This window comes from Phyllostomus discolor, chromosome 14, assembly GCF_004126475.2.
Source record: "Phyllostomus discolor isolate MPI-MPIP mPhyDis1 chromosome 14, mPhyDis1.pri.v3, whole genome shotgun sequence".
Lineage (NCBI taxonomy): Eukaryota > Metazoa > Chordata > Mammalia > Chiroptera > Phyllostomidae > Phyllostomus > Phyllostomus discolor.
The window spans coordinates 38,310,726-38,454,904 of record NC_040916.2 but is presented as its reverse complement, the minus strand read 5'-3'; the positions used below and the strand labels follow the sequence as shown (position 1 = coordinate 38,454,904).

At 47.5% G+C, this 144,179-nt stretch overlaps 1 protein-coding gene and 1 non-coding gene across 4 annotated transcripts; one reads left to right on the top strand and one right to left on the bottom strand.

Annotated features, from left to right (window-relative positions):
• Nucleotides 1-37,037: 37,037 nt before the first annotated feature.
• On the bottom strand, nucleotides 37,038-84,640 carry LRIG2 (leucine rich repeats and immunoglobulin like domains 2). 3 transcript variants are annotated; one of them, XM_036015579.1, is made up of 19 exons: nucleotides 83,902-84,037; nucleotides 80,406-80,581; nucleotides 62,953-63,018; nucleotides 61,255-61,329; nucleotides 60,740-60,874; nucleotides 60,043-60,186; nucleotides 59,790-59,933; nucleotides 58,675-58,818; nucleotides 58,340-58,483; nucleotides 55,806-55,886; nucleotides 55,068-55,139; nucleotides 54,861-54,929; nucleotides 50,290-50,453; nucleotides 49,514-49,834; nucleotides 48,297-48,578; nucleotides 46,731-47,180; nucleotides 45,974-46,123; nucleotides 44,134-44,388; nucleotides 40,697-41,843 (listed from the first exon to the last, which is right to left on the bottom strand). In XM_036015579.1, exons 4-19 carry the CDS (start codon nucleotides 61,323-61,325, stop codon nucleotides 41,617-41,619), a joined length of 2,853 nt encoding a protein of 950 aa, XP_035871472.1. In that variant the 5' UTR covers nucleotides 61,326-61,329; nucleotides 62,953-63,018; nucleotides 80,406-80,581; nucleotides 83,902-84,037; the 3' UTR covers nucleotides 40,697-41,616. The 3 variants fall into 3 exon arrangements, with proteins under 3 accessions (XP_028358449.1, XP_035871472.1, XP_035871473.1); XM_036015580.1 differs by having other exon boundaries at nucleotides 80,456-80,581; XM_028502648.2 differs by lacking the exon at nucleotides 80,406-80,581 and having other exon boundaries at nucleotides 37,038-41,843; nucleotides 83,902-84,640.
• Nucleotides 84,641-137,709: 53,069 nt separating this feature from the next.
• On the top strand, nucleotides 137,710-137,873 carry LOC114489296. Its single transcript, XR_003683862.1, has one exon. It is a non-coding gene; the product is annotated as a U1 spliceosomal RNA (small nuclear RNA).
• The last annotated feature ends 6,306 nt before the right edge of the window (nucleotides 137,874-144,179 follow it).

Below are 144,179 nucleotides of genomic sequence, written 5' to 3'. Positions count from 1 at the left end.
CCACCCAGAGGCTCCTGCCTGGGTGCCAGCTGCTGGCTGCCTGCCAACCCTCAAAGCCCGGAGCCTCCTCTGCTTTTACAATAGTTTTATGATTTCTCTTAGGTATTTTTGCAACCAGATTAGGTATTGTCTCTGAGTTTGTTAATGTATACAATGAGAATAATATTCCCTACCCCATACAGTTCTTCTGAAGGTTGTTTGTGGTTTTCGTTTTTCTCAGACAACACATGCCAAGCACGTACTTAAAGCACCTGCCCCATTCACAGATCCTCAGAACAGTATAATCGTTACTAATCTTAGGAGAAACAACAGGGTAGAGTGTGGGGGTTAGGAGTCAGGTCCTCTCGTTCGTGTGTCCACTCCGGGTTAGCTGGGACTCAGAAGCTAAGGCAGAACGTGGGCGTCCTGCTCCCACGGCGGGGGGTTAAGGCCAGTGCGCTGAACTCTCGCTGGGAAGGCCGCTTTGTATTCTCCTCGCCATGGGGCTGGAGGCTGAGCGTGGCCTGGAGAAAGGTGCCCGGCTCTTGACCTGAATGAGCAGGTGAGTGTCCTGGAATAGTCTGTCTTCATCAATAATACAGGGCTTTTTATACAGATAGGGCACAAGGCACGGAGCCACTCCTTTTTTCCATCAGCTCCGAAGAAAGGAAGCCACCCTTCAGAACTCAGTCTGGCCGCAACACAAGCAACAACATTAAGGAGAGAGTAACAGGCCCCTGCGCCAACCTCCCTGCCACGTCCCAGAGCAGGGACGGAGCCCGGAGCCGTCCACCTTGCTTAGAGGATGAGGAACAATTCAAGAGCCCTGTTCAAGAAACAAAAAACAACCAAACAAAAAACCCAAGGATCCTGCGATCAAATGCTCTGGGGGTGACTCCATGCAGCACCTCGGAAAATTGAGTCAGAAAAACTTTATTAAGGCCTTGGAGTCAGAATGGACTCTCAATTTCAAACCTAAAGGAAGTGGAAATTGGAAGAGAAGCCCTCGTCCTCGGTGGACTGGAGCCCCAGTGCCAAACCAAACCCAAATGCAAGCTGTCATTGCCACCGGTGAGATAACCCCTGAGTGGGTTTGGTCCCCATACTCTGCCCATATTAGTTTTATAAGGCCCAGGGCTCCAGCCAGGGGACATGTGACTGGCTAGCAGAAGAAAGGCAGCCTGTCCCGAGGAGTCTGGATACAAACACTGCTGCCAATGTCAGGATTCTTCCCATCGCACGGGACAGAAACCCAGGCCAGAGGAGTGCGTGCAGACTCATGGGCCTCCGAGAAGAGATGGACGCAGGGGCTCAAACACTGTCTTTAAGGTTCCCTGCAGTTTCCTTTTTCTCTCAGCTCTGTTCCTCTTTGCACTCTGGCTTCATTTTCTCCAGATGAGATTTTCCCTGCGCCTCTATGCCCCAGAGGAGATGGCTGCATGCAGCTCCAAATCCTCCAGGGGGCTTGCTCTCCAGCGGGAGCTCAGAGCTGCTCTGCTCGGCTTCCACACCGTTGCCTGAAGCGGATTCTGGTTGGCTGTGCTTGAGTCATGTGCCCAACTCTGAGCCAATCACTGTGTCGAGGGTGAGAGGGCTACTCTCATTGGCCAGACTGAGGGCAGGCTCCCTCCCTGTTTTGGGGAGGGGCGGGTGGTACGCCCACCTGAACCACATGGAGTGGGTTCCCCAAAGGAAAGTGTGATTTGATTTTATTTCCAAGAGAAGAAGGAGAGAAGCTGGGAAGACAAAAAGAATAAACAAAACAGAAGTCCTCTACTTCCGGTCAATTGGAGCTCTCCATCAGAGTAAATTCTAGGTATTTGGAAAGAGGGCTAATCTGTTGGCCTTAAATTAGAATCCAGGTTTCCATGAAGAATCCTCTTCCCACCCCCACCACCTCGTAAGTACCGGGACCTACAGTGACCGCAGTGTGGACGGAGTAGGCGTCTGTGCCCCTCAGGACGGCTTGTAGGTCATCTGAGCACATCTCCCCCTCACATTCACAAAGAACTCAAATAGGGGAGCAGGCCCCAGGGGCACCCCTCTGCTCTGTTTGCTTTCCCCTGCCCCCCGCCCCCAGGCACCAAGGAGGTCATCCCGCAGGGTGTTTGTTGAGGCCCCTTCCCAGCAGGTGAAAGTAGATACTCTGGGAGGAATTTGGAGGGAAAGTGACCTGGCCTCCCTGTTAGTAGTTGACCCTTCAGCTGATGGGAGCTTTTTATGGAACCTGGATGGGGTGGGTGTCCCAGAAGTTGCTTGCCTGTAAACAGAGACAAACACTTACGGCCCAGACACACCTGTTTCCCCCTGAGCTGTTAAGCTGTTAAGTGTGTGTTGGCACTTCCTCTCCTACAAAAACAAAAAACAGAACAAAGCAGAACATTCCAAACCCAAAGGGAAGCTAGCTCGCCTATTTGCGGATCGAGACTGGGGAGAGCAAGCCTCAGGAGACCCCAGCCCCGCAGCAGCAGGGAATGAGCTCCCAGTGCCCGCAGGTATCGCCCTGACGCTGGAACGGAAAACGGTTCAGCAAGGAGTTCCCTACTGTGCCCCAAATGCCTTTCCTGGGCAGCCCTGGAGGATTCCAGAAAATACACTGTGCTATAACAGGCTGAATCAGGCCCACACCCAGTTCGTATGTTGAAGTCCTAACCCCTGGCCCTCAGACCGTGGCTGTATCTGGAGCCAGGGTCTCTCAAGTGGCCATTAAGGTAAAATAAGGTCATTAGGGTGGCCCTAATCCCATGTGATGGTGTCTTGGGAAGAAGACATTTGGGCACAGACACCACAGACAAAGAAAGAAGATACAGAGAGAAGGCAGCCATCTCTATAAGCCAAGGGAGAAGAAGTCAGTGCTTAGTCTGACACCTTGGACTTGTAGCCTCCAGAATGATGAGAAAACGTTGTCCCTTAAGCCGCCTCGGGCATCGTGTTATGGCGGCCCTAGCAAACCAAGACACGTGCTTCACAACCAATAAAGCTTTTCATGCGTGCGCCCACTTATTTTCACAGTAACCCAGGTGAGCAGAGTACCCTCGTTTTACTGAGGAGGAAACTAAGAAGCTACCAGCCTGAAGTCGCCCCGCTCGTGAGCGGCAGAACCTGGGAGTGACTCCAGCCTTTCTGACTTCAGGCCCCGCCTCCACTCCAATAGACTTGCTTCTCATTTGCAAAGCTCTCGGTGCCATTGTTGTCCCTCATTTTCCTATCCATCAGCCATGGAGGGGCGGTCGGGGGGTTACAGCCCACCCCCCTCATCCGGAGAGTGGCTGAGTGGTTCACTCTGGCTTACACAAGGAACTGGGGGCGGGGGTGGTATTGAAGCGGCTCCCGAAGTTCTGGGTCATGGTTAAGTGATGATTTCTTCTATCTGCTGTTCACTCAGCCACATCCAAAGAGTCAGGAGCTTTGGGGCAGCGGCTTTGCTCCCTGTGCGGAACAGTCCCTGGCCCCACCTCTAAGGCTGCTGAGCACCGGAAGGGTCCCCTGTTTACAGGCCTCAGTGCCCAGTGGGACGGACTTGTCCCCGAAGGAGCCGCTTTCATCAGTCACCACCCACTGGGAGCGGAATGGAACAGGGAAACCAGGGCGTCTGGGGTTTGCTTTCCGCTCAAAATACTCTTTTCTTTTCCTGAAGACACTGATTGAAAAGTTGATACCAGAACAACCCAAGGAGCCAAACTAGCAAACTCCAGGGGTTCAGGTGCTTCGTCCTTTCCGAGAGCCAGACACACCTGATACAGTAGGAAGCAAGATTTTTAAATGACTTTCTTACACAGGGCAGAAATAGAAAGAATCACTATCAGAATACATTTTTAAAGGGAAAAATTGTACCCACAATCCTATCACCCCTTTTTTTTCTCTTTTGGTATTCCTTTCTGGCCCACAGGAACCACATATAATCATTACGGGTATCCTCGTGGCAAAGATGAGATTTCGTATTTTCATTTAGTATCATAATATACGCATTTTTCAAGTCATCACATAAGCTTCCTGATTGTGTTTTAATGGCCGCATAACAGCCCTTGAAGCGACAGAGCTATAATTTGCACACCAGCCTTTCCTCAGTCGTTTAGGTTATTCCTAATTTTTCGCTTCAAGTGATGCATCTGCATGCAGACTGCAGGACTCGGCAGGTTCTTGGTTTAGTTGGGACTTTTCGGGTCCCGAGCAGTGTCTCCCTTCCCGGGTGAGTACCCCAAGTCTCCCTGCGGCCGTGGTGACCGACGGAGCGGTCAACGTGGAGGAAAGGTCAGCGGGGAGGGCACCCTGGAGACCAGCCAGCTGGAGCCCGGCCATGACCACCCATTTTCTCGCCCAGTCATTCCTGCCCCTCAGGGACCCCGGGCAGCTGCACAGCGGCCCTGAGGTGGGAAGCAGCCTGTGAATGCAGAGGGTCCCCATCCAGCTCCTAAAAGAAGCAGAACAACATCAAGCTACCTGGGGAGGCTCTGTGCCTTTAACTCTTCCCTCCCCCCTGGGTATTGGGGCTCCTGAGAATGAACTCCCAGGATGCTCTCCGGGGACCTCACGGCTAATCCCAGGAGCCCAGGCAGAAGAAAAACGTGTGTTGTGCTCACTTCATCAGTTCCAGTCTGTCTGATCCTGGCACATTGCGTGCTGCCCTGCACATCTGCCCGAGGGGACAGGAGTCCCAGCCCACAGACAGCCTGTGCATGGCTGCCCAGGTCCTGCCGTGGCCAGAAATCCCTTCTGGCTCTTGGCGCTGCTCAGGCTGCGCCTTCTCGCCTGACCCCTTCGGGAAAGGCACCCTGGAGGTGAGGACTGCTGAGAGCCTTGGGCACCGGAAAGAGGCGGGAAGGCTGACGATGTTCCCGTTGCATCTGAAGTCAGCTCCGTGTGGACACCACTGGGAAGGCCCGCCTCACCCACTGCCTGCTGGTCACTGCGTCGGCCCTGCCCCTCAGGATAACCTGAGTTTTGGGGTCTGGTAGCCGGGCAGAATCCTGTGAAACCTTCTCCATCGTCCTCCTCCTGGTCAATCCCAAGGTCACTCAGGGCTAGCCTTGATTAGTAATAATAGAAGACTGCAACCCTGACAGAGTATTGCCAGATACTACCCTAAGGGCTTTACATAAATATCTGAAATAATACAGCAGCCCTGTGAAGAAGGGGTTATTATTAGCCCCATTCTGTAGGTGAGGAAACTCAGGCTCACCAAGGTCAGGCATTGTCACCAGCCCCAAGTCTCAGCAGGTCAGGGGCACGAGTCACGACTCAGATTCGGGCAGGTTGACTGGGGCTCACAGGCTCCCTGCCAGGGACACGCCCTCCTGCCAGCGAAGCCGCACAGAGGTAAGAGTCATAAACCCCGAACCCTTAGCAAACGCCAGGCACTCCTTGACGTCATTCGCTTACGTTCCCCCAACTGGCAGATGAGGAGACTGAGAAGCAGACGGGGTCGATCCACTTCTCCAAAGTCACGTAGTTAAGTAAATATGACAGAGACTGTTTTCCTCTAGAACCCAATTTCTCCTTCGTGTAGAATAATTGCCCCCAGTTATTAGCCAAACGTGTGACCTTCTAGAATGAAGACTACATTCTCCAGGATTTGTTGAAGCTAGGTGTGTCCGTGGGAATAAATTGTGGGCAACAAAATGTAAGCAAAAACGGCATGTGCAACTCCCTTCTCTCCTTTCCTCTGGCCTGCTGGTGGAACGCCGGCATGACATGCCGGCCGCCGCTGGAGGAGTGCCAGCCTGCGCTCCGGGGCGACCGAGGCCACAAACAGCAGAGCCACCAGCGGGGAGGAGCCCGGGGCCCCGAGGACGAGGACGCTGCCGAACCGAGTCAGCTCAGCAGTCTTGAAGTAACCACCTCTAGGCTTTTACAAGAAAGAGAAATGAACATCTAGCCGATTTAATCCACTCTTGTTTGGGCTCTTCTGTCATTTGCAGCCAAACATAATCCTCGTTAACATAGTGGTGGAGCTGGAATTTAAACCAGTCTGACCCGAAGGGCCACCCTTAACCACCTCACATGCTAACTCTGCTGTGAAATCCCTGGGCCCACATTGGTTCGTCTTAATCTTTTCACTCCCTTCTTCGGGTCATTAAATATGTACTTTTCAAGTGCCAGGCTCTGCGCTAGGGAACAAACCAAAAATATAAGTACGAGTGAGCCTTGGTCAGCGTCCCCGGGGAGTCGGCAGTCCACTTGAAGACAGATGGCCAAGCTAATAAATGAAACCCAGTGCCGTGAGCCCCGAGACAGAGACCGGAACCAAAGCGCTGGGAGCACTGAGAGAGGAGGGGCTCACCGCCCGAGGGGCAGGAAGCTTTCAGCAGGTGAGGCAGGCGATCTGGACTTGCTAAGTGGCTGCAAGAAACTGCCCTGTGCACTCGGTTCTTGCACACCAGCCCACACAACCACTGGCCTCCAGTGACCACCTGTGGTCTAGAAATTCAGGCCACAATCCTAATTCTGGAATTTTAGACTCGCATCTCCAGCACTGGAGACCTCCCTAACTCCTTTGGGAGTTTAGACTGTTTCTGCTTAGTGGGCCCCCAGGCCATGCGGGACCCCCTAAGGCCCACCCCCCTCACAACAAGGAAGAAAATGGAAACGGGACATCGGGAGGCCCCCAGCCACGGGGCTGGATAAATAAAGACTCTCAACAGAGCTGCAACAGCCAGAATGGATTCTGTCCCTAATTGCTCTGCACTTGGAAATGGTGTTTGCTACGTGACTTTCCTACCTGCCGTTCCAACGGTGAAGCTGCTGTCAGTGTTAATAAAGCCCCGGCCTGGCTCCCTCTGATTGGAGGCAATTAGAATTACTTGGAGATGGCAGCCGGGGCCGCCTTGCCGCTAATGAGGGCAGCTGATGTGTTGGCGCTGGCTTGCTCGCCCCATGATTGAGGGGATGGGAAAGCCTATCCCACCAAGTGGTCCCCCTACCCCCCACCCCCATTGCTTCCAATCACTCTACTCAACCCTCCCAGGAGCACCGGCTTGGAATCAAGGCAATGAGATCTGCTGGGGGCAAGGAGTGTCCCCTGGACAATGAGGCCAGACAACGCTTTCCCACACTCAGCATATATTTATTAACCAACTATTATGTGCCTGGAGTGGTGTCAGGTGCAGCACGTGGTAATGAAGATGACACAGAGAGAGGCGAGTTGACCATGAAACGAACGAAGCTTAAGCTTTTGGGCCTCCCGTGCCCACAAGGTCTGAAAGGGGCCCTAGCAGCGTGCTCACGTGGTCACAGCCCTCTGTAAACATTTTTTGTAAAGTCTCTTTCCACTCAGACTCTGTCACCCTTCCTCTAGGGTAGGTGGCACTGAAGTGGCCACAGGCATGTATGGAATCTGGCTAACAGGAAGTGAAGCCGGGGCTACAGTCAGGTCTGTGCTTTTCGTGGGATATATTTAGGTGCTTTGCAGTCACTTTTGTGTACAGTAAGCCCTTGCTAGCCATCTCAGCGTGGGGTGACTTCCAGGACCCCTCCCCGGGCCCATGGTACCGACTGACCTGGCATTGTGCCAAGGAGCAGGGCCAAAGAGCATAGCAGATTTGAGAGTGTCCTGCGGGACCGGGCCCTGGAGGTAGCGGTCTGTGTGAAGCGGAGGAGAAGCAAGGTTTGAACTGCACAGAGCTGGGAGCTAGCTCATGGGAGATTCCCCCAGCCCTCAGATGTATAAAATTCTAAGTGCGGGATTCAGCTCTCACAGATGCTGCCATGTACCAGGCATATTCAATAATACAGTGCTACAGCTCTATGTGGGGTTTTTTTTTCTGATGGGAATTATGCCAAATATGCCACAGGATTTATCACACAGAAGACCTCTGTTTGCGGTCCTGAACCATAGTGGTCCTGAAAGAGCAGGCATGTCTGGATGTGAAGTCCCATGTTTTATGCATCCCCACCATCAATAATAAATATCATTTTTATTATGCTGGAGGAAAGACTTAATTCTCCTTCCTTTCTCTATATAAAAAATATTGCCAAGCTGTCACATGAAGGAAGAGGTGATAAAAAAAATTCAACCAAAAATGCAGAGGAAGAACGTATTATACCCGCGTACTGGGGAACTAATTAATATAATCATTATGTTATTGCTTTTCTGTATTTGGTGATATTTGTGGAATTTTCAGCCTTAAAAATTGGAGTTTGTTATCATTTCTTTTCTCAGTCTACATAAAGATCCACTTTCAATATCTAATTTTGCCTTTGTAATTTCGTGTTTTCCTTAAAGAGGGCCCTCCAAAATGTCTAAGGTGCAGGTCCCATAAAACCTAGGCTGGACACAATCCTTCACTCCTCGTCATGGTCTAACAGGAGAACCCTACCGCCTCCCTCCCTCTACCATGCACGGGATCAGCACCCACTGCGCGCCAGGTTCTGAGCCAGGGCCGGGCACACAGTGGTGGATGAAGCAGATCTGGGACCTTCCCCTTGGGGGGGGACACAGACATCGAATGAACCAAACCACCCGGGGTGCCGTGGGTAGAGAATAAGGGAGGGAACTTCTTGCAGGAAATCACGTTTCAGCTGAGCCCCAAAGAACACGAGGAAATGGAAGAGCAGGCCAAGCAGAAAGAGCAGCGTGAGTGAAGGCCCCGAGGTGGCCCGGGTTTGGTGCCTTACAGGTATTCAGTAAATATCTGTCGAATTAATTAGAAAGGTAAATATTAGGACGGTGGCAGGGCCCAGGTGCCATGGGAGCTTGTGGAAGAGGCACTGCACCCCCCGCCGAGGCAGGCAGGTGTGAAGGAATGAGGAATGAGGACGGGTGAGTCAGGTCAAAAGTGACCAAGTTTCAGGAGGAGAGACAGGGCGTGCAAAGGCCCTGGGATCAGAGGGCGATCAGAAGGCACTTCTGTATGGCTGGACCGCAGGGTGCTGAGGAGCAGGGTTCAGAAAACCTTTATCAGGGAGAAAGGTTTGGCTGAGGGGAGGCTGAGAGTAGGACAGGAAGAGAACCAGGGTCGAGCATCAGCAATGGATGAGGCTGCACACGCACACCAGGGCCAGAACCTGAAAAGCCTTATAAGCCATGGTAAGACGTCTGGACCTCATGCTAGATGCCATGCCGAGGTGGTTTTAGGTAAGGAAATAGCGCATTCAGATCGCGTCATTGGGGGAAGGCCTGGTTGCAGGTCAAGAGGGGACTGGATGAGAGGGCGGAGCGGGAAGACCGGTCAGTGAGATGTTAGGAGAAATGCGGGGCGAGGAGGTGGTGGCCAGAGGCGGCGGCCGTGGGGTTGGGAAGGGGCCCACACGTCCAGAGAGGAACCGGGTGCAGTCAGATCGACCGGATGGAAGGATCGCGTAGGCAGAGAGGCGGTGCCGGGCCGCTTCGTAGTCCCACTTCCTTCAGGAAGCCCGTGGCTCTCAGGGGAGCCTGTGGCCTTGGCCCCTGGTCACCCTGGACTGCGCCTCTGCCGTTCCCCCCGCAGACCCTGCGTCTGTGCCCATGTCTCCTCCTCGGGACTGGCCAGGGCGGAGCCAACAGGAAAGGGGAGAGCAGGGGGCTGTGGCCGCGGTGTTCTCTCTCTCTGGGTCCCTGCGGGGAGGCCAGGCTGGCTGCGCCCCCACTGTCTCTCGAGACAACCCTCTCATCTCTACCCGCCTCTCCTCCTTCCTGGCTTCGCTCCCATCCCATGCCTTCACCGGGGGCCTGCGGCAGTCACAGCAGCAGAGTCACGCCAACATCTCTGCGGTCGCCCCACGCCGCACCCACACCTCTGTAGAGTCACCTTCTTGAGTTATTCTAATGGGTGTGCCGTCACTCGGTTCCGGTCGGGACCTTGACTGAGTCACACACACATCCCCCTCTGACACCACCCCGTCCTGGTACAGAGAGGTCCTCGTGCTTTTAAAGGGCGTTCAGGCCACGCCCCCACAAGCCCGACAGCCCAATGAGGCGAAGACCACGCCCTTCAGCCCTTTTCCTAGTAACCAACCAGAATCTTTCTGCGCGTCTTCTCCCTGGCTAAGTCCCCAACTGGAGCCTGCCTTCCTCCCTCCCTGGCTCCGACCCTCGGGATTTCCCAAGCTTCTAACCCCGCCCTGTCCTGCACCTCCGGCCCGACCTGCGGCCTCGGTGGCACCTGAGGAGCCAGCCATCGAGTCACCAGTGAGCAAGCTCCCCGCCTGCAGAGGTTGGCTTCATGTGAAATCCAAAGTAAACATTTATTTTTTGATCTAACAATAAACATTAATTTGTGCTAAAAAAAAAAAAAAAACACCATTTTTAAAGTCACTGACGAGATTTTCTGCCTCCCAAATTGTGACTCAGCTCAGCCCAGCTGAACTCGCCCTTCTCCCTCTCCGTCGGCAGGTGCCCCCGGCGTGAGTGGAGCCTGTCTGTGGGGCACCAGTCAGCATGGCACGGGGTAATTCCATTCACTACGCGTGGATGTTACCAGTTCGACTTGGCAAAATCAAGCCAGGTGGCGGTGGGGAAGTACAATCTTTTATTTTTTCCTTTCTCAGTTTCGTGTCAGGAGAATGAAAGTGGCAAGAGGGAATCAATTCGCCATTGTCCCCACGTGTGTTTTTCAACCTTGGTGCCACTGCCGGGACAGTCCTTTGCATGACACTAACCCACTCACTGCCAGACATTTATCATGCCTGATCTCCAGGTGCTAAATGCTAATAGCACCCCTCAGTCATTGTGACAATGAAAAATAAAGAGCTTCCAAACCCTTCCCAGGAAGCAGCACTGCCTCGGGTTAAGAAGCTCCGTGACCTGTGTGGTGGAACGCAGGTTGAAAAAATGTTTCTGAATGTTTCTGAAGGGTCCTGCTTCCCTGTCCCTAGCGTCTGGAATAAACACCCTCCCTGTCCCTCCCAGCGGAACTTGCCGGGCTGCAGTGGACGAGGCCTTCCTGGGCGAAACAGGGCACAGCTTCTCCCCGCTCTGGGCAAGCAAGGATCTCAGCCGTAGCATGCACTTAGCATCCTGCCGTGTGGTGTGTCTCATTACATCATCACCGTCAATAGTAATGAACTCCCAGGGCTTGTCACGGGACATTTCGAAACCTGCATTGTGCCTCAGACAAAATGATAAGCTCCCGGAAGGCAGAACCCAGGTGTCAGACCTCTTTCCTCGCAGGAGAAGATAAGCTGGGTTTTAGGGGTAAGGTGACTCAGGAAGGGGTGACTAGTGGTCACCTGTGGGCTGAGGATGGGGGGCAGGTGGTGGGGAGCCAGACACAGACCGAGGGTGCAGCTGCACACGGGGAGAGCTGACAGGTGGGAGAAGGTGTGCCCTTGGTCCAAAGACACCGCTTTGAGGAATGAACACACTTAAGGGGTGGGAGGGAAAATAAAGCCCAATAAAGGAAAAGGAGGCGTTTTAGGACCATGGGAAGCGATGGCAATGGTGCTGGGTCACGGAAGTCCACAGGCAGGGGACGGGTCACTGGGACAAGGAGGAGGCAGTGTTGAGGAGAGGCTACTCCACATGTTGGCTGAGATGTCTGTGGTGACCTCTGGACCCTCAGGGGACAGTGGCGAGGGTGGACCATGCTCCAGGGGCCAGGGAGGGAGGGGACAGGCAGAACACAGGGCTCGAGAACTTCACTTTGTAAAGTATATGAGTGTCTAACCACCCCGCTGTGCCCCTGGAACTAATACAAACTAACACTGAATGTAAACTGTAATGGAAAAGAAAAGACAACAATGAAAGTCAAGAATATGCAAATAATCCAGGATGCCCCAGAGCTTGAATGGAAATAAAATTATATCTTTACCATCAAAAAAGAATTTTGGAAGGGAAGGGAGGGCAGCCACAAGAAACGGTACCTTCGCACAAAGGAAGCCTTCCAAAAATGTATCTTTTTATGTACATGTGTAATTGACCCATGTATTTACAGGAGGTCAATATTATAGGCGCGAGAGGAACAGTGTTTGGGGGCAGAGGTGGGAGAGCCGTTTGCACTGGGGTGTGTGAAGACAGAGGCGAGCTGGTCTGGTTAAGGAGATGAGGGATCCCAGTTCAGGCCTCAGAGCCGGGAAGGAAAAGGACATTCCTGGGGGACAGGAGCGACTGTACGCAGGGGCAGGGGAAGAGGTCGCTTTCCTGGTCATTGCACCAAAAACAGGAAATATCCCTGGCCCTTTCTTATTCATGCAGAGGCACTTAGATGGATTCCAGGCCCCCCTGAGCCCCTTACAGAGTGCAAATTTCCTGTCCTTGCACCAAAAGGCCTTCCCCTTGGACATTACCCAGCTTCTGCCTCCGCAGGGCATTTGCGGCAGGCGCAGCGAAAGGATGCAGCGCTACCGGAGTGTCCGGGAAACCCAAATGCCTCCTTCATTCCAAGCACGGAGGTCAGTAATAACAATGTGTTTATCACCGATTAATCTACAGCCTGAATGCAAAGGTTAGATGGGGGGAAAAAAGCTGCCCTCAACTACAGGACGCGCACTCCTGCTTTTTACAACCCTGGCAAAAACAAGCAGGAGACAAAGCCCATTTACAAGGACGGCAAGGCCCGGTCTCCTCTCTGACCCGAGTCCTCTGCATGCACCATAAATATTTCCATAGTCGTAAATATCACTGATGAGGACATAGAAGGCTCTTAATTGGTTCCAACTCATTTCATGGTGGAGGAAGCTGGGGGGAAATGCACCGAATAAGAATAAGACAGGGCGAGGGAGCACCCAGGAGAGAGTTCAGATAGAACCTTCCTTCCAAACGACACTCTGTCTCTGTGCCAACTCGCGCCAGGAGAGCACTGGCGGCCGACCATGGGAGGGGCAGCCCTGCCCGCTGGCCCAGGGCCCTTCCCTCTGTGGGGCCAGGTCCCTTGGAGTTGGGGTTTGTGGTGGCTGCTATTGTTGATGAAACACTACCAAAAGCAGTGGCAGATAGTGGCAAGAAGGCAGATGACGGGCATTTATTAAAAATTAACTGTAGAAACCCACATGTACTAATATATAGTGAATTGATTGACAACAAAGGAGCCAGGAACATCCGATGGGAAAAGGACAGTCCCTACAATAAATGGCGCCCGGAAAGCCGGACCCCTGTGCTTACACAGAAATCATCTCAGAATGGACTAGAGACTTATACACAAGTCTGGAAACCGTACAATGCCCAGAAGAAACATAAATGGTAAGCTCCTTAACATTGGTTTTGGCAATGATTTTTTAAAAGATTTTATTTATTTTATTTTTTAGAGAGGAAAGGGAGGGGGGGAGAGAGAGAGAGAGAGAGAGAGAAAGAGAGAAACATCAATGTGCGGTTGCTGGGGGTTATGGCCTGCAACCCAGGCATGTTCCCTGGCTGGGAATCGAACCTGCGACACTTTGGTTCACAGCCCATGCTCAATCCACTGAGCTACACTAGCCAGGGCCGTTGGCAATGATTTTTTTTAAATTTGACACCAAAAACTCAAAAACAAACAAGTGGAACTACACCAAACTAAAAAGCTCCTCGACAGCAAAGGAAAGTATCAACAAAATAAAAGGCAACCCACTGCCTGGGAGACAATGTTCGCAAATCATATATGTGATAAGGGGTTAATATCCAAAATATATAAAGAGCCCATACAACTCCATAGCAAACAATCCAATTTTTCAGTGGGTCTGAATAGACATTTATCCAAAGACAGCATACAAATGGGCAGCAGGTACATGAGAAGATGTTCTTCATCACTGACCATCAGGGAAACGCAAATCAAAACCACAATGAGCGAGCACCTCGCACCTGTTACAGTGGCTCTCATCAAAAAGACAAGAGATACCAGGTGTCGGCGAGGCTGTGGCAAAGAGGGAACCCTCGTGCACCGTTGGTAGGAATGTAAATTGGTGTAGCCATTCTAGAAAACAGCATGGGAGTTTCTCAAGACATTAAAAATAAAACAACCATATGACCCAGCAATTCCTCTTCTGCCTATTTATCCAAAGAAAACAAAAACACTATCTCAGAAAACCATATGCACCCTGTGTGCTTTGCAGCATTATTGACAACAGCCAAGACATGGAAACCACCTCAGGGCCCATCCACGGCCGGGTGGGCAAGGCCACTGTGACAAACACACAATGGAGAGTTACTGAATCATAAAAACAAATGAAATCCTGCCATTTGCAACAACACGATGGACTTCGAAGGCATTATGCCAAGAGAAATCAATCAGACAAAGACAAACACGGCGTGGCTTCACTTATATGTGAAATCTAAAAATAACAGCAACAATCCAAACCAAGCAAGCTCATAGACACAGAGAGCAGTCCGGAAATGGACACAGGACACCCACATCAAAACGAGCCGGGAAGCCGCGGCAGCGGTCTCACTCACCGAAATGTGCACGCCCGGCGGGGAGAAAGAGGCTTTCCTTCTGAGCCAGTGATGTCCTTCTGACCCGGCCACAGCGCACTGCCCCGCCTGCAGCCGGTAAAAGCCGACACGCTTTCCCCAATTACTCCTGAAACCCCGTGAAAGCCGGCCTTCCCTTGGTCTCCTGGACTGACCTGTGGTTTGCCCCCGTTTGCTTGTCCCTTATTGCTGTTCCCGAATAAACTCCTTTCGGCTAACTAAAGACTTTTGTTATTTCATTTTTTAAATCCTCACCCAAGGATATGTTGATTTGAGGGAGAGAGGGAGGGAGAGAGAGAGAGAGACATCAATTTGAGGGAGTAACAGTGATCAGTTGCCTCTGGTATGCGCCCAACCAGGGATCAAGCCAGCAACCTAGGTATGTGCCCTGACCAGGGACTGAATCCACAGCCTTTTGGGGTACTCGACGATGCTCCAATCAACTGTGCCACCTGGCCAGGGTGATGTTTTATTTCATTTTTAAGTAGACAACAGACTGGTGGTTGCCAGGGGCAGGGGGTAGGGACAGGGGCAAAAAGGTGAATGGGGTCAAAAGTTACAAACTTCCAGTTACGACACAGACAAGTTGTGAGGATAAAATGTACCACGGAGTGACTGTAGTTCATGATACTGGGTCGAGTATTCGAGAGTCCTCACCTTGAGAAAAAACGTTCCGTGACCACGTGCGGTGGTAGATGTTAAGTAGACTTACTGTGGCGATCATTTCCCCGTATGTACAAATGTTGAATCAGTACGTTGTACACCTGAAACCCATATAGTATGTCCCTTCTATCTCAATTAAAAACACGAGTACCATTAAGTACTCAAGAAAATCCATACGCGTGTCTTTGTGGCCCTGCTGGGTCCACGTGGCTTGGCCACGGGAAAATGCCTAGTGGCACGTGCCAGAGGAGGAAGACTGCCTTCCTCCTTTGCTCATCTGTGAAGCTGTGAACACAATAATATGAAAAGTGCTCCTCTGTGGGGGAAAAGTCAATAGCAGGATAATGGATAAACAATTGGCAGCATGTTCATACAATGGAATACTATTCGGCAATAAAAAGATGGACCTCTGATCACATAGCGTCATGGATGAGTTTGGAAAACGTTCTGCTGAGTGAAAGGAGCCTGACATGAGAGTGCAGACTCCACGGCTCCGTGGACACGCGTCCTGTAGCAGGTGGGTGGGCGGGAGGGCTGCGAGGGAACTTGCTGGGGCGATGGGAACGTTCTGTGTCTCCTGATGGGGTTGGAATCACACAGGCGTTTGCACTTGTCAAAATGCAGCAGACGTATGCCTAAGGTGGGTGCATTTTATTGTATCTAAATTTTACATCAGATGCAAGACTGAAGAAATATTGAACTCTAGTTAATGATATGCATGCTGAAATATTTAGGAGGAGGTGTTCCGATGCCTACAGTTTACTCTGAAATGCATCACTGAAACAAAACAGATTTGTGGATGGGTAAAGTGGCAGAGAGATGGATAGATGTGTGAAGAAAGTAGTTTTAGTAAGACACTCATGGTAGAATCTGGGTAGTTCGTAGACAGCTGTTCACTGTAAAACTCTTTCTGTGTTGCTAAGTGTTTGAAATTGTTCATAATAAAATGGAAGAAATACGAGTGATGTGATAAAAAAAAATTGCGGTCATTTATTGGGTGCCCAGTGTGATGAGTGCCCGCCACCAAGTCCTCAGTCCTCGCATGGTTCCACACCTACAGACTAGGCGGCGATGGTCTGGGGAAGCCCAGCTTCTGGGTGGGCGGTGCTCCGGCCCGGCTTTCACACTCGCCCTCCAGAGGCTGGACCTGCAGGGGCGGGACCCTGGCTCCCGGGTCTTGGGTAACAAAGAGTTTCTTCCGCAGCTGCTGCCTCCCAGCCCTTCCTTCTCTGCGCTGGTTTCTGATTCACCTCAACAGTGAGGAGGAGCCTCCCCCCACCAATCAACCGACAACATCACAGATATTAGTTGAACACCTACTATGTACAGGGGATTCGAAGAAATATAAAACGCAGCCTCTGCCTTCACGAAGCAATCAGAGGGGCATAGGAGATCTCGCTTCCCCCACAGTGTGGTCAGTTTGGGTCAGGTGCTGCTTCACAGACAGCTGGGCCCCAGCAGCGCCCGGTGGATTTGGGGAGCAGACGCAGACGCTGGCCCTGGAGGGGGGCATGTGGGGACAGGTAGGAAGAGGTGGGACTGGAGGGGGCGGTTAGTGTCCAGGAGCAGAGACAACACCGAGGGAAATTTGTGACTTTCACTGCGAGGCAGCGTCCCACCAGAGGTTTTAACACGGGAACTGTGCGATGAGTTGGTATCTAAGGAAGATGATTTACTTGCAGCTGTGAAAGAAAACCGCAGCACAAATAATCACTAAGGACACATTATCATAAAACGACGTGGCAGACTCTAGAATACCCTGGACCTGAGGTTTCCAAGCTCCGATACAGGAATACAGGGATCCCGGGAGGGGCCTCAGGGACACCAGCTGGAGGAAGCAGAGGGAGGAAGGCTCCGCCCCCCTCCCGGCCCCGCCCCATCTGCTGTGTCACTGCTTTTGCCGGTTCAGTGCAGGAGAAGGAAGATCACATTTATTTCGAAATGAGAACTCAACAGACCTCGATTGAACGACATCAGTTAATTGCAGAAGTCAGTGGCCAGACAAACGGTGTCAGGAGGGGCGGTTCGAGGATAAAGAACTTGCTGGGCACCAGCCTCCCTCCCGCCGATGACAGAGACGCCTGCACTCTGGCACCGGCCAGGTGGTGGCTCTGACAAAAGCCAAGAGCCTCAGGGAGAGGGCGCGGTGGAGGGCGCCTGTGCCTCAGCTTCAGCAGACGCCTGAAGTGGCCTCGTCGTAGCGCAACACGCATGTGCAATGGACTTGGAACTCGGGCCCACGGCCCACCGCCCCGCTCAGCCGGTCGGGCTCTGTCCAGACCGGACTCCTTCCCCAGGTCCCAGGGCCGCGCCCGGCTTGCCCCCGCCGAGCTGGCTCCAAGCAGCTCCGGAGCCGGCACTCTCTCTGGCCCACTCTTTGTTGTTCGGTGCCCTGAACATTCAAGAACTTTCCCCTCTGAAACTGGACCCAGATCACAAATCAACAAACTTGGGGGAGGTCGCACAGCCGCTGGGGATCCTTGCAGGTACAGGACTTGGGCAGAGTAACTGATAAATTCTGCCCTCCACTTCTAATCTCAAAGGGTCTCCTCCCTCCAGGGAGTCTTCAGCCAGACCTGACTCTCAGACTCCCCGAGGCTCCTCCGGAGGCTCAGCCCCACCTCCCCTTGTCTCTTCCTGAGACTCCAGGCTTTTGTCAAGGCTGGCACCTCACCTGACCTCTGTCGCAGGTGACAAGGCTCCCTGACAACTATGAGGAAGTCCTCATAGTTGTGTTTCACCCCACTGCCGCATGCCTGGCCCTGTACTACGCCTTCTGGTTACCCAGCACTGCCCGATGCCTCACCCAAAAAACCTCACGGCTTGAAAAAACAGTCGCTTACAACTCTCACAGTTTCTGCTGGTCAGGAATTTGGGGAGGACTGGGCTGGGCATTGCTGGCCCAGGCCTCTCACGGGGCTGCCGTCATTCGTCAGCTGGGCTGGAATCATGAGAAGGCTGGGCTGTGGGGACGCACTGCCAACGGCCCGCTCACGGGACTGCCACGTCATCGCTGACTCTTGACAGGGCACCCCGCTCCTCTCCACGTGGTCCTGCCCGAGTTCCTGCCACAGAGCAAGAAGCCCAGGAGACCACACCGGAGGCTGCAGGGCCTTGTAGGGCTCCGCCTCGATGCCGTGCACTGTGCCTCCTTCCTTCCCTCGCTGTCGCCCAGGCCCAGCCCTGATGCAGTGTAAAGGGGACTGCACAAGGACGCAAGGATCGTGGCACATCCTCGTGGAAAGCGGCCCGCCACACTGCAAAGGGTCCGAAGAGAAGGACCAGGCTCAAGCTATCGAGCTGTTTACAGCTTAGCTGCAGGGAGAAATCTTGCCTAGCTGTACCTATGCTACAAAGAGGATGAATAAGAATGGTGATGAGGATGATGATGACGATGATGAAAAGACACAGTACATGCCCTGGAATGAAAACCAGGTGTTGAGTAAATAGGCAGAAGAAACTTAGGCTCTGCTCTTTTGAAGCCTGTAATCTAGTGAGAATGACAGGTTTCATATAAATAATTGCACTTGGCATAAAATGCTGTCTCCTTAACCTTGCCCTGCCCATTCTTCTGCGTTTCATCTCCTTTCTCACTGAGCTTCAACCATAGTGGCCTTGTCTCCATCCCTCCAGTAGACTAAGCTCCTACCTGCCTCAGGGCCTTTGCACTTGCTCTTCCCGACAATGCCCTCCAGGTCTTCCCACCCACCTCCAGCTGTTTCTCACCAGCCGGGTCTCTGCACTTAGCTGTCACCGGATCTTTTCTTGAGTGTTTGTCCTTCACGTCCCCTGACTAGAATGTAAAAAGCTGCATGGGAGCAGAGACTGTTAAGTCTCCGTCCCTGTGTGTGTCCAGACCTGGACAGTGCGTGATGAATTCGATGGAGTGAAACACCCACTTTCTGACCAGGTTCTAAAACTGTATCGAATCTCCCTCCTGGACGATTGTAAATGGAAGCTCCAGCCCTATTGCTCCGCCACCTTGCAATCCGAACGACAGCTGGTGAGCTGGAGACGTGGTCTAAGATCTCACCTCACTGACTCCGTGACCCCGAGCAAAGGGCACACGCCTGCTGCTCCCCACCCCCTGGCTGACTGTGTTACTTGTATTTGTTCCTCGGGGGGCCGGTCCTCAATGCCCACCCACCTTGGCCTGTCTCCCCACCTTCCCTCCATCCTCCAAGGGGAAGGCCGTGCCGGTCTGTTTGGGGCTGCACTTGCGTTTTCAGCTTTCCTGGGCTGCAATGTTGAAAACGGTTGCTTGTTAACATCCCGACTTTCCTGCTTCTCAGGAGAAACAACATGACAAGCAGAGACTCCACGCGTATTTATTTTGAAAATGTTTCATTCGGAAGCAAATGGACGCTGCCCATCGGCAGGTCATTCCACCTGCTGTGGCGTGTGATTAGCGAGGCCCTTTCTCTCTGGGCGGCGGTGTCAGCTAATGGACTCCAGCTCCCCGTGTATGTTTATCTTCAGTTAATTAAAATTTTGCCAAGTCTTCCTTCCGGCGCTTGTGCACAGCAAGGCGGAGCTGCGGCTCCTGGCACCGACCGGGCCTGGCAGGCTGGGTGGGGGCGGCCAGCCTGTTAACTGTCTGTCTAAGAGGGCCGTCAGGCCTGCGGGCTGGCACCCCTGAGGCTCGCCCACTGGGAAGCCGCAGATCGATGCCGGAGCAGCTCTCCCTGGCAGGTCTGAGTCAGCATCAGAAGCGACTTTTCGGAACTGTTATTTGACAGTAAATCTGAGCAGAATTCTGGGAGGTGTCCCTTGAAAACTGGAATGAATTCCCTGCGCAGCCACGTTGGAAGGCGATGCTGACCGTCAACTGAAATTGCATCTTGCAAGTGACGAACGGGCCAGCTTGCCTTCATGTATTCTGAAGTTAGGGGCCAGGTCAGGACCAGCAAAGCACCCTGCACTTGAGAGGTTTGTTTTGAAAATCTGCCTCCGCCAGGGATGGGGGAGGAGGCTAAGGACTGAGTTGGAACCGGGGAGGCTGCTGCACACGTATTCACCCTCCCACCACCCGCTCCCTCCGGTCACTGTTGGTTGTATCTCCGCTCTTGAATCGTTTCTGCGGGTACCTTTGCCTGACAAGCTTGGAAGCTAGGAAAGAGCCCTCCCTTGCAGGTTGAATTGTGTACCCCCAAAAGATAAGCTGTAGCCCGAACCCCTGAGGCTGCGAGTGTGACCTTGTTTGGAAACAGGGTCTTTGCAGACGTGATTGGTTAAGATGTGGCCACACCGGATGGGGTGGGCCCGATCCAATGACGGCCGTCCTTGGGAGCCGCGACAACAGAGACGCAGGCACGTGCGGCAACCGCCAGGTGACGCCGGAGGCAGAGACTAGGCTGATGCGCCTGGCAGCCAAGGGACACCGAGGCTCGCTGGCAACACCAGAGCGAGGAGGAGGCAAGGAAGGATCCTCCCGAGAACCGTCGGAGAGAAGCCCCGTGGACACTTCCGTTGTGGACCTGCGGCCTCCAGAACTGAGCGGACGAACTCCCGCTGTTGGGAGGCGGCACCCAGCTGGGGGGCTTTGCTGGGGCAGCCCTAGGAAACGAGAACCCCCCGCTGCTGGCCCTGCTGCTGGCCCTCTCGGCCAGCACGCCTCCCTGCTGACCCTCTGGACAGGCTCGGCCACCCCGGTTCCCTTCCTTCTTGGGGGAGGTCATGTCCAGTGAAAATCCCAGCTCGCTAGAAGACTGAAAAAGTGGGAAGTCAGGCTAGGAAGGAAACCTCATCGTAAGCCAAGTCCTGTGTATGAGTTTTGAAACATGTCAGTCCCCGCTCTTGCCAAAGAGGAGGTCAGTGAACACAGTAAGGCGGCTCTTGGATGACGGAGGATGTCACTCTGCCTCCCGGGTCATCACCCGAAATTCGTGTCTCCCTGGCTGGCATCACCGGTCCAGAGAGATCAAATGTTGGCACGAATCTGTACTGACCACGGCAAACATCCCAGAAATTGAATTGTTATTTTCACACTCCTAAAACTCTTTAAAAGTTGAATGTGCCCCCAGAATATACAATGAAGTTAAATGGAGGGTTCCAGCCAGGTGAGTCTCTATTCATTAAGATTCCGCAATGGTCCGTTGTCTTCAGGCGGCTATGGGGAGAGATGCTGAACTCCAGGGCAGGAAACGGGGCCGGAACTCCAGCTCTGCCCATCCTCACCGAGGCCTGGGAAGGGAAGTGTAATTAACCTCTCACTGACACCTCATCTACACGTGGTAGCAGGGGCTGAGCCCCTGCCCCCAGCCCCACCTCAGGGAACCAGAAGGGTGGCTTCCTGTAGGCCTTTGCTTTGCTCGGTGGGGGCCCACCGGCTGAGGGTAGAGACAAGCTGTTCTGGGTAGCCTGGGGGCGTTCAGGAAGTTGTGGAGGTGGAAAGGAGAGAGCAAGGAGGTGATGGGCAGGGAAGAGGCCTGTGGCAGTGGAGGTGGGGGAGGAGGCAGGGGTCCCATGGAGAAGCTGATTTAGTGTCTATTGTGTGGGGTGCGACCTGCATCTCCTTCCCCATTTCTGAGTCTGACAGACAGACCCAAACACCCCACCTCCCGGGGCTGCTGGGCGGATATGAGGGAATAAAGGTAAAACCTCCGGCGTGGCTGGCCTTACCCCTCCCTTCCTTGCTGGAGGAGTGCCTGCCGTCCCGCCCCTGCTTCTGCAAGAGGCTCTGAAAAGGACAGCAAGCTCCTGAGCCTACACGCTGTGTAATGATCAGCTCCGACCCGATTCCTCGGCAGAGTGTTTGCTCCCCTGTCCTGCCTCCCACCGCCGCCCACCCAGCTGCCAAGTAGAGAGAGACAGGGAAACGCCGGCCCAGTGGAAACTGGGATGTTAGAGCCTTTGAGAAAACAGCTGTTTGCTTGTTCCTGTGCCGTGTTTTTGCCCCGTCTCGTTTGATGACAAGAGCCTGTGGGGGAAGAAGAAGAATCTTTGCACTTTATATAATCATCTACGCAGGGCTCTTGCACGCTCGTCTCGTGCCGCAACAACTCTGGAGAAAGCAAACCCACGTTTCAGAGATTAAATGCTTTGGCAAAGAGGCACGTGGCAGCGACGGGTGGAGAGCCCGCTCTTCTCGCCCACCTCCTTGCCTGCCACCGTCTGTAGTAGTGCCTACGTGTGACCCTCCTGCCTCCGTTAGGGTGCGTGCACTCGGCAGCAGACAGAAAATCAAGTCACGCTGGCTGTGGCAGGCGGAAATGCAGAGGTCGGATGGCTTCGGAATCAGCTAAGACGGTGGCTCTGTGCTCTCTCTCTGCTCCTCCCTTGCTTTTTGCCTCCTCTGCTGTTGACTTCATTTCTGACCCGGCTTGGCTCGCGCCAGGATGACTTATTGCACTCCAGACTCCACATCCACACACCCCAGGGTGCCAGGGGGACGGGCTCTTCCTGCGTCTCTCTCACGAGTAAGGAAGAGTCCTTGTAAGAAGTCCCAACACACAACCCCCTTGAGCCTCACTTTCTCAGACTGGAACAGATCTTGTGGTCGACATCTGTCATACTTGCGGTCACTCTGGCTCTTTCGAACATTCATCCTTCGTTAGGACAAGTTTGAAATGACAAGTTCCACCTCCCCAAGGTAGAAGCCAGATTTTGCCCTCCCTTTGTCAGGACAAGTTTGAAATGCTAAGTCCTACCTGCCCAAGGCAGAAGACAGACTTTCCTCTCCTGACACGGACTAGGGGCTTTTACTCAAGGGTTGGTGGCGCAAGAACAAAAGCACGGAGCACGCCTCCCCTGCCCTGCCCTGCCCTCCCCTCCCCCCACACGGCGCGCAGTGGAGTTATCAGTGGCTGCAGCCGAGTCAGCCTCCTGGCACAGAGGCAGCTGGGACACAGCCTGTAGTGCCTGCATCAGAGCTTGGTGGCGGTGGTGGTGGCAGTTTTCTTGTCATCTCTGACCTGCGGAACAGTTTGGGCCAGCTTGACCGGGAGCCTCGCTGCCCAGCTCTCCCACGATCCTCGGAATAAACTCCCGAAGGTCTGAATCACCCAGAGTCGGCTTCTGTTTTGCACACACCCATTCCTGAGCTCACGGCTGGCCCCGTGCCCTCTGCTGACCTGTGTACACCTGAGTTCCCAAGCCAAGAGGTGGCGCGAGAGTTGGGGTTACACCAATCCAGACCAGCCCTGAAGTTCAGGGTGAGGTCAGCTTCCCAGGAAGGCCAGGGGGACACGAGGGAAACCTAAATAAAACTCAGACAGGCCTGCAGGCAAGGGGCAGGATTCACCACTGTGGGCGGGCGCCCGCACAGCAGGCAGGAGGAGGCTGGTAAGCCCTCAGCCATGCACCCCACATGGACTGACAGGAATCCTGCATCCTTGGCCACTGGCAGGGTGCTGCTGACGCGGGTGCTGCTGATGCGGGTGCTGCTGCTGCCGCCACCTGGGTCCCTCTGTGGAGATGGTCTCCATCTTTCTGGATCAGAGAGCCGAGCAGAGCGGTGATTCACTTATCCCAGCCAGCAAACAACAGTTGACAGCCAGGCCCATGCAAAGCCCCGTGCCAGGCACCTCGGAGGAGACAAATGTAACTTGGACGCGGTCCTCGCCCGACACAGGGCTCCTGAGTACACGGAGTCAGCAGCCCAGGCCTAGGGATTCCCGGTGCAGTGTCCTCCAGAGCAGCGCTGCCTTCCGAAGCGACGTCCTGGCTGCCGGGATCAGGAGCTTCACGCCAGCAGTGCGCTCAGGGCCTGCCACTGAGGTTTCCCATGGTGTCTGGATCAGTGTCCAGATGAGATGGAGCGGGGGAAGAGGGACCTGCTCCCAGAGACCTGGACCTGTGCTTTCCTATGTGGGGCTAGCACCTGGAAAGCCAGGAGATGGGGAGTCACAGGCAGAGAGAGGTGGGGAGAGCACAAAGCGCTCTGCTTGGGGCTTCGGTCACCTGGGGCTTTCTGGTGGCTCCTGGGTTGGGGGTGGAGCTCTCCTCCCTGACACAGCAAGCCCACAGTCTCCTTCTGCAGCCCCCGCCCCTCCGTGGACCAGCAACAACAATGGACATGCAGGCTTCCTGCATTTCACTCTCTGCCTTCAGCAATCTTCCCCCCCTCCCCGCCCCGCCGAGGGTCCCACTCTTCCAGCTCCGCTCCAGCACCAGGGTGTGCCCTCTGGACCGCCAGCACCCCTGCGCAGAGTGTGCTCCTGGGGACACAACCGTTCACCGAGATCCGAGCCGTTTTCAGTTGTGCAGGCCGGTCAGGGAGGGAGGGCCCGGCTGCAGAGCGTTCTGGAAGCCCTGGCGGATGACACAATGCTGGGCCCACACAGGACTCCCCACCCTTGGCAGTACTGACATGTGGGTGCGTCCTTTGTGGTGGGGGCTGCCCTGGCATCGCAGGATGCTCAGCAGTGTCCCTGGCCTCCATGCACTACATAACCGAGCGCAACTCCCCAGCTGTGACAACCAGAAATGTCCCCCCACATTGCCTGTGTCCCCTGGAGGGTACAACACCCCTTGTTGGAAACCACTGGTGTACCAGCTGCAGGTTTGAAGAGAACCCTGGCTCTGCCATTTGTTGGCTGTGTGAGCACAGCAGGTTATTTAATTGTCCTGGCCTTGATTTTCTTAACTGTAAAATGGGGTTAATGATACCTTGCTCCTAAGATCATTATGAGAAAGTTAATGCGTATAAAGACCAGTGGTCCGCCCATAACGAGCATTCCATGAGTGACAGCCAGTGTTCCGATCACAGTGACCGAACGTAGGGCAAGAGGGCGGCCAGAAGGACCGCCCCGCACGCATTCACCATGGAAAGGAAACAAGGGACGGGATTCAGTCACTCGTTTTCTGCCCTGCTTGCCTCTGGGCAACTGTCTGAGGTGGCTCAAAATAAAAGCACACACACTGTTGGGCAGTTAAAACATTTCTTTTACAACACAGGGATAGATAATGTTAGTATTCAACAAACTCTACAGATCAATAAGTAAACCACTAATATCTTCTAGATTCATGAAAACAGGATGTGGCCACATAAACTAACAGGAGAAAATAACATGGGAAAATGCTCAACACACATAAAATTTAAATAGCAACCAAAAATCACCTACTAAAAACGTCAGATTAGCAGGTAAGAGGACGATGAAACCGACACTGTCACATATTGTAGGTAGAATCATGGCCACTTACAACAGAGTCAGAGACTAAGAACCAGTGAAACTGGAGGAAAACCTGGAGAGGGAGAGTTAATTTTGCCAAGAACTGAAAACCAGATGGGACGTTCACCTAATCCACACCTAGGCCCTCGAGCTCCCTAGCAGCCACTGCAAAAATAAAAACACAGCTCGGAGAACTCACCACCAGGGCCTCCAGGAGAAGGTTTGTTCCCCAGGCCAAGGGGTCTTTCATCAAGTGAATCCTAACACAGGGCCTTGGGGGACAGAATTAAATGTTCCACCAGCGGTCCTCAAGCAAGGTAATATGTGCCCCAGCTACAATAAAAAGTTATTTAAAATACCACACGCAGCCCGGGCTGGTGTGGTTCAGTGGATTGGGCAATGAATTGTGAACCAAAAGGTCACCGGTTTGATTCCCACTCAGGGCACATGCCTGGGGTGCAGGCCAGGTCCCCGGCTGGGGGCATGTGAAAGGCAACCAGTCGAGATGTTTCTCTCCCTCTCTTTCTCCTTCCCTTCCCCTCGCTCTAAAAACAAATAAATAAAATCTTTAAAAAAATTACCACACACACCTTGGCACTTCTACTCTGACCAAGAATGTGCCCTCTCCCCCATACCAAAGAATAAATGCCCATCACTCTGGCAGCGGGCTGGGCCTGGCAGAAGCAGCCTCTGTCCCCGCCTGCTCTGCTGGCTGGCAGGGCTGGTGGCCAGCACAGGTGCCAGATGCCTAAAAGACCGTGATGTCTCTGCCGGATCCACCCCCACCACTTGGTTCTGAATGGCTCCCCTCGGGGGAAGTAGGGAGAGGAGGGGGCCAACTCTGAGCATGTGTGCGCGTGCGGAATGAAGGAAGCAGAGGCACAGGGGCCCCACGGCAAAGGGACGCAGGGGAAACAGCACCTGCTTGGTGAAAGCAGCTCTTTGCCCTCTTCACCTCGTGCCTCAGTTTCCTCTTCAGCAGAATGGGGATAACACAGTAAGTCCTCACGTAACCATCCTCCACAGGTTCTGTGACTTTAAGCGAAAAAGAACAGTGAAACCAACTCTGCCACAAGCGAGTGCACGCAGAGACGAGGTCAGTTCCTGCGGCATCTGTCAGGGGTGTGAGGACCTGCTGCCGGGACCTCACGAGGTTACTGCGAGCCTTGGAAGCACTCCCGAGTGAGGCGCTCTGAAATACCGCCTCACCGCAAGTGGCAGCTGCCACTATGTGGTCACTTTGCCCTCCGCAGCCCTCTGTGTGTGTCCTAGACTCAAGCAACCCATCCCCAGGAGGCGCTGCCAGTGCAAGAGGGTTCTCACCCTTGAATCTCACTGTGTGGCCCTCCGCCGAGAGCCAAGACAGGGACCAAGTGTAGTTGGTTAACTGTGTCCTGGAGGAGCCCTGGGCGTGGGGTGCCAGCCTCAGCCTTGGGTGAGGGCCTTGGGCTTTGGGCTTTGGGCCAGTCCTGGCTGCAATCTGGGCTTCCGTTGATGCACCTACACAACAACGGAACGACGGGACTAATTTCTCGGTTGGACTAGACATCAGAACCACTTCAGGACATCATCAAATGCAGATTCCCAGGCTCGCCAACCGAATCCAAGTCTCTGGAAATGGAGACTGGAAATCTGCATTCCAGTGGGCTCCTCGGGGATTCTTGATGTGCAGCAGTTTGAAAGCCACTGAGTTGACAAGCTGTCGTAAAGTCCTCTCCCATGTTCCCGTGCGAAGGTTAATTGCAGACTCAGGAGCAGAAAGGGGCTTGGCGTGGTCAGTGCCTCGGTGGCCCGGGACACAGGGTCGCTCGCCCCCTCCCAGGAGCTCCAGAGGCATCATGCTCGCGCCCTTGCCACCCTGCCAGGCCCTCATCAGCCCTAGAGGTCGGAAGTTACACTTTCTGTCCAGTCACCCCTCCACCTCAGCAGTCCACCTCCCACTCTGCAGGCCTTGTTCTTAGCGCTGCAGAGAAGGGCTGCTCAGCGTCCTGCGGCAGGACCCTGCATGAACTTGAGCGCCGCCGGAAGGCAGCCCGGTCCTGACAGCGCTACTGGTGACATGGCTCTCGACTTCGGCCCCGTCTTTCCATGCCTGTCGCTACCACCCTGGCTAGGCTGTTCTCGCCTCTGGTTCCGACCGTGTAACAACTCCCCAGCTAATCTGCTGCCCTCTGGTCCCTCTGGTCCCTCCAGTCTCTCCGTCTTCGTGGCATCAGCCGCCGTGTCCTGACCCCAGCTCCGACTGCATTACGTCTCCAGCCCACAAGCCTCCAGCTTCTCCACCAAACCTACCCCTCGGCCTGATCCAAGGCCTCTCAGAGCCCACGCCAGCCCACCTTTTTGTTTTCATAGCTTGTTACACTTCTCTCCCATAACCCTCACTGGCAAAAAGCCCACCTCGGGCTACTGTTAACTTTTTCTTATTCTTTAAAATTTTTTAAATTGATTTTAGAGAGAGGGAGGGAGAGAGAAAGAGAGAGAGAAAGACCAATCCGTTGCCCCACTTAGGTGTGCATCCATTGGCTGATTCTCGTGTGTGCCCTGACTGGGGATGAAACCTGCAACCGTGGCGTATTAGGATAACGCCCTGACCAACTGAGCTACCCAGCCAGGGCTCTACCATGAACTTTCTCGACGTTTTTTGACAGGGGTTTCCCAAACTTGAATACCGTAAAACTTCCTCTCCCCACCACTGCCTAGTTTTCGTGGCAAAACAACTGTGACACCTCATGGACACTAAGTGACTCATGGAATCATGTGAGAGACGCCCTCAGTGCTCTTCCATTGACCTGCCAATGGCTCGACTAGTCGGGGATCTGCCCGGGGCCTGAGCTCCAGCCCAGAACCACCACCTGCTGTGCCCATGCCAGCTCTCTCCCCATCTGACAGGGGGACTGGGGACTCCTGCAGAGACAAGGAACCAGAGCACCAGGCTGTCCCCACCCTGTTCCTCTTTGCCTTCCTCCCTGAGCTCCTCCATTCTCCCCCCAAGAGGAGACTTGCTCAAGGTCCATCCCGTTCAACCATCTTTGTTTCCCAACTTGCAGATAAATCACCTCCTCTTCTCGTCAGCAACTCAGGCAGGTAAATACCTACGTCTCCTGGGGCCACTTCCTTTCCTGCACCTGGGACAGGCCCTGTTGGCCGATCGCAGCACTTGCTCCTAAGCCCCGGAGGGGGCTGCGACGTAGATTCAGAATCCTTCTCAACACAATTCCCTGGGCAGGTATTATCCATCAATCAGAGCTGGCATGCCGGTTGAGACAGTCCTACTTACCATCAGTGACCTAGTTGATTAAACAGCTAATGTGCTTACTAGAAAAGCTCTGTTGAGTTTCAATTTCCACTCCCTTATGGAACCTTAAACTAGAGTTAGTCTCTGGTTACCTCCTATCGACTCCAAGCTTCCCCGGGGGGAGAATCTGGGTTGTGGGTTAGGACCTATTAGAAGTCCAATTTGGCATCAGAATTGGAATAAGACTGCCAAGATCAGGAAAGCTTCTGCTAAGAACTGTCCTGGACCATTGTCCACTTCCCAGCTCCTTCTCCGACCCGAACCCGCAGATGTACCCGGTGAGCCGCTCTGTCTTAGCCATGAAGAAGAGCGTCTGAGCGGCTCCCAGATAAATGACAAACCAACCCCGAGGAAGGTGAATCTCTGGGGCAGACAGCAACCGGAGATGCCCTCGGTGTCCCTGAGCAGCAGCAGCAGGGGTTTCAACTTGGCCTGAGCCCGTGGAACCGTGTGCAATGGAGCCACGAGCAGCGGAGAGACTGATACCGTCGGTCGGGTAACAGGCCGCTCCGGTTTCCTCCCCCCTCTTCCCCCTCCTCCCCCTCCGGGCTGATCACATTTCCTTGGTGATTTTCATGCTTAGTCAGTAGGCCTTAAGGGACAAGTGTGAATTCCATGGGGACCGTGGCCATACTAACGGCTCTGTAGTAATGTCATTCTCTGTACAGTCGTCTTCCTGCCTGCCAGCCTGCCATAAGCATTTATCAAGCACCTACTACGTGCTGCGTGGTGAGCACGACTGTAGAGGAGAAAGCCCTTGAACTCGGGAGCTGCCGAGGAAGGCTGTGCACTAAAGGAAGAGGACGCTGCGGCTCTGGTCGGCAGGAAAACGTATCTGCAGTTGCTTTCTCTCTTCTTCAGGCCTCCAGTGAGCTGTAACGGAGTCTGGAGAACACTAGGAGCCTAGGAGCTAAAGTGCAGGCATTGCAGGGAACCCTGCGAAACTGTGAAAAGCCCCCGTAGGGTGAGCATAAACCAGTTCTCGACCCAGGGCACCAGAAAGAGGGATCAGCAGAACCCGTCCCAGTCTTTCCTAGTCGCCAAGGACTGTTTTGTTTTATATGTTAACTCTCTAAATCCCAACAAAAATGCTGAGTTGAATACCTGTCATCATTTAAAAGATGAGAAGCAGGGGCGCAAAGGAGTGAAATGACTTGCCCGCAGCTAGGAAGTGGCGAAGGTGGGATTTGAACCGGTACAATCTCCTAGCTGAGTCCTAAACTACCTGAAACGTGCGCAAGGAAGTGCTCGTCGTGGACTGGAGTGGAGTGGGGTGAATAATACCCGGGTGCAGTCCCCCCACCAAGACTTCTATCAGTCCAAATGGAAAGGGGGTGATACACGGGAGGCCCGGAGTGCCCACCGTCCCCCCTCATGCGGGCCAGCCGGTCGCCAGCAGCCCGGTGCCCCGGTGCAGGACCCAGAGGACGGGTTTCAGGTTCCGGAGTGCCCGACGCGGAGACAGATGTGCACGGGGGGGCCCCCCTGTGCACCAGAACACTGTGCTTTGACCGGAAAACCACACGACGTCATTAGTGCCCACTGAGGCACCGCGGCTGCTTCTAGAAGCCTGAAGCCCTGACTCCTAGACTGGACTTCTGTCCGCCGGTTGCTTTTTCACCTGTAGATATTTATTTGTTCCATAAACAATTCTGAGCACCTCGTCCTGGCCAAGCACCAAGTACTAAGCCCAGAAACCACTAAGTTGAACTCCACAGCACCCCCAAGGAGCCCTGTTTGCTGGTAGTGACGCAGACACAGATGGGGAAGGTGGGCCTCCGGGGGCAGCGTCCCAGACGCGCTCCTGGGAGCCGGGGAGAGCCCCGCCCTGTCCCTCCTCCCCACCGTGCGCCCCTCCCCGCGGGGGTTTATTAGCAGCAAATGAGCTCACATGGGGGAGAGTGCTTTGTAAACAGCAGAGGATGAGGATGGGGCGTGGGGAGGAGGCCAGGGTTTAAACTCAGGAGCCGGCCTCCAGGTCTGGGAGCCTTGTGCAGGCGGCCGCCCGAGCTCAGCGCCCAGTCTGGGGCCGTGAGCCTGGGCCAGGCCTCCAGGACGGAGCCCGAAGCGCTGGCTCACTCCCCGGGCAGGGCAAGCCCAAACCTGCTGCCCTGGCCCAGCGGCTCCGGGCTCTGTCCGGGCAGGAGCCCAAACCTGTGTTCTGTGCTTCGGACCAAGTGCTCTTGCAGCCCTGCGCCAACCCCTGACCTCTTCAGGGTCCCAGTTTGAAGCGACAAAGGCCAGGTCTTCCCTCTTTTGAGAAGCCCGATTTCCAATTTCCGTTAATTCCCTTATGTAACGATATCCCTTAGACATGGTGGCCTGCAGCGCGCCAGCCGCTGCCATTCTCTGTGCTGAAGCGCCACCTTGAGGCCAGTCCTAGCTCAACCGAACGTCCACGGACGTTCTCCAGTTTGCCTCGGCAGGTGGAAACACAGGCAGGTGGAAACCGGGCGGACGAGAGGTGTTCAGAGAACCTAAAGGTAAGAGAATGGCAGAGGACCCCCTACGTCCCTTCACCAACCCTCCTGTTGTCTAGAGGCAAAGTGCCTCAGTTTCTCAGGAGGACGGGATCCCTCCATGTCCAGGGACCAGTGCGTGAATGTCACCGTCTCACGGTGAAAATCTAGATCCCAGAAGCCAACTTGCCAAGAAAACCCTCCGGTTTGCCGTGAGGCCCCGCCCCCTGCAGCTCCCCCCGCCCCGAAGCCAGACGCCGCGGCTGGCCGGGAAAGCGGCTTTCCAGTGGGCACGGCCTCCTCTGGGGGAGAGCGTGCTGACTCCGCTTACGTTCCCAGAACTGTTTGCCCCGCACTAAGCACGAACACACGTTTTTCACGGGCCGTTTGTTTGGAAGTAGCTGGGTGAGCCTGCAGAGATACGCCAATCGTTCAGAATCAGCATTGGAGTTGTTTTTGCCTGAAGAAACTCCAAGCCAGATGGTGGCAGAGTATCAAGAAAAGTAAGCCAAGCTCCCAACTGAGCAAGGAGTTTTTTCTAGACCCTCCTACTTTGGGTTTTCTCTGCTCAATCTGTTGCCAGACCAGCAGTTGAGCTTCCTACTACCAGGCTGCCTGAGTTGTTACGGATACCTGGAGAACGAGAGACATCGAATATTCAAGCTCTCCCTGCTAGGGGGAGCGGCTGTGGGCGGGCCTTTGCCTGCAAGCAGTTGCTGGTCCTTCTTCAGACCAAATCGGACAAGGGGCTCTCTTTAGAGTAAGCCCCAAGGAGCCTTGGGAAAACTGTAAGGCTCTCTGAATTTACTAAAAAGCTACAGCTGTTCCTTGTGCATCAAGTGCAGTCCACTGACGGGCCACAGGGCCCAGAGGAAGCGAAGCCGCCACTTTCACGTGAACTTCCACAGGAGTTAGGCTGGCTGAGACGGCAGTGTTCACCCCAGCAAAACGATTCCACTCAGTGCTCGGTGCAATCTCGACATGAGACCCTGAGATGAGTATCACCAGCATTGCTGTCCGGCAAAGAGGAAAACGGAGTCTGAAGAAACTGAGTAATTCCTCTCTACGCAAAACAGCTGAGATTTGAGCTCAAGGGCTCCAGCTCCAGCTTTCCCAGTGCCACCACCTCTTCACATGCAGCCCACATAGTGCGTGCGTGCGTGCTGAAAGAACGTTCCGAAAAGCACTTCAGTTTGCTGCCAACTTGTGCGCGAGTCCTCACACGACCGCGAGCACCGCAGTGCAGGTGGAATGTGCGGACCACGTGGGGCTGTCACTCAGGAACAGTGCTCACCGGAAGCCAGTTCACACAACACCCTTTCTCAGATGCTCAAGGCTTCCATTTAAAGGGCAACATTTCTCCTGATTTGGTCTCTTCATCCCTTTCATTTGAGCCGGGCCGGCTCTGCTCCCCATAAAACCCTGTGCCAGTGTTGGTAATGCTTCCGCGGACACAGTGAGCTCCTTCCTGGGACGGTTAAGCAGTACCGCTAACCAAGGGGAGGAGACAGGACAGCGGTGAGGGTGGTCTCTGTGCCTGCAGCCACCACAGCGCTTCCGAGCTGGGACGGCCTGCGAGCGCCCCTGATGACAGTCCCAACGCTCCGAGCCCCAGCAGTCAAGCAGCTTCCCAAGGTCACACGGTGAGCGAGCTGCAGAGCAGCTGCTCAGAATCCCAGTCCCACTGACTCGGAGTTTAAGGCATTTTTCATTTAATCATACTTTCCGGAGATTGTATCTTGTTTCTAAATAAAACCCAGCTAGGAACAAAAGTCTCCAGGACTACTCCTAAAGTGACTTTGGGGAAGCAGCTGACATTCCCCGTCTTGGGCTGTTCTGCAGAGGGCAGGGCAGGGCAGGTGAGGACAAGGGCAACGCTCCACTCTGAGCGCCCATAACAGCAGCCAGTCGCAGCCCAAACACCTAGCGCCGTGCTGGGAACTGTGCTTAGTACTTCCGGGCATCAGCTCGTCTGATCCTGTCAACAACCACGTGAGGTAGCACGAGTGTTTCCACTTTACACACGAGGAGAGTGGGGCACAAGGCACCTACGGAACTGGCTTAAGTTCCCACAGCTGGTCAGAGGTGGAGGCAGGCCCTGGCTGGTGTGGCTCAGCGGCTTGGGCGTCGTCCTGCAAAGCAAAAGGTCCCTGGTTCAATTCCACGTCAGCACACCTGCCTGGGTTTTGCGTTCGGTCCCGGTTGGTGCCTCAGCGAGAGGCAACCAATTGATGTTTCTGTCTCCCATCGATGTTTCTCTCCCTCTCTTCCTCCCTCCCTTCCCCTCTCTCTAAATATAAAGAACATCTTTTTTAAAAAGGTGGAGATAGGAGTGGAGCCCAGCTGTTTCAAAGGCAGTGCCCACTGACCTTTAATAACCAGCCTCGTGGTACATGCAGGGCCCAGGGAAACTCAGAAGTAAATTCTGGCTGACCACAGGAAACCCTCACACTCCAGGAGCCGCCAGGCAGCCCCGGCTGGCTGGAAGAGGGGTTCCACCACAGATGGCGGATTGGGGGCCTGGGAGTTCAGGTGCTTCTCCTGCCCAAATGCTTTCACTGGGGTTTGAGTAGGACGGTGGTAAGACAACATTCAGGGCTGGAGGTTTAGTGGGACAGAAAGAAAATAGCTTTGTCTTGTACAACAAACGTGTTGTAGAAGTCACACGCTGGCCTTCCAGAGCTACAGAAAAACGTTCTATGCATTCTTAAATTCTTCCCCCGCCCTCAGTCACCATTTCCCTAATAAGTCTCGCATCTGCTAGAACTTTAGATACAAGACTTCTGGGCAACATGAACCACTCATCCCTGTAAACTGTGATTTCTCTTTACAAAATCCCTCTTCCTGAAGTGAGGCAAGTAATACACCCCGCCAGCTCTCAGGGCCCTCTTGAAACTTAGGCTGCCCGAAGAAACAGACTTTCTACGGGGAAGATGGGACAGTTTTCAAACTTAATACCTTCCTAACCAAGAAGTTTGAAAAACTCTTTTGCTCTCAAGGGACCTTCAGGAGCCGGCACACACTTGGCAGACGAGACAGGCGGCCAGGAAAGGTGAGACAGCTTGCTTGTGGGGACTGGGGTCCAGGAGGCAAAACTCCTGCCAACAGGACGCATCGCCCTTTCCCCAAGACTGCCCTTTATTGTGATCTGTACTTCTCTGCAGGTCAGAATTCTCAACGTTGCACACTCGGCTGCACCTGGCTGCAAGTTCCCTTTCGGCAAGAGCATAACTGCTGTGGTCCCTGAGCAGCACCCCAGTTGCACGCACAAAGAACAGGGCCTGGGCGCAGCACGGACTGAGTGTGACGATGATTCTGGTCCTCCTCTGCCCAGCTGTCCCTGGGATGGAACAGACACCTGCGCACTCGCCTCTGGAGCTTGCCCGGAACAATAAATAATTCAAGCCAGACTCTGTCATGGCTGACCTTACCCGCATGCCTATCGTGTCCGAGACAGAGGAATTCACACTGGCCTTCACGGAGGATTTTAAAAGGGCACAAAACTAACTGCTTGATCCAAATAACTGGAGAACGGCCCGTTATTCCACATTTGAGATTCTACTTACTGACTTAAAAACTGGTTTCTTCTTGGGAAAGAAAAAAATGGGAGCCTAAAAGCACTTACTCTTGAATGCTCCAGATAGCTCGCTTCTTCCTTTCCTGGTGCACCCACTCACACTGGCTTATGCTGCAAACACATGGCAGCGTCCCGCTTTCTGGCAGCGCCTTTCCGTGGGGCCGGGGACGTGCCTCGTGCCAGAACTGCAGGCTCGCCAGCCACGGTGCCGGTCGGTTTCATTGCCAGTTTCCCTACAGTGCTTTTCGGTATGCAAGGCACTGACTGGGGCCACAGGACAGAACGGCACAGTACAAAGAGCGTGGACTTTGGAGCTCGTGACCTTAGGCAGCTCGCACGGTGACTTGCAGGAAATTCTGTTGCACGGGCCTGGCAGGGTCACCGGAAGCCTGTATTCGTTTGGTCAGACTGCCACAGCCAACACTGCAGACTGGGTGGCTTCAACGGCAGCTTGCCTTTTCACATTTTCTGGATGCCAGAAGTCCAAGGTCAATGCCGGCAGTTATTTTTCTGAGGCCTCTCTGGCTAGCCTACAGGTGGCTGCCTTCTCGCTGCCCTCACATGGTCTTTCCTCAGTACAAATGCATGTCTGGTGTCCAAATTTCCTCTCTCATTTGGGGGCACACAACTCAGGCTGTAACAAAGACTAAAGGACAAAGTAGAGGGGAAAAACGTGTGCTTTGGAATCATAAAGCATAATTCTGACTCCTGGTTCTATTGCTTGCTAACTATGCCAATCTGGGCACGTTGCGTAAGCTGTTCCTTCTGTAAAATGAGAATAAGAATACCAACCTCAAAGGCCTTGTTATGAAGATAAAGCATTAAGTACAGTAGTACTCACCAGTACCTGGGCAGGTGTATTCACTATTGTTGCATGTATTTTCCTAGTGATAATCCACACTTCCTATTTGCCTTTTTATCAAAGTGCTTTGGAACTAGCCTTGCTGATGGTCTGACTATGTAAAGTGACCAATCTCTGTCCTAGAGACTGAGAACCATTTATTGATTGGCTAAGCAAAGACAGCAACTGAGGTGGCGGATGAAGGGTGTGCAGCAAAGCCTTACTCTGGTGATGAGGCACCAACCACAACATCGGGCCCCAGGCAGCTCCCACCCAGGGCGGCGGCCAGCGTCCCTCCACCTATCCCGTGACAGCATCTCCCTTACAGGGGAGGCCACAGGCAGCCCACCTGGAGCGCATGGGCCAAAAAGACAGCGGCAGTGGATAATGGCCAACCTGCTCTGAAGGACCCCACCAGGCAGGTGAGAGCTCTGAAAGGGTGGGGTTTTCACTGGTTCTGCTAGTCAGGGGCGCCTCCAGGCAGAAACCCCGCTCTTGGTGCCTACCTGTCTGAACAAGCAAGAAGAACCACCTCCAGAAAGGAGCAGAGCCAACCCTGTCCTGGCACAGCTGTGCCCGTGGCCACAGCGGCACTGCTCCGAAGGGGCCCGCAGATCCGTGCCCACCCACAAACTGCGCACTGCTGGTGCGTGACAAAGCACGGAAATCAAGAGTATGCGTTTAGAAACAGCAGTTTGATGGAGTAATTTCACATGTGAAGTCCATCATAAAAATTTTCCCACACTGTTTTTATTCCACGTTTCTGGATACTCGCTGCACTTGACCAGGGACTGGTCCACGGCAACGAGCCCTGCAGCAGCGCTCCAGCACTGCATCACGCGGGAATGTGGAAAAAGTCTCTCACGGCTCAGCAGGGTGCCACCACTCCACCAGTCCACTGCTTGGGTCCTAATACATGACACTCAAAAAAAAAAAAAAAAGCAAAGCAAAATCATGGCACTTTTCTTGATTTCACCCTCAAAAGAAAATGGTAGTCTGTCTTCCTAGGAGAAATATCATAAAAACCAGCTTCCAGGGCACATGCTGGCCCAGCCTCCCAGCACACTGGACGTGACCGATGCCCGGAGTGCCCCGTACTCACGTGTGTGTGCGCACACAGACACAACGCTGCAAGGCTGTTCGGGACTGGAAGGCATCCCAGGGGCAGAAGTCCTGTGTATGAGTCAGAAACCCTGGCTTCCAGCCCTGGCTTCACTGCCTAAAAGCTTTTGAACATGGTGTAAGTGATAGTGTCACGGAGCCGGTTTCCAACCACAAAAAGTGACTCCAACAATCTGCCCGATCTACATCTGAAGAGCATTCTGAGATTTAATGAGACAACTCTCTCCGGAACGCTCTCCTAGAATGCAACGTTCACGACAGGGTCAGCGCTGCAAGCCCAGCCTGCAGGGCGGGGCCTCCAGGGAAACAGCCCCCAACATGGCACAGTGAGAAAGCTGGCCAAAATACTGACTTTGAATGTTTTGTCAAAGATTTATCAAATTAGAAAACGCTGCCTTCAAACGCTTCCCTGCACTTTTTCCTGAAGAACAGCTCAGTGTGTTTTTGTTTTCCCCGGCAGCACCTGGCACCAGGGCGGCGGACACCTGGGGGAGGACGCAGGCCGGCCCCGGGCAGCCCACAGCTGCAGCACGCCCGTGCCTCGCTCCCGGCAGCACGGGGCTCGCACCTACAAGAACTGTTCCCCATGTGAACTTGTACAGCTGTTTGGAGACCCTCTGAGGAAAAAAAACCCCCACAAATTTAAAAATGCACCATTTCACTCCTGTACTTTACAAGCGACCAGGAAAATCATAATGTATTTTAGCTTTATTGAACACATATTATAGTAGACAAACACATGCTTTATAAAATATACATTCTCATGTGTGAGAAAATATAAATAGGTATGAGGAAAGGATCACATTGAACAGCTTAGATTATAACGCTCCTCAGGGACAGCTAGCGCCAGGGCTGCTCAGACTGACCCTCTGACGGTGGGGTGGGGCAGGACGGGGGGACGTAGCAGGCAGAAACAGTCTGTGGGTCAGGAGGCCACTTCAAGCAGCCGAGAAATGTACTAAGCGCAGCTGACCAGCTGATGATCAATTTCTTTCAAGACGGTTACAGCTGATACCTGTACTCAGCTCTGCAGACAGGCCCCGATCAGGCTGGACCTCGCCTTCACCCCACCCCCCAGGGAAGATCACTGGACCGATAAAGACCAGCACACAACCTTGAGGGAACAGGTCCAAACACTACTCTTCACACACACACACACACACACACACACACTCTTCGTACCCACAAAGCCTTCGGATGATTCATGGGCTTTCAGGTGTTCGGTTAAAAGCAACTTGTAATATACCTCTCAATTCGGAACGTATTTTTGCAACAAACCAGGCAGTGCCAAAAAAGAAAGAAAATTAAGGCTAACTGACGTTGGTTGAGATTGTACTCCAAACAAAAAAAGTTAGAAGGAGCGACAGGGGAAAACAACTGCCAAACTGAACTGGAAAGTGAAGCTTGTAATAGAAAAATAAAGCATTACTTGCAGATTGCCAAAATAACTTCTAGCTCACCTATTCACAATTACCTCCGTTATCACAATTAAGAAGCAAGACAAGAAACGGAGGGCGTAGCACAAAATGAGAACAAATTTACCTGTGCTGCTCCGTCACCCTCTCGGCATTTCTGGGGATGTTTAAATAATTGGAAAAGGCCACGACACACTCCGGTAAAATACTGGGTATAAACCCGAACACGTCCAGCCCCATTCAAAACGGAGCCCACCGGTAAGAACAGGAGTGACAAGGAAAGAGTAAAAGGGAGGGTTACAATACACACAGGTTTTCAAACTTTCTACTATGGTAGTGTCATCTGTATTATTAGCCAGTAGTTAGAGATTTCCTCAGAAGAATAAGCTCCGACTTCCATGTTTTCAACCACCAACACAGGACAGGCCAAGCCCCCAAACTCTTTACAAAGAACCCCTAAGTGCTCTCCACTTACTTCACACAAAGGCATCTGCAGGAGAGAGTGTTTCTGGAGATTTCTGGCAACAGAAGAATGAGAGAGAGGCCTCCGTCGCCTTGGCCACCCTCCGTCTCGCTGAGACCTGTCCCTGGTGCTGTGCCAGATGATTCCCTGGCTTCCGCCTGCCCTTTCCCCACGAAGGCTGATCAGTCCAACTGCCAGGCCAACCTGACTGTCAGAGAGCGAGCTTCTGCAAAGTGATTGGCAAGCGCGTTCTGCACCTGCTGTGACTCCTGCCCCACTGACCTGCCCCACGTCCTCCAGAATAAAATGAGTGACTCTCACTCTCATTTCATGACAATGCTTTAAGTAATTCAAGACTTTTATCATCTCTCCCTTTTCTTAGGAAAATGGCTAAGAGTCTCAGTAGCTTCATATCTTAGGGATTCTTTTACAACCTCCCAATGGGCAATGTGGAGGCAACTGTTTTTAAGCATGAAGGTCACCTTACAGGAAAATACACATTCTAAGCATTCTGAGACGGCACAGGGGAGGGAGGCACCCACTGGGTGGGGTCTCTGCAACCCTGTTCTGCAAAGTACCTTGTGCACCAGGGAAAGCGTTTTAGAAGCTGCTGAGTTACAGAAAGCCGGTGGCTCCGGGGTAGCCCCTGTGCCAGTAAGGCCTGGAGGTCAAGGTGATGCTCTAGTTCTTCCAGGCAGACTCGAAGAACCAGTCTGAGGGATGCAGACCTCAGTGGTAAGCGACTTGGGGGCAAGAGCAGTTCCCCCGCGCCCCGCATTTTCGTCTGCAACATCCCTGGTTGACGGCAGACACGACACGGCCAGACAGAAACACTGAGGAGCGACTCGCCCTGACGATGGTGGAGGTTAAATCACTGCCTGGCCCGAAACAGAGGCAATCATGAGAAGTTTCAGGAATTCCTCCTGAGATTAGAATTTATTAAAGTTATTGTTACTTTTTAAGACCAGGGGTAGGCTCTTCACATTTAAACAAATTCCTGACTAGTCTTTCAGGCCGGTGTCTTAGTTACGTAGACAGGCTGGGAACACCCGGGAGCACCCCGCACCCCCGGAGCCGCCCTAAGGGAGACCCCGGCCACCGGAGCCCGGACGCCGACGCAACGGCAGAGCACAGCCACCGCTGCAGCAGCGAGGCGGCACCCGTCCAGCCCGTTCTCACCCCCTTGGGCCTGACGGCTGACATCCACCTGCGGCCTGGCTCTCACTCCGCCCTCCCCCTCAAGGAAGTCTACCCAAACGCGAGCGGGAGCACTGTCATTACTCGGATAATGTAACCTTGAACGCGGGAGGATGGAGGGCTGGCTGTGGCACAGCCTCCTGTGGGTTCTGAGGCCCTGGCGCGCTGCCTGGAGACCTGCTGTTCCGGGGGGCAACAGGCACTGCTCACTGGAGCCGAGAGTCCTTGTTTACTGAGGCTGTTTTGAAGCCGAGTGTTTCTTCTCGTGTTTCGTGCACCTCCTGCTGCCGAGGAAACAATCTGGCTCAAGGCGAGGCGAGCAGCTTCGCTCTGGCTCCACCCGAACAAACATTCACGAAAGCAGCTTTTTGTTGGGGTGGCAGGGCCCTCCTTGGCTCCCGGAGGGATCGCGGGCCCGTGGAACGTTACAGCTGGAAGGGATTCAGAGCATCGGGTGAGGCGCCCTCGCTTCGTAAATGAGAAAGCCGGGCCGGGATGCAAAGGGACTGGGCCTCGACCATGTAACTAGCGAGCAGCAGAGCTAGGAATGACGTCAGCTCTCTCGATTCTAAGTTAGCACAAATCATACTACAACCTAGTGCGTAACAAGGATCACAAATTGAAGGGTAGGGAAAAAAGATATTCAAGAAGTTCAAAGTGAAAATGAACAGAGGCTGTTTGAAAAGGAAAAAGAGAAGGCATGGTGGAACGAAACAGCTCAAGAGATGCTGCTGGCTACGGGAGAAAAATTTAGGATTGAGAACAAGTATGAAATTCTAGCAAAAAAAAACAGAAATTAGATGAGTTTAGAGCCCTAGAAATGCACACTGACTTACATGTCTTCACGTAAGTGACCGACGTCAGCCAGCAGGCAGCAGCACCCCTGGATCTAGACAGACTCGGGTGGCCCCGCCCACCTGGGGAGCCTGCGAGCACGGACTCCATTAGAGTGGCAAGTCCTCTGTTCGCACAAAGCTTTTTGCTCTAAGAGATTTGGAAACGTTTCTGGCTTAAATAATCCCAAGGACCACTCCAAAGCTTTACAGTGTAAACATTTCTAAACATTCTTCTACTTCCAAAAGCCCTCTTCCCTTAAGAGACACTGTGCATTGGTAGAAGAGACATTATAAAAAAACAAACAAACAAACAGAAAAGCAATCTTTGGTTTCTTCGTCAACTGAGGACTTTGTTGAAAGACGGCGTTCCCCAAACAAGTTCTCCTTTACCTACGTGCACGTGGCAGCGACAAGACTGCCAGTGTTCTGGAAGCGCCTCTGTATGCTGGAAAGGTGCTATTACCTGGCACCTATCAACAAGTGGCAAATGAGTAGATGGTGGACCTCCAGGTATGACGCGGTTAACTACGCCGAGACTGCGTTTGTGTGCACCCAATCACCAGGTACCTTGCCTCTGTACATACACTTCTTGACAAATGACATTTTTGAAACTTGAAACAGTCTTTAGATTCACTAAACCAACATATACAAAGTCTGTGGTCCGAGAAGCTGCTGTCAATACTGTAACTAGATATTATATATAATTTTGGCATATCAAAAATATTTACACTGCAGCCAATACAATGAATACAAAAATTATTTATAAATGCACATATATTTACAATGAGATCCCTGGGTGACAGGGAATGCCCCCCACCAAAAAAAAAATCACCAGCATGTAAAACTCCTCAACCTGGTGACAGCTGGCCAAGCCCGGGATTCCTGCTGAAGACCTTGAATGTCAAAGCCCCACTCTCCACCACACGCCACCGGCCACCGACCCGTCCCGGACCCTCCAGCGGCTCCAGAGCTCTCTCCGTTCTTCAGGAGACAAGACGGACAGTCGGGTCTTCTCAGCACCCTCCCGTGGGCCGAGACGACCGGCACGTCGAGCAGCAGCGAGACGCTTCCCCGTGCACAGTGCGCAGCCGCTCAGCCCACGGCACCGTCGGGAAGCACGCCTGTCCTCTGTCTTCCTCCGGCCTCCGCACACTTTTTATTGCACGGACCACGGTCGCCAGCCACTGCCCTTTTCCGGTCAGGTGTAAGGCCAAGCAAGTGCCCGGCCCACGTGGTGCGGTCAGATGTAACTGTAGACAAGGAGTAAAGCAAATGCTGACTTTGGGTTTCGTCTCAACTCTGAGGTAGCAAATACAAAATGAACTAACTCGGGCCTCTGCCCGGACTTCCTCCCGAGGGTCTCATGTGCCCTCGCTCCCATCTTGAACGTTCCGAGTCCTAGTGAAATCAACGGTGCGGTCGTGTGAGCTGTGACAGGGCGCGGGGGAAGCGGAACAGTCCGTGCCACGCTCCACCGGGTCCGCGTTTCGGTGAAGCTGCGGGGACTCGAGGACTGGCTGCTGGGGGAAGGCAGGCCGGGGCAGGCCGAGCCCATCCCCCACACTCCACAGCTGCCGCTGCAGCGTTTCTGCGAACCAAAGACAAGAAGTATCGGTGGTGAATACAAGTTCAAAATTAATTTTCTAAAGCTTAATATTCTTTTATCCAAATCCTCAAAAAAAAAAAAGATATCCAATATTCCTGAATAGGGTGCTGAGGTCAAATATATACTTGCCACCTTCTTAGCAATAATTTAAAAAAGAAATCAAAACAAAATCTGGAACTATGGTCTTGCAAACCCTTCTACTCAACAAATTGAATCAATTATTTACTGAATCTGTGCTATATATCTTCTACTTCTGCCTATTGTTGGTGGTTCTGCTGCTACAAAACTTGAAAATAAAACTCTTTAGACACACGGAAACAGACTATGAGACTAGCAGTATCCACACTGTAATGAAAGCTGCATGATACACAGATAAAAACTGATTCAGAGCAGCCATTTTTAAATAACAATTAAATGCCTATGTTTAAAAAAATCCTTAAAAATAAACCTTTTCTCCCCGGCTTCTAGTATACCAATAATTCTAACAATAAAATAATAACCAAAAGCAGTGAATCGTACTATCTGTACCTTGGGTTCCAAAGCGTCCATTTCTCATTCCCTTTATTTACTGCAGGGGTGAGCTCTCTCCCCAAAGACCGTTTACTGAAAGTTGTGTTAACTCCATGGGGGTGCATTGTAGAAAAAGCATAGTCAAAACAAATGTTTAAGCCCTGGCTGGCATAGCTCAGTGGATTGAGCACGGGCTGGGAACCAAAGTGTCCCAGGTTCGATTCCTAGCCAGGGTACATGCCTGGGTTGCAGGCCATAACCCCCAGCAACCGTACATTGATGTTTCTTTCTTTCTCTCTCCCCCCCCCCTTCCTTCCCTCCCTAAAAATAAATAAATAAAATCTTTAAAAAAAAAGAAAAAGACTGACTTGGAAAATTTAAAAAAAAAATCATCATTCTTAAAAAAAAAAAAAAAAAACAAATGTTTACAACCCCCATGTGAAGGGCAGACAGCAAGGTTCCTCGAGCTCTAACACACACACACAAACCACCTGGGGATTTTGCTCACAGAGAGACTCTGGTTCCCCAGGCCTGGGCTGGGGCCCAGGGTCTGCACTTCTAAGGAGCTCTGCCCACAGACCGCACTGTGAGTAGCCAGGAGACACAGTGCCCCGGACAGGAAATGAGCAATGCACCCGCACACTCTCATTTGCCAATTTCCTCACTTACACACCAGATAGATTAACAATTAAGATACCCCCAAAGTTAGGGAAAAGAGGCACTGCATTTACGGGTCTATTTAAAAGATTTGTGTGTGTGTGACTTTTCTGGGACATGGGAAAACAGACTCAGAGTTGGTGCACTTCTTTCCTGGACACCGAGACTAATTTTAAAGACTAGAGACTAATTTTAGTTAACACTATACTTTCCTCTGGCCTGCACCCTCTTTAAAACCTTCAGAGAGTTGGTCCCTTAACTGAGAACAACAGAGCAGGTCTCGGCGGGCCCGTCAGACCTTCCCTCCTGTCACAGCTGCCCCTGGCACACACGTCCTCCTCTGTAACCCCGCACGTCTCAGCCCGCCCTGCGGCCAGGGCTCCCGGACGTCAGCCCCACACGACGGTGACTGACAGCCGCTAAAACGCCCAGACGGACAGGGAGACGTGCACGGTAGTGCCCTTCGCAGTCCTGACAGAGTTCTGTTTTGTTTTGCTTTGTTTTACTGACCCAGCTGTTAGCGAATGCTTCGTCTGTCCCATCTAACACGTATTCCTTCTCCTGGGCCCTGTGGGACCAAGGACACCACCCGAGACTGCTTCCCCACATGTGCCCTGGTCGTCACACCTCACAGACAAAAGCAAACACCTGCCAAGTGACACCGGCACTCCATGCTTACCTGATAGCATGGCAACCAAATAAAACACGTTAAAATATTCAGCAAATTACATCTTTAGCATTTCAAATATCCTTCATGTAAATAAAGATAAAAGTAATAGTAACATGTATATGAAACTTTTAAAAAGCTTTTTCTGTATGGCTTCTGTATTTTTAGAATTGTGATCTTGTTATTCACACAAAAGCTGTTTTCATCCTATAGATGCAAACTTCTTTGTGACTCTAAGCTCTCAAAATCTCTTGCTGTAGTTGATACCAGTTAACAATAGCTAATCACTCCATTATACTGATTTGATTGCTTCCTGTCAAATAAGATGCTACATATGTAACAGAAAAAAAAATCAAGTAGGTGAAAGCGAAACCAGAATAAACAAAACCGCTGTGCCCTTCACCAGCGCTCCCCCGTGCGGAGGGCGGTCCCCCTCACCCGTCTTCTCCCGGCCGGGGCGGAAGGCAGGCAGCTCCGCATCTGCTGGTACCGCCAGGCTCTCCAGGGCAGTGGCACCGTGAGAAGGGTGTGCCAGATACGTGTCTCTGGGCATCTGGACCATGAGGCTGGACAGTGTCTGATCCAGAACGTCCTCCTCGGCAATGTAGGTGTACGGACAGTGTTCTCGCGTCCTGGAGTAGATGTTGGCGTTGTCGTAACAATCGGAGCAGATGACCCGGGTGCCAGTGCCACCTGAGGACAGCACGGAATCCCGACACCCTTCAGTTAAGGGGTAAGCGTTACCTGTCGTCAGTTTTCCTCAACACGAGCTATCATCATCAGAGCTGGCATTTATTCAACACTCACTGTATAAACCAGATGGAGTTTCAAGGTCTTTCTGGGAATTAACTACTTAATCCTCACAACATCTCTGTAAGGAAGGGACCATTATTTCCCTCGTCTCCAGATGGGGTAACTACAACACAAAGAAGTTAAGTCACTTGCCCAAACACACTGCCAGAGTGAGGAGCTGAAGTCCAAACTCAGGCGCTCTGGCTCCAGGCTCAGGCTCTTGACAGAACCATCTTTGTCCAGCCTGGACGAGAGCACGCTCAGATCAAGGAGCCAAAATAAGGCTGGCACTGTGCTCCAAGACACGTTTGGCTTAAGCAAACTAAACAAAGGGCAGGGAGTTATGATGACTTCACTTTGCAAAAGCCTGTATTACTTTCGGGAGTCAAGAGGTTCAGCAACAGTAGTTACGGAAAGTAGCCCCCAAAAAGCCAAGAGTCCTGCCTGACAAGTACGTGTTTGGCAGAAAGAAGTGAAAGTTTAACAGTGAGCTCCCTGCACTGCTCTGTGCTTCCGAAAACCGAACGATGAGAGAGAGGAAAGAGAGTGAGAAAGAAAGAGTGAGTGACTTATTCATGATCAAGCAACAAAATGTTAGAACCAAGAGATCTAAACATCATTCTGTTTAACCCAGAAGGCAATGTTATTTCCTGCAAATTTCAAAGAATATAGGCTTTAAGTATTCTTTTGAAAGCTAGAAATGCTCCCTTTTCCATAGAAAGCCAAAATAAAATTCAACTTATCAATTACATAAAGTTGTCAAAACCCAGCAAAAAAACCCTCTAGAAATAGAATAGACCTTTACTCTGTGTAGTACTGGAAGTACTACACAGATCTGTTCAAGGAATCTGCTAGAATCTGGAGAAAAGTGCTTTATAAATACTGTTTCTTTAAAAATGAGGGAACTACAGCTCGGATCTCAGCGTGTCCGTGGCCACAGAGCAGGAGAGGCACCGGGAACCACACCCAGTTCCATGCCTCGGCTCCCACCCCCTCGCGGTGTTCTGTCCCTCCCCGTGGGAAGGGGGAGTGGGAGGAGAGGCTGTGTTGAGAAGCAGGTTCATTTCATTAGGGCACGTTCTCTCTCTCTCTGACACACGCTGAGAAACGGCCTCTCCCTTGTATTCCGGTGACTGCGCACCTGTCAGCAGCAAGAGAAACGACCCCACCCCCCCAGGCATGTCTGAAGGAAGCTCACGCCTGGATCACAGCAGAGACTCCTGGCAACAGGTCCTGGCACTTCTCCTCCCCGCAGCAGCACTGGTTCGGGAGGCCGCGCTGTCTCCTCCCCGCCCCTGCAGCTCACACTTCTCCCTGCTGTCAGGTGACGACTCCTCTGCTAATTTCCATCCTATTTTGCACGGCCCCAATGATTTGAGTATCCCTTTAAAATACTGCTTCAGGTTGAAGAGGGAAATAATCACTAATAAATAAACTCAACAGGGTAGGACTAAAACTGCACGCACATTCGACGAACAGTCATTACCGTCAGGGCCTTTGTGCAAGTACCCATTGGCGGGAGGCATCAGCTGCTGGTGACTGCCCGCCTCCGAGGTGCTGTAGCCTTCCTGCGGCTCCGACAGAGTTCCCTGGGAAGACAAGTAGCTGGGGATGTCTGCAGGCAGATTAAGCTCCTCTGCAAAAGAGAAATCGGTCTGTAACTCTCAAGTAAAGTTAGGCAACTCAAGCCAACACTGAGGAGACTATCTTGCTAACGGGTTCCACCGTGACACTACTGGCCAGGGAAGTGTTATGTATTCCCGGAAACTTAACCGCTCTTAGGGTTTTCCCCTAAAACTACTCCTCGCTAGAATTCTCTTCAAAGCTTCACTGTGAAAGTGTTGCCAGAAGAAACAGAACCTGAAGTCTGAGACCTCATCTACAGGGACACTTTCACAGGCTGTGGCTGAACCTCCCCTCTCGGGACCTCAGGGCAGGGCTGTGGAAGACCGATGCCAGGCGTGAGGGCTCCGCTCTTCGCACAGGGAGCTTGCGATGGAAATGATGGAAGTGAGGGTAGGTGTTAAGAAAAGAAGAGCAAAGTTTTGAGGGAGTGTCCACAAATTCTTAAAATTATTCATCAGAGGTTCTACTACATCAAGGAAATAGGACATTGCAACAGAAAACTCTTCCTTCTACCACACACAGTTATCAAAGCTCCTTAGCTTTTATATTTTACAGTAAATCCTATGCTACGTTTCTGGCTCAAGTACAAGCCGCAGGTGCCAACGGGGCCCGCTCACCCGTGTTTGTGATGCTGTAGTCTTCATTCTTCCTCCTCATGTGGTAAATCACAATGACCCAGATCAAGGAGGTGCCCACAACGCAGCAGACCACCACAATGACGACAATGCCGACGGTGGTCCAGCCATCATCTTCATGCCCAATGCCACTCTGGGAAGAGTCACAGTTAGGGGATGATAGGACATTTAGGTAAATGTGCCCCCGTTCTGTCCCAAGCGTGTTGGACATAATGCAGGTGTATTTCCCAGCATCTTCCAGCCCAGCATCTACGATGATGAGGAGCTGGTTGGCGGCAGCAAAGAAGTGCCGCTCCGTCACCAGCAGCGGCCCGTCGTCTTTGGTCCAGTTGAGGCGAGGGGCGGGGCTCCCTCCGGCTATGCACTGCAGCACCGCAGTCTCGCCCCGGGCCACGGTCTTGTCCTCCAGGGGCCTGATGAACGAGGGCGTCTCTAGCAGAAAGGCGCATAAAAAATCACATTCAGCAGTTGGATTTCTTAAGTCCTACTGAGTTAGACTAATGAGGTGAAAATGAAATAGGTACTTTCATATACTCGTGGGAAGATTAGAAGTTACTATTTCAAGAAAGCAAAAGCCTCAAAAAACCCTAAATTTTATCTCAGTAATTCCACCTGGGGCAAGCTCCCCTAAGCTAGGAAACTCAAAAATCCCTACACAGAGATGTTTATTATGAAATTAATTATAACTTTAAAAAATAAAGGAAAAAGCTAGCAGGAAACTGATGATGTAAATCACAGCACACGACCACGTGACATTTTATGAAGACAGACGACAGGGTAACCCTGCACCAACACCAAGTGGAAAAAACAGGTAAACAAAACTACATAAAATGTGTAAAAAAGTCCAGAACATGACAAAATCTTGAACAAGTGTCTCAGTGACTTTCCCTCCTTTATTCTAATTCTCTGTGTGTTAAGTTTTTAAATACAATATACTTGTTTTTTGATTATACAAGTAAATAACACAAACCAACACATGTTTAAAAACCTTAATACGTAGGGAAACAGAGAACTAAAAGCAGATTTAAGTCCCATGAAGAAGAACATTCTCCTAAGACAGAAACTGGCTTGTCAGGAGAAATTTTTAAGGAAAAGATTTTACCAGAGCATAAAATTAAGAGGAGTGTACTGGAAGGAAAATAGGAAATCTAACTAGAAGACAGGTCATTTTGTCTGCGTAAGAAAAATTTTTTAATGGATTGGGGGAAAACAGTTCAATTGTTTCAAGCTCTGTGTGACCAGCGGTATAAAACGCCTGAAGCTCACTGCCCTACGGAGGGAGACGTAACAGGATAAAGGGACCTGGGTTTTCCACTCCTGGGATCAAGATCTCTAAATCCACCCTCTGCATTCGCCAGATCCCAGCTATCAGATCCACTAACATCCTAGGCTGACATAACCCTGCGTAAACTGGCAAAACAAGGTGATGAAGATGTAAGGATCACAAATGAAACCTCGGACTTAGCCTTTTCTCGTCACTCGGGCCAAGGGCAGGCCCCTCAGTGAACAGGCTCCTGCAACAGCAGGCCCGTGGAGTGGTGCACGTACCTAACACCGTGAGTGAGGCGTTTGCTGAGAGGCCCCCGGCTATATTTTGTGCCATGCAGCTATAGATTCCCATGTCTTCTATTTTCACGTTGGCAATGAAGAAGACATCGTCCTCGGGCATGACATGCATTCGCCTTTCTCGGGCCGCAGGAAAGTCAGTGCCCCCATCTTTCTGCCAGGAAATCTGAGGTGCAGGGTGCCCCTCTGCAGCACATTCTAATCTGGCCATGGCGCCGGTGCGAATAGTGAGATCCATTGGAGTTTTCAGAAAGGATGGCATCTCTGTTCACAGAAGATCGTGGAGAAAAAGTGGGTGGGGGAAAAACACACACAAAACACAGAGGCCGAACGGCAGCTGCAGCAACGCTGCACTTCTGCACTGACCGTGAAACACAACTTCAGGGGCCCCTCCCTCTCAGAGGATGTGGGGCACGGTGATGACGAGCTCTTCTGGAATGCATGACACACCTTCCCGATGTCCCCCTGGGACAGGGCACGGACGGCCACAGACCTCCCTGAACTCCGCATTTTGGAAGCTGATACTTCCTGGGACTCCCTTACTTGAAAGACTGAGCGGTGCTTCTCAAACCAACATCTATACAAAGCTGCCAAGGCAACTGTATGGCACAAAAAAAGTGCGCCTTCAAAAATTTCATAAATCAACACAGAAGCAAAACACAAGTACATCTTTTGGGTGCAAAAAACCTAAAATGTTGTAGTCAGTCTAATAGGTTGGAGACTTTTTTTGTAGCCACAGTAAAGAGCATTCATTTCAAAAATGGTTCAGTGTGACTACACTCAGACAACGATGATGACCATGGACCTAGACATGTCCCAGACACCCCCAGTTACTGGAAGGCCTTGTGAGCAGTGTCCAGAATGCACTTCACGGTTTTCAGAACAGAATGTTGTTCTGGGGAGAAAATGCAGAGTTTCAAAAGAATTTTTCCAAAGGCATGCATGACAGTGAGAGCCTGTCTCCTAGGGACGTGGAATTCACATCTACCCCTCAACCAGTGACCAGCAAGGAACAGCAAGTGGACAACCTGACAATATAGTCTACACTTACACATGATCACAACTCCAAAGACAAAAACAGTAAGATGCCCCCCTCAAATGTCAGGTTTAGCCTAATTTTCTTGAAAACAAGTGGTTCAAAGTTGAATGTGAAAAAGCTTTCTAGCTACAAACACCGATGAGGGAGCACGACTCCTTACCATTCACAGTCAGTTTGGCTTTCTGAGAATAATTAGAACCGAAATGATTAGTGACAATGCACTGGTATTTCCCCTCGTCGGTGAAGTTCACATTGAAAAGATGTAAGACACTGGAATATTCCAGGGCTTCTCCAGCTTGCTGCTGGTAGCGAACAAAGTTCTCAACATCGGGGTCGCACAGGATTTCGCTGTCTTTGCGCCACACAGCGGACATGGGGGAGTCGCTGCTGCTCACTGCAGTGCACGTCAGGGTCACGTTCACGCCGCGGAGAGCGACTGTGTTTTCAGGGTGCGCTCGTATCTGCGGTTTGAGAAAATCATCTAGGGAAACAATGGGACAGGGGAAAGTCGGTTGTTTGGGTTTGCTTTTACAGGTTCAATTTTAAAACAAATCATGTAAAACTGTGCATTCGGTTTACAGATGGCATGTTAACACTGAAAGAGACAACAGAGCTCGACTCCAACGCCCTCACTCGAAGACAAGAAACCCAGGCCCAGGAGGGTCGTATGGCTTGCTCACAGCCCCGTAAGTCAGCAGCAGAGCCTGCCCTGGAACTCGGGTTTCCAGACTTCCAGGGTTAGCACTTTCCCCACGACCCCTTACTTTCATTTATGCTTAGAACGCACTTCTTAAGCATTAGCAGTTACTGGGAAAAAAAGAAAAACCTTTATTAAAATTTCAAGACAAGTTCTAATCCTATTACCTCCCTTTAAAAAAATTCTGCTGGTAAGATAGAAGTGTGTCACATATAAAATTTAAAAAGATTAATACAAACCACAGACAAAATCTTTCAGATCCACGTTCAGGAGGCTCTGCCCCGCCAGCCACTCCGGGTGCGCACAGCTCGCGTTCACAGCATGCTGGAAGTTGTTATCCACCAGCCACTGAAGCAGCCACTTGAGGTGGCAGTCGCAGAGCAAACTATTTGTGTTCAGAATCCTGCAGAGAAAAAGGACAGGAAGTGCCTTGTATGTTATATTCCAAGTTCCTTCAAGCAGTAAAAGGTCACCACACATCTATGCATTTTTCCTGCCAAAATAATGTTAAACCTGAACCTAACATGAGAAAACAAATTCAGCCTGTGAGCTTGAACTCCTCAAACATTGTCAGTGTCGTGAAAGACACTAATGGGAAGAGAGGGAGGGACAAGGCAAGGGGACCATTTCAGAGTAAAGGAGACTAAAGAACGGTTACAACTAAATGAAGTGCGTGATCCTTCACTGGAGAAAGAAAGCTGCAAAGAACATGTTTTGACACTGGGGAAATGGGTTACGAACTGCATACTGGGTAGTATTTTATCAACAGTTGGTGAATCTAAGTGAAGGGTATATGGATGTTCCTTATACCTTCCTTTAAATCGTTAAGGTTTAAAATTTTTCCCAGAAAAGTTCAGGAAAAAGGTTTATATATATATATATATATATATATATATACCTATATTTATATATATATATATATCTATATATGTATCTATATATAGATATATATGAGCGTAATTTCTCAAATTGCTTCATCAAGATGGAAAACACTTCGGCCTGTGGCAATGTGTACTACAACTTGAACAACCACTGAAAAATTACTTGTGGTCTGTAATAGGCCTATAAAACACAGGGTGGGGTACAAGGTTTACAATTGTGAGTATGTAAAACAGTTTATTTGTGTACTGCTACTTCTTAATTGTATATTTTTTATTTGTATTACAACTGTAAACCTACTTTTGCCCTACACTGCACATTTAAAAAATCAGTGTTTCCTTTCAATGGCCCCTTGTCTAGCTTTCAAATTTGGCATAAAGTACCCAAGATCTGGTTCCAAACACTGACTTCAAACAGTCTTTAAGGGTGTATCAAAAGTCATGTTTCATCAAGGGTAACTTTCATTAAGCAGGCCAAAAGTTACCTTACGCATTTAAGAATTCTCATGTAGCCCTGGCTGGCATAGCTCAGTGGATTGAGCGTGGGCTGTGAACCAAAGTGTCACAGGTTCGATTCCCGGTCAGGGCACATGCCTGGGTTGCAGGCCACAGCCCCCAGCAACCACACATTATTGTTTTTCTCTCTCTCTTTCTCCCTCCCCTCTCTAAAAATAAAATAAATAAAATTAAAAAAATAATCAAAGGCTCTGGCATTGAATTTCAAAAGATATTGTATTTAAAAAATAATAATAATAAATTTAAAAAAAAAGAATTCTCATGTTATATTCATTCCTTCATTCATAGCGAAATATCTGCATCTTCTGTGTGCCAGAAAGTGTTGCGGACTGTGGGAATACAGCCTTCACGGAGCTTATGTATGTAGAACCAGGCAATCAACAAAAACATGCAAGTATGCCAGAAAGTGCGTGCTATCAAAACCCCCACGCACACACAGCTGGGCACTGGCACTGAGCGAGCAGCGATCAGTTTAGGTCAAACGGTCAGGGAAAGATTCTTTGAAGACGCAGTGGGACAAAGACCGGACAGCAAACCCCGGGCAGACCTGCGGTTAAGGGTATCACAGACAGGAGGAACCTGAGGGGGCAGTGACAGGAATGAGGTTGCAGAGCTGGGCAGGGAGGGCCAGGCCGGGCAGGTGCTTTAGAAACTAAGAGCTTGAGTTGTTTTTTTCTCTTGTATGATATCTCCAAAATCTGCTGCTATTTCTGGAAAATGGGATTGAAAATGCCTGCCTCAAAAAAATTCCAAGTGAAGCACTTAGCACAGTGCCTGGCCACAGACACTGCTGAGGTTCACCCTCCACTTCTGTCTCCCTGCATCTCTCGGCCCTTCGCACGCTCTGCAGCCCTGCCCACAAGTGCTCAACAGAGCACCCTGCAGTCCCTCCAGCAGGAGGACAGATGCCAAAACACCAACACTCGTTGTCTTTGAGCAGTAGGGATTTGGGATCTTTCTCTCCCTCTTGGTTTAACTACGCTTGCTAATTTTTCTACCATGATTATGTAATTGTAATACAAAATATCTTTTACTTTATTTTTATTTTTTTTAAAGCTTAGTTTTCTGGATAATCTTTTACTTTAAGATTTTTTAATTTATTTTTAGAGAGAGAAGGGGGGGAGAGAGACAGACAGACAGACATCAATGTGCAGTTGCTGGGGTCATGGACTGCAACCTAGGCATGTGCCCTGACTGGGAATCGAACCGATGATGCCTGGCTCGCAGCCCGCGCTCAATCCATTGAGCTACACCAGCCAGGGCTATCTTTTACTTTATATGCAACTCTCCTACCTCCCCCAATATTTACACAAAGCATTGTGAACAATACCAAAAAGTATTGAGATTTTAATAAGTGTTGATGTAAAAAGTATTACAAATATGACTTAAGATTTAAAGTAACTAAAAGTAGCCCTTGCTGGTGTGGCTCAGTGGACTGAATGCGGGTCTGCAAACCCAAGGGTCGCTGGTTCAGTTCTCAATCAGGGCACATGCCTGGGCTGCGTGCGGGGCGCTGGTTCAGTTCTCAATCAGGGCACATGCCTGGGCTGCGTGCGGGACAGGCCAGGTCCCCAGTAGGGAGCACTCAAGAGGGAACCACACATTGACGTTTCTCTCCCTCTCTTTCTCCTTCCCTTCCCTTCTCTCTATAAATAAATAAAATATATTTTAAAAAATAAAGTAACTAAAAGCAACCAAACTTCTCAGTAAAAAAAGCTGCATTAGAGTTCCTGCATTAGCAGTTTGCTCAACCCAACTCCCAAATTACTAAATGACTCTCTGAAAAATGAAACTATAATATGTGCTTTCATCTACTATCTACATTACATTTTGAACTGAGCTCATAACAAGAGTTAAATTTCCTTGCTGGCCCTCATGTTATCACAGGCAAAACAAACAGGTTATATTGACATGCAGTAATCTGGACCCTTATGAGTTAACCTAAGCCTAGCAGAAAATTCTAAATATCTCGACAAAAAAAAGCCACTTAAAAAATCTGTGGAAATAATAACATGATATTTATCATACATTTTACTTTTGTTACTAATATTATTTATTCAGCTTTTGCTATGTCCCAGGCTCTGTGCTGAACATCTCAAAACTCTCCTAAGTTTGCTAATGTACAGGGGTGGGGAGCTAACTCCTTATGACCTGTAAGACCCCCCATGACCTGGTTCTTGCCTAACTCCCTGACCTCGCCGCTCCCACTGCTCCCCTGCTCTGGTCTTCCGGCCACAGCAGTTCAAGCACAAGAAGCAAGCCCCCCTCTTAGGGCCTTTGCACTTGCTCTTTCCTGTGCCTGGAATGCCCTGCAGCCAGTATTCAGTGGTTTGCCATCTCATTCACTGAGGTCCTAGTTCAAATGCTGTATCTTCAGAAAGCCCTTCCTCACTACTTCATCTAAAAGCGCAATCCCTGTCACTCCCCACACCTTTGACCCAGCTTTGTTTTTCATCGAGACATTTATTACCCGATGAGATGTTATGTGTCTACATTACCTGCCTTCCTTACTAGAATGTACTGTAATATGCTGTGAGACACAGATTCTGTCTTGTTCACTGCTATGAACAATACCTTACATAGAAGATGACAATACCTTTCTTGAATAAACAAATTCATCTCATTTTGTCCTCACAAGCCCCAAGCAAGGTGCTAGTAACATTTTACCTAGGTAAGCAGTCTTGGGCTGATCAATCTGCCCAACGGGAGGGACAGAGCTGTGGAGAATGGAGCAAGACTTCGAACCCAGGCACCCGAACTCGCACACGTCCAGGGCATCTCAAACCACCTGGTGAAGAACCGACTCCTAAAGTTTCCCACCTGCGGTAGCTCAGTACTTCTCTAAAACTCAACGGAAGTGCCACAGTAATGTCAAGCTCTTCTAGAAGTTTCACACACTCACTCCGAATTTCCATCCCTATCTCACCACGAACCAGTTCTGGTTCACAGACCTTCCTTTAGCAGCTTTCAGGTAAGGCAAGATGAACTGTTCCTGCCCCTGGCTGGCTGGAACAGGTCAGAGACACCTTTCTGAGCATGGCAGCGAAAGTGCTCAATCATCCCGGAAAGAATGACACAATCCCTAACTGTAACACACCCGGGAGGTAAGGACTGGAAACACAGGCGTCCGGCAGTCCAGAAAGGAAGGGGGCGGGGACGACAGCAGGGTGCACACACAGCACAGGGAGCAGCGCCAGCTATAATCACAGGCAAACAGGAGGCTGTGGTGCTGTGCTGTGCCTTTCCAAGGCTGGGTACTTGTTAAATTACATCCAGCCACTAAAGTAAGTTCATATGAACACTTTCTCTCCTGCCTGAGTTGTGTGCTTTTAAAAACATCCAGGTCACATTCACTGCACATTGAGCACAAGGATGGATAATGATCTAACCGGTGACAAAAAACACTTGTTACGTACAGTTCCTTCAGGCGAGTCTGAGAAAAAGCATTTTCCTGGATAGACATTATAGCATTGTTGTTCAAATCTCTGAAATGAAGAGAAACCAAACATTACCAGTCACCATTTCTACAATTAAGTTCTATAAACACTTTAAATGGTCATGAAAATTTATGCTAATAGGAAAGACTATGTATATACTGAGCAAAATATATGTAAAATACTTACAGATGCTCAAGGGATTCAAGACCACTGAATGCTTTCTTTGTAATTGATTTAATCTGATTTCCTTGTAAGATTCTGAAATACAAACAGACCAATAAAGCTCTCCATTAAAAATTGAATTCATTAAGTTGAACATTTACCTATGAAGGTGAAAATAAGCTTATTGTGCATTGCAAACATTTATGACTAACCAATGCAAAGCGCAGAATGAAGGCTTGTATTAAGATGTTAGAGCTCAATGAGGTACCCGTGAGTAACCACCTGACCGCCAACACACTGGCAGTTTTCATGGAAGAAATTCGATTATATTCCCAGTTTCTCCCTTTTTAGCAAAAAATCATTAGCAAAGAAATTTAGACAAGTGTGAAGGCTTAAAGAAATCCTCATGGAAGAAGACCCAAAATCTTACTTGAGAGAGCCCTCTCACGTAAGGCAGATTACCCACATCTCACATGATCACCGGTTCAACTCTGGTTTCTCAGTGCATTTTTTTTTTTACTTAAATAGAAATTCAAGTTCCATAAACAACTTCCTTTTAAGTGCCCATGGGAATGCTCTTTCAATAGAAAGTGTCCCACCACAAAAACCAAAATTTTTTTAAAAAGCACAAAAACAAAAAACTTAATAAACAGAGCTTCTTTTAGTGAATGAATCAAAAGGCTTAGACTTTGCAGCCACAGCAAACAGACATAATCCAATCACACTTACAACTGGTCCTAGAAAATAACTTTAAATACATACAATTTAGTGAGGCTTGTAAGTCCAGCAAAGGCTTCACTAGCATCTTCTATGGCCCACGAAATTTCATTGTTTCTTAAGTTTCTACAAAAACGTCAGGGAAAGAAAGGTTATGTTAGTCAACGTGACCATTATGCCATCAAGCACCGTTCTGGCATGGCCATGCTAATGGTGATCCTTGTTTTATGAGCTAAGTTATGATAGACAACCCTTTCGTTGAAAAGAGTACCTGCAATAAGCGTGTAAAAACTGATTCTCATAAGCTGAAAATCAAGCTGGCCTTGATAAATAAATTAAGCAATATCCTAAGAGTAGCAATCACCCTGGCTAATAGCCCCTAAACGTGCTAGCATATTAACACTTAATAGTCAGGATCCTGCAGAAAGCAGAAGACTTCAAGGTGCAGGAGATACAGCTTACAAATCTGACTCAGACTAATGGGCCTTAGCCTGGGCGAGCCACGCCTTCCCCTGGGCCCTTAGCCTAAAAGAGCTGACAAGAAGCAAGGTCGGCACAGTCTCGCAGCTCCACAGCAACTGAACATGGCCCCTGGGAAACGACAGTGACATGCCCCTGTGCTGGAGGGACCGCTGCTTTCTTTGAAAGGAAAAGTATGGATCTTTTAAAACCCACTGCTCAGTTCTCAGAGGGAATGCAATTGCACCACGCCAGGTCCTGGTGGAAGAAATACCAGTTAAAGATGATCACTTTTGCTTCCTTAAGTCGTCTTATAATAAAGCACAAAGCTTTTTTGCTTTGTTAAGACCCATAGGCACACTTGTCTGAGTAAAACTAAGGAGGCAGGAGATCACTCTTCCCACTCACTGTTTCTTAAAGCTAACAAGGCTCGCTGTATTTTTTTTAAGGAGTAACATGGCTCAGCTCTTCAGGACGTTCCCCTCCCTCCAGAGCACAGCACAGTCCAGATGAACTTCCCTCACCAAGACGGGAAGAAGTGTATGTACTCCGGCAAGCCAACATTGCTCAGACCTGATCTTGATGCTGCCGTAATGACCTATCTCTGTGGCACTAGACAATCCTTTACTTCTGCAGTTACTTCACTGAACTTGAACACTGCAAATAATAATCAGTGGTATACTGAAAGAACCTGTCTGCCATCTCCTGACAGCCAAAAGGCAACCCAAATCTGATAACGAATCCAGTTCCACCTGATAATGTAGAAAAGGGGGAGGGTGGAGGGTGATCACTTTTAATTTCTCAAGGTCAAATCTGAAGGAAGACTGCCTCACTAAGTTAAAAAGAAATCAAATACACACTCATGCACACGCACACACCACCTTTAGAACATGACCGTGCTTTCTCTCTCGTTGTCGGTCAGGCCCCGAGGTCTGGGAGCCTGCCTCTTTTCTGAGACCATTTATCTGTATCAACTCTGAACATGACGAGCAGAAAGTCCCCTAACTCAGGAACCTTGAGACTCTACAAATTCTACTAATTACCATTTTCTCTTGTTCTGCTCTATGTTTGAGATTACTGTATTTCATTAAACTACCTCTTCATTCAATTATATACCATGATCGTGGTAATATTCAACTTACAGAACCACCCAACTTTAGAGCAGGAATTGCCTTCAGCAACCATCTAACCCCATGTCTATCTTCTCTGGGTGAAGAGACAAATAAAATGATACCCAGGAAAGGTTAAGTGATTTTATTCATCTGGCAGCATGGTAAAAGCAGATGAGCTTTAATATCAGAGATCTGGGTTATAATCCTGGTCCAAACCTTTATAAGCTATGTGATTTTAAATAAATCATTTTTTTAAAGATTTTATTTATTTATTTTTTAGGGAGGGAAGGGAGGGAGATAGAGAGAGAGAGAGAGATAGAGATAGAGATAGAGAGAAACATCAATGTGCGGTTGCTGGGGGTTATGGCCTGCAACCCAGGAATGTACCCTGGCTGGGAATCGAACCTGGGACACTTTGGTTCCCAGCCCGCGCTCAATCCACTGAGCTACGCCAGCCAGGGCTTAAATAAATCATTTTAATCTCTCTGAACCTCAGCCTCCTGATATGGAAAAGAGCAGTAATATTCTAGTATTCTAAAAGCACCTGCCACGCACCAGATCATTATTAAATGTTAATGTTTTCTGTCCAAAGTCATGCAGCAAATCAGTAACAGTGAACGGCTCTCCTGATACAGCTACACATCCTGTGTCTTTTCAAATAAGAAATGGTGGTTCAGGTGTACTACTGGTGGCTCGAGGTTAAAGGAATGAGAAAATGTGCATTCTTGACACTAGCAACTGCATTTTATTCCACACTAATTGGCACACAAGATGCTCTGCTGTTTAGTTGATTAATTCAGAATTAAAGCACAAACAGAGCTGGCTAGAGATAAATAAGATTTAGATAGGGGGACAGAGACAAGTACGATCATCTTGCACAAGGCACGGGACTAAAAGAACCACAAAATATTAACATGTGAAAATATGCAGATTATGTAGTGTTTCATTTGCTTTACTGCTTTTTAAAAAAAAAAATAGCAAACCCCCCCCCAAAACAGGTGTACTTACAGTATCTGAAGATTGGAAAGAAACCGAAATACACCATCGGCGATGTGAGTGACTCTGTTGTCCCCCAAATTCAATCTCTCCAGTAAGCTCAGACCCACAAAGGCAGACTCATCCAGGCGAGTCAGCTGGTTATAGGACAAATCACTGAAGACGGGAAACACGAAAGGTAAGGAATTCAACTTTCATATCTTTCTTCTATTCACATGATAAATTTAGAGTTTTCAACAAGTTTCTAATAAAGAGGGAGGTCAGATCCTATGACTGGCCATGGGATGATTTACTCCAACGTGCTCCAGCTTCAGAACCCCCACCGAGCTGCCACCCCACACACTCACAGCTCAGACAGCCTTTGGCAGAACTCCCAGGCATCGGGGCTGATCCTTTCCACAGCGTTCTGGCTCACGTAGAGCTGCTGTAACATTCGCAAGCCGTACAGCCAACCCTTGTTCACCTCTGTAAGGTTGTTATGCTCCAGTTCTCTGCGGAATGAGAGAAAAAAAGAAGAAAATATGTTTCACAAGTTGCAGTGTAATTAGCCCTGGCCAGTGTAGCTCAGTTGGTTGGAGGGTCGCCTGTCCCATAACCAAGAGGTTGTAGGTTCAACTCCTAGTCAGGGCACATGCCTGGGTTGTGGGTCCCCAGCTGGGGGCATGCAAGAGGCAGCTGATCAATGTTTCTCTCACACATTGATGTTTCTCTCCCTCTCTTTTTCCCTCCCTTCCCCTTTCTTGAAAATTAAATATATACATACATAAAATCTTTTTAAAAAGAAGCAGCAGTGCAATGAGAAGCTTCCAAAAATCTCCATTAAGTCTGACTCAGAGAAACATATAGCTTTGTTTAATCCAAGTGAGCCAATGAGTTCTATTCAATAAGTATTCGTATCTTACCTAAGGTTTAGTGTTAGAAGGTAGTAAGACTGTCTAAAACAGATCTAAGGGAATGGGGGAGGGGGGTAATGGGAGACAGAAGGGGAAGGGTCAAGTCAAGGAACATCTATAAAGGACCCATGGACCAGGACAACAGTGGGGAGGGTTGAGTGTGGGAGGTGGCGGTTGGGTAGGGCAGGGGAGAGTAAGGGTGGGGAATGGGGACAACTGTAATTGAACAATAATAAAAAAAAGGCAAAAAATAAAATAAAATAATCAGATATAAAGTCAAGACAGCAAGAGGTATACTTGTTCTGGATGAATTCTGATCATTTTCATCAGCCAAAACATTAAGAGAACAAAGTATTTAGATGAAATGTTTGTAAGAATGATGACAAAAATGCCAGTTAGTTAACAACACTTAAAGAGTTTTGTGTACACTTACGCCACATCGGAGAAGGGGAAAAGAACTAATGTACCTTGGTATAGTTATAATTAACAACTATTTTAGCTGTTTGGCACTAAAAAGCCCCAGTCATCCCCCTTCCTAAGAAGCTCCTATTCTAGTTCGTAGTACTTACAATTCTTCCATGTTCTCCAAGCCAAAGAAAGCTCCATCTTTAAGTTTGCTAATTCCATTCCGCTGCATCTTCAAAGATTTTAAGGAGTCCAGCCCTTGAAATGTTAGGCCTTCCACAACTTTAATCCTGTTTCTTTTAAGTTCCCTTTAACACAAGTAGTTTTACAGTCAGAAAAATCGGTTTTCTAATTTGCTCTAATAATAATTAAAAAGGAAAAGACACTGTAAAAAAATCCATCTATTGAGTTACTCACAAGAATTGGAGGTGAGGGAGCTTAAAGATCTTGGGTGGAATCATGCTAATTCTATTTCGGTTTAACTTGACCACTAATAAGGAACTCGATAAGTTATCAAAGCAACCAGCCTCCAAGATGGTTATCCTATTATTACTCAAATTCCTGCAATGAACAAGATAACAAAAAATTAGTGGAACAAAAACTCTACCACAGGAAAGCTGCCCAAAGGCCATGACTGAGCCCCAGCTTTACCACTAGCAACTGTGCACGACTTCACCAATCATCTAACTGCCTTGTTTCCTCAACTGCAAAACATGGATGAAACCTACATCAGCTGGGTTGAACAGTACATGTGAGTATACCTGTAAGCTGTAAAACACTGGCACATGCTAATTATCGTCACAGGTTAAGCCACTGTTTAACAGACCACTCCATCTACTTTTTCAAAACTGTTAGTAAAACACAACCCAGAATTAAATCTCAAAAATTACCCTGATATATATAATATTGATATATAACAATATTTTCTGATAATAATGCACTCTTTCTTTAAAGGGAAGAAAGAAACCAACAACCCCCAAGACCCCAAAAAACTGACCATAGGTCTGTTTCACATAAGCATGTCAAAATCACAACAACAGATATTTCTAGAAAGGTGTCAGTAAACAATAAACATGCACTTTAAAGTGTATCTATTTTAAACTATATAACTTACAGGTATTTAAGCTGCATTCGAGGAAATGAAGATGTCTTGATTTCTGATATTATATTTGAGCTGAGATCTAAACTCTCCAGAGCAGGGTAAAACTGGAACACCTCTGCATTTATTTCTGCGATTGTATTATGGACTCTACGAAACAAAAGACTATATTGAAGCTACTGCCGGTGATCTACCCCAGGCCACAAGAATGTTAAATAATTAGCCCTGGCTGCTGTGGCTCAGCAGGCTGAGCGCCAGCCTGCAAACCAAAGGATCGCCAGTTTGATCCCCAGTAAGGGCACACGCATGGGTTGCGGGCCAGGTCCCCAGCAGGGGTCACTCGAGAAGTAATCACACATGGATGGTTCTCCCTCCCTTCCCCTCTAAAAATAAGTAAGTAAAATCCTTTAAAAATTATTTTTTAATGTTAAATAATTGGGATCAACAATAAGGATACCTAAAACAAACGAAAAAATAATTGTGTACTCTTTGTAATTTAAGTGAAAGATCCAAAATCTTATTTTACTTACAATGACAGTACAGTAATATTAGAGGTTGGTTCTCCAAAATACGGGATTTCTGTTAGCTCATTATAATTCATTTTCCTAGGCACAGGAGGAAAATAAGATTTCAAAGTTTAGTGAGAGAAATGTTACTTCTTGAGTTCTGGTTTACTAGCTAATACATATTCTTTAAGACAGGTACCACATTTGAAAAAAAAAGCCTATGACTCAGAATGAGTTAGACTAAATGTATCATAATGAGAAATTAGACGTTTTACTAAGAAATGCTTTTTCATAGTACAGACCTATGATGGATCTCAATATTTAAAAGGTTAGGAAATACTGTGCACATTTAATACTTTTAATGCCACTAAGGTTCTTTGAATAGTTACTTTAAGACAACTAATTTGCATCCTTCTTAAACAAAGAAAGAATAATTAATACATCCATATCTCTTCTATATATTTATAATGGAATTATCAATTATATAAATTTTAAAAACATACACACAATATGAAAAAATACATATATGTTTTAAAGGTATTCAAAGTGAGGGAGGACTGCTTGAGAGCACAGATGAAGTTTACCAAGCCAGAGAAGGAGACTAATTACATTTTACAGACCACAGGACATGGCACCATCTGACCCATGATGTGGCACCATCTGATCCCAGCAGCTCTTTAAAATGATCGTCTCTAAGGTTTTAGCAGGAAATCTAACATAATGACATTTCATTAACCTGGTTTTCAATCAGTGAACCTCAACAATTTAAAATACAGGAAAAAAACTAAGTAAAAGGCCTCCAAGGAACGAAACGAAGTTACAAAGTCCATGTGGAAAAGAAGCTCATGCACTCCCCACGGAAGCATTTTCACACCTTTCTGCAGTGCCTCCTCTTTCAGCTAACGAGCTTGTCCGCTGCCCACCCGCTCCCCAGCGGACGGACGAGAAGCAGTCAGTCTGGGGCAGGGAGGAACATGAGAGCTCGAGCGACCTTGTCAGCAAGGATCGAAGCAGAAAAATAACTCGGAGGGTGCTGAGGGTGTTTGTGGGAAAGGCACGACAGGCTCAGCAGCTGTTCCTCTGGGAATGCCACAAGCAGTGACTGACAGTGTGGACACAGGGTGGGGCAACAGTAGATTTACTGTTGTTTGTATAGAAAACAATACAGTGCCTATAAATAATAATGTAAGAATAAAGTCCATGTTTCACATACTCACAACTGTAAACCTACTTTTGCCCCACCCTGTATTTGAAAATTTCCTCCAAAGAATACACAATGCTACCTACATCTCAGTATTAAAGGAAAAACTTCAGTCAAGTGAAAAACTGAATTATATTAACCATCATATTCAAAATTATACCATAAGTACTGTATTTCATATAAATCTACTATAGACATGATGCTTCCATTTTAGACGAGTTAAGACATTAAAAAACGTTTACACAACAGAGAGTTTCACTGGCTTAAACTTTGGCAAAAACCAAACAAAACATATTTATTCTCAAGGGAAAAAAGTCTTACTTTTGGCCCCCCAAAAAGGATATTTCTACAGTTTGCAACTTAAAATCACCAACCCAAACCACAATGCCTAGAGTTTGTGATAATAAAGCCAAAGATGATAGTTTAAGTTTTTAAACGATGTCTTTTAACTTAAACATCCTTGAATTCATAAGTCATTAAATCACCTTGAATTTAATGTACATTTAAGTAAAATAACTTACACTTCTTGTAATGTCTGAGATTCCAAGCTGATGTTCCAGTTAGACAACGAATTATGGCTCAAATCCCTAATGAAGGACAAATTAGCATTTTTAGTTTTGTGTTGGAAAGCAGACTTAAAAAAAAAACTAAACTAAAATGGGAATCTTAAAAAAAATTTTTTTAAGTAAACTAAAACAGGAATCTAAAAGCCCTATCAAATACGAATTGGAGTAGAACAGACAAAAACAATGTTTATAAAGCATGAATAAAAACTCACCTAGATTCCAAATAGCTATTTTACTTTTTAATTTTTATAGATTTTTTAATAACTAAAAATACATTCACAACATTCAATAATTAATAAAAGGACATGCAGTAAAAAGTCTCCCACCCTTGACTCCAGCCATCCAGCTCCCCTCCCCCACAGCAGCAAATGAAAACGCCCCACCTCTTGCGCAGACGGCCAGGTTTTGGTGCAGCTGCCAGCAAATTTCTACCTCGGTCACCCCTTACTCTGCCCTTGCCTTTCCCACTCACCAATGGATCTTGCAGGTCATTTCATAGCATCTTCATGCATTGTAGTGATATTATGCTTTATTATAATATATTATACTTCATATACTTTCGAAATATATACTTTAACATAATATAAATATGTATTTTTTCTTTTTTAAATATTTTATTATTTTAGAGAAAGGGGAAGAAAGGGAAAAGAGAAGGTGAAAAACACTGATGTGAGAGAGAAACACTGATTGGTTGCCTCTCATATGGGTCCTGACTGGGGACCAAACCCGCAACCCAGGCACATGCCCTGACCAGGAGTCGAACCAGTGACCTTTAGCCCTGTGGAATGACACCCTAACCAACTTGAGCCACACCAGTCAACACTAAATATGTCCTTTTGAAAGTAACATATACTCTACCGAATATATAGTATGATATATAATGACGTAAATTACACTTTAGCTGAAGACAAACTTGGAAGATTTCACAAGTCAAGACAATGAGCTTCTATATTAGAATTGGGGTTGACTATATCCTTGATAAGACACATGGTCTTCCTTCAAAAAAGAAAAAAGCAGCCTTGGCTAGTGAACTGAGTGCTGGCCTGGGGAACCAAAGGGTGGCCAGTTCAATTCCCAGTGAGGGCACACGCCTGGGTTGCAGACCAGGTCCCCCAGTAGGGGGTGTGTGAGAGGCAACCACACGTTGATGTTTCCCTCTCTCCCTCCCTTCCCCTCTCTAAAAATGAATAAATAAAACCTTAAAAATATATAAATAAAAAATAAAAGCAATCTAGCTTCAGGGAAAGGAAAATCATCTTACTCCAAACAACGATGATGGTGGTGGTGGCGGCTAACATTTCAATGCCAGACACTCTCCCATACACCTAAAACACAGGCACTGCCCAAAGCCACAAAGCCACCTTCTGACTCAAATACTCTTACAATCCTACTTTCCTGACACAATAATGGGCAGAGGGTAATAGTCTGTTACCCCAAGGTCTCATAGCTAATAAGCAAGGAAGCCATAAACTTGAAATTCCATCTCACTTCCATCAAAAAGTTTATTAAATATAGCAGAGATTTCTCTAAAATTAGCCTTTAGCCTAAATATTTAAATAGGCTTAAAGAAAAGTTCACCTTGATGCTTCCGGGCATCTTTACAAGCCTGCGGTGGAACTGAGCCCACACAAGCTGTCAGCCCCAGAGATGTATTATACGTTACAATATGTCTAGTAACAGGGGCACACTAGAGAAGCATTACAGATCACTTTATCTCGCTGTGCCACCGCAGGCAGCTGACAGATGCATGCAGGTCTGAACGATGTCTCTATCACAGAGCCATTTGTTCTCAGCTAGATTCAGCCTATCTGTAAAACCTAGCCACTTTCATTCAAGAGCTTAATTTACACTATAGAATACTAAGACTGGATCAAACCATTAATTTTTCACAAGTTCTAAAACCTTTATTCCAAGATATTTGGCACCAGCTCAAGAACACTCCTTAGTGGAGAGGTGATAGGAAATACAAAATATATGAATTCGCTCCACATAAAATCTTATATTCAGAAACTTTATACCAATTCACACTTGTCACTAAACAACAAACACAGAATTCCACACAAATGATAAGCTGTTTACTGTATTTTGCAGTGTATAATGAGTTTTTTGCCCAAATTTTTTAGGGAAAACTAAGGATGCACATTATATGTGGGTATAATGATTGCATACCATGGGTATAATAACGGGCATCATAATCCCATGTAAAATGTGTGCAAAACCATGGGTGCGCATTATACACGGGGAAATACGGTATTTACTGCGGCGTTTCAGCTGAAGGAGAAATGCAGCTGTTCTAAGTTAGATATTCCATATTCTGCTCCAAGGTGGCTTGTCTGGCAAGTAGACAACTATCATTTCTATGCCAGACTAGCGTACAATGATTTAATTCCACATCTCACGCTTGCTGAAATTTTTTTTTTTTTTTTTACTTTTACAGATTGAGGGCTTTCATTTTAGTAACAGTGCTTCTAAGACCTTTCCAGACCCTACCCTAACCTCTCTGGCTGGGTAAGTCTTGACCATACTCATCCCTTACAGTTCTCTCATGAATGTCAATGATGGCCAAATAAATCAGTTTTAATGAAAACCATTATTACAGAAATAGAAAGCAATCAAAGCAAACTCAACTCTATAAACTTGGTAAAAACATGGTATAAACCTCTGAATTTGGTATCAATAAAAAAATGCTTCAGTGTCTCTATTGGGGGAAGGAAGAACCTTCTCAACATCTTTCAAGAACCTCTAAGGTGTTTCAGTGGCACCCAAAGGATACCTGAAATGCTTCGGGGCCTCTCTACAGAGCAATGTTGTCTTAAGAATATAGGCCTCATAGGTCAGAATCCCATATAATGAGGCTCTCCGGACTCTTCTGCAACAAATCCACACTGAATGAGTTAAGAAACACTAACAGTGACCTGGAATACACTCCCAAAGTAGTACTATCATAGAAAGCAACCAGTAAATATTTAACTTATCAAAACATGAAGTATCTAACTACAATTACATGGACTGATCTGAACCTAGCTACTCACGCAAACATTTACTGAACCACGGACCAGGCACTGTGCTAATGCTAGGACTACAAACACTGTCAACATTAGTAACCTTTATGACTTTTTTTTAGATTTTGTTTATTTTGTTTTAGAGAGAGGGGAAGGGAGGGAGAAAGAGGTGGAGAGAAACACTGGTTGGTTGCCTCTCATGTGCCCCCCTAACTGGGGACCTGGCCTACAACCCAGGCATGTACCCTGAACTGGGAATCAAACTGACAACCTTTTGGTTCTCAGGCTGGCGCTCAGCCCACTGAGCGACACCAGCCAGAGCCCTTTAAGACTTTTTCAAAAGATACATTTATAGTACGGGGAAGTGGAATCACTGCAAAACTGTGAACACAAATTCAACATCAACTCCACTCTACGTCCCCTCATTGGAAATGCATAAATTAACTTTCTTTTAGTACTCCCAAGCCCTGATGGGTGTGGATCAATTGGTTGGGAGTCATCGGGCAAAGTAAAATGTCCCAGTTAGATTCACGGTCAGGGCACCTGCCTGGGTTGCAACCCTGGTCAGGGTTCGTGCAAGAGGCAACTGACCAATGTTCCTCTCACACATCGATGTTTCTCTCCCTTTCTTTCTCCCTCCCTCCCCATCTCTCTCAAAATAAAATGTACTTCCAAAAGGCTGAAGAAGACTGATTTGAAGACTTCACATTATCAGGTGTAAAACAGATTGAGAATTTGGGTAATTTTTTTTTAAAGATTTTATTTATTTATTTTTAGGGAGGGAGGGAGAGAGAGAGAGAGAGAGAGAGAGAGAGAGAGAGAGAGAGGGAGAGAGACATCAATGTGCGGTTGCTGGGGGTTATGGCCTGCAACCCAGGAATGTACCCTGGCTGGGAATCGAACCTGGGACACTTTGGTTCCCAGCCCGCGCTCAATCCAAGAATTTGGGTAATTTTAAAAATTAAAGTCTCTCACTATTCTTTCCAGTGGCCAATCATTAACTCCACTTACTTTGCATAAGGTAATGCTAGTTTGTTTTTTTAAAGCCAGAGTCCCAAAACAGAGACGTGTCTTTCAAAGATTCTCCCCTTGACATATTCCTAAGACACAGTTAAAAACTTAAGTAAACTAATGCGTGATCAACATCACCTAAAGAGTCTAACGCTTGGTAACAGTCAATAATCTTTCCCTTATTTTTCACACCACTCACATCTGACTATTTATGGATGCGATGTTTCAAGAGCAAAGGTCTCAAAGAAGGCCTCATCTCAGTGTTGTAACTCAGCTCCCAATCATACTAACCTACAGGGATGTATCCGTAATAAATGATGAATTATTAACATTCTTGGGATCATGAGGAGCCAGAGGTGCCATTAATGTAGCCGTTTAGTACCATCGGGGTGTAAATAATTTATAGGACGCGCAGAGCATCTCCAAGGGCTGAGGAGCAGAGGCAGCTCTGCAGCTAACTGCGAAGTCCCGCAGCGACGGAGACGCCGGGGTTTTCTCCTCCCAGTCACTCGGGCAGGTTTTGGAGTCATCTGCAGCGCTGACGGGCAGCACAGGGAGCTTCTACAATAACTAAACTTTTCTAAAAAGTCCTTTGCGGAAGTTAAAAGAACATATTTTATATCCAATAGTTTGGGTATGACAATGCTTCACATATTTATCCAGAATAACTTTCCCTTCCTTTTGTAAATGGAAATTCGTGTTGTTGGAGTATATCTAGCCTAATTTACTTTTAAAAGACAAGGACTGCAAAACAACTCTTAAAACTGTCTGCTTTTAAGTTTGCTTTTCTTTACCACTAAGAGCTTTATACCAAAAGTCAGCCTTCCTGTCTGTAGGGGAGCTGTTTGAAATGTCTCTAGATTTATTCCTGCTCCTCCCTGTCACAGGCCAGGAACCCCAGTGCCTGCTGGAACTGCCTGAAACAGGAGCAAACGAGCTCTGAGAGTCTGAGAGGCTCCTTCAGGAGTCCATGCTTCCTGGGAACTTTTATATCATGAAACGTAATGCTCCTCCAGATTCACCTTTCTATCCCTCATCGGTGTTACTTATTTGTAACGCACTGTACAACACTTCTGTGAATCCAGAAAGTTGAAGGTGGGGGAAGATGACGGCTTTCACTTCAAGAGTAAGAGGCATGTTTTACTTTCTTCCATTACCTCTCCCTGAGTTCTTCATGAATGAAAATATTGCTTCATAAGGGAAATACACCAACCATGAAAGGGATACAAATTCTACAGTTGCATTTAAAACAGAGTTTCTGCACACCCAGTTCTGGGACCTCGGGCCAATTACTTCGCTCCAAACTTCAGTCTCCTCTACTGTTAATGAGAACAGTAGTACCAACCTCACTAGATTGCTCAGAAAATTAAAAGGCTACAAATAAAATGCTTAGCACACAGGTCAGTGTGTAAACAGTAGCTTATTATACAATACTAGACCCTGAATAGGATGATGGTCCAGTACCGTCACCTTTCCGGAGTGTTTACCTATTTACATGCAGCCGTAATCCACTCCCAAAGGTAAAACCTCACTTGCCTGGCACTGCTCCTCTACAATGAAGCGAAGCAGTAAACTAAATATTGCCTCTGGACTCCAATTTCATGGGCTCACATCTTCTGTTTACCACATCCCCGAACAGACCAGGGTAGAGAAGAAATAGGTTACAACCCTAATGCAATCAAAGAAAAGCACATTGTCTGGGCTCTGACACGACTGTTGGAAGTGAACAGTTCATCAGAACAGTGTGCAAGCCACGAACAGACATCAGATTCCAAAAACAGGGCAGCAGTGCGCTGCCCTCCCCCCAGTCGTTCTGCACATTTCAAAGAATGACACTGGTGTTTCTGCCAGCACCTAAAACCACAGGGTCTGTGAAAACCACCCACGATGCCTCCGAGGTGCCCCGACTTCAGAAATGCGTGGCTGGTATCTGTAAATTCACAGGACCCAACGAAGCTGTAGATTTATTGAAAACTCCTCAAATTACAGCTGCAAGCCATGATGACACTCTGTATTCAACTGATCATTCAATAATACTTAGTAAATATCTAATAGATGTTGCAAAGCCCTATTAAAGAAAAAGATTATCAGAATAAATGAAACATTACTTGTGCACACAAAAATTTGTGTGAATTCTGGTGCAATTAGACAAAATGTCTCAGGCAGTATGAGATGGGAGTTAGAATTAGTAATATAATGTACTTATATTTCGAGTTTTTCCTTTTTAAAAAGATGATCTTAAAATACAAATAATTAATTAGCTAAGATAAAACTCTAATTCATTCACTATGTTTACTATGGAGAATGAAGTATCTTAAAAATAAATCATTTCATAAGATATTAGAGAAGCAAATGAGAGAGAACGGTTTAATTTCTTTGAGAGTTTCTCCTAATCTCCCACAGAAGGCACAGCCATACACGTTCTGTAACTCGTTTGCCGCCTTCACTCAACAAATATTTCTGAGTATCTACTGCAGGTCACTGTTCATCTACAGCAGAGGTCTCCAGCCTTTTTCATCTCGTGGCACACATACATTAATAAAATTCTGCAGCACACACAGAAATATATTTTTTGCCATTCACACTGGACAGTAATTGTTATGTTGACTGTTTTTTTTTTTTTAATTTGACGATCTAAGGGAAAAGAGGCCAGTGCCCCGACTAACCAGTCAGGTATTGCATGTTTTAAAAATTCTTGTGGCACACTGGTTGAAAAATCGCTCATTTACAGCAATGAATGAACAGACAAAAATCCATGCCTTGAAGATATTTATAATTCTACTGAAAAGAAGACAAGTAAAACATGTAGCGTATCAGAAGATGATGGCTGCTGAAGATAAAAACAAAGCCAAGAGCTGGGCCGCGTGTCTCCGGGAGAGGAGAGAGAGCCTGCAAGCCCTGAGAGTCTCGCGGAAACTGGCACAGAAGAGTGACGGGCGTAGTGAGACCCCTGCCGACGGTCTCGTGGCAGATACTGCTTGGTGCTGAGGATCTGAGGGCGAGGGGGAAAGAAGGGGCACAGGACCTTTCCAGGAACAAGCAGTTTTTACTCTGGAGTGCAGACTTGGAACAGCAAGTCTACACTCGAAAGCAACGGAAGTTTCCTCTTGATTCCTGCCTATGGAGGCCTGGAGGCCAATGGAGAAGAGTACTACCTGCCCTGATCAGAATACGACAGGCTTCTGGCGAGCGCACTGCATGCTCATCCCCACAGTTAGTCTCACTTCTCTGTGAGAACTGTGGTGAAAATATGGACACAAATGGAAGAAATGGAAAATAAAGGTAGATAGTAACAACCAAGGAAAATATGAGGGTCCTGAAATGGAAAGAAATTCTAATCTGTATCTTTTTTAAAAGGATTCATTTTCAGTTCACCACTTTGTGGTTTGAAGCAATTAAAGAAAAATTTCAAAGACTAAGTACTAGAACAAAAGAAGCTCCTAGAAGTGATTTTATCACTTAGGAAATTACAAGGGTTTCAGGAGCTCTGTGCCAAGAACCAGGGGCAGAGATCAGTATGTATTTTCTTCTATTATTCCACAGCCCACCTCTTAGTGTCTGGCCACAGAACCCCCAACAGCAAAACACTGTAAGTGAAAAATGACTTCCAGGCAAGGCCACTCGGGTTTGCAGGCTTCCATTCAGTCTTGTCAGCTTCCCAGGAGGGACGGGTCTGGGCAAACACAGGGTTCCACCCTTTCAGTCGACTGGTATACCTGAGCTAACGGGCAACACCGTCTCGTGTGTGAGCCCCTCCCGAGGTATTAAGCTGGATTCCCCCCACTCCACAGCCACTTACTTGTTCCTTCACCCTCACCTACAATTGCTCCTTCTCTCCATTTATACCCAAACCCTCCCACCCTTGGAGGGCACATCAGGCTCAGCCACTGTGCTGGTCTGGACTGCAAACAGCAACACTAGTCTAGCAAGTGCCTCCCCTCAGTTCGCTCCCTTCAGCGAGGGTAAAGCCACACAGGTGCAAGAACTACTGAGCTGGGGTTTTCTGTTTGTTTGTTTGTTTGTTTGTTTGTTTTTTACCACCAGTCAATATACTGGCATTCACTGTTAACCTCAATTTTGCTAGATGGGGTGAAGGCACAATCTACCCCTTTAGGCTCTCAGGAATTCTGACCCAAAATTTTAAAATATAATTTCTCATCAGGCATCATCCCTGTTTCCAGCACCAGCATTTTGCAGCTCTGGTCCTATGGCCACTTCATCAAGCAGGAAAAAAAGCTGAAGTGCATGGAGAAGAAAAAAGAAGAGCCGTTAGGCCAGCACACTCCTGTTAGTGAGAACTGCATCATCCTTCCGGCATCCTGCCCCACCTCCCTTCTTCGCATCCACAGAAAAAGAGGACTCTGACTCTGTCCACTGGGGCCACCAGACGCTGAGTGTGTGCGCTCTCTCCGGACAGTGTGTAAGCCAGTCCTTCCCATCTTTACCTCCCCCCGGAAGACAACCAGTGCTCTCACCACCCATCCTAATTTTCTATCCCACTGCTACAGCACGTCCTCAAAAACATCATTCCCTTGTAACAGTGATGAGAGGCTGCAGAAATCTGTATCAATTAGCCTACAGTAAAACCGGCTTCATCATACATTACCTCACCACAGTTCCGAGAACCTGTCGGTGATGTTAAGTGAGGACTTACTGTACTCTGAGGAGGACATCTCCCTGCCCACTGCTGGGCATTATGGGCTGTAAAATGTATCTCCTGGTCTCCAGAAATCATGGCCAGCCACCCAAACTGGTGCAGTTATCTGCCGTCTGGCTCTTTTATAGCCCCCTGAGCATTTGCAAGTGCCATCAGATAAAGCACCGTGGGCACGTTCCGGTCAGGACCCATCTGCAGCCCCTGAGGGCTGGCATCGGCATCACCTGCCAGCTCCGCTCGGGGCCTTCCCACCAGCCATTTGTGGTCTGTCTCTTCTCCTGGCAGCCAGAACGGAGATTACCAGCACTCTGGGCCTCAGAGGGTGCGAGAGGGGCCCATGCAGCGTCTGCCCATCTCTGCACTGCTGCGGTGCCCCCATATCCACCCACCCCGTGGAGCCATGGGGATATCTGCTTGTTGAGTCCAATCACCCGCTAAGCTGGAAGGGGCCCTTCCGATAGTAGTCAACATGCCCTGTTTTAATGCACCCCTCAAAGTCTCCGAGTGATTTCCACAGACTATCTGTACCCCACATGGGCATCCCTTTCTAGACCAGGTTTTCATTGCTCTTCTGCCTGACCTACAGCCAGGCCCTGGCCACTGCCCATGAGTTAGTACTATTATAAAAAGCCCAACAAACACGGGCTTTTTACCACTGTTGTTCTTCCATTACTGCTAGGAAAGTAGCATGGGAATTCAGCCCAATGAGCCAATTTGTCTTTACTTCCTCAGAGTGGTAGCTTTCCACATCGGATGTCAGGCATTCATTCACCTGGGAACTGCCATCCACAGACCAAGCAGCTCCTTGTCGGTCAGTTATGAGCTGCCTACGTGGGCAGTACCTACAGGACCACAGAAGCTAGCACAGTTCCAAAGTCAGTCGGGGAAAGGGCTCTCTGCTCCTCAGTCTCTCCCTGCATTCCCCAGGTAGCATGATGACCCTGCCTACACCATTTCCATTTTATTACGGAACTCTTCTGAGCACTACTGGAGTGCTTATCTGACAGTATGCAAGACATCATGGGTATTTCAAGTTCCACAATTATTTTATGACTTTTAGTCATCATGGTGGTTTCAATTAATGTCCAACAGCAAGCAAATAAACGACCGCCCTTCAAATGGAAATGCTCCAGTCCAAAGTCCCCGGATCACAGTCGCTCCGCGGTTACTCAGAGGCTTGCGTCCCGAGCCCCATCTGCCGCGCACACAGGGCCACCACACAGAGATGTGTCCACACCAGCACTCCACCTGCCACTCGACGCTGCATGGGGCGGCAATCTCACTGGTTCCCGTTCAGAATGTCCAATTAGTGTTGCCTGACGGTGGGTTTACATGCCTTCGGTTTCACAGTTATCAGGTAGAGGAAGCACTCCCCAGTCAGATACAATGTCCACCTCCAGAATATAATCACGCATAAGCCTCCTCAAACATGCACGCCTACAAACTTTGACCTCAGATTTCTGGCTGTACCCTCCACTAGGACTTTATTAATAGGTTTTGCTTTTACAATACCACACAGGGGTAAGTGTTCCCCAGCCAGATATAACATCATTTCCATAATATATTCACATAAAGGAAACACAATTTCTTTACATACAGGCTACTTAACATTGCAACTTTCATCTCTCTCAATTACACCATGGCTTCACCAATGGGTGTGGTGCCACCGTGTATGAGGTTCCCATATCAGGGAATCCTGAAAACCTCTCCAACTCCTGACCATTTTACCCACTCTTACGCAAGAGCCTTTGTATCCACCATCCCCCACCATGAGTTCAGCCAAGCTACTCTAGCCCTCATGTCAATTTTTATCTAATTTAATCTGCCTAACCAATGTCTCAAGCAATTGCTGGTCAGGTTTCTCACTGCAACCTCTGCTTTTGGACTTTTTTAACTTCCACCAAACTGAAATAAATAGAGCAGACTTGTTCGGGGCGCTCTAAAGTTGGAAGACCACAAGAGCCTTCTGGCCTGCCCAAACCTAGGTTGTCTGTTAAAACTTTTGTTTTTACCCCATCAATGTCTGTTTGATTCACCCCATTTCTTAATAACCTCTAAAGTTTTCTAGTCTGCTGGGGGGGAGTCCAGTGATTCTTCCTTTTCTTTTTCCTTTATTTTTGTCCCTAACATATTTGCTTTATTCACTCTTTTAAGACCAATCTATAGACTCTTTCTTCTGCTTTTCCTCCTTCACCTGTTTAATGAACCTCATGTTTTTATTAGCATCTGAGGCCTAGTCGCAGAGCTGAGACAGCAAGTACAGACGGCCTCCCCGACTACCCCTTGGTTTTGCAGCAGTGAGGTCACACGGGCTGTCCGTGGAAAGGAGTCCCCCTCACCTACAGGATTTACCGTGAACTCAGTAACGGGTACATTCAGCAGGTGAATATTCCTGTTGTCATAAAGATAATACCACAAGGCTAATGTGGAAAACTTACCATTTGCTTCATCAAGAGGTGTTCCACTCGGCATTTATGAGGCAAATGGGCAGAGAGTCCCCTTTCTCAGGGCAGAGAGATCTTACAGGGGCTGTGAGGCAGTCCACCAGCCTGGCCGTCCCCTCGGGAATAACCTTTGTGCCTGGATCACACACAGCCATCTGTGACTGCTCCATAATGAGCTATAAATCCTACATCAACCCAAACATGCTCTTCCTCCACTGCAGTATTTAAAACCAGACACTGCTCCTAAATTAATTACTCTCACAGTACATTTTAGTAAAGGTTCTTCTGGAAGCTGTCACCCATCCAAAAAATGAAACCACTTCTTCACCCTATACTCCCTGGTTTCACCTAGTTTCTTGGTTTTGCCCTTCCCACACACCAACTTTCTTGGTGACCAGAGGTCTAGAGGTCCCTTCTGTTGTCCTTGCCTAATTTTTCCTTTGGAGGTCAGCTTTGAGGCTGGTGGCCAAAGCTCAGCCTCTCTGAAATCTGAGCTTGTTCTAGCAACAAGGTCTGACCCAACATTCTCTTTAAATTTCATTTTAGCTACTACAGATAATAACCAAGGCACTGAACCAATGCTCTGGTTATTGGATCCATCTGTAAATTCCCTGACAACTGTGCATGCGAGAGCCACACAGCCTACTGCTCCGCACCACGGACGACCACGTGACCTGAGGAATTGAAGGTTCCGCATCCCCCACTCCTTCATCCTTTCTGTTCCCCAACCACATTTCCATGAGCCAGAGCCCTTCTAGCAAATCTCATTTCTGTGACCAAATGTCCACAAAAAAAACTCCCTGTGTCAAAAGAAGAAAATATTCAATGACATTTGTTAAAACCCAGTAAGAAAAACCTTACTCAAAGTAGTACAGGTTATCTCTATGGTATAGGGACCACTGTGATGAAATTTTTCTATGGAGGAAGAGATAGGGCTCAACTCCAAATACCGCATGGTCAAGCAGGAATTTACAGTGGAGGAGCAGGGTGGTCAGCCAAGGCCAGCGATGGAAAATGACTAAGCGGCAACACCTGGGGGGAGGCAGGGTTCTGGCTAACAGACTAACAGAATTCTCCCCGAAGAAAGGCCAGGGCGATCAACCATCATCATCTGGGGGACGGTGGAAGATAAGAACTTCAATCAGATATCAAGGGCGGGGGATTCCTGCTAAAATAACTTAGTGGAGTTCTTGCTAAAACTGCACTTTACAAGGAAGCACACAGACCTAGGAGAACAAGTTTCAGAAGTCTAAAATTTGGTCAAGCAAAGAACCTTTGTCAGTACCCTCTGCTGTTCGAGGAAAGAGCATTTTCTTTCCGCTGAACAGAATCAGTCTGTTTTCTCCCTCAGCAGTCTCTGTTCACCACGGACCAGGGGAGCTTCTGCTGGGACCTGCTGCTGGAGCACACGTGCTCGGCGGTGCCAGCAGTGCGGCGTTTAATGAGGAGAGTTTCTATGGGAGTGAGAGAAAAATAAAAATGAATAGTCAGAAACTCAGTTCCTGAGTCCAGAGGGCAGCAAGCGGAGATTTTTCAGACTTGAACTTGAAGCGTCTTTGAACGACAAAGTGAGAACGAGGCAGCTATCTGAAGAATTTCCCGGCCTGCAGTCCGAATGTCCCTGGTGACGCCGCCGGGTGTTCTGCTGGACTCTGAGTGGTCCATTCAGCGGCCGGCACAAAGGCTGCCCATACATAATCCGTTGTGGTCATCATTTTTTAAGTTCACATCAAGTCGTTCAGCTTCAGCTTGTAGGGTTTCAGAAAAGGGGCAGGTTTAGTTTTCAGTGATGCCAAGACAGGAGAAAAGTTGGAAAGATTGGTTTAGTGAGTTACAGCAGGTGTTAGAGGACACAGAGAATTGGGAATTTGGTATAAACTGGCAAAATATGTAAGATGGACTCCACCACAGTACACTATAGTTCAGCACTGAAACAAAAAATTTTTTTCCTCTACAAACTTTTAATTCTTGTGTACAAAATAATTGTGGTCTCATTAGATTTGTCCTGATTATTTACGTAAGTACAGCAAGAGTACCGACTGACCATATAGGCTCTTTGTTAGTTTACTTCTGCTGGAACTCTTCATAAGAAATCTCCGCTTAGACTTTTAAAAGCCTCTCAAGGCGAGGAAGTCAATCCAGGAATTAGCCACCGGACTTCGTCTCCCATACCTAGAGATTTGGGTAAATCCCCCCAACACATCCTGAGGTTCCTAGGCCTATCAGAAAGTGACCTTCCGCTCTGGCTGGTGAGGCTAAGTGGATTGAATGCCAGCCTGCAAACTGAAAGGTCACCAGTTCGACTCCCAGTCAGGGCACATGCCTGGGTTGAGGGCCAGGTCCCCATTTGGGAGGGTGTGAGAGGCAACCAATCCATGTATCTCTCCCACATCAATGTTTCCCTCTCTCTCTTTCTCCCCTCCCTTCCCCTCTCTCTAAAAATAAATAAATAAAATCCTTTTTTTTTAAAGTGACCTTCCTTCCTCACGTATAAAGCTGGGAACCCTATACGCCAGACACCAGACCAGTTTTTCCCAGAGCACTGGCTCCATGAGGTCAACCTTACTTCCCTGAACCGGGTTCCATGTGCACCACTCACAAATACAACACTGCAGTAAAAGCCCTGGCAGTGTAACCAATGTTTCCAATTGCATCCGTTACAAGAACAAATTCTTATTAAACTCATGCAGATAACTACATTGTTGTGAATATAAGAATGAATTACTAAGAGTTTCTGAATTCTGAAGGGATCAGTTAGGGAGAAAAAGTATTTCCTATTTTTTCACAAAGGTAAAATCACTACACAGCTTAAGAGGAAAGTAAAAAGGATTCTTTAAATCCAGAAATCAAAACATTAAAGAACCAGCAATATTTCAAAGAGCCATAAAAAATTATAATTATCCTCAATCAGTTCCATGTAATTAACTCCTGTTCTGCTTGTTCTTGGGTTGACAGTTTTATGAATTCATCAACCTCTGCCTTAGTTCTGGAAACTCTTGGCCCAGTGGCACAGTGAAGTTACTCAACTGGTGCCATCATGGAATATTCTGGCCTATAGCTGATTGTAAATGTTTTCAGAGAAGAATGAGAGTAAAACAACTTGTCTGTGAATGAAAAAAGATTTTCAAATGGCTATGGCTGAAGTTCTAATGAAAGCCCATTTGATAAGGAAAGTGAGTTCTTCCTGTAGCACGCAATACTTTGACATGGTAAGTAGAAATCTGTCAATATGGTTGTTGTCTATGAACCCCATATATTTCTGAAATACATTAGAAACACATACCCATACGTATATAACCTAAGAAGGTCTGCCATCATTTCTTATATGTCAATGCTTCCCAAGGAATTTAACACACCAAATAAACCTGATTAGTGTAACGTATCTCTTTTACAATGTGAGAGACAGATTCTTTGAGATTATGCTAGGGGCTCTCTAGAAAATCTCCAGGTTAATTTGAGGTCAAAAAGACTCCATTTAGAATTTTATTTTGGAAAATTGTCAAAAATGTCAACAGGTTCTAAACACTTGACTAAATAAGATCACAGGTCACTGTGAAATAATACTTAGTCATTCATTTAAACAAAGTGACAAACTACTTCAAAGGCAAAACCAGAAAATACATAGCTGCTTAAAAAAAAAGCTCTTTGAGTATTGAGAAGACTCAGGTTTTCTTTCTTTCCTTTTTTTAAATACCATCTGATAAAGACAACGCAAAGCACAAGAAATTATTTTTATGACACAAATCTCTGTTTCCCAGGCAGATTTAAAAGGTAAAGCTTTTTGCGATTCTTTTTTTTTTTTAAAGATTTTATTTACTTTTAGAGAGAAAGGAAGAAAGGGAGAAACAGTGGTAGAGAAACATCAATGTGTGGTTGCCTCTCGCACGCCCACAACCGGGGACCAGTCCCCAACCCAGGCGTGTGCCCTGACTGGGAATTGAAGCAGCGACCTTTGGTTCGCAGGCTGGCGCTCAATCCACTGAGCTACGCCAGTCAGGGCTACAACTTCTTAACAAGAGCAGACCAATATTCCAAGGTAACTTCAGCATTCTAGTTTCGTATCAATACACTTACAATAATTAAGTTCAATTTTTTCAACTTACAAATAAATCCATTCAATTCTAGCAACTTGACCACACATAAAACTCCTTTTCTACAAATCTACAACTATTTTTCTAATATCCATTCGGTCCTTGTTCTTTATCTCTCCCTTTCTCATTCTGGAACTAGCAGGCAGTCTACCTTAAAATAAATCACTTCTTCCCCCTGAACAAAATACATACACCTTGCATACTTTGCAAACAAAGTTGCTTCTCTTCATTCTTATGGTCTCTAATAGTTTCATTCTCATCTGATAATTACAATTTTTAACTATTCGTAGCCTTTCTTTTACAGGGAAAAACTAGGAAGTAAACGATTGTAGTGTGTCATACATTCATATTCTGTAGACCAATTTATGAATATTCAATTTCACAATTTCTAGAGGCATATGATTCCTCACAGTAGAATTTTCCAAAGTGGCAGAGGACACATTTACTAATAGATCCAAATATCTTTAGCTTCTCTATACTATATAAAAACAAAATGCCAAAAATATATAAACTTATACTTAGGTTCAGTAATGAATATTTCAGTAGTTCCCTTACTTAAAAAAGACCAAGAATTTTATTTTAGGCAAATGTACACCAAACAAAGCCAGCCGTCATCTCAAGTTATTTGCCTGTTACCTATTTCTACAACATACGCATGTTAAGCAGACATCAAAAGAGCAAATACCTAAAAAGATAAATGTACATGGTCTTTCCCCCTTATTTCTTTTTGTACTGATGTGTTTAACATACATCAAGCAATTTATTTTTATTGTATGTTTTATTCTTAGTTTGGGCTTACAGTTTTATAATCCTAAACAGGCTACCTTAAATACCTACCTGTATTGAGTACAGATAACAAGCTTGTGTGACTAGCAAGCCTAGTTGGGAAAGAAATTGTATGCCTGCGTTATACTTAATGCTGACAATTCTAAAGACACGCCTGTCCTTATTTTACCAACAACTTTCAAATTAGCTTTATTCATGAAAAATTCTCCCAGCTCACATAAAGTTAAATCGTTGGCTTAGTTTCTCTATTTCTGAGAGCTTTAAGAACACTTGATTTACATAAGCGCTCATTTATCTGTAAGCCAATTTGAACAGAACTCCTTCAAGGCATTTTTTAAGTCAATTGGGTAATACCATTTAGAGATAGAAAGATATCACACATCTATAATGTTAGTACACAAACAGAAATCTTATGGTTTACATTCTAATACTTCAGCCATCAGTACAAACTCACTGATTTATAAATTATTAGCTCTTGTCTTTTCTCAACTCCATATTTTTATGCAAACTGTGTTTCCAGCAAAAGGGACACGCTAGGCTGTCTGCTATCAGTTTTGCAGAGGCCGCCTTCAAGACCTTCCCTTGCCCCGATGCGCAAGCTTCTGGAGGCTGTGGACCAAACAGCAGGTGACCAAGGAGACATGGAGCAACTGTATGGATGTTTCCAAAGCTCGTCCAACTAACCAAAACACCCAGTCTATCTCCAATAGCCTTTTTCTTTTTCAGCCTCAAGTAGTTGCTTTTGGGAGTTCCTAAGTCCCTTGACAGCCCCCAGTGGAGGGCAGGGAGCCCAAAGTTCAAGTGACCACAGAGATGGGCAGGGAAAAGGGTTACAGGGAGGAAGGAGGAGCGGTTTTGGAGGGAGACATACCAAAGGATTCAAGGGAACTGGAGGGAAGGCTGAAGGTGCTAAGAGGAGAAATAACAGCAGAAGGAATGGAAAAGGAGATGTCTTAGGGGAGACAGTCTGAGGAGACGTCGAGTTTCCCAGAGAGGCCAATGAAGTTGCACACTCTTCTCAGCGAAAGCACGCCGACGCGAATGCAAGTTTACAGAATCGGTGGGGAGGACAGCTAGCAGGGGTTCAACAAGGGAGTCTGTTTCTACTGAGAAGTTCCAGGATCCAGCAGAGAAAACGGAGAGGTGTCACAGGGAGACAGGCAGAAAGACTGCCAGTGCGAGGAGTCAGGAAATAATAATAATAAAAAAAAGCCAGAAGAAGAGACTTCCAGCCCAGTGGGTACCTTTCAAACAAAGAAGCCTAGGGCTCTAACCCAGCTTCTTACAAACCGCTGCTTGCCTGGGACTCTAAAGGACCTTCTTACCAACAGGAATACCTGGGCTCTAACCCAGTCTGTGTTTACCTGGGGCTCTGTCCATATACTCCCGACTCTTAAGAGTCAAAATCTGTCCTTACCAGCTTCCACGGACAAATGTCCGGAGCAACAGTTCAGGAGTCGGACTCACCAATGGATCCCCGATCCATCAGTCAGGAGGAAGATAAGGGCTTCAAAGGTATGCACTTAGGGTCCTGGGTGAGAGGTCCGGGGGTCCAGTGATGAATCTGATCCTATCGGAGTTGTGGCACCATAACTGTTAAAAGGAAAAAAAGATTCAATGATACTTGTTAAAGCATGGTAAGGAAGACTTTGGGGAATGGAGAGCTAGGCACAGAGACCACTGCAATGAAATTTTTTCATGTAAGTAAGAGAGTGGGCTCAACTCCAAATACTGCCTGTGTACACGGGAATTTAAAGCTAAGGAGCAGGGTGGGCTCAGTGGATGAAAAGTACTAAGAGAAAACATCAGAGGTAAGAGGGTTCTGACTAACCAGACCAAACGGGATTCTGGCTGAGAGCAGGTCAGGGTGATCAGACACCATTGGGGACAGGTATAGGGCACAGGTGGCAAACACAAGGCCCGGTGGCCGGGCACCTTGTTTCTACCTGGCAGCAACGCCAAGCTCTCACTTAACTGCTAAGGAACGGTTACATTTATACAGTCCTAAAATTGTATTCAGCCCTGTGAGAGCAACCTCGGGGCTGATGTGGCCCCCGGTGAAAATGGGTTTGACACCCTGGTATAGGGGAAGAACACAGATTATTGAGGGTAGCAGCTTCTTGCTAAACTGACTGAGCAGGGTTCTTGCTAAAATTGCATTTTATAAGGATGTGCACAGATGGCCTAGGAGAAAGTTCAGGAGCCTGACTAAACTTTGATGAAGCCAAGAATTGTTGTCACATTTCTTCCTTTACTCACACACATAATACTTCTGACACCGATGGGTTTTTTCTTCCCCACACCAACCATTTCTTCGACACCAGCCAGGTGTCCTGCAATTCAGTTCAGACACTACCTGGAGTTAGTGCAGACCCACCTCACAGGGTAAGGGCTCAGTTCCACAAGACTGCACCCCCACTGCCACACCAACCACAAGCAGTAGGACCCCATGTTACCCACAACTTCTGTCCAACGTGGCTACAAACTGGAGGTTCCCATGCCCCGTCATCAGATTCAATCACCTGCTAGAACAGCTCACAGAACTCAAAGAAACACTTACTACATTTACTGGTTTATTACATAGTAAGAGCCACTATAAAGCACATAAACTGCTAAATGAAGAGATACATAGGGTGAGGTCTAAAAGGGCCCAGCAAAGGAGCTGCTGTCCCTGTGGAGTTGGGGTGCACCACCTTCCCTTCATGGCACACAGATGTGCTCACCAACCCAGAAGCTTTCTGAACCAGAGATTTGGGATATTTTTATTTTGACCTCCTCACAGAGGCTTAATAAACTATTAACTCAATCTGTAGCCCCTCTCCCCTTCCAGGATAAAAGGAGTGGGGATGAAAGCCCGAAACTTCGAGCGACAGACTGGTCTTTCCAGTGACCAGACCCCATCCTGAAGCCAACCAGGAGCCCACCAAGAACTGCCTCATTAGATCGAAAGACACTTCCATCACCCGAAATGCCAAGGGACTCAGGAGCCCTGTGTCAAGAAACAAGGTCAAAGACCAAATATTATAAAGAAATATCCTCCTGGTACTCTTATCACTTGGGAAATTACAAGAGTTTCAGGAGCTCTATGCCAGGAACTGGGGGCAGATAATACTTCAAAAACCAGGATTAATGAATTTCGTCTACGATCTTTTTGACGATGGCCACAAGTTTGAACATTTGAGTTTGAATCGCTATTGCATTTAAGCATTGCATGTGTTTTAAAAATTCAAAATTACATAAAGAAACCCATGTGTACCAGGTGGTTTTATTGCTGACGACTGTTCATTTCTCAGTTTAAAATTGCACAATCCCATCTTTCAATATTCTAGCAGTTGTTCTACTAATGTAAGGCTTCCACCGAATTACATTTCTGCAACAGAATTGCTCTCCAAGGCATTTCACGTAAACTGAAAATGTCAACTTCATTCTAGAACATTTAAAAATTTTGAACATCATTTGGCTTCAGGAAATTTATCTTGATTAAACAAAAATCAAAACACATATATCTTACATAAAACTATTTCTAATTACTGTTTACATTCCAATGGAGGATCTTAATTTATTTCAGTGACAGTGAAATGAAGCTGTGTTGTTTTTAAAGCTGCACCAGATTTATTCTGTCATAACCAGGAAGCTGTTCCAAGAATTTCTTAGGAAAAAAGGCACGTGCTACATGACAGAGATGCTGTGCTAGGTTTAATTCATACTATGTTGCACACGGATATGAATTTCTAAATTTTATTTGCATCAACAGAACCAGAAGGGTGTCACATCTTAAAACAACAGAAAGCATCTTATTATATTACAGGCCTATGCTACCACAGCATTTTGCTATTTAAGTTACCTTAATTTTCTTAAGGAATTTCAGGCAGCTTTCTTCCCTATCTATCCTAATCTATTTGCGAATGCATAAAATGGCCTCTGCAGCAGAGAGGAACCTTGCATTTGTATACTATTTTCCACTGAAAATCCAAACAGACCCTCATATTTTAATTGCACCTCAAGCCAGTCTTTTCTGTGACAACTGTTTTTTGGAGCCAACTGTACCAGAAGGCCGTCGATTAATAAATGAATTGCTCGGTTAGTGGCGGAGAAACAACTATGTTAGTGGTTAAGAAGCCCCGTAATTGCAGCCTTTATGACCTACTGTTGCTCCCAATGCCACTAGGCTGACTCAGGCCAGTGAGCTCCCCAGGTGCCACTACCGCAGGCCCGTCAGAAAGAGCACTTGGCAGTGGAGTCTCCAGAAGAATTCAACTACTCACTGCACTTGCTTCTCATATATAAAGAGACAGGACTGATTTTTAAGGTTCTTTGCTACAACGAATGCAGTGAAAACAATTAAAGCATCACATGATTTGGGAAAGAATGCTCGTTTCCAAAATCGGACCAAGGATGCTACTTATAAAAGATACGTGTTCCCGGCAGTGCTGGCTCTCCTAACACATTTAGGTTGAACCTTGTTACGTATCAAAACTGCAGCACAAACGAGCCAAAATGCGAACTAGGGACAAAAGACAGTCCATGTGTCTTCAGCGGTCGTGGTTGTAAAATCACATGCCAGGGGACCATTCAGGCCGACGTACACCCTGGACTGCATGATGCAGCCCAAAGTGGGCGAGGAGCCCCAACCATCTCGAGTCAATGCCGGTGCCCAGGACAACTGACGCCTTAACAACATCCCCGCCCACGCTCCTCCCCAGCCCAGGACTCGTAGCCTCGGTGGCCCCAAAAATTTTAACTCCAGGACCTCCGCAACCGCCGGCAAAGTTCACAACATTGTAATGGCCTTTCCCTTCACAGCTCAGGCTCCCGACCGCGCCCTCCGACCAGGCCTCTCTCCCTCCCGTCCCCTTTGGAAGGGAGCTGCCCTTTCCTCAGAACCCCCAACCCCGCCCGGCAACCCCACTCACAGGCTGGCGGCGTCGGGGGGCAGCGGGCTCGCCAGCACCCTCCAGCTCGGCGCCGGCAGTTTCCTGCGACTGCAGTCCAGCAGAGAGGAGCGGCAGGTGCAGGGCGCGGGGCAGACGCCCGCCCGGGCGGTCGGCAGCAGGAGGACCAGGGCCTGGGCGAAGAAAAGGAGCCGGGAAAGACGTCGGGACCCACACTGCAGCAGCGGCTCCTCCCGGACGCCTCGGGGCGCCGGCGCCATTTTCCTCCCCGACCTGGACCCCGCCGACGAGAGCAGCCAGCTAGAAGGGGCGGCTGCGCCGAGACGTGTGGCGGCTGCACGGCCACCCGAAGCCGCGGCTGTCGCCTGTATCCTCTAAAGACAAGGGAGGGGCGGACACAGCAAAGCCGTGGGGGCGGCGACCCAAGACACACAGCTGGGGCCTAAACGACGAAGCGCCTCCGCCCCGCCCACAGCGCCTCCGCTCACGCACAGGAACCAACCAATCAGCGCTTCTGGACGAGATCGCGTCCAAGGCGGGACTCCGTCTAGGGGGCGGGGCCGGAGACAACGGGATCCTCAGGATGACTGCTGGTGATGGGCACTTCGGGGCGATCCTCTGGGGTTTGGCGGCCCTTACTCCGCTGGAGGGCGCAGTGGCTCCTTAAGAGGGGCGTGAAGCGCTGGGAGTCCGAAGTCCCAACTTGGAGTGTATCTGCTGAAGCCGCAGTTTTCAACTGGTGTGCTGCAAGAATTTTTAAAACATGCAGCACCTGACTGTTTAGGGGCACTGACCTATTTTTCCCTTAGATTGTTAAATAAAGGAATGACAATGGCCAACACAATAGTCCTTTGGTGTGAATGTCCTGTCTTGAACTATAAATATATAGGTCATATAATGGAGTTGCATTTTACTGGTCACGATGTATAATAAAATTGTGTCTGATTGGTTAATTCTTGGTATCAGAAATCCTTATCTATAAGTATAGGTACCTGATATTTTAAAAAGTCACTTTGTAGCAAACAAGATAGGTAATTATTGGGGGGGGGGGGGTAAATCAAACTTATGCCTATTTTTTGTCAGATTGGCAAAACTATATATTTTTTGGTGTGCTGCAGAATTTTAGTAGTTTATGTATGCTACCATGAGATGATAAAAGGTTGAGAATCATGTGCTATAGTAATAGAAAGGGTCTTTTATCCTCTCCGGGCTTGGAGAAAGTGGAATGGCAGGTGAGCTGCCTTCCATGCCGAAGACATGCAAGTGGCCTGGGACCCTTCATCCGGCCCGCCGCCTCCAGAGCCCAGCTGGGGCTTCCTCTGCACCCTTCGCTTGTCTGCAGCTGGTGCAGTCCTGCAAGTGGGCAGCAACTCCCTCTCCTAACAGCACTACGGATGGATGGCCCTGTAAACCCCTGAGGGCAGAGGCCTGTTTATTCACCTTTCTACCTCTATTTTCTATTCTAGCTCAGAGTTCAGTAAATGATGGGACAGCACCTGCAAGGTATGTCTCTAAGGAAAATACTCTTCTTTCCTGTTTTGGAGAATGCTGCCCTACATACACACAGCGAAGCAAACAAAACATGTAGAAAAAGAAAGTGTTGAAGTCCTGACTGGTGTGGTTCAAAAGGTCACCGGTTTGCTTGTCGCTTCAGGGTACATGCCTGGGTTGCAGGCCTGGTCCCCAGTTGGGGGCGCACGAGAGGCAACCAATCAAAGTATATCTTGCACCTCGATGTTTCTCTCCCTTTCTCTCTCTCCCTCCCTCCCTTTGTCTCTCTAAACATCAATCAATAAAATCGTTTTTAAAAAATGCTCATTTTACATTAGGATCGAGAAAATGAGGCCTAGCACTGCTTCTGCACAACACTGGGATAGAGGGCCCCCCCCCCCGGCCGCCAAGGGCCCTCCCTAGTGCAGGCAAGAGCATTAAAGGCATATGGGTCGTAATGGAGGAGCTAAAACTACCCTTACTCATGTGGTATATGATTATCTGAAGACAAAAAATGCAAAAGAATCTTTAGGTAAATGATTAGAAGTAGTCAAAAGTTTCAACGAGGTTGTGACTACAAGATCAATATACTAAAATCAATATTATCCCAATAAATCAGCAATTATAAAATATAATTTTTTAAAGTTAGCACTTGCAAAGCAATAAAATCTAAAAGATATCTAGATCAAACAAAGAAATACAAAAGAAAAAGTATATGGAGAACACTTTAAAACGTTATTAAAAAGGGTTTTTAAAAGAACTACCGTATTTTCAGACCATAAGATGCATTTAGGTTTTAGAGGAGAATAGGAAAAAAATTTTGAAGCAAAAACATGTGATAAAATATTTAATAACATATATAGCATAATATTTCACCAATGTAAATGTAAACAGAACTCAACAGCAGCATTAATGACCATTATTCCTCCCAAATTTGGGTGGGGTGGGGGGCGGAGGGAGTGTGTCTTATAGTCTGAAACACGGTAAGTAGGTGGAGAGTCGTGCCATGCTTTTAGGCGGAAAAGATCATTATTACAAAGGTGTCAATTCTCCCAGGTTGATTTGCAGATTTGATACAATCCCAATAAAAATCCCAAATGGAGATGGTAGTGCAAGGACAGAGTAATAGCAAAGACACTTGGGGGAAAAGATGGAGAAGAACTTGCTTTACCAGCTATCAAGGTGGGTTTTCAAGGCTACAGTAATTAGCATCGCCACAGGGAAAGTTAAATAGACTGTTTTTTCGCACCTGTCAGAGACTTCACGGGACATTTGATTTATGACACAGGCAGAAGCTCAGACGAGGGGGAAGGACAGGCTTCTCCACAACTGGGGCTGAGATCCCTCGATAGTCACATGGAAAAACATGAAACTGGATCCTTTCTCACACCACATTCAAAAGTCAGTTCAAGGCTGTCTTTTTCACTTTGGAGTAGCAAAGGATCTATGAAAATGGAAAAAATTGTTAAGTCATTAACTGTCAAATAAAAAAACAATACATTTGAATACATTAAAATAAATTTTCATTCACACATGACACCATAAAAAATTGCAACATACACAATCAACACGGTATCCAGGATTTGCAAATATATTCCTACAAATCATTGAAATGCAAAAGAAAACGGGCGTAAGATTTTAACGTGCACTTCAAAAGAGAAAAAAATTGCCAAGAAGCACATGGAATGTTGCTCAATCTAATTACTCGTCAGGGAAACTGAATATTACAACCACAGTGAAATACTACTCTATGCATCAGATTGACTAAAAGTGTAAAGATAAAAGCCCTCAGGCCAGAGAACCCAGTGTGACTCTTGGTATGGAGTATGCCCACACCTGCCCACACCCAGTTCCCCCAGGCTCCGTTTTCCTCCCCTCTCTCTTTCTCCTGGGTGCCAAGGACACTCCTTTTGCCTCTGTAACTTGTTTCCTGAGCCCATTGCTTCTACAACACATTTCTCCTACTTCTGTGACGTAAGTGAACTTTTTCTTATTGAGTCTTGGCTCTCAATTCTTTCTTAGCCAGGACCCAAGAACCCAGTTTGCTGAACTGAGGTCTCACACCTGGTGCTGTTTTGCTGCCAACAAACCTTATTAGTCATTTATACCATGATGTGATGAGTTTGAGTGACTTCCCATAAGAGCAGGGGGGGTTGGGAGGTGTGTGTGTGTGTGTGTGTGTGTGTGTGTGTGTGTCTGTGGGGGTCGGGGGGAACCCACTTCACAAACATGAAGCACCATTATAATGAGTCCTGAATATCCTCTACATCTTGTTAAGACTCCCCTTCCCCCTACCTTCTCAAAATGCAAAGCTTTTTACTAGAGAAAACAAGGCAAAACGCACATTTTCTAATAAAGGAATTACTTTGAGGGAAAAAAAATTAGAAAACCTGACAATCCAGAGTGTCGCTAGGACACTGGAGCAGTGAGGTGTCTCATCGAAGGCCAGTGGGGACAGGAATCAGCATAACCACTGTGGAAACAGCATAAAAGAAAACACCCACATCATGATCCCGCAACTCCACATTTAGGTATACACCGCAGAGACAGGCATGCGCACACACCTGGGTACAGGTGCCAACATGTTGAGAGCAACACGATAATAGTTGCCAGAGACTGGAAACAACCCTAGTATAATGTGGAGCCAAAAACCCAAATTGCACAAGAGTGCATCTATATTATTCTCTTCATATAAAGCTTAAATACAAGAAAGGCTATTTCATTTAGAGATGCATACACAAGCAGTGAAATTATAAAGAAAAGCAAAAAATCCTATAAAAGTTCATTGTGATGGGCAAGCAATATTATAGGAGACTTAATAGAGTTCCGGTAGTATCGTGTTTTCTTGACCTGGGTGGTGGTTACATGGGTTTCGCTTTACAATCCCAATGTAGATTCCTATGTCTTAAATGTCATAATGGAAAGATTAGAGCCCTGGCTGGTGTAGCTCCGTGGATTGAGTGCGGGCCTGCGAACCAAAGGGTCATGGGTTTGATTCCCATTCAGGACACGTGCCTGGGTTTTGGGCCAGCTCCCCAGTTGGAGATGTGCGAGGGGCAACCACACATTGATGTTTCTCTCCTTTTCTTTCTCCTTCCCTTGCCCTCTCTCTAAAATAAATAAATAAATAAAATCTTTTTTAAAAAGGTTAGAAGTGACAATACCACCAAAATGAATCATAAAGGCAATGCAATTCTAATAAAGTATTTTAAGAAACTTGACAAGTTTCATAAATAAGAGCAAAGGGCCAAGAAGAATCAAGACTATTTTTATGAGAAGAAGTTCAGGCCTACCCTTCCCAGATAATGACAACACTCCATAGCAGTCTAGCTTTTAAGAAACTGGGGAAGAGGTATAAAGATAAATGGTCAAACAGAACAGAACGAATGGAGAGTCCCCAAAGTCAAGTCATGCACACAAGGAAAGTTGATATAAGACACAGGTCAGTGTGGCTCAGTTGGTTAGACATTACCCCACAAAGCAAAAGATCACCTGTTCGTTTCCTAGTCAGGGCACATGCCGGGGTTGTGGGTTTGGTCCCCGGTAGGAGAGGCAACTGATTGATGTTTCCCTCCATCTCTTCTACCTCTCTTCCCCTCTATCTAAAAGTAAATAAAATATTTCTTTAAAAAAGACACAAGTAGAATTAGAAAGCAATAAGAAATGATGGATTAATTAACATATATACTGGATAAACAGACACAATAAAATTAGACCCCTAACTCACACAATAGTGAAAATAAAACTCTAACAGCCCTGGCTGGTGTAGCTCAATGGATTGAGCACAGGCTGCAAACCAAAAGATCACCAGTTCAATTCCCAGTCAGGGCACATGCCTGGGTTGTAGGCTGGGTCCTCAGTTGGGGATACATGAGAAGCAACCACACATTGATGTTTCTCTCCCTCTCTTTCTCCCTCCCTTCCCCTCTCTCTAAAAATAAATAAGTAAAATCTTTAAAAAATAAAAAGAAAAACAGACAAAGGGAAAAAAACATGAAATCACAAAAGAAACCAAATGGCCAAATACAAATATAAAAAATAAGATAAATACAAAATAAAACTACAGAAAAATACCATTCACATCCAAAAATCAGAAAAGTTAACAAAATATTAAAGTCTTGCAATACAGTGGCAATGAGCAATAGGAACTCTTGGACCCAATTTTTGGGGCAGCTTAAATCAATATAACCGCTTTGGAGCTTTGTAAGTTGGAAAGATCTAGTAAAGATGAAGACGCACATTAGTACGATCCAGTGACTGCACGCCTAGGCAGACAGCCTAGAAACATCCTTGTGCATTGGTGCCAAGGGACATCCACATCAGTGTTAGGTGCAGCATTACTTGCAATAGCTAAAAATTGGAAGCAACATAAATGTCCATCAACAAGAAAATAAACAGAGGTAGCAGCACCAAAGATCTGTCTCAAAACTTATTGGCAAATGGAAAAAGGCAAATTGCCAACAGGTAAACACTGTATGTCGAAAATATATAAAGTTAAAAATATGCAAAAAATACTATGTATAAATAGGCAGTAAAACCATGCATGTGAATGATAAACGCCAAATTCAAGAATGCTGTGGCTTCTGGAGGAGGTGGGGAAGAGGTGTGTGTGTGTGTGTGCGTGTGTGCATGCGCACACTTTGGCTTGTCCTGCTACAGGGAGAAGTCAGTCTCCACCCGTGGGCCTCCACAGTGGGAAAGGCCCTTTTTATATTCTTGTAGACTTGCAAGCACTCCTATTTGCAATTCTGTTTTAATGTCCTTCCCTCCGTTGTAATTTTTTTCATGTTACCCTCCAACATGTATCCATGGTGCTTAAATTTCAGCATGTATCACTTGAAGGGCTTGCTAATACACAAACTGTTGAGCTGCACCCCCAGAATTCCTGATCCAGTGCATGTCGGGGTACACACTTGAGAATTCACATTTCTACCAAGTTTCTGGGTGATGCTGAAACAGCCGGTCCACGGACCACACCCTGAGGCCAACCGTTAATGTCTGTCCCACACAGCACTCACATTTCTGTGGTTGAGGGGTTGGAGGCAGAGCAGTGAGAGAAGATGTCTGTTCTTCACACTCACCCTGGACTGAGGCCAGCACGGAAGCTCCCGGCTCCAGGCGGAGAGCAGGAGTGCTGACGGTGCAGCGGGAGGGGACAGGTGACAGCAGACTGAGTTTGCTGTGAGCCTCCTTTCGCCTCAACAGAAGCCTGAACAGGTATGTACAATGTAACTCGTTGAGGGAGGAAGGGCTGACTTCCCATCAGACCATGACCTCATGATCTCTCTCTCTCTCTCTAACAAAAACACACACAGACATCCAGCTTCCTCCCCAGCCTCAGCATAAACTCCAGGTTCACACCCCAGTGGTGTGTGGGGAGGAGGGTGGAAAATGCTGACTCCACTGTGCACCCACCCAGCCAACCTGTCCCCGGGCTGCTCGAGCTTCTGAGCTAACTTGTTAGGCTCATTATCTTTTATCTTTCTCAGGCTGTGTGGATCAGGCATTGTGATGGTTTAATAGGCCCTTGGGAAGCTCCGGGTTTGGTCATTCTCAGCAATCAGCAGGAGCAGTCGTGCGTTTCCGGGCCCTCCAGCCTCGCCCTGTTTACCAGCCTTCCAGGCCTGGAACGTGCCCACAAACTCTTCAGCTGAGTGGAAGCCCAGGGAGCTTGTGTGCGTGCCTGCCTGCATGCGCACGTGTGTGTACGTGCATGCCCGAGAGAGAGCCGAAGGCCAGTGCGCAGAAGGCCAGAGGCCGCCAGGTGGTCATTATCTCCAGGGAAGAACCTTCCAGCCCCAGAACGGGACCCGGGTGTTCTGCCAAACTGCCAGACTCTCCCTCTGTATGATGAAGTTCTCACCGATTATGTCCTGATGATGCCCCAGGACACCCGGCCCAGGAGGCCCAACTGCTGCCAGCGCTGCTTCTTCCCTGTTCCGCTCCCCACCTCCCTTCCCCAGCAAAATGCACACCCCCAAGGAACGCTGCTCCCGGGACTAAACTGATGTGACAGCAACAGGGTATTAATTGGACTAATGAGAGGCCCTGCAGGCAGGGGAGGAAGAGGAGCTGGAGGAGTGAGAAGGAAGGGCCCGAGACAGGCACAGCCCGCAGCACAGGAGCCGGAGACGGGACTTCGGGCGAGAACTAGCAGCTCACCTTCTCAGAGTCTGAGGCCAGGGCAGGCCGGGATTTGGAAGGTGGCTTTGCGAAACTTGTATTTTTTAAATAGTGTCATGGGAGAAACTCCCAGAAACTTGGTTCTTCTCCCCAATGTAGTAAAGAACTGCAGATCAGCGAGTCTATTAGCGTGCAAGCAGGGTTTATTGGTGATCCGTTCAAGAGAATGATCTAGCTGAGGTGGGGTGTGGGGGGGTGGGCGAAAGGCACAGGTTTAGGGCAAAGAAGGGTACGGTTGGCCAAAGGCCGGGGTGGCAAGCATGCACGTGGCCAGAGGCCAGGTGGCCTGAGGCCAGGCAGCCTCTGGCCACGAGGCCAGAGAGCTGAGAGCCAAGAGCGCCAAACGTGAGAGTCCTCTGTCCTGGGGATTCACGTAGTTGGTGGGATGGGGTGAAGAAGTTACAGACTGATTGACAGGTGAGGGTGGTGTCAGCTTTCGGTGTAGGGGATGGAGTGTGAATACCCAAAGGTGCCAATGGGCTTCTTCCTTTGGGCACAGGGGGTCCTTTCTGACCTTTCAGGCCTTGGGATGAAAGTACAGTTTCAAAGGCTCACTTTCCAAGAGAGTGGAGATGACATCTAGAATGTCAAGGACTGCCCTCTTCCCGTGTTAGCCTGGTGTTTCCCGTGATGCTGAGACACGGGGCAATACTGCCGGGCCAGGCTCGAGTCTGCCGGGTCAGTGGGTGTCCCTCCTCCTCCCCACCTTGGTTTGCTATCTATGCTCCCTAACAATAGGAAACTTGCCAGTCTTTCATCAGCAAATTGTAACAGCCCCAGGTCCTGAATGCCTGTGTTCCAGGCACTTGATTGTTACGTGTGTGTATCTTGGAAGTTAAACTTCCCAAGATCCATGAGTTGGGAATCCTTATATTCATGCTGCTCATGAGAAAACTGAGGCCCAAGGAGGTTTGTCCAAAGTCACCCCTGTAATAAAGAACAGAGCCCAGATCCTTAACCACTGCCACTGCAGGGAGAGAGGAAAGGAGGCCCCACACGCACGTGACTGTGGCATTTACTGAGCGCTGCTCCCGGCCAGGCAGAAAGCGCTAACGTCCCGTGCAGAGAGCAGCCCCGCAGCCCAGCAAAGCAGGCCGGTTTTATTTACCCCATCTCACGGGTAGGGACATTCAGGTCAGAGAGGTGGAGTAACTTCTAGAAAGTGTCAAAGCAGAGGGACCCGATGTCCGTCCATCTGCCTGAGTCCGTGCCCTATTTCATTGCCTGCCTTCTTTTTAAAGATTTCACTTACTTATTTTTAGAGGGAGGGGAGGTGAGGGGAGGGAGTAAGAGGGAAAGAAACACCAACGTGTGAGAGAAACACGGTTTGGTTGCCTCTCATCTGCGCCCTGATTGGGACAATCCCACAACCCAGGCACGTGCCAGACTAGAGATGGAACCGGTGACCTTTCACGTTGCCGGATGACATCCAACCAACTGAGCCACAGCCGTTAGGGCTTTCATTGCCTTTCCTAATCGGTCTTTGCCCTGAAGCCCTGCAGGCATCTTGCATAACCGAAGGCTAGCTGCAGGAATGGTGAAATGGTTTCTTCTCCTACCAAGGAAGCTCCAGTTAACGCCAAGGGATCCAGGCCCAGTGAGACTTGGCCTGTGCCGCTGGAGCCCTCCCCAAGCGTGGAGGACCAGCTGCCAGGACCTGGGGCTGGAAGCTTGTAACACGGGCCAAGGCAAGGCTTCCTTCAGGGCCGCCTCAGGCTGGCTCCTTCCCCTCTCCAGGCAGAAGCATGAAGTTTTCCTCAACATCTTAAGATTTGAATTGTTTTCTTGCCAATGAAGCCAACGGGGTAATCTCCCCTGGCAGCTGCGCCCTTCCTGTTTGTCCTCCAGAAGCAGGTTCCAGCAGACCAGCCACCAGGAACCTGCTGCTTAAGCAGCTGGTAATGGACTGCAAAACAGCACGTGCACGGCGCAGGACTGCCAGGCAGGGGTCAGTGCCCTCTGGGACTCGGGGCCTGACTTGCAGCGAGGAGCCAGGGATTAAGGACACCGGAGCGACACGGATGTGTGTGCCTATCCAGCTATCCTGTGCTCTGGGCCGCCTTTGGTCTTTGCAAAAATAAATAAATGTTTATCTGCAGGTCAAACCATTCAGAAGACTATAACAGAAAAAGTGGAACTTCTCCCAGACACTCCCAGCCACCAGGGACAGCCACTGTCAACTCTGTTGTCTGTCTTCTCCTAGCTGTTTCTGCTAAATCTTGGTAGAAATACGAGCTTACACTTTTTTAAAGTTTTTATTATCTAGTACAAAATGAGATTTATATGTTGGTCTTCAATTTGATAACTAGCTCTCCAAGATTTTATACCCATCTACACTCCCACCAACAGTGTGCAAAAGGGCCCCTTTCCTGCCATCCTAGCCAACAGGGACTTGTTTCGAAGTAAAAGAAAAAAATGCTGGTATGTAGATTGTAAAAATGCCTCTCCCCACTCTTTCCTTCTGCTCTTTCCCCTGCTTTCTATTACATTCACAACCTCTGATCCATGCACATCACACAGAACTCCGAAGGTCTGTCAGTGTATGAGAAAACGAGGGGAGGAGCAATTTATGGCTCATTAACTGGGATACCCAGAAATGCAACGTTACTCTGTAACAGGTAATGAGGATACAGCGTACACATTTTACTAGCGTTCACATGTACAGCTTATTAGCCGGCAAAAAATGTATGGCCAAGACTCCTTGCTAGGGCCCTGGCTGGGTAGCTCGGCTGGTTATGAGACAGGATAATGAGAAGCTAGGAAAATTCCTTGGCAAGTGGAAGAGAGAAACTGAGACAGCTGAGCACAATGGCCGGGCAATTGACAGCCAGGAGCAATTTACGGCCAGGTGCCGATGGCCACCTGGGCGGAAGACCCAAGTGCCTGGCAGGGGACAAAAATGGGATAACAGCCCTGGCTAGTGTGGCTCAGGGGACTGAGAGCCAGACTGCCAAACCAAAGGGGGTCAGTGGTTCGATTCCCAGTCTGAGCACAGGCCTGGGTTGAGGGCCCGGTCCCCAGTAGGGGGCTTGTGAGGAGCAACCACACACTGATGTTTGTCTCCCTCACTTTCTCCCTCCCTTCCCCCCTCCCTTCCCCTCTCTCTAAAAATAAACAAATAAAATCTTTAAAAAAAACTGGGAAAAGGAAGACCTCTCCTCCCTGGAGATGACATCTAGGCCTCAGCTGTTTTTCAGCTCCAGGCCCAGAAAAGCAGCAAAACCAGCAAAACCAGGTGGGCAACACCAGGACTAACTGCAATGACTATAGACCCTCGGCCCTGCCTCTGGCCAATCAGAGGAGACCATGACCCTGAAAGACCACATCTGGGGAACTGATGGGTATTCTATTAAGCCGTGCCCTGAGACCTCCCCTGAGATTCCCGCCTGCAGGAGAGAGATAAAAGCCTCAAGACAAAGGCCCCAGCTTGCTCATTTGCATGTGCTCTCCCTCTGGGGAGCAGCCTGTGCCATTCTCTTTCCTTTCTCTCCCCCCACCCCCCACTTCTTCTTCACAGGCACGCCTCTCCTAGACTCTGGCCATGGGCAGCTGGCAGCGTGGCCCAGGCTGATCCCCGGAACCTGCCTGTAGGAGCCCCTCTTCCCTCCCTTCACAGAGAGCTAAGGCAGGCAAGCCAGAGCTCTCCTTGTTGCTTCCTCTGTGCTAAACCCTTCCTTGTTTCACTGTCCCCAGCTTTAAATAAATGCATCCTCATAGTCACCTGGACTCGTGCTGTGAAACCGTTCCTACAGGAAGTCAAGAACCCACACACCACAGCTGGCTCCAGGCAGACCCGCCCGGGGCCAGGCCCCTGTTCCGTAACAGAGCATTGCCCCAATGCGCCAAGGTCTCAGGTTGGATCCCTGGTCAGAGCACATACGAGAATCAACCAATGAATGCATCAATAAGTAGAACAACGAATGGATGTTTCTCTCTCTCTCACTCTCCCCCTTCCTCTCTCTCTAAAAGCAATACTACTACTACTACTACTACTACTACTACTAATAATAATGATAATGATAATAATAAAAGACTCCTTGCTAGATTTGGGATCTCATTTGATCCTCAGATAATCATGCAGTTAGAAAAGGCAAGCATTGTGTCCCTGTTTTGTTGTTTAAGATTTTATTTATTTTTAGAGATAGAGGAAGGGAAGAAGAGAAACATCAATGTGTGGTTGCTTCTGGTGCACCCCCTACTGGGGACCTGGCCCGCAACCCAGGCATGTGCCCTGACTGGGCATTGAACTGGCGACCCTTTGGTTCGCAGCCCAGGACTCAATCCACTGAGCCACACCAGCCAGGGCTGGCTCCTCATTTTAGGGATGATAAAAAGAAAGTTAACAAATGTGGGTGATTTGTCTGAGGTCACAGTGCTAGTCAGGTGGAACTCTACAGGTCCCAGTGGAACTCTGAATCAGGGTTCTCTCCCCTGCACTACAGCCATAATTTTTGTGTTTATAAAACAGAGGTGTGGGTGTGTATAGATATAAACACTAAGTGCACAATGTGTCATTTGTGAACACGTATTTGGATCACACCCCATTTTCTCCCTGTACTCATACACTGGGTATAATCTTCGTGTGCAGAATACAATGTCTGTAAAACTGTGGTAGATGGGCCCTGACTGGTGTAGCTTAGTGGACTTGGTGCTGGCCTGCAAACCCAAAGTTCGCTGGTTCGATTCCCAGTCAGGGCACAGGCCAGGGGTGTGAAAGAGGCAACCAGTCAATATATCTCTCCCTCCCTTCGAATACATCGATGCTTCTCTCTTTCTCCCTCCCTTCCCCTACCTCTAAAAAATAAATAAAATTTTTAATATGGTAGATGGCACAAGAGTCGCTGGAGGTGGTTTGAAAACAAAACCCCAGTGAAGATCACCTTAAGGCCCTGACAGAAGTGTCAGGGACTAAAAGGGTTGGGAAATGGACTACAAATGAGATCTCTCATGGTCATGGTGACAGGGGACTTAAGAGCTGGAAAATTTTAGCTGCAGGTAAATAGTTATAAGCCTAGTAAGTAATGCATATGTTAAAGCTTTTGTTTCAGATCCTACAGATAAGGCCCATCCTGGCTCCTGGGAAAACAGCCGACCTCCTGGGGTACTGCTAACTAAAGAGTACCACCTGGGGACAAGTGGAGGCATCTGGACCTTTGTGTTCCAGGGAGAGACAGCTGACCACCCCACCACCCGCCCCTGGGAACAGCTAACTGCCCAGGGATGAATACTGCAGTTTTTTAAATCCAATTTTCCCTGAATTCCAAAACCCCTCACCGCTCTTTGTTCTCTGTCATGAAAACGCTGGCTTGGAAAGGAAATGTAAGATGGTCTGTTAGGGTGTGAACCCGCCATCTTCTCAGATTGCCCACCATCTGAATAAAGCGCCCGTAAAGATTCAACCCCGGAGTCTGCTTATTGGGTTGGGTAGTGACAGGCAGCCCAAACGCCGGTGTCTTTTCCGGTTTCAGTGGTTCTGGAACACACAGCGTGTAAAGGGGGCTACATGCAAGGCATTTGGAGTTGGAAACACCTGGGTTCGAGTCCTATCTTAAGCACACAGTAGGTGCTTGGCTTTGGAAAAACAAGTTCTCTGGGCCCTAGGTTCCTTGTCTGTGACAAAGATAATATTCTCTATCTCATAAGATTGCTGAGCGGATGAAATGAGATAATGTATGTAAAACACCTTGTAATGTGCCTGGAACATAATGCATCTCAGTAAATGTTAGTTCATTGTTGTGAATTTTAGTTATATTATGGGGGCTAAAAATATATTAATACTTTTCCTCCCACCTCGTGAGTTCTGTCTGGGCTAATAGTCAAATTAACAGGGACAGACTGTCAGGAGAAAAATCGAAGTTTCACTGCATGCACAGGGGGAGTTCACACAGGCATGATGATTCCAGAGACAGTGGGGCGACACTGGGTATGTGAGACACTTTTGGACAAAGGAGAAAGGGGGAGTGGAGCCTTAGAGTCCAGAAGTGAGAACAGGTGTTTCACAGGGAGGTGGGGGCTAGCAGAACACGCCTGGCAGGAAGCTTCTTGCCAGGTGCCTTAGAAACAAGGGGACCCAGCAGGTATCCAGCTGATAGAGCCCCCGCCCCCCTCAGGCACTGCTGTTTGCCAAACTCAATTCAAATGAGGCTACGGCCACACCCTCAAATCTCCTTCCGGGAGCAGGTTTCTCCATCTGAATGTCTCACTCAGGAAAGGGAGGAAGGTCAAAGGTCCTTTCTGAGCCTTATTTCTTTTTTTTTTTCCAAGATTTTTATTTATTTCTTTTTAGAGAGGGAAGGGAGGGAGATAGAGATAGAGAGAGAGAAACATCAATGTGCGGTTGCTGGGAGTCATGGCCTGCAACCCAGGCATGTACCCTGGCTGGGAATCGAACCTGGGACACTTTGGTTCCCAGCCCACGCTCAATCCACTGAGCTACGCCAGCCAGGACGAGCCTTGTTTCTTAATAAACAGCTTAAACCAATGTCCCCCAAAGCAGCTCTAGGGTGGCAGAACTTCGGTCCCTTCAATACATTTATCAAATTCTTCTTATTTATTAAGATTCAACATAGTTCAGCTGTACATAAAACTAAGCCTACGATGGAAGAAGAAGCAATAATGAAAGATTAAGCAACGGTCCTCAGCCCTGGTTGCCCACTAGAATCATCTAGTGAGCTGAAAACAAAACAGTGAGGTCTAGGCCAAAGAAATCATAATCCCTGAAGGTATTGAGAATCACTAAATTAAATAGAGGCTGCCATGAGTGTGAAGTTTTGGGGGCTACTAAGAATTAATGGCCCTTGCAGAGTAGCTCAGTTGGTTAGAGCATCATCCTGATACACAAAGGTTGTGAGTTTGATCCCTGGTCAGGGCACATACGAGAATCAACCAGTGACTGAATGAATAAGTGGAACAACAAATTGATATTTCTCCCCGCCCCCACTTCCTCTCTCTCTCAAAAATCAATTAAAATTTTTTAATAAAAAAAAACAATAAATGAGGTTATATGGAAATCAATGCTCTAATTGAGCCAGTCCCGTCCCCCTGATGCCTGACTGTGGCGCACGGCTGTGGGGTGGCCTGTCTCTACTCTCCCAGCAGTCCTGTTTCACACTTGGGGGTCTGCTCCCTCCTCCCCTGACTTCAGAGGTCAAGCAGGAGAGCCCTGAAAACTAAGGTAATCATTGCGTTTTATCCACAGCCACTGAGATGCACGTGACCAAAGCTGTGGTCATCCATCAAAGTGACTGTCGGAACAATTGGTGGGAATTCTCCAACGAAGGTGTTATCTTTCCTGCTGAGCGTGAATGAGGAAGCAGGCAGCCCTGGGAGCAGATTTCAGCCAGCTTGGGACCCTGAGGGGGTCAGCTGTAGTAGAAACAGGGGAGAGAAGACAGGCCGGTATTGTTTTGCTGCTAGATCAAGCCTCATGAAAGCTAGCTGCCCCTGACTTTCTCACACCGTGAGCTGATGAGTTCCATACTCAAGTCTATTTTTCTGTTAGTCGCTCTTGAAAGCATCCCATTAAGTATTCCTGTGTAAGTAGCAATAACAAAAGACAGGGAAGCATGCCTGGTGTTTCCTTCTATTTCATGGGGAAATAGCAAATATTTTGCTAGAGTCCCTTCCGGCCCCTTCTAGAACCAAAAGCCCAAGGCTGGCTCCCCTAAGCAGAAGCCAATAAATGACTGGAGCCATAAATGCCTCTTCTTTCAAAGTCACGACCACTTTGAGCCCAGGGTCTCTTAAACTTGGAGCCCAAGTCTCAGGTTTTCTTTGGTGATAGAGCTGGAGTGACACGGCATCACCCGTCACCCCTGCAGCTCCGCCCCTGTGGCTCTGCGCACCCACTTCCTGTAGCTCCTCAACACCCACGAGGCCTCTCTCGAGCCACCCCCACTCTCATCGCCCCCTGTACCTCACCATTCACTCTCCAAATCACCTGCTTTCCCCAAAATCTACTATGCTTTCATGTTTCATTTCTCAGTGCCCTTTGCCTACCATCCTCCTTCCCCCTTCTAGACACGGCAAACCCCACCCATCCTTCAAGGTCCAGCTCAAAGGGCACTTTCCCCGTCTTCCTGAGGCGGGGCAGGGGTGACTTTCTGGGTCCTTTTGTGGCACTGTGCACACCCCTTTCCTCACAAGGCTCATCCCATGTTAGAGTCGATGTGTTTCTATGCCAGTCTCCCTGACAAACCATGGGAGCTTCAAGGGCAGGGCCTCTGTCTTTTTCATTTTGGTATAAAATGATGGTCAAGTAAGTAAACTGGTTCTAAAAGTAAGCTTCCAGCCTATTAGGTCTTTCACCTTGTGTAAGATACTTAACTTCTCTTTGCTTCAATTTTCTCATCTGTGAAGTGAAAAGTAAAAACAACATCCATGTCGGCCCTGGCGCAGTAGCTCTGTTGGTTAGAGCATCATCCCCATACACCAAGGCTGCTGGTTTGATCCCCAGTCGGGGCACATAAAAGAATCAACCAATGAATGCATAAATAAGTGGAACAACAAACTGATGTTTCTCTCCCTCCCCCCTTTCCAGTCTCTCTAAAACAGTCAATAGAATAATAATAATATCTATATCTATATCATAGATGACTGTTAGGATTAGACAAGGTACGCCTCTAAAGTCCTCTGGCGACTGCCTTGCCTGGATTAGTTATGACGATGGCCATGACAACTGACAACAAGACAATTAGACCCATTCCAGTGCCTGCACATTCTAAGTATTAAGTACTCACTGTTGGGTGTGAGCAATGACCAGGTTTCTTAACCAAAGCCCTCTGACCCAATCCCAGAGAGGCAGCAAGCTGCTCCGTCAGGACTGCTGATGCCAGAGACTTGGGCTCCCAGGGAGGAGGATCAAGAAGAGACCTTTGAAGGAGCTTCCAGCTCAGCCTTTGCAGCTCTCAGCAACCAGGCCGCCCCCGAACAGATCTTACAACAGCCTTTTCTGTTCTGCATGCAACCATTCTGAAGTTTATCCAAATCCATTAATTTCTGGGCTCCGAATAGACTAACTTATTTTTGCGCTTATGTAGTTGTACTTTTAAAACTTTTGTGCTTTACTTTTTTTTTTCATAAAAATTTAAACAGCACAAAAAGGGAAAACTAAGTCATTCCTTCCCCAGTCCTGACTTCAGAGGTAATTAATGATTACAGTGTCCTGTTATGGTTCCTTCCCCACATTTTCTTTTTGAAATGTCAGCGATATTCAGGTGTAACTGAAGTATCATAAACTGCCTGTGTGTTTCAAGTTTATAAGTGGGTGAGAGTTGACACAGGCGCCTCCACCTGCGAAACCCTAACCATGACCAAGATAACGCACCCTCCCTCGCTGCCCGAAGTGTCCACTTCCCCTTGGTAACCAGTTCCCAACACCCACCAGCCCTGTCCACAGGCAGCCACTGCTCTGCCTTCCCTCGCTGTGGGCTGCTTTACATGTTCTGGAGTTTTATGTAAATTAACTAGCACTACAGGTACTTCCTTTTGGTCTGGCTTCTTTCATTTTGAGATCCATTGTGCTATGTGTGCATCAACATTTCATTTCTTTTTGTTGCTGAGTAATATTCCATGGTATGGACGTACCTTACTATGTTTATCTATTAGTTATTGATGGGCATTTGAGCCAGTTCCAGTTTCTGTCCATTGCAAACAAAACTGCTCTGAGTGTTGTGGCCAGACTCCGTGGGGAGAGAGAGAGGAGGTTTGTAAAGGGGGATAAGTGGTGACGGAAGGAGACTTGACTTGGGGTGGTGAACACACAATACAGTGTGCAGATGATGTGTTGTGGAATTGTGCACCTGAGACCTGTATAATTTTATTGACCAGTGTCACCCCAATAAATTCAATGAAAAAGGATTAAAATAACTAATTAGTGAATTTTTAAAAAGACTACAAGACATATAGCCAGTCTTATTTGAATAACTTGTAAAACAACAACAGCAACAACTGTGAGTGACAGAGGAGGAAATGTGGGTAGAGTGAGAGTGGCAACATGTGAGCTACTTCTTCTTGGTAGCGTAGCTAACATTTGCATGAGCTCTTAACATTTGCATTTTCAAAGAGGAGTCCCTGAGTTAATTGCACCACTTGGAGTTCACCAGTCCAAGTTTCCACCTAGCACAGTCCCAGCTCGGATGTCATCACTCTGGGAGGAGCCCAGCGTGACTCACCAGCTATCTTGAATACACTTCGCAAGAAACTCTGAAACACTGGCAAGAATCTCCGTGAGGGCAGGGACTTTGGTCCCTGCTTCGTTCCAGCACGCAGAGTAGGGGGCTGGGTGCGCACGTGCGCACACACATGCGCACACGTGCTTTTTTTCCTAAGCAGCTCATGCCTTTTTGGGACAGTTCTAATAAGTACCAAATCTTTCCTGATGTGTAGCAGATAGTGGTCAACTGTTTTGTCCTAACTATGCCCTCTGGGGCCACGTTTTCCACATGAAACTAAAAATAGTTTAAAATGCAGATCCTGACTCTCGAACCATTTGCGTTAAGGCCCAGTTTCATTTAGGACTAAAGAGGAACAGAGTTTGCCACCACAAAATATGCCTCTGTGGGATGTCGACTATTTTAAGCCTGTTATTTTTAAGAAACAAAAGACTCAGAAAAACCTTTGACCTTCCCCCTACATGCCTAAAAGAATTTAGACAGCGGACCTTCTCCAGCGCCGCACGGAACCACACGGACCCGGTCACACTTCTGGAAGGCAGTGTGCACAGACGCTGAGCGTACGGGTGGGAAAGTCTGCCAGATCTGTGTGCAAATATTAATTATAGTGGTATGACTTAGAGCAAATGCTTAATCGCGCTGTGCCCCAGCTTCGTTGTTCATGGAATGATAGCGATAGCCTCCTCCGCACAAGATTGTTGTAAGAATTACACGAGAAAATGCATGCCAAAGTGTTATGCGCATGCGCAGTGTTAGCATCATCGACTATCCCAGTTTTTTAAAGGATCTTCCTAAAGAACGGCACACCAACCCTTCCACAGAGCTCCAGATGTGGCCCCCCAGGGCAGAGTTCTTCCTCTTTTTTTTCCTTGTTTTTAGCAGTTATGCCCGTAGTAATGGAGACCCACCTCGGGGATTTTCATAGGATTTTCTTTTGAGCCATCACCCGAAAGCTCAGACTCATTCAATCTGTTTGCAGATTTAACTCCAGGATATAATGATATTCTTATTGGTTTGGGGTACTTATTCAAAAATAACAAGATCTTTTCAAGTCTTGACTCTGTTATCTAATTCATGAAATCTTGCTCTCAAATTTGTCATCTACAAATTTCTTTTCACATTCTCAGCCATCTACACATTTAATAAAAATGCTTTTTTAAAGTCCTGGATAAAAACCCCGAGCAGGACAGGGTCAAAGGCCCCAGCCAGGGCACATGGAGCCAAGCTATTGAGCCCCCACAGCCAGCAAACAGTGTTGGAGTCCCGTCACGTCCACCATCCCCTCCTCAGTGACAGCAACTTACTCTGAAAATGTCTGGCCAAAACCAGGACAGAGTGCAACCATTGCATCACTGTAATTCACAGAGCTAGTAACTTTACCATGAAAGAAAATGCAGATAACTTGATAGGAAATAGTTCTAGAGAACTCAAACTCTTTCCAAGTGTCTACACCTTTGTTTATGATATGTCCACAGAACCACCATTTAACACACTATTTTGGGATTCTTCTTCCCGTGAGCAACATCCTATTTCCTGATCTCAGGTTCCGGAATCTGCCGTTTTCCCACGTATGACATTTATAATGTTTTCATGTTTCCATCTGACTCCCTTGTATTTTTGCCATAATGTTACAGGGTGCAGCCAAGAGGGGGGACCCCAAATAGGCATTTGAAATGGGGTCCAGAACTCAAGGTGTCCAGGAGATTTTAAGGTGTCTTCACCCCTTCCCCCACAGGTGTGAGTTGGGGGAAGGGGCACACAGAGCAAGAACATGCAGGGCAGCTTTGCAGCTAATCCATGGCATGGTCATTTAGCATACCTATAGCCTTTGGCTGGTCACTTAGATATGCTAAATAGCTATGGCCATGCTCAAGGCCAGGGGGATGGAAAGGGACCTTCCCCCCAAGATGGGACCTGGGAGGCAGGTCCCCTGAGTTACAGCGCCTGCGTGGGAGCTGGGAGAAGATTCGCTCCATGACATGGGGTGACACCTGCCCAGACCCACGATGGCGACCAGAAAAGCTGGAGAAGACAGCAGATTGAGGGCAAGTGTGCCCAAGTGTAGGAGGAGTCGGAAATGGGGCTGCAGAAGAAGATTGGCACGGGGGATTTAAACACGGACATGGCAGCCATTGAGGGAGAAACCACGCGGCCTTGACGGAGTGGAGACTCCTGCAGCCCTGAGAGAGGGAGAACCACGCGGCAGCCCTGGAGGAGAGAACCATGCAGTTTTGGCAGAGTGGGGACTCTCCCTTCCTGCAGCCCTGAGAGAGAGGACCACATGCCTGGCAGAGTGGGGACCCCTGCAGCTTTAGAAGGGGGAACTACCACCTGGTTTTAGCAGAGATCCTGGTGACTCAGCCGAGGGTGCCGGGAATCCAGGGAGGTCTCCCAGTCGAGATGGAATTCTAACTGGGAAGAACCAGAGGACTGCCTAAGTCATGGACTTCTATTTCCTTTCCTGAGATACGGTACTCTGGACTGGGCAAAGGGGAAGGAAGGAAGGACTGTCTGTTTGTGGGTGTTTTTAAGGGACTTTGGGATTTTGGTGAAGACATTAGGTCACTACTTTAAGTTAGTATAGCATTAAATAAACATTTTCTTTCCTTTTCACGAATCTCTGGCATTGAGAGACGTCTTTCCTAGGGCGGCGGACATAACGAACGGGGGGCCTTCTTTCAATAATAGTATATTGTCCCAGGCCCCCCCCTTGTGTGTTCTGCAACAATAACTTCTCAGGAATCGTGTAATGCTGAAATATGTATAACTTTGTGGTCAAAGACGGACAATTGCTGGTAGATTCATAATGCCATCAACGGATTATTTTATGACTATGGAATAGAACTCTCTGAGCCCAGAGATTGTGGGGGTTCTTTTTTAAAAGCTCCTTTACCATCTCGTTACTCTCTCGGGCTCCAGCTTCTCATCAGCCTCCTCCTGTCTCTATACTCGCTATGCTAGTCCCTCTCCACCCGGCCGCATCTGCACCGGCTAGAGTTCTGGCCTCAGCGCTGCTTTAGTTTGCGAAGGAAGACTGCCAAACAAACGAACGAAAATCAGACCTGGCCCACCCTCCTCCTTGTTTTCTCTCTCCATCAATGTTGAATTTGATCGCTTCAAATTTATTCGTCAGGGATTTGATGTATAATGTATACCTTTTTAAACTGTTTGGATTACTGACATTTAAATAAATATCATGTTAATATCTAGTGATGCTTCAAAAATGTATTAATCATGACTGACTTCAGGCCAATGACCCTCTCTGTGCCTCAGTTCCTTCACTCATGGAAACTGAAGACCAGCGCCGGCTTTCTGAGACTATTTTGAGTCTTACGAAATGAAGTTGCGTCTCTGAAGTGCTTAGAATAATGTGACACACGGCAAGCACTAAGTGCTATTCTATGAGTCGCTAGGCCAAGGTGTTCATGTGCATAGCAGACCTTACTGCAGGTTTGGGGAGAGAAAAGGGTTTACATTGCAGGAACACAAAAACACAGGCTGGACTTGGTCACCGTTTCTGCCCCAGGAGCTTCCCTGCTCATCCGGTTTCAGGCCCCCCTTCCTTTGACCCCCCCGAAAGTCGGTTCCCCTCACCCTGTTTCACAAAACAACGGACTTTCCACGCTCAACCCGACCGCAGCCCTTCTCTGAGGAACGAGACTCGCGCCTGTGCCCTGCACTTTCCCCAGATCCACACAGCCCCTCGGGGCCACTCGGAAATCTCTGTTCCTCTCCCCTCCCCAGCAGGCCCCAGGAGGGTCAGATTTATTTGATCCAAGACAGAGATTTATTTCTCTATCAACTTGCATTTTGTCACTTCCCTCAGAAAGAAAGAAATAGCAACAATCGATTCTTGCTTTAAATGTCAGTTTGGATTATTGAGACTTACAAGCATTTAAGTGCTTATTTTAAACACATTTTGAATACCTTTTGGACATTTAAAAAGATACTTTATCTTCCTTAATGTTGAACGTCGTCCGCAGGTTGTCTAGGTCCCGATAAACAACAGGCGTCTACGGAAAGTGAGGTTTTGGATGTCCTCAGTGTTTCCCAACTCCGAGGAGGAAGTCAGGAAGGACGCAGTTGGCTCACTCACCCACAAACAGAAATAGAGCGTGGACTTGGCCTGGGTGGGAAGGACGGAAAGGAGAAGTTGAGGGGTTCTGCTCTCTCGACCCTGGTGAACGCCCGGACTGCGTCCCTTCTGCTCTGAGCTGGCTCAGACAACTCAGGGGGCAAGAGCAAGGTCTCGAAGGAGACATCGAACTTCCCGCCACTAAAAGCAACTGGGGGCTCAAGTGATTCACGGAAAATGAAAAGATAAGGCCATATGCATTTACCAGCATACCCCAAGCCACAAAGTATGTCATAGCACATTCTCCTGATGATGCAACCAAAAATGTCCCAAGACTTCATTAGCCCCAAGGCTACAGAGTCAGGTCACATTTCTGTAACATACATATTTCAGTGACTCCCAGTTCCCTTCTCTGAAATAGGACAGATCTACTCTCATGGGACCCCCTCTACTTTCCGCTTTGTCAGGAATCCTGGGAGAATGCCAACATGATCCTGGTGTTTCCCCCGCAAACACATTTGTCCCCCTTGCTGCCGCACCACAGCTCCAGGGCCACCTGCAGCCGGTTGGGGACTGGCTCCTCCCCCGAGCCGCCGCAGCTCCCCCCTGGGGTGTCGGGGGACACCACTGCAGCTCCCCCCTGGGGTGTCTCTGCAGCCCGGACACAGGCTCCACCCCACCCTTCCCAAAGCGAGGCTCAGACCAGCAGGCAGGCATGAAAAAGGGCCTGGCAGGAGCCTTGAGAATAGCAGCAGGAATGACACTGAAATGGAGGCAAACCAAACCTGAGGGGACGCATCCCTGCTCCCCAAGTTTGCTAGTCCACACCCTCCCTAGGGGACCCTCTATCAGAGCTGGCTCCAGGGGCCTTCCAGCTGGGCTGTCCCCAGGCCCCGGGCTGACAGGGGCCTCACACTTGATGCTCTGCTGTCGCCCTCTTGAAATCTTAGTGATTTCTGAACAAGAATGAGTGTATTTTCATTTTGCTCAAAGCCCTGCAAATTGTGTATCTGCTCACAGCCTCTTTTTTTTTTCCCATTGAGATAGAACTGACATATAGTTTCAGGTGTACAACATAATGATCCAGTGTTTGTGTATACTGTGAAATGCTCAGCAGAGTAAGTCTAGTTGACATCCATCACCATACAGTGTTACCATCATACCTTCTATTTGCTGTTTTTCTCCTTAACCCCTACCTGCCCGTTTGCAGAAACCAGACCATTCTCAGCAGCCAAAGTATCTACGGTCATGCCCCTTCCCCTTGGAGTTCTGGTCTCACCCCTGGCGCAAGCTGGCTTGCAGGTGCAGCCCTGCTCACAGTAAGGACAACCAAGTAGGTTGCTAATGCAAGGTGAAACTGTCCTGCAAGTACCAGAGCCGCAAGGCAGTGCATAAGGTACTTTGATTTTAATACAAGTAGATAACAGCATATATTGAGGGCTTATAGGAAAAATTACCAAATGTGGTTATCTGAAGATCCAGATATTTGGTCTCTCATGGACCCCAAACCAAGCAAACAACCAAATTCTTCATCTAAACATATCTGGGTTGCGGGGCTTGCTTGGCATCACACACGTCAGCTTACTCTGTGCCTGAGGATGATGCTGTGGGGAGAGCCAGAGTGTTTCCCTACATTCCCATCTCCAGCCCCACTGTCCATCTCCCCCGTCTGCCCTGGCTCCCCTCCGCTCCTCCTGCTGCCTGCCTCCACCCCGTCCTAGCTCCGTTAGGCCATTTTCAGTCACTTTCCGGACCTGGCCCTGACAGTATCTCCCCAGAAGGAGTCCTACGCTCTGCAGAAATCCAAAGGCTGAGGGGGCAGGGGTGTGGAGGTGGCCGTCTCCAATCAGAGCGGGGAAGGGGCAGGAGGACTGGGAGGAAATGGGTCACTGCCCTGTGGCTGGCAGCAGCAACTGCTGCGCTTGAGCTTTTATTCTGGGAACAAATCTTTGCTCTCTTCACCAGTGACCCACATGAACCATAACTCCCAACAACAATAAAATGGGGCAATAAAGGAGGGCTGAGTCCACATCCATGGGGTCAGAGCTCCTGGCAAGAGAAGAAAGACAGAAAGATACAGAGCTTTCGTGGAGAGAAAAGAAAGACACTGAGGAAATGAGATTTCAAAAAAAGTCTGAGCCTTGACCATCTGCTCCTGGGTGCCTCCAACACCAAAAATATTCCATCCTTTTTTTTTTTGTTAAAGCCCCTCTTTCCTACTTTAACCCCCCCTTCAAGGTGAGGTAATGGTGAGATGTAAGACAGGGGAGTGGTGGCTGAAGAGCCAAAATCAGGCCGGGAGCTTGGAATCATGGGAGCTGGTGGAGACCTTGGCAGCACCCCACTGTTGGGGTTGGATGGGTCCTGGAAACACCCAGTGAACTGCTACTTCTTTCCTTCCTGCAAACCAGATCTAACTGGATTCCTCTACTGCCTGAAGTGGTGACTTTTTGACCTCTCAGCCTTAGTCACGTCTTCTCTCCCACCCCCGCCCCAGGGACTTTTCCCTTTTCCTCGGCAGTTCCAGGATCCCGGAGGAGCGTTATGTACCAGCCGGCAGCAGAGGGCGATCTGGCCCTGGAGAATGACCAGGTCAGCTCTGCACCACGTGGCCGGATTGCTAATGACTTGCAGCTCCATCAACATAAAGCTAACTCTTCACAAAGGGACATTGTCATAAGTATTTTCCTTTTCGTTCTTGAAAGCTCCACTGCCTGTGAGAGCCCCTTCCCCCTCCCTGCTGCCTTCCTTCTCGCTCTTGCCTGTCCCAACTTCTTGGAAGAAGCAGGAAATGAACAAGGTCCACAGTGGAGAAAAACAACCTTGAGGGCCCTGCTGAGGCACTGCAGGGAAATGACCAAGAGGCATTAGCAGCTGCGGGGAGCTGTAGGTGTGTGTGTGTGTGTGTGTGTGTGTGTGTGAGAGAGAGAGAGAGAGAGAGAGAGAGGGAGAGAGAGGGAGAGGGAGGGAGAGGATGTAACATAGCAGTATTCTCCAAACTTGAGTACACTAATCACCTGATTTAGTAGGTCTGGAGTGGGGCCCAAGAATTTGCATTCTGAACACTCCCAAAATATTCTGATGCTCCCAGCCATGGGCCACATTTTCGGTAGCACTGTTACACACCAAATGCACTGAGTGGATGGTGCAGATCCGGGTTAGGGGCTTGCTTGGATCAAATCCTGCTAAGATGAACTCACCCAGAACAGTGCGTCCAGATCCTAAATCCAGGCCAGGAGGCTTCATAGATCCGCCTGCAGCTGCTCCCCCCACCCTTGGAAACGGAGTGGAGAATGTATCAACCCAGCATTGTTTGGAGGAGGCTGGTTTTCCAAGGACTGTTTCTGCCATCTCAGCTGGCAGGATGATCACAGCAGGCGCCCCCTTCAGTCCTGGGCAGGAGATGAAGAGCCTACCCACACGACCTGGCTGTGTTCAACAGCTCATGCCCTCCGGCCCCGCCACCCCTTAGTGCCCTGAGAACCTCAGAACCTCTAGCGTCACAGAGACTGTGGAAGGAGCTCTTCGTTCTCAAGAGAGTTAAGCACACAAAGGCACTTAAACTGATTCAAGGCTCTGGCTGGTGTGGCTCAGTGGACTGAGTGCTGGCTTGCAAACCAAAGGGTCGCCGGTTCGATTCGACAGCCACTCACTTCTGTTCATGCCGCAGAAGATAACAAGACAGAGAAAAGTATCATTGGATACTTCTTACCCCCTCACCTCCATTTATGGCATGGGCCAAAATCAAGGGGATACTTCTGTTACCTGTCTTCACTCTAAGTTTCTCCAAATGGTGTGGCATTCCATTCAACAAACATCCTCCGAGCACCTGCTCTGCGCACGCTCCTGTCAGACCTGGGGATATACGGTCTCTGGCAAACCTAGCCCTAGCCCTCAAGGCGCCATGTCTAATTGGAGAGAGAGACCAGTGTGGAAAGCAAATGCAGCGGCAGTAGTAAGAGCTCAGAGAGAGCCCAGACCCTCGAAGCCTTGGGAAGTCAGGGAGGGCACCCGAAACAGAGGGTTGCACTGAGATTTGAAGAGGGAATCTGAGTTCACCAGGAGACAAGGGGCAAGGCCACGAGAAGGCGCTGTTCGAGTCTTGGGGCCCGAAGACAATCAGGGTGGTGCTGGAACACAGAATTCAAGGTGCGGTCTGGGATGGGGCTCCTTTCACAGAACCTGCTACTTCAGGCTTCTCCAGCCTTCACACCACCCCTAGACCAAAGGGAGAGAGACCAGGGGAAGATCTGTATCATAACCCCCCTGAGACCTGTCAGCAGGCGGTGCTTTCCTGCTGGGTCACCCTCATCCCAGGGAAGGACTCGGTGGGGGTGCTTTTCCCTCTGGAGAGCCACTGCTGGAGCCAAAACAGGCCCCCCCCCCCCGGTGGGCAGGGGTCTGAAGCTCAGCTTCCTCATAGGGGATGGTCAGCTTGGCTTTGGCAGCTGGGGGCTAGGGACTCTACAGAAAGTGACCCAAACAGGCGGAAACCTCAAAAGGGCCAAGAAGCACGTTTGTGAGCACAAGAAAGCCACCCCCAGGGACTCCAGAATGGCTCAGGGGGACCTTGCCGGGGCTGGAGGTTGTGTAGGTTCCCTGGGTGGGGAGCCCAGCACCCTGCTTGGTCACTGTGGCCGCGACCCAGTTCCCTGCCCTGCGCAGGTGCGGGGACCCTTTCCAAAGCCTCAGTCTCCGCCTGTGTCCTCCCCCAAAACTGATGCGCCTCAGTGGGCAGCGCAGCCCGGGCTTTCTTGTCCCATCTCTTTTTCTCTTGTCACTTTACAAAAAAAAAAGTTTACGTCTCGGTCCTCTCTAATTCCGCTAAATGATGCATTGCCCTGGTCTACTGGAGTACAGAAACCACTGGGCCGCCAAAGGGACAATTCCACAGTTATTTCAGCTAGACAACCATACACACCTCCTGCACTCTTTCCCATCCCCACAAGACAAATTTCCAACAATGTTCACTTAAGAAGTAAAACAATGCTTATTAATTATAAAAATTTGTAACATCTGGTGTTTTGATAAGTGCTACTACTACTACTATTTTTTTAAAAAATAGAGCTTTCTGTTATTGCAAATATTTTTGAAATGAGTTTTAATGTATGCATTTTTGTTGTTGAAAAGCATGTATAATAGCAGATGAATAAAATGCTTTCAGTTACTAAATTATATTAAGACAAGATTACATGGAAGAGGAATCGAAATATGATTTCAAAGAAAAAAAGAAACAATATAAAACTCAATTTAGAGAGCTTAGTGACAAATTAGCTAAATCAGTGATGGTAATATCAAATTACTGATATTTATATGACTCCTTTACATTCATTTAGAAGACTGATTTCATAGTCTTATTGTATTTGTATTAATATTTACAGAAGGCCAATAATTGCATTTTACAACTCTTAAAATTCTTCAAGCTTATGGTGAAAAATGTTAGGTGTCAACTTTAAAATGTGTGAGAATCCTGGGGAAAAAATACATTAACATTTTAAAAAAAACTGCTTCCTGTATAGTTAAATAAAAATGTGTGAGTATGCGATTTTTAAAAACTCTGTTAGAAAGATAAAGGGGAAAAACAGCGCTAGGGTGGCGTCATTTCCGGAAAGGGGGGAAGTCTGGAAGGGCCGTGACTGGGAACCACTGCGGGGCTCTTCCAAGGAAAGGGCGAGCGGTCTCCACCTTCCTCTCCGGCCGCCGCGCCCCCGCCCCCGGCCCCGGCCCCGGCCCACTCCCGGCCCCGCCCCGCCCCGTTCCCTGTTACTCACTCCGGAGTCACCGGCCTCCAGCGGGTGCAGCCCTGCACACGAGCACCCCAGTGCCCTGGTTTGTGGGGTTGGTGGGTAACGGGAGGCACTTCTGACTCTCCTGACCAGTGACTCTCAGACTTAAAGGTCAGGATCCCCTTTGATTATACATAATAAACTCTTATACCTCCCTTTAATGTGATTTGAAACAATGTCTCTGATTAAAATATGTTTTCTTTTTTTTAAAGATTTTATTTATTTATTTTTTAGAGAGGGAAGGGAGGGAGATAGAGAGAGAGAGAGAGAAACATCAATGTGCGGTTGCTGGGGGTTATAGCCTGCAACCCAGGCATGCACCCTGGCTGGGAACCGAACCTGCGACACTTTGATTCACAGCCCCCGCTCAATCCACTGAGCTACGCCAGCCAGGGCTAAAATACATGTTTTCAATTTGTACTGATTTACCTCCTTGGGAAGATCTGGGCTCCTGTAGAATATCATTCCACCCTATGAACCAAGGCGCCCCAGGCCCTAATCCAACACACACTTCTTTTTTTATCCTCCCCCAAAGACATGCCCATTGATTTTAGAGAGAGGCGAGGGAGGGAGAGAGCGAGAAACATCACATGTGTAGGAAACATCAGTCGGTTGCCTCGCCTGACTAGGACCAAGCCGGCAACCAAGGCATGTGCCCTGTTGGGGAATCGATCCTGCGACCCTAGTCGCAGTCTAGACCATAGTCTTAAGGGATGAGGCTTCAACCAACTAAGCCACACTGGCCAGGGCCCAAGACACCCCCTTGGCTCCTAAAGTAGGGGGGAGGGCGTGCACATGTGCAGAGCACCAAAGACGGCTAGAAGGAGGTGCGAGCCAGATCTCGGCAGTAAGTGGGCCCAGTGTCTACATACAGGAAGACTGTTAAGAAAAAGCCCAGCCCTTGTTAATATCATGAGAAAGGTTTGCACAGTTTGTGTGACATCAGTGTAGCCTGGCAGCCAAGACAAGTGGACCGGAATGCGCATGCGTGAACAACGACAACTTCACTGTACTAGTCAGTGGGGGTGGTAGGTGCTGTTCAGTGAGCCTGTGCACTCTGTGGCCATTGCATTCAAAATGACTGAGCAAGTAGAGCAACAAATCTGCATCACATTTTGTGTTAAGCTTGAACATTCCTCTGCGGAAACTATGTGGATGATTCAGAAGGCCGAAGCTATGGGCAACTGGTGATTGGCAGCTTTATCACGACAACGTGCCTGCTCATGCATCATACCTCGTGCAGAGATTTTTGGCAAAAGATCAAATCACCCAGGTGACTCAGCTGCCCTATAACCCAGATGCGGCGCCCTGCAACTTTTGGCTTTTCCCAAAGCTAAAATTGCCTTTGAAAGAGAAGAGATTTCAGACCCATGATGAGATTCAGGAAAACATGACGGGGCAGCAGATGGCGATTGGAAGAACTGGGTGAGGTCCCAAGATGCCCACTTTGACTGAGGTCTCATTGTCCTATGTACAATGTTTCTTGTATCTTCTCCTGTAAGTGTCTCCTTCTTCTGTTTTTCATAGTACATGGCTGGATACCGCCTGGGTAGACCTCGTGCATGTAAGTGCACCAGGACAGGGGGAGGGAGAGGAGTTACATAAACCAAAGGAGAAGAGCAGGGGTGTGGCTGGAGGGAGCAGCTCAGAAAATGCCAGTGTTCTTCCCAACTCAGAGAAATCAAGGCAACAGACGGGTCAGATATTTAAAACCAGAAAGGTGGGGCAGGACTCTTTGAAGGATTTCTATTCTGCACCTTCCTGGTGCTCTTCTGTTAGTTCTTCCTGTTCTGCAGCTGTCTCCCTATTTTGTGCTATTATAATTGATCTGTTTAATTCTTGCCAGTCCACCTTTCCTCTTGTGAAAAATAATATAAGCGAAGTCACTTTAAAACGAGGCCGGAGCTCCATATCAAAGGAATGGCCTTGCACGTCTTACTTCTCCAACCTCTGGGATGGCGGAACCGGGCAAAGCAACACCAAGCTGGGCCTGGAGCAGCCCTGCAGCCCGAACAACTGTTTGTGATGATGACAAGAAAGCAGATGTGAATACCAAACTGGAAATTACAGGCATTCTTTCAAATTAGCATCACCGTCACCCTGGCTGGGTGGCTCAGTTAGTTGGAGTGTTGTCCCATACACCGAAATGTTGTGGATTTGATCCCCAGTCAGGGCACATGCCTAGATTACAGGTTCGATCCCCAGTCAGGGCATGTATGGGAGGCAACTGATTGATATTTCTCTCTCACATCAATGTTTCTTTCTCCCTCCCCCTTCCCCTCTCTCTAAAATTAACATATGCTCAGGTGAGGATTTAAAAAAAAAAGTTAGCGGCCCTGGCTGGTGTGGCTCAGTGGATTGAGCACTGGCCTGCAAACCAAATGGTCACTGGTTTGATTCCCAGTCAGGGCACATGTGTGGGTTGTGGGCCAGGTCCCCAGTAGGGGGTGTACAAGAGGCAACCACACACTGATGTTTCTCTCCCTTTCTCCCTACCATCCCTTCTCTAAAAATAAATAAATAAAATCTTTAAAAAAAAACAAAAAATTATGTCTCAAGATCTAACTTGAAATAATGCTACTTAGTATGTTCTTTGTGATCTTCATGTTGAAAATATTATTTCTTGGTCTAAAACTGATCAAGACAATTTTATGTTAGAAAAGCTAAATGAAAAATTCTGACAGACAATTTGGTAGCTTTGTCAATATTCTCTGTCCCCTAAGGATCAGCAAATTCATTAAGGTCATGCTCTTTTTGTTTGGCTGACCAGTATCATCTACTAAAAATATCTGAGGTCTTTCTAGTTTATTTCAATTATTACTTCTTAGAGATAACAGGCTTGAAATTCATGAGAATGTGTGAGTTATGCAAATTGTCTAATTCTGAGGCCTCTTAAATCAATACAAAGAGACAGTTCTCAAGACTTTTTTTAATAGAAGCTTATTTTTTTTTAAGATTTTTATTTATTTTTAGGGAGGCAAGGGGGGAGAGAGAGAGAGAGAGAGAGAGGGAGGGAGGGAGGGGGGAGAGAGAGAGAGACATTAATGTGCGGTTGCTGGGGGTTATGGCCTGCAACCCAGGAATGTACCCTGGCTGGGAATTGAACCTGGGACACTTTGGTTCCCAGCCCGCGCTCAATCCACTGAGCTACGCCAGCCAGGGCTTAGAAGAAGCTTATTTTTTAAAAGATTTTATTTATTTATTTCCAGAGAGGGAAGGGAGGGAGAAAGAGAGAGAGAGAAACATCAATGTGTGGTTGCTGAGGGCCATGGCCTGCAACCCAGGCATGTGCCCTGACTGGGAATTGAACCTTGGTTCGATACTTGGTTCACAGCCCATGCTCAATCCACTGAGCTACACCAGCCAGGGCAGTTCTCAAGACTTTTAATAAATAGCCTTTATTCAATGCCTAGTAAGCCAGAAATTCTTTTTTACATATTCTATCTCATATATAGCGCTCCCTCCGCAGCTCAGCTGGTAGAGCAGAGGAGTGTAAGGATGTCTGTCTCACGTATAACAATCCTAAGAAGTACCTTGAGATTCAGAAGGTATTCAGGCAGTAAGAAAAGGCAGGAATTGAAATCTGAATGTGACCCTCTTCAGAATCCTGCCTCCCACACTACCTTAGTAACTGAACCAAAATAGGTTTTAATTCGATTCATTACTCAAAGCTACAAGCATCATAACTCAAGGCAGAATACCCCAAATGGCTCTCTTTCCCTCCGTGTTTCCTTCTGTCTCTCTTGCCATCCCTTCTGCTCCCTCACGCCCTGCTCTCTCCTTAGCTCCCTCGGCCACCACAGGGGGCTCTCTAAACGACCAGACCTTCCAGCACTCCCGCACACAAGGCTGGAGCAGGGTTTCCAGCGGTGGTCCAGGACCCCCGCTGCCGGCACTGCCAGGGCTCCAAGGACTGAGAGCCGTTCTTGCCATTGCAGACAAGCCGCACACAGACTGTCTTTCCAGGCCACTCAGATTCCTCTGTTTTTGTCATCAGCTCTGTGCAGTAGGCCGGGCTGTCTTATGGGGAATGAAATTAATTCATAAATTATATTTGTCTGGCAGGCTCAGGCCTTCTGGAACATTAAGACCTGCCCCTGAGAGCTACTTAGCAGGGAAAGGTTAGGACTGTGCAGTTTAATCACCGGTAACAAAGTCAATCTGAAGGATAAACTTCTTCAGTGAACGGTGCTGCTGTGTTGGGGGAGCAAGGTCTGGACTGAAGGGCTGATTCCACTCCTGAGTCTGTCGCTTGTTATGAGTTGTGACCAGAATACTGAACTTCTCTGGGCATCAGTTTTCTTATCTATGAAATAATAGTCGCTATCTCATAGAATTGCTAACTGGATATAATGAGATAATGCACTGGAAGTGCAAGATGCCTAACATAATAACTGCTCAATCAGTGCTGTCTTAAAAAATTTTTTTTAAAGATTTTATTTATGTATTTTTAGAGAGGGAAGGGAGAGAGAGAGAGAGAAACATCAATGTGCGGTTGCTGGGGGCCATGGCCTGCAACCCAGGCATGTGCCCTGACTGGGAATTGATCCTGCAACACTGTCTTAAAATTTTTTTAAAGGACCATAATCTGCCTTGGCTGGATAGCCCAGTTGCTCAGTTGGTTAGACGGTTGTCCTGATAACACCAAGGTTGAGGGTTCAATCTCTGGTCAGGGCACAAACGAGAATCAACCAATGAGTGCAGAAATAAATAGAACAACAAATCAATGTTTCTCTCTCTCTCTTCCTCTCTTTCTAAAATCAATAAAATACCAAAAAAATTAAATACAAAATAAAATAAAGAGCCACAATCCGAAGTCAGTCTTGCACTCGGACACAGCCTCATCTCTCCTCCCCCATTTGCCCACCGATCATTTCCTTTTTCACCCTCAGAAGCAGTGGATGCTCTGATGTTGAAAATGCCTGGACAAACGCAGAGAGACAGTGCAGGCTGGGCCTGGAGGGCACATTCCCGTCTCTTCACCCGAGTCGCTGGAGGGTATTTGGGCTCCTGGCTCAGACAAGAAAGATGAAGTTCACTCTCTAATGGGCAGCCAGGAGTCATGCTTGGGAAAGAAAGATATTGAATATGTAAGGGCTAGGAGGGAAGTTCTTCTTCTTTTTTTAAGATTGTATTTATTTATTTTAGAGAAACAGGAAGGTAGGGAGAAAGAGAGGGAGAGAAGCATCAATGTGTGAGAGATACATCGATTGGTTGCCTCTCGATCAATTTGTTGTGGGTGACTAATCAAGGAAGGCTCTGTGCCTTCCTTGCTGCCATTGTTAGTGCAGGTTAGCTAGATATTAATAAAGGAAGAGAGCAAAGGGAATCCGGTATCAGTAAGCATAATGAACTAGGGAGCCCAGGCTTGTCTCCCTAAGAAGCTGCAGCTTCACACACTCCCCGGGAAACCACCGGTCAGCCCCCGCCCCGAAGGTCACTGGGGGAGGGGTAGAACAATCAAGGGGGAGGTAAGCACATGATCAGTAGGAGCCCGAATGGTGATCACAGCGGAAATCAGTCTAGCCTGAGAAAAGATGGTGGACCATCAAAGGCCCGTTAAAGCTTGGGAAGTTGATTGGTTATTTTGAAAAAGCTCCTGGTCCTTCCCAAGATAATACAATCCCAGCTAACGAAGAGCTTCCTCTCTCTCTCACTAGGTAACGCACACAACACATTCCCTTTGTAGCAGCCATGCGGCCCTGGCAGCTGCCTGGGGTCCCCCGCGCACACTGCGCGGGCTCCAAGTGCAGGCCTGGACGCGAGCCAGCCCGGCGCAGCAGGAACGCAGACGGAGCTAGCCGGGTGGCGAGAAAGGCCAGACTGGACTAGCCTCAGCCTGGCACAGAATCTCTGACTCTGGCCCCATTTCTGGGCCTGGTGGAGGATCTTTGGTGGACCTTTTCCACCGCAGGACAGAGATGGGATACTGGAAACCCAGGGGCACTCCTTTAATTTTGCATGTGGCACCACAAATAACTCTTATCACTAGACCTCATCCTCCTTTGTGAGTCCCCAGAAACGCTTTTCTCATGACACGGCAAGGACCCCACTCCCACCGGCAACACCATCACCCTCGCTCGAACACCTGTTCCTTTGATCTCCCTGGTGTGTGCCCGCCGCTGCTGCAACTGCCACAGAAACTGCCTTGAGGCACGACTGTCATCAGACGGCTCCTCAGCTGAACACCCGTGAGGCCTGCAAGTTGAGGCACAGAGCACCGACCCACATGGCCCTCCGGCACCTGGGCCCAGCGTGGCGCCCACTACTCCCGGCCGGGCACAGTGTGCTCGCAGTCCTCAGCACTTAGGCGGAGCTCTGGCTGCTCCAGGCCTCTCTCCGTTCTCCATCCGGAATGTCCTCCCCTCCCTCCCCTCTCAAATGCTGCTCCTCCCTGGGGAGCTTCCCCTGATCATTCCTTCAACACTCTTCTTTTTTTAAAGAATTTACTTATTTATGTTTAGAGAGGGAAGGGAGGGAGAAAGAGAGAGAGAGAGAGAGAGAGAAACATCAATGTGCGGTTGCTGGGGGCTGTGGCCAGCAACCCAGGCATGTGCCCTGACTGGGAATCAAACCCGCAATGCTTTGGTTCGCAGCCCATGCTCAATCCACTGAGCTATGCCAGCCAGGGCCCCTTCAACACTCTTTCATCTGAAACTTGGGCTCTTATCATCTGCTACCTGGGGGTTAAGGTTCTTTGTAAAACAAATTTTTAAAAAGATTTTATTTATTCACTTATGGTTAGAGAGAGGGGAAGAAAGAGAGGGAGAGAAGCATCAATGTGTGAGAGAAACATCATCGGTTGTCTCCCGCACGCCCCCAAATGGGGACCTAGTCTACAACCGCAGCTCGTGCCCTGACTGGGAATTGAACTCATGACCTTTCAGGTTGTGGGACGATGCCCAGCTCACTGAGCCACAGCAGTCAGGGAGTAAAAAAAAATTTTAACCAGTTATCAGATTGTTAACCCCTTAAGGATAGGTACAATGTTTTACTCAGGATAGTACTGCCTACCAGCACTTCAAACGTACTCAGAAAGTGACTGTTGAGTTGAACCAGAGCTGAAAAACCTCTTCCTCCCCCATCAAGACCTTACTCAGCCCTGGCTGGTGTAGCTCAGTGGATAGAGTGTGGGCCTGTGAACCAAAGGTCACCAGTTCAATTCCCAGTCAGGGTACACGCCTGGGTTGTGGGCCAGGCCCCCAGTAGAGGGGGTACAAGAGGCAACCACACACTGATGTTTCTCTCCCTCTATTTCCCCTTCCCCTTCCCTGCTCTCTAGAAATAAAATATTTTTAAAAATCGTATTCATATTTCTTCATTTACCAACACCCCTCCAAGTGAAACTGAATTGATTCTATGTTACTGAGCAGGAAACTGAGGCCTGGAAAATAGAATTAATTGGCCCAGCGGGGGTTGGGGGTGGGAACGCAACGGAGGCCAGTGTGGAAACACCCCGACCAGAGCACACCCGTGGCCACTCTGCTGGTCCGGCTCCTGTTTACTCTCTCTCATCTCCAGGCGACGGTGACCGCCTGCACTGGGCTAGACCCTGAATAGCAACAGCAGGTCTCTAGGCCTGGGGTGAAGTAATACGTCTCTTCAGCTCTCTCCTAAGATAGAATTTTTAAAAGAGAAAAGGGAAGTTTCGCCCCAGAGAAACCGACCGCAATGTAAAATCGTACACAGCTTTAACATTCAATGTTTTTCTTCTCGGGAGATACCTTGGACAGGCTGGCTCTGCTGTTTCTCATCATATAAATTGCTCTGCCTGAAAGGCAAGCGGGGTAAATATAGCAGCAGTATCTCTGATGTAACCTTCTCTGACCAGGCCTGAAGATGTCCTTGACATTGGCCCTTCCAAAGGAAAGAGGCGAGAGAGTATGTCCTTTCTAGACTGTATAGAAAGAGAAACTCCCATTCCCAGCCATTATCAGGTACGGGGAAGGCTGGTAAGTAATAAAGACTAAAAATCAGGGAGAGAAAAATGCCAGTGAGCTGTCAGGTCCCCTGTGCTGGGCTGCCTCTGGCTGGCGAGCCGGAGCTGGAGCAGGAGGTGGTCCGCGAGCAGCCTTTCCCAAGCTGGGGGCAGCCTCGCACCCCGCCCAGGAAACCACACGCGGCTTCCAGTCCTGCCTGGGGCATGTTGAAAAGGGTCCTGCCTAAAACGTGTTGTGGATACTGGACCCGACTTGCTCCTCACTCTTCCCAGTCTCTTTTTTTCTTTAGGCAACAGCTTCGTGTAAGCCAGAATAAAACTTTAATTTTAAAATGGCCTGGAATACACATCAAAATGATACTAACTGTGGGTATCTCTGGTGGGAGGACTTGGGTGGGTGAGGGAGGGAAGCAAGGGGCTGGGAGGGGGGCGGGGTGGAGAATGGACCGGAACCCTTTGCTCTATGTCACTGGACTCTTTCACGATGAGAATGATTTAGTGAATTACATGTGCAAATCTGTTAAGTAGGGAAGGACAGAAGGAAGAGCAGGGAGGGAGGGAGGGAGAAAGGGAGGAAGAAATTGAGAAACAGCTCACCTGTAATTTATACATGAAACTGGATTTAGACACATTATGAACTCTAAATTACTCCTAAGTGAAAAATCTGTTTGGTAGATTAACTGTGATCATCTTATTTCCAGTGTCTAGGATAATGTCTCAATTCTTGTTTTAAAAATTTTGTACCCCTAGCCCTTGCTGGCGTAGCTCAGTGGATTGAGCTCGGGCTGCGAACCAGACATCGCAGGTTCGATTCCCAGTCAGGGCACATGCCTGGGTTGCAGGCCACGGTCCCCAGCAACAGCATATTGATGTTTCTCTCTCTTTCTCCCTCCCTTCCCTCTCTAAAAATAGATTCATAAAATCTTAAAAACAGTACAATATATCTGAATTAGGTGCTGCACCCTTTTAAAAAAATTTTACACTCCTAATGTAAAATTTAAATTATGTACCATACATAAACTTATGACTTATACATAAATTATTTGTAATTATATATAAATATAATTTACACACACACACACACACACACACACACACTTCTCCTTTGTCTATGGATTACTTTATTTTCTGGTGAGGGCTTGTGTGCTCACCCACTTGAAGACCACTAGTCAGATTAACAGAGCAGTTCTGTGCCAGGAGCTACTATTTACACTGATGCGCACAAAATCCCGCACACAGTGCCTGGCACATGGTAGTTTCCCTGTCAAAACTAGGACACTCCGCTTCCTCCCCCTTGTCCACAGAAGAGGACAGGGCTGACTCTGAAGAACTTGAACTTGTAAGCATCTGGCCTAGGAAAGTGGGAGCTAAGAAGTGTTAGATGACATTTTACCAATTCTCATCCTAAGACAGAGAAATTGAGGCCCAGAGAGAGCTGCTGGTTTAATAAAGGCGACGGACCCACTGAGTGGCGGAGCTAAGTATCTTAATGAACTCTTCTCAATTTCCACTTGTACCTCCGGCTCCTTTCTAAACTAATTAAAATGACTAAATTAGGAGTTTTTAGGTTAACAGTCTTCTCTTTTCCAGAGAAGGTCTAAGGTTCAGAAGGTTCAGAAGGTTCAGAGGTCTAATTTTACACCTTGATGTGCCTGTAGAAGTAAAACTTCAGAGGAGGTAGACAGGCAATAAAATCTTTAATAATCAAATTAAATGCTGGGCTGAGCGCATCCTGACTTCTCCCTCCCAGTTCATGGGGGGGGGGGTGGTCAGGGGGCATAGACAGCAGCAGGTGTGGTTTAACAGTATTAGCATCATTAACATCACCATCCTCATCAGTTTGGCTTCCGTGTGTGAACTGGGTTTTAGTAACGTGTTTTAAAAGCCTTAGCAGCTTCCTTCGCCCCGGGGGAGAAGCCAGCCACCAGGTGGTTCCTCAAAGCGATACCCAGCAGGCTCCTGATGCTAAGCCCCTCGTGGCTGTGACGGGGAGGACTTCCGAGGGTAGCCCCAGCCCCAGCATGCTGTGGGTGGAGCTCCTGGCAAAGCTTACCTAATTTCCATCTAGAAAAAGAGCTCTCCCAAGGCATTCAAGCCCAGTTTAGAGAGGTCAAAGAAATTGTAACAGCCGGGGCCCTGTGTCTGCCTGGTGCCAAACCGACCACATACTCTGCTCTCCAGTTCATAAAGCGCCCAGAGAGGTAAGGAATCTCAGTAACAGGCAGGTTTTACAAAGTTAAAAGAAAACAGAACAAAAACGGAAAGAAAAGACACTAACGTGGCTTGACAGCTGGTGTGTCCTGGACACGTATCTCTCATCTCACTGTCTCAATGTCCCCGATAATAAGATTCATCTCCATTTTACAGAAACCGAAGCTCACGGGCCAAGCCTGTCCAGCATCCCCGTATCCGACAGCAACGAAGTGGCAGAACCGGAAGCCGAATCCCCGCCCTTTGACTCCTGACCTAGTAAGTGCACCTTCCTCAGCCCCACACGGGGAAACGGAATCCTGGAGTGTTTTTTAATTCCATTTATTGGAGTGACACTGGTTAATAAGATTATACAGGTTTCAAGTGCACATTCTATAACACACCATCTGTATAGTGCATTGTGTACTCACCGCCCAAGGCCACATCTTCCAGCACCATGTATTTGACCCGCTCTACTACCCCCGCACCCTCCAGGATGTTTTACGTGAACTAGGAGGTCTCAAAGCCACTAAACAGCAGGGCTGGCATCTGCCTGTGCTTCCGATCTCAGGCTTGAGGTGACACTGTGTGTTTAACAAGATGTTTTGTTTGCTGATGGAAAACAAAAGTGTGGTGGAAGAAAGAGAGATAGCACACATAAATTGACCTGTTTAGACTAAGTGAGTTAACTTAGATTGGGGGTGTGGTTTGCCGAAAGAGGTCCCTAAACAAAAATGTCACACTATGAGATCACAAATCAAATAAACAAATAGGGTCTGGCCCTGTCCAGGTGGCTTGGTTAGTTGGAGCATCGTCCTGTGCACCTAAAGGTTGCAGGTTCTATTCCTGGTTGGGGCACATACCTACCTAGGTTTCAGGTTCAGTCCCTGGCCAGGGTGCATACAAGAGGCAACCGATCAATGTTTCTCTCTCTTCTTCTTTCTCTCTCTAAAACCAATACACATATCCTCAGGTGAGGATTAAAAACACACACAAGAAACAAAATAGATGAAAGGATAAAAGTCGGCACCATTTGCTATTGTGGCACCATTTGCCCAGCAGGCCTACGACCTGGTTACACCTGGCAGCCATTTTGCTCTTCTGAGCTGGTGTCCCCGGACTGGAAGTCACTGGAAGAACAGAACTACCTGCTCCCCACAGCCCCAGGCGCAGCCTCCTGTTACAACACCCCAACAGCCCAGGGGCCTCACAACAGCACCCCCCTTTTAATCCAACTATAATCCAGTAAAAGCTCAAAGCCCCCACCCCTCACTGCTGGTGTCTCTGCATCTCTCCACACCACGCCCCTCTCCTCTCCCGGATCGTGAACACACCTTTGCTCTCTGCACCTTCTCGTCTGTGAGTTCCTTCCCAGGCCACGTCACCCACCAACCTCACAATAGGGTCTGAAATGAAGTAAGTCCAGGAGCGTATGCTGACCAGAGAACCAAACCCAAGTTTTTCTTCTTGGCCTTAATCAAGTCTTTAAAACAACAACTTACTATTTTTTAAATAAAACGATGCATGTTCATAATCCAAAATTCAAACGATATAACAAGAAAAGTCACCTTCTCTCCCTGCACTGATCCCCCCACCCCCTGCCGGCCCACCTGACCATCATAAAATACCCAAAAGACCTGGATTCAACCTAAACAGTGAGTGTTTTAGGTATTAGAAGAGACAGGGCTGGAATCTCTGTGGGCGCTTTATTCCTGTGGTCGGCGATCTGAGAAGACGGCAGGTTTGAACCCTCACAGACTGTCTTACCTTTCCTTCCAAGCCAGCCCGTTTATAAGGAGCAAGTGGAGGTAAGGGATTTGGAATTCAAGGGAAAAAAGTGGAGGTAAGGGATGTGGAACTCAGAAAAGAAGTTAATCAGATAAACGCTGCAGTCCAGCAATTCCCCTAACATCCTTTCATCCACTGACTGATTTTCTTTATCTCTGTCCTGTGTCCGGTGTCCTGTGTGGTTTTCTTTATCTGTGTCCTGGGGGGCTGTCTCTCCCCGGAACACAATGGCTCGGATGCCACCTTGATTGTAGTCTCTTCAGGAGCACAAAGGTCAAACGCTTGTGGTCTCTGGGAGCCAGGGCGGGGGCTGTACCTGCAGTTCCTGAAACAATAGCTTTTTACACGCCTTAACTACTAGGCTTATTAGCTATTGCCCTAAACTGTTTTTGAGAAGTGTGGAAAGATGCAAAGCTTTGTCTAAAACAGATCTGCCCTGGCCTGGCACCCCCTTCCCTTGGGCCTAACAGGAAATTCCTCCCAGTGAGGGGTGATCCCGAAGGTAAGCGAAGAAGGGGGCATTGCTTCCAGAACCTCACAGGGAAAGAGTAGCCGGCAAACTGGGTAATTCTGCCTAAAGGCGTTTCTGCCCATCAGTCTAGTCACTGTTTTTCCAGTGATTCTGTGCTCTTCTCCCGCTTCCTCACAACAAACACCCTCCTGGGAAAGCCCGCAGGGACCCTCGCTGGGGCCAATCTGACTTCAGGATCTGAAGTGTAACTCACTCCTACAGCACACACCCCCCCATCTTCCAGAAGAGCCAGTGTGACACAAACAGGTGAAAAGTGAGGCATGTACAATCGGGTGGCTCTTTCCCCTTCCCGATGCCCTGTTTCTGATCTCTCTCGAGAGCGTCATTTATGAAGACTCTTGCCCTGCGCTCCCTTTTGAAAGAAACGGGAGAAAAAACGTGGAGAAGCCCTCTGAGATGCTACCAACCCTCCACGGGTGATCCGGGCATCTTCAGGCTCACAGCTGAAACGGCCAAGGGGGCAGAGCTTACACCTGTTTTGTCTGTGCCTTTCCAACAAGGGACTAAGGCTTTGCTCAACTTTATTGCTCTTTAAAGATTCTGTCCTGTTTCCACCTGTCTTTGGCAAACTCCTCTGACAAATGGCCTGCCCTGGAGGTTCCTTTTGCCTTGTCACCTGGTTTTGGTCTCTACTGAAAATGTAATCAGGAGCAATTTCTGCACCTCAGTGGGCAATTCAAACGCCCCTTCTCGGTCTTGACTGACTCCCAGAGTGTCCTACTGGATTTGTTACTACAGCCACATGCTAAGGGGTGGTTCTTTTTCTTTTTTTTAATAAAAAAAGATTAATTACATCAACAGTCCAGCACATTAATACAGTTCTAATTAAAAGGCAGGAAAGGTCACCTACAATGCGACTACCCCCAGAAAGATAAATATTTATATAGTTCAGCTTGTAAAATGTTATGCAACATTTGAAAACAATGAGATGAATCTATAGGTATGAAAAAAACCCCATAGTAATTACAAAGTGAATAGCATGATGGACAACAATAATCATCATGCACCACTATGTGTGTATTTTTTTAAAAATACTTTATTTATTTATTTTCAGTGACAGGGTAAAGGAGGGAGAAGGAATGGGAAACATCCATCAGTTGCTTCTCGCATGCCCCCAGCTGGGGACCTGGCCTGCAACCCAGGCATGTGCCCTGACAGGGAATTGAACCAGCAACCTTTCTGGTTCACAGGCTAATGCTGAATCCACTGAGCCACACCAGCCAGGGCTATTTGTGTATTTTTATAGCTATATATCATGCAGGGGTATGTATGCAAATTTTCCTGAAGGGCACACAGGACACTGTCAACAGTGGTTGCTTCTGGACTCTAGAAAATGAAAATAGCTGATAAGAAAAAGGATTTTATTTTTTTGAATTGACTGATCTATTTGTTTACCATGTGAATGTATTTAATTTAAAAATATAAACATTTAAAACAAAAGTTGTGCTTGTGCATATTCTTTTGGTTAATAACATTTTAAATTAAATGTTTACACATGTAACATGTAAAGTTCACTAATTATGAAATTAACACTCCAAAGAAGTTTTATTACATTCGAAAAGTATTTGCCCTGGCTGGCGTAGCTCAGTGGATTGAGTGCCAGCTGCGAACTAAAGCATCGCAGGTTCGATTCTTAGTCAGGGCACATGCCTGGGTTGCAGGCCACGGCCCCCAGCAACTGCATATTGATGTTTCTCCCTTTTTCTCCCTCCCTTCCCTCTCTAAAAATAAATAAATAAAATCTTTTTTAAAAAAGTATTTGAAGTTTAGATTTTTATTTTATTCTATATAAATTCACAAGATTATGTACTTTTTGAAAAATAACCAAGCATAAATTAAACATCATTTACTCATAGTTTAATAATTTCAAAGAAAAATTACACAGAATTCTGTCAAAATTTTGCAGCAAAATTTGACATTTGCTTTGGGATGTGATTACATACTTTAATGTGTATATACGATACTACATAGACTCTCCAAAGGCATCAACGTCTGGAGCAGAAGAGGCACTTAAGATGGACTTGGGTAGCATAAACTCCAAACTACATAAAAAGTAAGTGTGTGTCTAAGTCTGTCTATGATACTTGATAAACGACTACCTGATGTGAATGAGGAATGACAAACTAGGAATGAGACGAAATTGTTGAAAGGAATTCTCTATCTCTTTCTGATTAGACAAAGTCAAGGCCTTGCTTTTTTCTGCCTCTGCATGTCTGATCTCACTCTTGCCCTCCCTCCCTCCCTCGGCTTTGAAGCCCAGGTCATCCTTTCCTTCTAGAAAATAGTGACAGGTCTGCTGATGAACCACGTAAGGTTCATTTTTCTTTCCATGTCCTTTATGAAGCTACTTTTTTTAAGTGAATTTGATGGTAAGTTACATTTCAGTAAAGAAGAAAAAAAGATAATTTTCATGCTGGAAGAGGAAGAACAAGCATAGATAAGAAATTTTTAACATGTGCAATAATGAGAAGTTCTGTCAGACTTCCGGCCAAGATGGAGGCGTAGGTAGACACACTGTGCCTCCTCGCATAACCAAAAGAAGGACAACAACAAATTTAAAAACAAAAACCAGCCAGTACTGACAGAAAATCGAACTGTATGGAAGTCCAACAACCAAGGAGTTAAAGAAGAAACACTCACCTGGACCGGTAGGAGGGGCGGAGATGCGCAGCCGGGCGGAGAGGACTCACGGCAAGGTAGCGGCTGGCAGAGCAGATGATCCCACATTCATGCACAGGTAAACCAGGAGGAACAACTGGGGAGCGAGACAGACCCACAACCCAGGGTTCCAGCACAGGGAAATAAAGCCTCAAACCTCTGACTGAAAACACCCGTGGGGGTTTGAGGTGGCTGGAGAAACTCCCAGCCTCACAGGAGAGTCCGTTGGAGAGACCCACAGGGTCCTAGAACGTACACAAACCCACCCACTGGGAATCAGCTCCAGAAGGGCCTGATGTGCTTGTGGGAAGTGGCAGAAGGGGCTGAAAACTGGCAGAGAATGGAGCAAGTGGCACTGTTCCCTCTCGGCCCCTCCCCGACATACAGCGTCACAACACAGCAAAGTGGGCTGCCCCGCCCTGGTGAACACCTAAGGCTCCACCCTCACTACGTAACAGGCACACCAAGACCAAAAAAAACAAAAACAAAAACAAAACCCAAAATAAAAAAGGCCCAAATGCAAGAACAGATCAAAGCTCCAGAAAAAATACAACTAAGCAATGAAGAGATAGCCAACCTATCAGATGCAGAGTTCAAAACACTGGTAATCAGGATGCTCACAGGATTGGTTGCAAATTAGAGGGAAAAAATGAAGATTATGCAAAGTGAAATAAAGGAAAATGTACAGGGAACCAACAGTGATGAGGAGGAAACCAGGATTCAAATAAACAGTTTGGAGCAGAAGGAAGAAATAAACATTCAACCAACACAGAATGAATAAGAATTCAAAAAAATGAGGAGAGGCTGAGGAACATCCAGGACAACTTTAAATGTTTCAACATCCGAATCATAGGGGTGCCAGACGGAGAAGAGGAAGTGCAAGAAATGGAAAACTTATTTGAAAAAATAGTGAAGAACTTCCCCAATTTGGCAAAGAAAATAGATTTTCAGGAAGTCCAGAAAGCTCAGAGTCCCAAAGAAGTTAGACCCAAGGAGGAACACACCAAGACACATCATAATTACATTACCCAAGATCAAAGATGAGAGAATCTTAAAAGCAGCAAGAGAAAAGGAGACAGTTACCTACAAAGGGGTGCCCATAAAGCTATCAGCTGATTTCTCAAAAGAAACCTTGCAGGCAAGAAGGGGCTGGAAAGAAGTATTCCAAGCCATGAAAGGCAAGGACCTACATCCAAGATGACTCTATCCAGCAAAGCTTTCATTCAGAATGGAAGGGCAGATAAAGTGCTTCCCAGATAAGGTCAAGTTAAAGGAGTTCGTCATCACCCAGCCCTTATTTTATGAAATGTTAAAGGGATTTAATCTAAGAAAAAGATAAAAAATATTTATCTTTGTCTTAAAATGAGAGCAAACTCACAATCATTAACAACCACACCTAAAACAAAAACAAAATCAAACTAACCAAACAACTAGAACAGGAACAGAAACACAGAAATGGAGATAACATGGAGGATTATCATCAGGGGAGTGGGAGGAGGAGAGAGGGGGAAAAGGTACAGAGAATGAGTAGCACAAATGGTAGGCAGAAAATAGACAGGGGGAGGTTAAGAATAGTATAGGAAATGTAGAAGCCAAAGAACTTGTATGTATGACCCATGGACATGAACTAAAGTGGAGGAATGCGGGTGGGAGGGGGTGTGCAGGGCAGAGGGGAATGAAGGGGGGGAAATGAGACAACTGTAATAGCATAATCAATAAAATATATTTTAAAAAAAGAAGTTCTGTCACTTGGAACAAATCAAGACTTCCGGTCCTAAACACTGAAAGACAGTGAAAGAAATTGCCAACAGGATTATAAACCACAAATGGAAATATAAACATTACTGACAGCAGGAAAAGCATAAGAAGGTGAAATGCATTGATTTTCTAGTGTGAAAAGGGGCTTCTTTTAAAGATGGAGGATTGACCACACCTGCCTAGTTTAAAGCAGTTGGGGGGGGGGTGATGGGGGGGAGAAGCAGTTGCCTATTTAAAGTGTAAGAGCGGGGAGCGGAGCGGAGTTATTTGTTTCTCATTATAAATATTTAATGCTACTTTAAGATTTTATCCATACAATACAATAACTAAATTTTACCCAACAAAATGTTTTTCATATGGTAAAAAAGAGAGAGAGAGAGAGAGAGAGAGACATTAGAAACTATGATCTGGAAATCTCAATGATTTTTAGGAGATTAGGGCATGGATTATTAAAAGATGTTTTATGAGCATTTAAAGGAGTTGACCCTAAGTGTAAACGTGAGTCCACTAAGGGCGTGTTCATTAACAAGTATTAACTGTGTACCTACTGGGTTCCAGCTACTGTGCAAGGCACTGGGGATGAAGCAGAAATCAAAATAGGCCCGTTCCTGCCCACTGTGGGACTCTCATGAGGAAGACAAATAACAACAAAAATTATGCGTAATTATTCGTAATTCCACGTTGCACCTGGAACATAGCGTAATGACAACTTGTGTACTCTATGAACAAAAACACAGGGATTTATGTGAGCGATTAATTAGAGGAACTAGCCTCACTGTGGAAGGGGGCAGTGCCGAGAAATCCTCTTGGGAGGAAGCAGCGTGTAACCTGAGCCCCCAAGGACCAGTAGGATCAAGGCAGGCAGAGTGGGGAATGCCGCAGGCAATCCGAAATCCAAGGCTTGGGGCAGCAACCAACATGGCATCCTGGAGGAAGAAAAGGCTGAGGTGGCCAGGACAGTAAACAGGTGGTGGGGGGGGGCAGGGAGGGCACAAAATGAGACCATCCACGCGACTGTGGGGTCATGTCACACGGGCACTAACTGTTATTTCCTTTTTTAAAAAATAATTTATTGAATTACTTTAGAGAGAGGAAAGGAGAGAGAGAGACAGAAAGAGAGAGAAACACTGAATTGTTCCACTTATTTAGCACTCATTGGTGGATTCTTGCCTGTGCCCTGACAGGGAATCCAACGGCAACCTTGGCGTTTGGGAAGGAGACTCTAACCAACTTCGCTACCCAGCCAGGGTGCGGTTTCCTTTTTTGGAGTGATTACTGGACAGGACAGGTCAACGATGACTGCATGGGTACAAAGGCACACAGATTTGTTTTCAGGGAGACGACTGATCAAAACACTTGGGGTGAAATACACTCAGTTCTACGACCGAATTCTATCCGAAGGCCACCCACTTCTCCGTACCTTCTGGCTCCTCCCTGGACCAGGACACAACCATGTCTGCCAGGGCCACTGTGCTTTCCCTTTCACCTCCCACAGTCCGTTCTCCGTACAGCCCCTGGAGTGATCAAGGAACTAAATCATTTGAATTCTTTACTTAAAACCAGTCAGTGGCTTTCCCTTTGTTACAGGCTGGGTTCTCCATAGATGTGGAGACTGAGTTTGGGATCCAGGACGTCGATTAGGGCTTAACACCTGTGCAAGGAAAAAGAAGGACACCAGGTTGGGCGGAGTGAGAAATCGTAGTGATGCAGACCCAACAAAGCTCTGGCCAAGCCGTCAGGGAGCTCTGAGACGAGCACCCTCGGTCAGACCTGTCCGATACCAGACCGGAATGGTGGGGCCTTGAACCGTTCCCCCTGCCCGCACCCAGGCACAGAGGTGATCTGGCCCCCCCCCCCCCCCCCCCAGGAATGTGCGCTCAGGCAGCTGAGAGCCCGAAAGAGCCGCCAGCTCCAGGCTGTTTGCTGACCACACTCTTCACAGCGGGGCCTCAAGTCCTCCTTCAAGGGAGACCTGGGAGTTGCATTCCTTATCCATCTCTCATCAAATTTTAGGACTTCAAGACCCTAAATGACTCAGCTCCGGTCTACCTCTTCTCCACTTGCTTCTGTCCCTGGTTTGCTCTAGTTCACTAGCCTTCCTCCTCGTCGGGGCCTGTGCCCTTGCTGTCCCCCTGGGCTGTCACACCGCCGCTCTCCGGCCCAGCTCCTTCCGTAGCTGCCTGCCTCCCTCCTCATCACTCCCTATTGTGCTGCCCGTTTTCACTTTCCTCATGAATTTAAACGAAATTATCTAAGTTCTTTTTTCTTTGCATGTGTCTTATTAACGAGAACGTACATTCCATATAAGGGTGTGGATCTGATTTGTTTTGTTTTCTGCTCTAGCGCCACGTTGTACCTGGAACACAGTAAACCTTCCATGAATGTTTGTTAAACTGAAATGGATAAAGTACAGAAATGTGTGTTACATGATACTACAAATATCTACAGTTTTAGTTAATTGAACAACTTGTCCCAACAATGTTGATCCGTGTGTTGGGGTTGACCTGCAGGGACGTCTCTGGTTGGCTGACGCAGACCTGCCTGGTCCTGTCACACAAGTGAGAAGTCAATGGTTTGTGAAGAAAGAAATGGTGTGACCATCCAAATTTCTGACGACACAAAGCTGGCGGTGCTGGTGGCTAATATGTTGGATCCGGTTGCAGATTCAAAAGGACTTGGAAAACTATCAAGAATAGAATGGACAATTGTGGTATATTATTTATAAAACGAACTATTGTGCAGCAATAAAATGGAGTGAACTACTATTGTGTGCAACACGGAGAAACTTCACAAAGACAACACTGAGGGAAACAAAGGGGACACACACAAGAGTACAGATGTGTGACTCTATTTCTGTAGGGTTCAAAACCAGGCAAAAGTATCTTGTGGTTGTCCTGAGCAAGGAAGAAGGGGGCAGTGATGGGAGGGGCACGAGGGGGGCTTCTGAGGTGCCGGTAATGTCTGTTTCTCGCCCGGGGGGTGGTGCTATGGAGGTGTTTATTTTGCAGTAATTCATTGATCTGTGCGCTTATGACTTGGGCACACTTTTACATGTGTGTTATACATCAGTTTTAAAGCTAAGAGTAAAGAAGACCTGGGAGATGTATTAATTAAAAGCTCAATGTGTGGCTCCTGATTTTGTATTCAAGTTTTACTATTTTGCCAGTTAGGATTAGAATTCCTGTTGATTTGCAGTAAATAATCTTTTTTTTTTAAGAAAGGCAGAATGGATGACAAGTTTGTTTGTTTGTTTGTTTGTTTGTTTAAGATTTTATTTATTTATTTTTAGAGCGGGAAGGGAGGGAGAAAGAGAGAGAGAGAGAAACACGGCTGGGGGCCGTGGCCTGCAACCCAGGCATGTTCCCTGACTAAGAATCGAACCTGCGATGCTTTAGTTCGCAGCCGGCGCTCAATCCACTGAACTACGCCAGCCAGGGCTGCAGTAAATACTCTTTATCATATTTTTAAGCACACTAGTTTCCTTTGATTGCTTGTTTCACTGGGATTTAATCAGAATGCCTGCTAAATACATTGTAGTACCTACTGCTCCAGAGATGTGGGGTAAAAGGTATTTTCATGTGCTGCTGCTGAAGTAGAAAATGGAAAGCAATCTGGCAAGAGCTATTATTTTAAAAACATTTGTACTCCTTGACTCAGCAATCTGTTCTGAGAATCTATTCTATTGCAATAAAAGCGCTAGTTTCAATAAAACTATTGAAGTAAAAACATCATGAAACATACATGCAAGGATATTTTTTGGAGCAGCGTTTTACGTGGCAACACAAACTGTAAATACTAAGCCTGCCCATCCACGGGGGAATGACTGAGAAATTACAGTGCATCCACATTTCAGGACATTATTAAAAAGGAATGAATTTGTACTCGACCAATGGATTTGGAGGGATTTTATACAAGAAATTGTTTTGATTACGATAAGCAAAATGTAGTAACTTTTTAAATGACAAAAACGTCTGTTTTGAATATGCATGCATTTGTTATTTGTCTGTATGTGATTATATGAGCATGGAGAAAAAGGTTAACAGCTAGGATGATAAAGTGGTTGCTGGAGGTGTAAGAGCTGATGGGGTAACGGGAGGAGGGGAGAAGAGTGAGTGAGTCAAGGGGAAAAAGAAAAGAAAAGAAAACCCAAAGGATTTTTCTGAGAGCTCTATATGAGTCAATAACCTCATGTCACAGGTGAAAAATCAAACACAGTCCTAGGGACATAATTAGATTGCACTGTGTCCAAACCCAAGGACGTAATAACTGCGGTGTACTTCATGCTGTTCAGATCAAACCTAGCATACTGTATTAATTTCGGGACACCACACCAAACACAAAACAAACAGAAATAAATTGTTTTTCTTGTTAAAACAGGAATGGTTACGAGTCAGGCAACCCTGGCTTCTGATCTCTTTTCAGCCACTTACTTAGCTGTGTGCTCTCGGCAACTGACTTAACCCCTCTGTGCCCTAGTTTCTGACTCTGTGCAAGGCGACAGTCACAGAGCGTCTCAGGGTTATTGCAGGAAAATTACATACGCATGCCAGGACTGGCATCTGGAATAAACTCAATAAAATAATTAATGTTGTCATTGTTACTAAATACTTACTGTAAAAAAATAAAATTTTATTTAAGAAAAAAGTAAAACCATAAGCATAATCTTAACTTCCAGAGGCAACCATGGTTAACTTTTGAATGTTTGTGCACTTATTTACTCTGTGCGATCTGAAGAATCGAGACAAGACCTGGTGACAGCTTAACTGGGACGTGTTAGCAGCCGCCCAACGTGTGAAGGGTTTGGTTCTGAAGAGGCGCAGACGTACCCCGTGAGGCTCCCAGGAACCCCAGCAAGCAGCCCTACAACAAGAGCTGTCCAGCACTGAGGTGGGCCGCCCAACACCATGGGGAGTTCCTTGTTATCACAAATAACAAAGTCTTGGCTGGCGACCATTTGTCGGAAGAACTGCCTGTGCTGGACGAGAGGTCAAGCTGAAGACTTTCTAGAACTCTTGCTCACGCTAACATTCCATGATCAGGAAACATTTGCCGGGTGTACACATACATGTTAGATTCGCAGTCCTCAGGAGGCCACTGGTGCGGTTCTTACTGCAAACGGGGCGGGGAGGACCGTTCCCCATTCACCCCATGGAAGCGAATAGGAAATCCCTCCAGTAGGTCAGGCAGAGGGCCCCTCCCTCAGACAAAGGACGTGCGAGTCCACCAACGACCCCGTTCAACCTGGAGAAAGAATCAAAGAGAAGGGTGGGCCCGACAGAGTTTCCATCTTATCCTCAGGTGCTGTTTGTCCGCCTTCCCAACACTCGTGGTCTCTTCCTGAGAAAAATTCCTGACCTTGGCAACAATTCATAGTAATTACGCAGGGGAAAGGAAAAAGAACAAACAAACAAACAAAAAATACATTAATGTGCTTGGGGAAAAACAAGAACATGGCGTTGGTGGAGGAGAAGGCTAACGGTCTATGTCAGAACCACCCAAGTGCTTTTGATGTTTGACCAATATTATCCCATTGAGCTTCCTGCTATAGATGGATGCAGCTGCGGCCTCGGTGGCAGGATGTTTAAAAAGTTTAAAAAGATTAAAGGGAAGCCGTAGTGGGGTTCTGAGGTGATAAGAGCCCCTAGAATATGTATTTTTGGACGTTTAGAATATAAGTTCCTGTACATTCTTAAAATAAACCATCTATTTGTTTTTCTTTTTTTTTTATTTTTGAAGAAACAAGTAAAATTCATATTTCAGTATGGCTGCTCCCTGCCCCCCAGTGATACAGAAATAATAGAGCAAAGAGAGGCTGGTGGTGCTTGGATTGGATCCATGTTAGTTTTTCATCAGCTTTGACTTTTATCCCTGTATAGATAATATTCTACCTTTATGGTAGATAAATGTTTAGTATTTATGTGGATTGAGCCTGTTTACCAGAAAATGGAGTATTCTGTTGCTCAAGCAGGAGAGTTGGGTGGAATATGTGACCACACTGACTCAACATGAAGTTAAAGACACAATTTTTGGTGGAGGAATTTGTGGAACTGAAGTTGGGATGGGCTAAACTGACTTCGGGTTACTAAAGTTTTCTCGAACATAGGTAATGACTCACTGGTATTCAAGACTTCCTGCCCCATGGGCTGCTTCTCTCACTTATGGCAGCCCTGGCCGGGTAGCTCAGTTGGCTAGAGTGTCATCTCAGTACGCCAAGGTTGCAGATTCGATCCTCGGTCAGGGCACATATAAGAGTCAACCAATGGATGCATGAATGAGAAGAACAACAAATTGATGTTTATCTCTCTCCCTCTTTCTATCTCTTCCTCCCTCTCTCTCTCTCAAATAAATAAATCTTTAAGAATACATTGGTAAACTTACACTGTAAATTTGCACTGGGTATCCAATAACAGGGTTTTGAGGCCTATTCTCAGAACTTGTCAATAGCCAAGTGCTGGAAGCAGCCTAAGTGCCCATCAGTACATGAGTGGATCAGAAACCTGTGGTACATTTACACGACGGAATACTATGCAGCAGAAAGAAAGAAGGAGCTCCTATCCTTTGTGACAGCATGGATGGATCTGGAGAGTATTACACTAAGTGAAATAAGCCAGGTGGTAAAAGACAAATACCACAAGATTTCACCTATAAGTGGAACCTAACTGACAAAACAAACAAGCAAGCAAAATATAGCCGGAGACATTGAAATGAAGAACAAACTGACAGTAACCAGAGGGGAAGTGGGAGGGGATAATAGGGAGAAAAGGGGGAAGGGTTGTCAAGAAACATGTATAAAGGACACATGGACAAAGTCAAAGAGGGGTAGGATCGAAGGTGGGAGGTGGGGATGATGGCTGGGGTTTGTGGGGAGTGGTGGTGGAGGGAAAATGGAGACAACTGCACTTCAACAACAATAAAAAAAGAACTTCCGACATTAGTTGTGAATAAGCTGCTTGTTACTTTCAATTCTTTTTTTCTAGCAGCCTAGGCCAATGCCTAGTGTGCGCCTATACACTCTCTTTCTCTCTCGGTGTATGTATATATTCATTTAGGAATTGTTTTGGGCATTTTTTCTCTTTGAGAATAAGCTGCAGACATGATGCCCTTTCCCCTACTTCAGGGTGTATTACGTAAAAATAAGAACAATTCTCTTTCATAACCACAGTACAATTATGAAAATTATGTCAATACTGATTCATTAATATTGCCTAATTTACAGACCTCATTCAAATTTTGCAATTTCCCCAATAATGTCTATTATATAGTAAAAGAAAATTCCAGGTCAGACCTTGCATGCGGTTGTCAACTATCTTGATTTTTGTCTCCTTTAACCTGGAGTAGCTTTTCTACGCTTTTTCGTCTCTTCTGACCTTGGCATATTTGAAGAGTTACAGGCCAGGTGTTTTACAAAGCATTTCTCAGCTTGGGCTGTCTGATTTTTCCTCGTGATTAGGTCCAGGTTATGCATTCTTACCAGGAATGCTTCAGAAGTGACGTTGTGATCTTCTTGGCACACAGTCCCAGGGGTTGATTTGTTCCCTTACTGTCGAAATTACTTTCAGTGACTTGCTGAAGAGCAAGTCTATCACATTTCTGCACTTTAAAATTGCTATTTTTCAGGGAGTATTTGAGATCTCGCTTCCCAGAATATGTCATAAGTTTGGCTCAAATAAACTTTTTTTTAAGATTTTATTTATTTATTTTTTTTAGAGAGGGAAGGGAGGGAGAGAGAGAGAGAGAGAAACATCAATGTGTGGTTGCTGGGGGTCATGGCCTGCAACCCAGGCATGTACCCTGACTGGGAATCGAACGTGTGACACTTTGGTTCTCGGCGCTCAATCTGCTGAGCTACGCCAGCCAGGGTGGCTCAAATAACCTCTTAAAAAATAAAATAAAATAAAATAATTATTTTTCCCTTTATTGTTGACAAATATCTTGTGGGGAGACATGCTGGGACTATGCAAATACCCTGTTCCTCATCAAACTTCACTCATTAGCATTGGCATCCACTGATGATTCTTTTTTTTTTTCCACGATGACAATTTATTAATATCCGTTGGCAGCACAGATGGATATTACCATATTTTGCTGTATACAATGCACACCCATGTTTTGTGTGCATTATACATGGGATTTTAAACCCATGTATATTGTACGTCCTTATTTTTCTCTCAAAACTTGGGCAAAAAAGTATGCATTATACATGGCAAAACACAGTCATTACCCAAACTATGGTTTCATAGAAGTGGCCAATATGTAGCCATTCTATGGGAACTGTGAGCATTTACGTATGATCTTTTAGTTGGATCTTCGAGTATGATCTTTGAGTTTCTTGAAGGTTTGCTCATGCTGCTCAATCTCTTTCTGCAGATCTTCAAGGCATGCAGAACCAAGTCCTCCGTACTCTTCTGAGTACCCACATGTGTCAGCTTAAACTCTCAGCACACCTCATCACAATTGTTATTCTCTTAAATTATCCACACAAATAGTTTAACTCAGGAACTCTTGAAGACTATACCCCAGAAGCAGCACAGAAATAAAACGACTACAATCCCATCCCAAGGAACTCATCCAAGATAAAGAACTCCCTCCTGGTTTTCCCAGCTGGAGGAGACAGAAGGCAGCCTGGGGAGATTTCCCCGTAAAGGCTGCCCTGGGCTGCATTTGATTACAATGACGCTATTGTCTGGCAAGCCTCTTAAGAGTACCATCACTAGGGTGTGGTGGTTGGGCTGTTTTTTCAACAGTGCTAATAGAAGGCTAATCTCCCATCCTCTGATTTCTCTTGCTCCCAGCTGCAGGCCTGTGAAGGAGGAATGCCCAGGTTAGCAGAGTAGTCTGTGGCTTTGAGCCTGAAGGGTACTAACTAATTTGTGAAAAGAATAAGCCCAAGAGTTAATGACCCTGATGTCATGATACTCTTTCCTATCTACTGAGCTAACTTGTCACAAACTTGTTACATTTGAACATTTCTTTAGTACATTGGTGCTTAATAACATGCAACTACTTTACTGGAGTGGAGATGAAATCTCCGGGTTACATGAAAGATGTAAATACAAGACAGGTAATTCTCATCCAAAGCCAGAGTATGGAAAATCTTCAGCATTACAGGCATCAACAACAGGCTCGCTACTGTGGTTACTGAAAACGTTTACTGGAAGGTAGGCCTCATGAGGGCGGGGAGCTTCATTTTGCTTACTGCTCTATTTGCTGTGTGAGTATGCCTGTCTCATAGTAGGAGTTCAAAACATCTTCATTGAATATCTACCTAGCAGGGGAGACACCATGACCACAAAGGTGGTTTCCCCCGGGTGTGGCTTGCCCACTGCACCCCAGATATGCTGACCCCTGCGACGCCCTCAAACATGGGAAACTCGACTGCATAATTTGTGTTAGTGGGGAACTGCGTCTGCGCTCTCCCCTGCAAAAAAAAATTTGGTGAACATATCAAAATGTTTTGTGGTATAATGGAGGAAATTAAAATGATGAAAGGATCCCCGGGCTGGCGGCGCAGCTGGCTAGAGCGTTGTCCCAAGACGCCAAGGTTGCGAGAGTAACCCCTGGTCAGGGCACATACAGAGCCAGCCAAGGAATGCAGAGATGGGTGGAAAACAAATTGATGTTTAACTCTTTAAAATCAATAAATTAAAACTAATTTAAATTACTAAATGAAATCCTGAAGGAATTATTGCCCAAATATCAGTATTCCAAGCAAAATCAGTGAGAAGAACTTGGAGAAAGGCTACTATTATGAATGTGGCCTGAAGAATCAAACCTATCTGAAACTAATATAAAATATTGAATGTCAACTGTCACTGAATAAAAAAAAAAAGAAGAAACAGACTCCCCCTCTATTGTCAGTAGTTCAAAGGTTGGGGGAGAGGATAAGTCTTGCTAGGAATTTACCTAGGTCCTTAAAGGAACATTTAAGAACTTCATGTGTTTTGGGAGAAGCTACGTGAGCGGCCTATTACAACTGAAGACTCAGGAGACAAAGTTTAAAAGCAGGAGGAGGAAAGGAACTATGTTCACACAGTATGGGATACAGTACCCCTTACCCACAGGGATATGTTCCAACCCCCCACCCCCTCGGGGATGCCTGAAATCACAGTACGGAACTCTGTATGTACTAGGGTTTCTCCAACACACACACACCTATGCAAAGCTTTAGTTTAGAATGAAGGCGGCCTCGGTGCGGTGACAGCCTCAGCTATACCAGGCCTGTAAGACCTCAGCCACCAGGTGAGGTGGGGTCCAGGTGCTCCCGAGAATGAGGTGGTAGTGGAAGAGGGGCTGTCCTGCATCCCCCTCCAGCTCCTCAGCCTCCACCTGCAGACCCCCACCAGTGTCCCACGGGACCGGACAGCGATGGTGGGGGCCTGCGGCACTGGGTCCAGCAGCAGCTGGGGTGTGACCCACCCCAGAGTGACGCGGGAACTTTCACGTAGCCCCCAGGTTTCCTCAGAATGGCCGTCACACACCTCAGAAAGTTACAGGGAGCTAGATCATTTCATCTGAGTATACCGTGTGGAATTTTGTTCCAAAGAACTCCTTTGAACAGTTTAGAAGAGTGGCAAACTTTTATTTTATTACATTTTTGGTTCAGCTTATGATTGATGATACACCTACCAGTCCAAGGACCAGTGGACTTCCATTCTCCTTTGTGACAGCAGTCACCACCATAAAGCAGGGATGGGAAGGCTGGTTGCAACGTAACTCAGATAATGAAGTTCTCCTATTTACATTGTTCGAAGTGGTAGCTTGGTGAGACCTAGATGAAAAAACATTCAGGTGGATGATGCTATCTGAAGAGCCAAAGATGAAATTTCCCTGCAGGTCTGGTGCTTCTGTCTCCAGACTTACTTGATGGTTCTTGTCATGTTGCAGCTGCTAGTTTGGGTGGGGAAACTCACCCAGAGACACATGTGGCAGTTCCAGAAACAGCAGCATGACAAAGAGTTGGCACTCCTGTAGCTGTGATGTCAGCAAGCAGAAGCAGACTTACTCGTACACATGCACAGGATGGATGGTTCATAATTCAGTAAATGAAAGAAGTTGTAAGACCTCTGGGGCCAGAACGTCAGGCTTTGTGAAATGGATTTAAAAACACAAAAGAAATTTTGGGTGTTGCTATATGTTAAACACAGGAATGGAAACAAAGATGGCATTAAATTACAAGAGCAAGTCACAGAAATGATCTGGAGTAGAAAAGTCAATGGATACATTTTTGATAATTTATCTAGCGATCCTTATTTCTACAGCCATCATCAGTACTAAACTGAATCATCAATTCTCCCTATGTATAGGTGGACAAATAGAAAAAAAGAGAATTCATGTAGATGATTTTACTTTAAAAGGCTCAAGACCTCTGGGCATGGCCTATAGACAGTCCACAACTAAAGAGTATGAGGTAATAGATGCCTGTTTGAAGCCGGGACTGTCTTGCAGCAACAGGAAGAGAAATTGGCAAACGTCTTCCAGCTCATGGAGAAAGACCTGGTATTATTTGGAGCTATAGTAGAAGACAGACTACAAGATAAAGTTCAAGAAACTAGTGAAGCACTGAGAATGGCTGTTATCAAAGTATGGGGTACTTAATGGAGAGAAACATGAAAGAGCTGTAAGGGTGAGTTTATCATGTGGACATTTCCACAGACCCATGAATATCCTTGAATTTATAAACAAGGAATCAGACAGTGAATGTGCTGAACAGTTGAGGCAGCTTGCCAGAAGAATGACAGGGGATCACGTGGTTCAGCATGCGCTGGTGGTGGATGGGATCAGTCTATCTCTCACGCTCGGGGAGCATGAAAACGTATGGGTGTTTGTGGAAATTGTTCAGCTGCTTTGTGCTGTCGTAGGGCACCACTGCAGAAAGCCAAGGCATAACCTCACGGGAGAAACGGGTAACATGGGCTGTTGGTGATGGTGGTGATGACGGAAGCATGATACAAGAAGCAAGTGCTGGCACAGCGATCGTGGGTAAAGACGAAAGACAAGCTGTAGGAAACTGCGACTATGCAACAGCTAAATGTGAATTTCACTCTGAGCTGCTTCTTGTTCATGGTCGTTTTTATTGTATTCAGCCGGCTACCCCCGTACAGTATTTTTAAAGATAAGAATGTGCTTCATTCACACCCCAATTTTATCAGTTCTACTGTTTTCTCAGCACACACTGTACGAGGTGTGTCCCTGACTCTGCACAGTGTTTGTTTTACCCCCCTTCTGTTCTGATGTGCGGTCTACGGAGACAGCATGTGGACTCCCCGTGTCACAGAACAAGCCTACCCTCTGCTGAGATGTTAGTAAAAACCATTGACTAAGCATTAAAACTGTTCTTTATTGGGCTATCCTGGATTTCAGTTATGCCTTTATTTTCTTTTTTTGGATCCTATTTTCTAATGGGGATAGATGTTATCTCTGCTTGGAAATGGCCAGACGTGTGGAAACTGGACATCTGGTACCTCGGTCTTCACAGTCATGGCTATTACCGTCACGGTAAAGATGACTTTGGCAACCCATTTTTGGACCTGAGTCAACCATCTTGTTACCTTATTTCTATTATATTCTACTTTGTGTTTTCTTTTTAAAAAAACTTGTATTGACTGACTTTAGAGAGGAAGCACTGATTTGTTTTTCCACATATTTATGCATTGTTTGTTTGTTTGTTTGTTTGAGGTCAACCCATAACTTTTATCTGGTATAAAACTGAGAAGGTCTTATTTCCAGGTGTTCACAAGTTACATTACATAACTCAGCATCAATAACCCTAGAGTTTACCCACTTACCCCTATCAAGTAAAAAACATGATGTGTTACATGACAAAGGTCTAAACAAACTACAGTAGGAACATCTGGCCAAAAAATTAAAGTGTCAACAGTATGCTTGAAACAAATTACTTTTGTCATCTGTGACAGAGTGACACTAACTCCCCTTCAAAAGACAGACTCACGGTAGCCATATGCCTGCAGTTAGGTCCCTTAACAATATATGTGTTTGTCTCAAGCAGTACAGGGTTAAAAATGAGATTTGAGCAATGATGCAATAGCCATCTTGCGCCTCATGACATATGCCTTCCCATAGAGCTCTATTGGTTTAAATCCACCAAGTGTTCCTTCATAGTGTATTTTCCTTGAATGTGATGCCATTAACAGCCTCATCAGAATACCTCGCCTGTTTGGAAAAGCAAGGAATCCAGTTTTGAACACATCATGGCTCATTTCTAGTTGTGCATGGAACACATCGTCTTCTATAGCTGTCATTAACCATCTCACTGTTGGACTAATGGCACTGTCACATCTGACAGACCACATGTAATCTGTGAAATGTGTGTCCGGCTTAGAGTTCAGCACTAGAAAACATATCTTCTTCATCATCACCTTCCACGATATGAAGCAGCACCAAGCTACACTGAGCTACTGATATTCTAATGATGTCAGGGTGGACTCTGAGGAGAGACCCACTGCTGGTCTTCTAAACTCTACCCATAATCCCTTGTATGCCTTGTCAATCATGAGTCTTGCAGCTGCATCATATGGGTCATTACTGTCTGCCTCCATAGATGTAGTAGTGCTAGACAGTTGAGATGAGGCACTAAGTTAGGCAGACCTTGATAGATTGGGGGTTGAGTGAGAGAATTCCTCCGGGACAATTTTTTTGGTACATGACTTATAGGACTCAGTTAAGAAGAATGTTCTCTCTACCCTTCCCAGAATGCACTGCAGCTGTGATTAAGTTGCGCCTGTGAATAAACACCTGCTGGAAGTGTATGGCATAGTCTTTACCAGATTTTGTGTAGTTTGTCATAAAATCAGTAGTACATTTAAGTATATATGGTGTTCATGTTGCTGATAGGGGAACTGGAGCTAAAGATTTTAGCTTTAGTCATAGTTGATATGCTTAAGAGATTAAAGCGTGTGGAAAGCTGTTATTCCAAGAGCTGGAATTCGTAACTCCAAGAAGTCAACAAGCAACTCAACCTTGTGTCCGAGGGGCCTGCAGACGGTGGCAGTGGTATCTGAGCCACTGTGTGCCAGGGAGGGACACAGATGCAGAATCGTAGATCAAATGATAAAGCAGTACTAGGAAAATAACCTCTGGGCTGAAACTCTTACCTAATTAACTTTTTTTCCAGACCCCTTACCTACCCTTTCTTCTCCTTATAAAAAGGTCGGCTTGAGATGAGATGTTAAGACAGTTTTTGAGAGTACATAACCCATTGTCTTCTCAGAGCGCTGGCATCTGAATAAAGCACCCATAAAGATTCAATCCTTGTCTCTGCTTACTGGTTCTGGTGGGTACCGGGAAGCACGAATGCTGGCTTTTCCGGTTTCACTGTCAAACAGTCCTATCCTCAGCTCTACTTGGTAAACAAGTCAGTCCTTATTCCACTGATAATTCCAGGTGGAACTGTGTACATCTTTTTACCAGCCTTTCAAGTAGTGGAGTTAGTTTGAGATACCATTTCTGTGATTCTAAACCAGTCTGACAACACTAACAGGTTTTCTGTCATCACACCTATATACCTGGCATGGAAGGTAGGTATTGGCATGGAAGGTAGATTACTGACTGAGCCACACTGAACTTTAACATGCATTAGGGACCTTCCTGCCTTTGGCAGGTGTTGTCACACAATTGATCTTTTGTATGGTGGAGAATAGTTAAAAAAATTTAATTTATTGATTTTAGAGGAAGGGGAAAAGGGAGGGGGAGAAAGAGATTGTTTTACTTATTGATACATTTATTGGCTGATTCTTGTATGTGCCCTGACTAGGCATCGAACCAGCAAACTTGGTGTATTGGGACTATGCTCTAACAACTGAGCAACCTGGCCAGGGCAAGAATATAATACTTTGATCAACTAGCAGATGGAGTGATCTTAATAGTAATGTGAATTTGTTCAGCAATAAAGGGCATGGTGACTCCTCCAAATCATCTGAGTATATCAGTACCCCATGCACTATAATCTATAAGAATAATGGACAAAATGTCAGTTGAATCAGGGATAACACTGCCCATTAGGTGCATCATAACCTCACCCTTGTAGCTATCCCTTTCGTATACCAGGTCACCAAAACAGAGTTCCTGGCTTGTCGTTATAATGGTACTTGATGTTTGAAATTTTTCTAATAATGACAGCCCACGGGCAACATTGCTCATTTCAAATATTCCACTCATAATTCCTGGGTATAGTGGAGTCACAGGTACTAGGTCAGCTGCAAGAACTGAAGACATATCTGAGTGATGTGGCCAACAGGCTAGGCAGCCTCGCAGACCTGACATTAGACAATACTTGCATTTTCTGCTCATTCTCTTAACACTTTCTCAGGCCTTAATGGCTGTGCAAGGTTTAGGCAGGTTGGGTCAGTAACAAGTGCCTATCTACCTCCTTAATGATGGAATAGACATTTGAGTAAGCTGGTGAATCATATTCAGAGGTACTGACTCTTCTACTCCAGCAGTAATGACACAGCGACCTGCAATGGTTGTGGACCGGCCATTCCACGGAAGAAAGTAGACGGAGCAACTGCATCCATTGGCAGCCTACCCAACAGAGGGCCAATAATAGATGAAGCGATGGTGTGGCTCACATCCTTCCGTACTTTTTGGTCTGTTCGGATGGTAAATTCAGTGATACAGTATACACCCTATGATTATTGTTCTCCGTGGTGTATAGTGCTACTTTGGCAGTTGCCTCTCATGATGAAACAATACATACGAGCTTGGAATA

Bases quoted from the DNA above. Each gene is read 5' to 3' on its own strand.
- LRIG2 (XM_028502648.2), bottom strand. From the start codon at position 84,140: ATGGCGCCGGCGCCCCGAGGCGTCCGGGAGGAGCCGCTGCTGCAGTGT. The intron at 58,484-58,674 runs GTGAGTGTGTGG...TCCCGTCTTCAG, and splicing joins TGCCAAAGGCTGTCTGAGCT to TGATTTGTCCTATAACCAGC. The intron at 55,140-55,805 runs GTATGTATTTAA...TTTGTATTTCAG, and splicing joins CTTACAAGCCTCACTAAATT to AATCTTACAAGGAAATCAGA.